The sequence below is a fragment of the Prinia subflava genome (assembly GCF_021018805.1).
Source record: "Prinia subflava isolate CZ2003 ecotype Zambia chromosome W unlocalized genomic scaffold, Cam_Psub_1.2 scaffold_36_NEW, whole genome shotgun sequence".
Taxonomy (NCBI): domain Eukaryota; kingdom Metazoa; phylum Chordata; class Aves; order Passeriformes; family Cisticolidae; genus Prinia; species Prinia subflava.
The window spans coordinates 1,915,937-2,060,115 of NW_026960611.1; the positions used below are offsets into that span (position 1 = coordinate 1,915,937).

The 144,179-nt window shown below is 44.0% G+C and overlaps 1 pseudogene; it reads left to right on the forward strand.

Moving 5' to 3' along the window:
- Positions 1-54,301: 54,301 nt before the first annotated feature.
- Positions 54,302-96,667, forward strand: LOC134565145 (uncharacterized; annotated as a pseudogene).
- Positions 96,668-144,179: the final 47,512 nt, after the last annotated feature.

A 144,179-nucleotide genomic window follows, 5' to 3' on the forward strand; every position in this document is an offset into this window, starting at 1 on the left:
CAGGGATCTATAGTCTCTCACGCTTTGCTTTCTTTCTTCTTGGTTTGGATTTTAGCTGGGGTCTGCTAAGGGTATCTTATGGTCTCTTGGGGGCCCCAGTCTATTTTCTCTTTCTTATATCTTTATCTTTGCCATCTGGATCATCTGGACCTCTTCTGGAGTGAACAGAATTATTAGAATAGAGTTCAGCTCTCCATAAGTATAAATATTTGGCCTCAGAAGCTGGTCTAACTGGTTAGATATTCCAACAGTCTTCTACTAAATCGTCTCTTTCTTAGAGTCCTGGACTTTGGAGGCTGTCAAAGGTGCATTTATAAACTTAATCTCTTTAGTTACTCTAACTATAGCAACTTTTCTAAGGGGAAAGAGCTTTTCTGCTCTTGGGGCTTTGGACCGGGTGTTGCAATCCGGCCTTTCTTCTAAAACACCAGGTAGGGGGAGTAGTAGTGGAGACAGAAGCTAAGAGAAACACTGGGCAGGGGTGATTTCCACTCCTAAGTGGGAGGAGGTGAGGGAATCACAATTGGTGAAGGAGAAATGTTGGAGAGGTTAAGGAAGAGACTGGAGGTACAGCTGGGGTAGGAGGGAGAGTTTGCATATTTTCACATTTTCATTACTTATAGTTTTCTAGCCAGCAGGCTGCATAAGATAGTTGTTTTACTTCAGGGTCTTCTTGGGCTTAGAGATGTTGGTTTAAGTGGTTACACATTTACTGAATTCAGGTCTTACACTATGACTACTCTCTTTGTAATTTTAATCTCAGCTATACTCTTTTACTATAATGTATCATCTTAACTTTATCGGGACTCTTCATGGTCTCGTAAGAATCTTATTGGTTTGACAATTGCTCCAGGGGGCTGTTAGGGAGAATCTTCTTTACTGTCTTTTTGGAAGGGTCTGCTTATTTACTATAACATCTTCTCATTTTTAGGTCTTAAAATAAAAGGAAAAAAAAAAAAAAAAGTACTTTAACAGTGCCCCAATCTGAACCGGAATATTCTGATGGGCAATCTAAACTTTAAGATAACTAAAGCTTGTCTGATCTCTCACAACTAAACACTCTGAATCTCTTCGCTGAACTTTAAAGGGTCAAAAACTAATTTCTTGGCACTCCACTCAACACTTTTTCTTCTGTCTCTTTTAAACTCTCTCTTGGCTATGACACTTACTACTCTGACTCACACCCGTTGTTTTCTGCTAAGGGTATCTCTCTCTTACTTTTTGACTTAAGTCTGAACTTCTTGCTAGGCTTCCTAGGCTTGGACCCCTGCTGAGTCTTGCTTGAACTCTTTAACTTTACTAGGCTTAGGAGACTCAAACCTCCTGCCGAGGTAAGGTCAAATGTCCTGCCAAGCCTTACACTTGAACTCCGGCAAAGCCCCCCTTGCCTCCCTTTCCTACTAGGCTTAGGAGACTCAAACTCCCTGCTGAGGTAAGGTCGAGCATTCTGCCGAGCCTTACACTCGAACTCTGGCCAAGCCCCCCTTGCCTCCCTTTTTTGTTTATCTGGCTGCTCTTTTTGCCTGCCTTTCTTGCTCATCTTCTTTGCCCTCTTGCTTGCCTGTCTTCTTCTTTTCCCTCTTGCTTGCTTTCTTGCCTGCCTTAATGCCTGTCTGCTTTCTTGCCTGTTTGCTCACCTTCATGCCTGCTTTCCTGCTTGCTAAGGATATCTGACTTGCCTGCTGGGATATGCTTCTTAGCCTGTCAGGGACATCCCCCGCCTGCCTACCAGGACATCTTGCCTTATTTTGCCAGGGACTTGCCATGTCGGGGATCTTCCTTGCCTGCCTGTTGGGGCATCCTGCCCTGCTAGGGACTTCTCACCTGCCCTACTGGGGATCTTTTCCCACCTGCCTTCTAGGGCATGCTGCCTTGCCAGGGACCTCCCACTTGCCCTTCCAACGACCTTCCCTTGCTTGCCTACTGGGGCATCTTGTCCTGTCATGCCAGGGACATTACCTCGCACCTGCTCTGCTGGGGATCTTCCCTAGCTTGCCTGATGAGGTATCCTGCTCTGCTATGTCAGGGACCTTACCTCGCACCTCAAGAACCTTTGCGCACTCGAAAGGGCCCTCCCCCAAGGAGGCATCTCAGTCACTCTTCTATGCCATTCGCTTCCCCCTGTTCTCAGCTGGCGCCCTCGTGGGACTCTGAAAATGCTACACTTTCTCTTTGGGGGTCCAAACTGCTGGCCCCCATCTCACTCAATCACTCATTCACTCGCCTCCCATTTCTGCCACGGATTCATCTCACCAATCCAGTGTTCTTCTGAGTTGCTTGGTCCCACGCTGATCCCAGGGTCCAGGAGTAGCCAGCAACTCCTAAGGATCCCTCGAAGCAGATGGTTCTCCTCTTCGGGGGTGGTCCTTTGTGGGCGTGGCTATCCCAGATGAGCGCCCATCTGAAATGAACAGGGCATATGCCTTTATTAATATTCAGCTCTTTATTAAAGTGATCAGCTGGGTGGTAGAGCCTGACAGAGTTTTTCCACGCTGCTGTAGCGATCCAGAGGAGCAGGAAATGTCCCAGTTCACCATTTCAGCTGCAAACAGCAAGTGCAGACTCTTTGTTCCCATGGGAACAGCTAGACGCTCTCTCTGGTCAACCTTCAGAAGGCAGACTGGTGCAGGTCTGTCACTGAAGGGCAAAGCAGCAGACGTCAACTCTTTACCCTCATGGATAAACCTCGAGAGTTTCTCTCTCAATCAGTCACTCGAGCTGGCCCAGTCCCCACGCCCATCAGACTCTTAATAGATCATGGAGAGTCTTCAAACCAGGCCAGGGGGTGCGTCCACTTCCTCCTTGGCCAGGGCACCATCTAGTTCCCCTCTGCTGCATCCAGCTCTCCATTTGGGGTGCTTTTCTTCTCAAAGAACTCTCCCAAGATACACAGGGTCAGTTTTATTTGCATATGCATCCTTCCTCGAGTAGGCAGCGGGGGGGGAGGGGGGGCTAGGTGAGCTCTGATTACAGTAGATACAATCAGGACAATCAACTAGCTTTTAACATGCTAATTCAGAAATGCAGGACCGGCAGGATACTTCCCAGTAGGGCACTACAGCCTCTGTGAGAATGGTGGCCACCGCAGTCCTGCCAGGGACGGGGGTCACTCGTCCCTGAGGCGCTGGGGCACTGGCACCTCCCATTGCCCCCTCCAGAGCCCCGTGGAACCACCTGCCCAGCCACGGCTCCTCCTACTTTCTGAAGTACAAGACAGAGAAAACGAATGTGATAGAGACTAGGAACAGTTTTTTAGAAACTCTATTCCAGTACTGCAGTGCAGGCAGGGGAAGGCAAAAGTATTTGAGGAGAAACTGCCAAAAAGCAAGAAGGAGGGTTTCCTCTATGTAAAGTAATTCAAAGTACATTTCACACTCTCCTCGCCCAGGTATCAACAGCTATACCAGAAGATTCTGAGTAGAAAAGAGTATAGGAGGAATATTGGATGTGACAGTAGAATTTGAGAAGCTATTTTGTACTACTTTCAAGTGGTTTTAATCATCAACTTTTCTCACCACTTTTCTGTTCTACCACTTGGAGTGGAAGAAAAGAGGTTTATGTTATCTTAGTGCAAGACAACTCAGTGCCAAACCCTATTAAAAACAGCATGTTGGGTTAGAGTACTGAAAGAGAAAAGACTTTCCAAATCAGGGAAAAGGGACTAAGTCGGATCTGGAGATTCTTTAGTGAGGGAAAGAAAAACAAACTAGTGGCATCAAAACAGAGAACTTTGGCTTACATAGGTTTATTTTGGTATGATGGACCAAATGAAAGGAGACCCAGATGATAAAGATGCAGCAACTAGAATGGTGTTGAATAAAATTCAGTGAAGGCATTTTCAAATTCCAGAACAAATTTTTCACGTATAAGAAAAAGGAAAAGAGAAATTACTTGGGCCAAACAGAAGTGTGTTCAGTTTTCAAATGCCATGGTTTGACTGTTTCTTATATAACATTTCTTCACACATTGTTTCAAAAGATTTTATTGAAGTAATAGGTGAAGTGTTGTATAGATGATTTTCTCCTGTGTTTACAAAGGGACAGATGTGTTCATCTTCTATTATTTATTTATATTTACTGAGTTGTACTGAAGGTTTTAAACCAAAATACAATTAAAGCTGCAGAAGAGGCTGTTTGTGTGGTAGCCAGAAGACATTTATGTCCTGATGGACTTTTTTATTCTTTTAGTTTTGAATTGTAGCAGGTTTTCTTTTTTTACGCTGTTATGTAAGCTCAATGTGTCACTGTCTGTTTTCCAGTCTGCATGCAGTGCAACTCATTTTTAGGACTGTCCTCAGACATAAATATCCAAGTGCTTGTTAATCCTTTTTTATAGGGTGGGAAGGATGTCACTTGTCCAAATCACAGTGTCTTCAGTAAAGTGAATATTCTTCCTTTGCCTGTTTTGGTTCTGGATTTTAAAATATATATCTTTCCAGGATGCTTTCCCAGATCCCCCATGTAGCAAAAGTAAACAGAGGTTCTCCACCATGTGTGTGTAGTGCTGCAGAAGTGCACAGGTGCCTCACAGACCTGCCTGACACTGCCTATTTAAGAATCTGCTAGATTGTAAGGGGCTGTAAAGGCAGTTTTTTTCTTATTATTAAGCAATTAAAACTCAGCTTTTATGTTAGAGGTTTAATGCTTTTGATTTCTCTGAACTGATGTGGGACACAAATTGATCAGGTGAACGAATGAAGTGAATGAAATACTAGTTTGCATGTGACCATTAGAGAAAATAACACAGCTTTTGATTCTAAGGGCGTGAGGGAACTCTATCTCTCCTGAGGATTTAATAGCATATATCCTAAAAGGAGGTAATAATCTGTAATACAGGAGGGTACTAGCATAGCCTAATGATAAATTGGACAGACTGGTGGGCATTCAGTTTTTCTACCTTAGCCAGAAAGGTGTGAATTTTATTATTCTACTACAGAAATAGCAAGGCAAAAGTGAACTTGAGTCTCAGCCTGTTGGGAAGGATGAAGTAGAAAGGCCTTGTAAATATGATGGTTTAGATTCTGGGAGTATGAGTTCAACAAGCGAGATAGAAATGAAAGCAAGTTTTGAGATTTAGGGCCATCAGCTAGTGAATAATGATGTGCCAAGCTGAGGGCCAGCTCCCTTGATTAAACAATCCCCTTCTGCTTGCCTTAGGTAATGGGACATTTCTATTGGCTGTATGTAAATGTTATCTTGTATTAGATTGGTTGGTCCAACTCATACTATTCAACTTGGAAAGATATTTATTGTACAGTATTCAGAACCTCCTTCTCTTATCCCATCCTCTCTTTTGCCTTCCTATCTTATCCCCTCTTCCCTTTTCCCTGCTCTTATCCCCTCTTCTCTTTTGCCCTTCTCTCTTTTTCTCCTCTTCTCCTTTCCCTCTCTTTCCCCCTCTGTTCCTGCTTTCCTAGCCTGCTTTAGCTGTGCCTAGCAGCTACAAGCAAGGCCCTCACAATAAACCACGTGCTACCCCTGCTACTTTGCTTATAGAGATACTTTGTCGCCGACTACCGTCACGGAGTAACTCTTTCATCAGCCAGCATTACTCTTCTTCCTACCATTTATTCTCCTGTAGAAGTAACTGCTCCATCATTTGCAACCCAAGCAGAGGGAGGCAAGCAGGTTCCTCTTTGCTACTCAGCCAAGAACAGCCTGACCTTGAGAAGCTGATGAAGTCAAATATCACTGCAGTGTCAAAGCTAACATGTCATTTGACCTTGAGTGCCAATTTGATGCAAAAGAAATGTGACTGGAGTGACCCTGGAGCAGTAGTTGGCTGTCACTGATGCAAATGTGCTGGTCCCCTTGAGAGCTGCAGCCTGAAAAAACTGCAAATTTAGAGAGTATTATGGAAAGTTCTCATAGGCTACAACTGAAGCCTTGCCCAACTGGGGCTAAAAAAAAGCAAATTATCAGAAAAACTCCTGTGTTCCTCATATGATTGCTGAGATGAACTGGTGAATAGAAACACCATTCAGCAGGGGGAAAAAAAAAGCACATTGGGAGCTAATCTTTGTTTTTCCATAAAAAGGGCATCTGCATGCAGCAGAAAGTCACTTACACAACAAAAAAGTGAGAATAAATTTGTCTCCATCCACTGGAAAATGAAGAAATAATGGGGGAAAATTGTGGAGAAAACTATGTCATACTAGGGACTGAGATAGAAAAATGCCCATTTACAAAAATAGGGTGACTTTCTTCTTTCTAGGGCATTGTCCAGCCCCACTGTCCTGTAAGATCCATTGCTTCCCATGGTTCATTAATCTCAAAAGGAAACTGTCAGGTATTAGTAATTTTCAGACATCCCATTTCCTTTTCTCAGTTTTGTGTGGCTCCTGTCTATCATTACCCTCAATGGTATCAGCCTTAAACCTTTCTAGAGATGCTTTTTCTCTCTCTTCTCTTCTGTGTCCTTCAGGTGTGGTGGGGGAGGTCGCATTGTTCAGAATTTGTGTTGTGAAGCATCTGGTACCAGGCACCCACACCATGCTCTTTAAAGACTGAGAAGGTGGTGTGCCTCAACAAAATAGCATTTTTGGTATATGAGGCAAAGGATGACAAATCTGTGCATTATTCTTCCTGTTTTGTTGGTCAGGTGCCGAGGCTGTTTCTACAGGCTAAAAGATCTCAAAGTCTAAGAACATTTTAGTCTTATACAAAGTTGTTTATTACACAAAAGCATATGTCTGAATGTGCAAGAGTTCTAAATGAGCAGTCTTACAATCTTACAATCAGTTATGAGTATAAAGTCTTCAGAAAATAGAGTACCAGTAAAGCAACAGTCAGAACACAATTTAAGACAGCATCACAGCCTCCGGGTAAAACAACCTCCAACTCCTGACCCCAAGCAGGGTTCCCGGCCGCAGGGTCGCAGTGGCAGGAAGGGGTCCCGGGATCACAAATCCCAAACAGGGTTCCTGGCCGCAGGGTCGCAGTGGCAGGAAAGGGTCTCGGGATCACGAATCCCGAACGGGGTTTCCGGCCACAGGGTCACAGGGTCACAGGGACAGGAAGGGGTCCCAGGGTCCCAAACCTGCACAGAGTCCAAGACAGCCGCAAACAGAGTTCCAGAATCCCATTCGGCTTGCTGGCAGGGCTCGTTCCTCAGGCTACAGAAGGTGGAGGTTGGATCAATAGATCGGATTGATCGATCAATACCTCCACTTCCAACCCAGAGGCTTTTTATCTATATGTTACAAATGCATATTCATACCTTTATCTACACACTACCCAATCTAGGTGCAATTCTTAAAGTTTGTAAAACTATGAGAAACTACGAAAAACAGTATCAAAAACCTACGTATACAGCATATCTATTAGTGCAAAACCTCTGTCTTGCTAGCGTAAAAATTTTATCTTGTTATGCGTAAAAACTCTTAGTATACGTGAGAAACTTTATCTTATTTGCGCAAAATTCATACCAAAAAATATAAACAGTACTCTATTTTTGTTATGTCTAAACTCTATCACTAGGCCTGAATCTATACTTCTACACTAACAATTAGGCATTTAGGGTATGTGAAGCTTAAAGCTGAAGCTTAAATCTCTATTTTATGTGTGTGTGGCTTTATATAGTCTAGTTTTTCTAAAGGTTTTAATTCAATCCCTGCACTTCTCACTCTCTGCGGAGGATCCATGGAAACATGGACTCCAACAGTCAGGAGTTATGTCAGTGGGGTTAAATTTGCTGAGAATTCACTGCAGGTGCTCTCATTTTGTTATGAACAAATTCTCAGTGAGTGTGGATGCTCCAAAGGCTGCCCCTGTGTAGCTGCCATAGCCCGAGATGTGGCGGGGTTACGTCTCCAGAACTCCTGAGACTGCTGCTGCTGCCCCCAGCCCTGACAGATGTGCTGTCGGACCCCTCCCCGCCGGCCGGGAGCTGTGGCTGATGTTGCAGCCCCTGCCCCTCAGGGAAGTGGCGGCCCTGCCGGCCGGCTGGGAGTGGGGGGAGTGCCAAGTGTGGTTCTGTGGAGCTCTGGAGGGGGCAATGGGAGGCGCCGGGGCACCAGCGCCTCAGAGACAGGCGACCCCCATCCCTGGAGGGGATGGGCAGCCATCCTGCCGGTCCTGCATTTCTGCATTAACATGTTAAAAGCAAGGTGATTGTCCTAGCTGTGCCTACTGTAATCGGAGCTCACCTAGTTCCCCCCCTCCCCACCCCCCCCCCCCCCCCGCTGTCTACTTGAGATGGGCATATGCATATAAGATGAACACACAGCATGCTGGGAGAGAGTTCTTTGGGGATGAAAGGCACCCCAAAATGGAAGACTGGACACTGTGAAAAGATACAGGCGGTGCCCTGGACGAGGAAGAAGTGGACGCACCCCTGTGGCCTGGTTCAAAGACTCGCCATAATCTATTAAGAGTCTGAATAGAATGGGAGCCGGCCAGCTCAAGTGACTGAGACAGAGAGCAGGAAACTCTCGAGGTTTTTCCAAGGGAAAAGAGCTAACATCTGCTGCTTTGCACTTCAGTGACAGACCTCCACCGCTCTGCCTTCTGAAGGTTGACCAGAGAGAGCTTCTAGCTGTTCCCGTGGGAACAAGGACTCGGCACCAACTGCTGGCAGCTGAGTGAGGAACTGTGACAGCACCTGCTCCTTCGGATTGCTACAGCAGCGTGAAAAATTCCTGTCAGACCCTACCATCCAGCTGATGGCTTTAATAAAGAGCTGAATATTAATAAAGGCATAAGCCCTGTTCCTTTCAATTTCACAAGCAGATTGGTGACTGCAGGGCAGTCCTTCCCTAACATCCCCTCAGATCCACCTTAGGAAAAAAAATTATTAGACCTTTTCAAGATGTCTCCTTATTTCAACTCACAGGCAGGAAGCTCTGTCACTGTAAGAGGGGGGACTAGCGTGTCAGAATATCACAAGATTAGCAGCCTCAGAAAGAATTTAACCTGAAAAACAAAATGTGAAAAACACCATGCAAAGCTCTCAGGATGAAGTCCAAATGGGACTGTTAGCACTAACTTCATTTTGACCTCCAATGTCTATTTTGAATTTGCTCCAAGCAAGCAGCTTCCGTGAAGTTACTGCACCCATTTGGCTCCACTTAGATGAACTTTTTAAAAAATTCTCTAGAAAAACTTCAGGTTTCCTGAGAGCAAAAGTATCTGTCGGTGGTGCTGTCTTTGAGTATTAACTCCTGTTATGAGTTAACACAGTTTGGTTTTTAGTTGAAGAAGAGTATAGAACATTGCCCTGTCAGGACCTTAGATTTCTTTGGAAAAAGACAAGGACCTATCATGGGCTAGTTCTGACTACCGGCATGTAGTTTGACCACTGAGAAAACAGAATGTGACTTTTGGTAACACCCATATAAAGCTGAGATTTTGGGGGAGTGGTCTCTCTTTTCTCCCGGTGAGCCACCAGGTAACATCGTGGGCAGCAGCGGGGCCCGGCTTAGGCCCGCTCCGCCTTGGGCAGCCAGGCCGGGCCTGGGCAGGTCTCCGTTAGCCGCTGCCTTGGGAAGCAGCCTGGCCAGCTGAGCCCCTTTTTTCCCGGCTGCCGGCGGGGGAGACAGGAGGCTCTGGCTCGGCAGGGCTGGCCGTGTGCTGGAGGCCACGGCAGAGGGAGCCAGGGCATGGCCAGGCCCAGTAGCAGCTGGCAGAGAAGAAGGGGAGCTGGCACACTCTGATGGCAGCTCCGAGCTGAGCTATCTTGGATCAGATCGAGGGGTGGAAAAGAAAGCATCTACCAGCCTCCTCTACAGGCATGGCTTTGAGATCTTTGCAGCTGCTGCCCGGCATGACCACCATATGACCACCACAGGCTTGGGCAAGTTTTAACTCTTTCTTGCTAGCAGATGGAACTCCCGGAGCGCTGGCCCTTCCCAGATTGAAAACAGACAAAGTGATTGAAATTTTAAGAGACATAGTATCGCTGTGAGCCTAGCCAGAAAGACACACTCGGAGCCAGAGTTTTGGGTTGATCAGAGCAGCAGGGCAGAAGATCCCACCTTGTTTATTCCTTCCTATTTTATACTTCTAGCAAGGTGACCATGAATTGGAGAGTGGGCATTCCTACCTCTTACCCACATTGGTCAAGGAGGCTGTCATTCAACCTCCCTTCTCTTGGAGAAGGAATTCATAACAATGGCAATATTTACAAAACATGATCTTCTGTTTACATTAATGAGCGTGAGGAGCTGCACACTTCTACTTTAGTATGAATGCTTAGCAAACTAGAAAGATCTCATGGTGACAACATAGCATGAAACTGAAGTATATGAAGAGAGAGTGAAAAGATTTGAGACAAAAGAGGAGGAGTGGCCTAATTTGGCTGGACGTCTCTAGTAAACTATAGATAATGGACTATTTTTCCTGTAACATATGAATGCTGTTGGGGGGTATGTAAAGCTCTAATTAAAAGTGATATAAAACTCTTTGCTCTGAGAGAAAAGGAGATTTTTTTTAGGTTTTTCTTGAGATGAAGATAATTTTGGAGATAGAAGAAGAGAATGTTTTATACTAGAAGAGGCATCCTTAAACAGTACCCTTAATAAGCAGATATGGCCCATATGCAGTGTTGGGAAAGCTGCTATTGGGAAGGACCTCACAAAGGCAGGTTCCTGGGCAGCTGTCTTTGTGAAAGATGAGACCCACAAGACAACTTTTATGTTGTCAGTGGAGAAATTCCATAAAAGTGTCTAAGAGAGACTCCTTTCCTAAAAGAACTGATGAAAGATTATTATTTTGAATGGTAAAACTGATTGAAAATTACAAGTTTTGTCTCTATATTGTATGAGAAAGTGAACCATTGGTGGGAAGAGAGGGGAGTGTTTTGAAAACTTTCATTTTAATTTTTTTTCCTTCCCTCTTTCTTTTGGTGTGTATCAATAAATCTTTTTTTATCTTTAAGTTAAACCTGTTTTGCCTTTTCTCCTAATCTTATTTTCACAACAAGAAAATATTTAGATCACTACACTAAATTTAACAAGCAGAATCCAGCAAACGTGAAACCACTACATAATTTGGTGTTTCTGCATGGTTATGAATTTAAACCTATTACAACTCCTCTGTCCTCTTTATTATCTTGTTCTGTGCTAAGTATAAAGTAAAATCAAAGCATGTCCCCAATGCCTTGATAATATTACACATTTCATGAAGGGGGTGGTACCCAGTAGAAACAGAGCTGCTTCTGAAATAGACACAAGAGCTCCTGAGCATCCATCTGGAAAAAGCCACATCAGGCCCACTGCCCTAAAGGGCTGCTCTTTCTTGTCCAAGGATTGTCCAAAGACTGGATTCAGCAGCAGTTAGATCAGGACCTGGCACAGCTGGCTAATCTTGCACTCTGATGGTGCTACTGGGAAAATGTCTTTAGCATTACTGGTTATTGATAATAGGTAACCCTTGTCCTTTTGAGCATGGTCAAATATCAAAACACAGCCACAGTGTAAGACTAAAAAAAGATAAAAATAATTCTCACCTGGTTAGGTATGCTTTCAGACTGATTACAAGGTTCCTAGTGTCTCTCTGTGTGCCTTTACGTAAAAATAGGACCATGTCAAAATTCCCCTGACACCAGAAATGTGAATCCTCCCCAGCCCAGAAGGGTTAGTTGTGGTTGGGTGATTTTGTTTTTCGAGTTAAGGGTGGCACAGCTACACAGCTGATTGAGCTGGTGGGGTCCAGTGTATTTACTGCATGTCTATTGGAGAAGAATGAAATTTCGGGATTTTCTTTTTTCTTTCTTTTCTCTGTAGGTTTTTTTGCAGATAGGATAATACTCTCATTTCATCTGAGAAAATCCCCCTCGTATAATTTTTACAAGCATTATTACTTTAGTGTTCAGGGAATTTCCAGACAACCTGGTTTGGCTTATTGAAGTAAGCAGCAAAGCTCCAGCCTGCTCTATACTGGAGAAAATATCCCCTTCTGAGCCATCCTGGGGATGTGCCTGGGTGGCCTGGCAGGGTTCCTCCAGCCCTGGAAGTGTCCTAGGCAGCCCAGCTTGGGTTCAACCTTCCCATGGCACAGTGCAGTCTTTTAGCACTCTAATTTGAGGCTAGTTCTTACAGGGGGATGAATTAGCCCTTTCTAACTGTTATAACTGTTATAACTGTTACTGACACCCTGTTGTCAGGATGTTGGAAGCAGTCCGAAATAAGTCCTCCTGGAGTAACAGATGTTGTTCTGTGAAGCAAAGATGATTCTGTAGAGAAAAGGGTCCAGTGCTGGCAAAATGGGTCCGGTCTTCCTCCAAGGATTCAGCGGAAAACCAGTTGCATTAGTGTTTGGGATTGCAGGTTTTATGCTGGTAGAAAGGCTTTGGCTCCTCCCACTGAGTGGAGCATCTCACAATGGAACGAAGTAATGTTGTCAGTCATGTGAGAGGCCTTAAATGGCCCATTCACAGGTGATGTCCCTCAGAGGAGGATGGGTGGAGGAAGAGATAAGAAGGCACTGCCTTATCTGGTGTTATCAGTTGTCCTCCCCTAGAGTTACAAGAGATAAAGAACAATAACTCCCAACCGGTTTCAACAGATGAAAATAGAATACACATTTTTGGCTACATTTTAAACGTTTCCCCCCTGTGCGTGGTGGCAGTGGGAGCGGAGGCAGCCGGAGTGCCTCTCCTTTCCCTCCTCTGCTTCTTCTCCCCCTCCCCCCGTGTGTAGCTGCCACTTCTCTCCTCTTCCCCTGCACGGAGCCGCCAAAGAGCGGCTGGAGTGGCTTGCCACCCCCCCCCTTTCTCTGCTTTGAGCCTCCAAAAAGAGCAGCCAGAGCAGTCCTACTCCTCCTTTCCCCCCTCCCTCGCCATGCGCGGCACGACAGGGCAAGAGTGGTCCTTTTCGGCTTACCGCCTTTTCACTCCAGGCTGCCCCCCCTCCCCCCCCAGAAGTGGTGAAGGGGGGCCGCCAGCTCTCCACTTGAGAGAGCCGCTGGCGGGCCAGCGGCGGGGAGGGGCTGAGGACATCCGAGCCCCGTTTGGTTGTTCCTCCTGCGCCCCCCCTCCCATCTATTTTTTGTCTCAAGACAGCTTGTTTATGTTGTGGGAGGATGCTTGTTTAAGTCTTAAGGTATAGCCCTGTCTTTAGAGGGAGATGGGGGCCTCATTTGCCCGATTCCCCCCACACACACACCCGCCCCCCGTAGAGCTGTGGCCATGCAGGGGGGCCCTGGGGCCCTGAGGCCCCTACTGCTGAAAAGACGGCAACTGGGCGGAAGAATTTCTTTTCAGAGGGATGATTTGATTTTTTGTTTTGGTTTTTCCCTGCCACCCTTCCTCTAAAATTTTCTTCTTAAGGCATCTCTAGTGAATGGCATTGGAGCTTTAAATGCCTGTTTATAGTAGAAGAAAAATGAAAATAAAACCAAAAATCAAATAAGCAACTTTTGTAGCAGTTTTTCACAGATAACACAAGTATTAATATTACTTTTATATAATAACTGGTATTGGTTATGAGTTTTAAGTGTTAGCTTTTTAAGATATTTATTAATGATATATTGATTATATAATGTAAATTTGATGCCTTAGGTTTTAGCTTTCATATTTTCAGATTCTGTGCTACCTAGAGATGTAGTCCTGAGCCTCATATTAAGTGCCAGCAAGCTCTCTTCACAGAGTAGATAGACAAAACAAATCCTTTTCCTACTGGGGACCAAGGATGACTTTTGGCCCAACAACATAAACAACGGTGGACTGAGAGGAGGAACAAGAAAGATGGAACCTCACAACCTGAAGCTGTAATTGGACAATTAAACCCCAATATGCAAATGAACCAAAACTTTTAGAAATGTAATATCTTGTGACCGGGCAGCCATTTTTTTCATGTGGCCATTCTTAGTCCATCCAGGGTGCAGCCTTGGTCAGGTTCCTGTTCTGCCCAAGGTGAATCCTGGAGGCCTTTCAATAAATACCTACTTTGTTTTCTAGCTCTGTCCAGTCTCTGTTTCAGGTCAACCTTCAAAGGCTTCAATACCTCCAGCATGCTGTGTACTTGACCTTTCTCTGAGGTAACTCTTAAATTAGTCTTCTTTCATTAAAGTGATTCTTAATCAAGTTTGAAGTTATCCCATGGTGTTTCACAACTCCCTTCATAGTTATCTCTTTCTTTCCTCGCCTGTGCTTCAAATTTGGCTAGGGCTTCTGGCTCCTTTTTTTTTTTTTTTTTTTAACTTCATTATTTTCAGTACTTTAGATGTCTGGCCTACTTTTTCTGTGGCCATTTTTTGATCGGTTGGTAGTGCTGCTATTTGCATGCCTTGTAACTGGTCCTGACTGTAGTACAGTTTATTTATTTGGAAATACGCCACAAATGTGGATTCTTTCTTATCCTCGATTCTTACTGTGCGATTGCCTTGGTTACAAACAGGGATAGTAGGTTTCCATACAGTGTCTCTCTTAGGCCTCACATGGGTTGAATCTGCCTCACGCTTAAGGGGCAAACCTGGCTGCTGGTTCTTAGGCAACGCCCTTGGGTCATGGCAAACTATTTCTCTTTCTAATTTGCACATTCTAAATTGAGTGCCATTATAAGTACAATACCCATTCTATTGATCTTCTTGGCAATTTCACTGGGCTTGGTATGCCATAGTCTTAGTGACTGCCTGACCCTTCAGGGCAGTTCTAAAACATGGTTCGCATTCATTTACTGACCTTTGCCCCTCAGTGCTGAGCTGGTTTTTCAGAGGCAGGCCAACCATCTGGCATATAACTAGGCTCAGGGTCACTAGGATTCCCCATAGGTGTACTCCTCTGCCTACGCCTGCGCTCACCGGGTTGCAACCAGAGGCGAGGAAACCCATCTTCTTTGCAGCAGAGGTATTCTTCAGGGGTTCTGTAATTGGACCGAGTTGCATACCTCCTCTTAAAGGCACCCTACCTAGATAGCTTTACCGGATCTGAGTTACAGGGTACCTTATTAGTTTTTTTGGCACTCGATTGCTACGACTCACGCTCCCGAGTCCAATTTTCTCCTTATCCCTTTTTGATGTATGCGGAGCTACTCATAGGAGTCTAATTCCAGTAAACTCAAGTTTGTAGCTAGCACTAAGATACAGCTAGTCAGCTCTTGCTCCGTTTCCAGACACCCAGTACACAGACCGCTAGGTCTATATCCCCTTCTGTGTAGGAGATCAGGGAAATGTGGAAGGAAGATTTCGCGCTGTTTGAGTAGATAGACCCCCTCCCTCTCAAATAATCAAAGTAGTTTAACCCCCTCAGTTACCTAGTGATGTAAGCAGATGGAAATGACATCCCAAACCTAAGCTATTTAACCCCCATGCTGTCTGCTAATAAATGCCATTTGCCACCCACCACATTGGTGTAAGCAAGCTGATGGTCCGAGGGGCCTGGGGGTGGCCGCCGTGCTGTTCCTGAGCCAGGTTGTCATGCCTCAGAGAAGGCAACAAGTGGTGCCGAATCCCGGGATATCACTCGGGTAACGGGGATCGCCTGGACGGGTGAACAGTGGCTGGAGCCAGCTTGGAGGGGAGGAGGCTCCCAGACCAGCAAAAGACAATGGAAGCTCTCGCAAAGGTCGTATCTCAGATTCATAAGAAATGGGGTATTGATTGTAAACCAAAAGACTTTAATCTCACCATCGCTAGGCTTTTGGAAATTGGGGCCATTGACCGAACGGTGGACGTACTCCACCCAGAAATATGGGATAGATGTACTAAGGTTTTAGCTGAGGAGACCATGTCCTCAGGGTTGGGGAAAAACCTTAAAGCATGGGGGAAAGTCATGCAGGCTTTGCAAAAGGTCCTCCAGGAGCAAGAGACCTGGAAAGCCGCACAAAGCTGCCTGTTGGCCACGCTGCAGCTGGGGGTAGGGGCATCCATGCAGACTGAGGGTGAGAGTGATTCTGCCGGGGGCAAAAGCTCTCAAGAGCGAGAGCCCTCCCAAGAGCCCCCGAACCCAGGCCCATCTGAAGAGGGGTGGGCACCAGCGCAGTCCTTCTGGGACGAGCTAGCAGAGGAAGCCAGAAATGCTGCCGTTAATTCGGAGAGCGGGGTGGGGGGGAGCAGACCTCCGCCCTATTCAGCACAGTGTAGCGCTGGGCAGCAGAGGTGGGAGTGGGAGACAGACGCAGCCAGCAAGAACAAAGGGGGTCTGTTAAATGTTGCACACTCACATGAGTGGAGAAGAGAGGGGGCCACACAGGCGGCCAGTGAGAACAAAGGAGGTCTGTTAGAACTTTCAAACGAGCTCAGACGGAGAGAGGAGGAGAATTCGGAAGGGGAGGAAAAGGCCAACCAGAAGGCTCGCCTGAAAGCATACCCTTATATGGCAAGACCCTCCCCTAGCAGCAGGCGGGGAGAGACTAGGGGGAAGGAGCGGTCCACCCACAGGAGGGGTAGGTGGGGTCGGGACCCGACAAAAAGGTATCAGAGCCCGGAAGTGCTGAGTCACTCCACATCCGTCAGTAACTCTGACACAAGCGGCTCAGATGAGCTGTCAGAAACTGACACGGACTCCGAAAGAGAGGGAGTGGGTCAAGCGTGGTTTAAAGCAAAGTCAAATAAAGCCAAGCTAAGGAATCTGGCTAATAACTTTATAGCTTATCTCCACAGAGCTCACTCTGAAAAGTGCTTTATTGTGCACTGGGGAGCACACAGATGGCAGCACTCTATCTCTAGGCTGTCACATCACTAGTTGTTCTCAAAATGGGATGCCTTCACAGGTCGGTGTTTGCTGAGGTCTGTGGCTTTAAAGAGCCTTTTCTCAAATAGGATTTGATACAATGGAGAGAAAAGAAATGGAGAGAAAAAAGCATCTGCACTTACAATGATGGCTCAGAGGCATTAATGCTTTTCTCAGGCACATGCACATGCTTGACTGACACATGAGCACATCAGCCTGTGGATATTGTCCTCTCAGTTTGATCTCCCTTGCCTTGAAGTTGTGGGGAGGACTGGAAACCAAGTGCTATCCCCTTTTGCAGTTTATCTGTCTCTCCCTGAATGCCCATCAGCACCCACAGCCCAGTAACTGCTACAGTAGAGTTAAAACCATCACGTTTCTGGTTAAAACTGGGCATAAAGTTAGCTTCCCATAGAGGCTATAAAACCTAAGTTCCTTAAACTGACAAGAACTGCTACTCCCAGAAAGCTGGGAAGGAGGGAGAAGGAAGGAGTTTAGAACTCAACATTCAAGCAATCAGAGAGATTTTATCTTTTGGCCTTTTCAAGATACCGCATTACCAAGAGAGCTCTTGGGTGGTCATGGCCCCCTTGCTGCCCACCCACTGCTCTGACTAAACAGCCAGCAGCACTGACTGATCTTTTCCTTGGAAAGACATTTTGATTCCACAGGAACTAAGATGCAAACTGATGAGTAATTGCTTTATTTTTCCTAAAGCTAGAAAACACAGGGATGGGTTTTTCACATTTTCACAGAATTTGGGGAGAAGGTTTAACAAAACTCTGAATCTGGTCTCATCTTTTATATCATTGGTGAACTTGGACAACAGTGGTAAGCAACTATGCCCAGGAAAGTTTTTCCAAATTTCTGTACACCCCCTCAGAGAGTAGGTGGAGGCAGATGCACTGAAGCATCAGGCTTTAGCCTGGGTCACACCTTTCACAGTGTTATTGGGAAAACCAAGCACAAATTTACCAGGGTGGAGTTGGGAAATGGGAGGTTTGGGATTGCAGTTACATGGCTGTCACGTTTCATAAAGGAGACTGTCCTCTCACATAAACTTTTCAGGGCTATGCTTCAGTGTGGAATTGCATTTTATTGAAATGGTATGCTCTAGCTCACCCCTGGAAAATGTATGGTTTATCCCAAGTCTGTACCCTCCCTGCAGTATCAAGTTATCTGTAACCTCATTGGCTGGAGAATGTTACCGCGCCCCTTTGAACCTCTGTGTTGAGTGCTAACGCAAGGGGTCTCGTCCTCTTTGCCCCTCTTCCCCCTGGAGGCCTCTGGACGCTCCCCTTCCATCTCCCCCCTTCCCCCTCTCCCCTTCCCTTCCCCCACTCCCAGAGGACCATGCTCCCTGCCTGGAGTGAGACTCTGAATAAACCCTCATCTCATCAGCACCTCAGCAGCCATCTGAGTCTCTTTGCCTGCCAGCACGGGAACACCCACGACCCTAGGACCCGGGGGTCTCCCGGGGGGCACTCCCCGGGGACCCCCCAAAATTTAAACAACAACAAATGGTGCATCAACGTGGAGCAGACCACCATCCGACCCTGATGGACTACGGTAACATTGCTTCAGTGCCGTCTCCGGCGGAGCGGCCGTTCCGGGCCATGGCTGCCCGGGACGGCACCTCCCCCATCCTGCGAGCCACCACGCCACAGTCCCGCCATCGCTGGCTAGCGTGGCGTGGGCCGGAGTCCCAGCCACTTGGGGCCCCAGCCTGCCTCGCTGTGGCAAGGGTGGCTAAGCGGCAGCGGCAGTGGCAGCACGGCCCCTTTGGCCCGCGGCGGCTCCGGCGTGGGGCGGCCCCGGGCCTGGGAGGCGAAAGCCTTGTCAGCGCAGCAGCAGCGGTGCGGGTGGCTGCCGTGGCGGCGCGAGGCAGCCCCGCGGCGCTAGCAGAGAGCTCCAGCGCGTGCCCGGGGGGCAGGTGGTGCCGTGGGACACCAGCATGAGCCAAGCCGCCATGGCGCTGGCCCCGCAGCTGCACCCGAGACGCGGCATCCGAGAACACCCCCCCCTCCTGGCAGCAGTGGCGAGAAAGGCCCCGCACACTGTCGATGGAGCCCGAGCAGTCAACACCCCAGACAGCAGTGCAAAGAACTCAGCGAGGAAGCCATCAAAGAAGGAAAAAGCAGTCTTCAACTGTGCCCAAGCCCCGCACCTTCCAAAACTCGGTTTTGTAAATTGTGTAACCTCCTTCCTCACCCTTACTCCCTCCTCCCCTCGCTGCTCTTTCTCTCTAACCCCCTTTCCCTTAACAAACCCCCGAAAGTTAACCCCTTCCTGCTAAACCCGGCACAGCACAGCTGCCTCCACGTGATGCGCTGTGACTGCATGGCCACCATGGCCACGTGCTCTCAGTCCCACCTTCCGCTTTCCAAGTCCCACAAGGTAAAAGCTAAGAAACCAAACCCCAAAGCTAAAGTGAATTGTAATACCAGTTTTACAGCCTTGTATAATTGTTAATCCTACTTTTGATCCCCTTTCCCTGTTATTGTGCCCCTGTCCCTCGCTGTTCTGGCCAAACAGCAGGGTGTCCCAAACCCCTCCATTTCCTTCCCATCCCCATGAAGTAGTTTTTACAATTATGCCTTTCTAGTTTTGTGTGTGTTCATATTGCAGATTCCCCTGTTTTCTGTTTTAGAAAGCAGAGGCTTTTTCAGGTCACAAGGGTAGATCCAAGGGAAGCAGTTTTTGAATTGTCTTCTTGTAAGGCGCGATTCAGTGGTAGACTATTGAATCAGTAACGCTTTTGGGTTTATACTGTCCTCAGTTAGTTCTGAGGGTGACTGATAACCTGATATGGTGTCTGAGAAAGTATTTGACGGTTTTTGTAGTTTTTTTTCTTTTGTTTTTCTTTTGATGACCTAAAACTGGAGGTCTTTTGTTAGGTCTCTGACACTTCTGGTGCAAGTATTGATGAAAAAAATCCCCAGTGGGTACATATGGACGAATGTTAACAACTGCATGCAGAGTGTAGGTCCTTTGGTTGAACCAGTTGGAAAGTGAAAGGAGTGATTTGGCTCAGATCCGTGAGTGTCGGTGACTTGCTGTTCAAGCCTTACAGGATCCCGTGACAGATCAGTGGCAGCTTGAGTTGATTTAAATTCCTCACTGCCCCTGCCTGGCCCCAATGGGGGAACTGCAGCAGGCCACCTGGAGAATCTGAGGCCGTGTGTGGAGCCCGGGGAACTCCACGTGTTTTCCTGTCCCTAGAGTGGGAGCAGAGGTCAGCGCTTCAGCCTAAAACTGGGGGCTGTGGTGGTCTGAAAAGCCAGTTGGAAAAGGCTAGACACTATTAGGCCAGTCACGCTGGAAAGGCTCAAACAAATTTGTTAATTTGTTTCAAATCTTGCAATATAAACCCACATAACCTGTTTACTGCAATTACAAAGTCAGATAAACTGTTCACAGTATAACATAATCCTTACTGCAATTGTATTTGGTTTTATGCTGCAAAACTGTGTAATTACTGTTTCATTTTTAAATTGTTAATTGTCATGTCATATTTCTCTTTTCACATTTTAAAGAAAAAAAAGGGTGAATTGTGGAATTGCATTTTATTGAAATGGTATGCTCTAGCTCACCCCTGGAAAATGTATGGTTTATCCCAAGTCTGTACCCTCCCTGCAGTATCATCTGTAACCTCATTGGCTGGAGAATGTTACCGCGCCCCTTTGAACCTCTGTGTTGAGTGCTAACGCAAGGGGTCTCGTCCTCTTTGCCCCTCTTCCCCCTGGAGGCCTCTGGACGCTCCCCTTCCATCTCCCCCCTTCCCCCTCTCCCCTTCCCTTCCCCCACTCCCAGAGGACCATGCTCCCTGCCTGGAGTGAGACTCTGAATAAACCCTCATCTCATCAGCACCTCAGCAGCCATCTGAGTCTCTTTGCCTGCCAGCATGGGAACACCCACTACCCTAGGACCCGGGGGTCTCCCGGAGGGCACTCCCCGGGGACCCCCCAAAATTTAAACTACAACACTTCAGTCTCTCTCCTTCTGCACTGGCTGGGGATGTGTCAGCCTGGGACAGCCTGAACACGCTTCCCCATCAGAGTGCTGCTCTTAGGGAGCTACTTTCAGGATTCGACCAAAGTGAATGTTATGCCACATCCCCAAAAGCTTTATCGAAAGTCTGAGTTCCCAACGCCTGTCAGGATTTTTGTACTTCCTTCTAAATCTTAGCCTGGACATCTTGTCTATCATTTAATAAGGAAACAGCAAGATATAAAAGAAGCACCTGGCGATTGTGACAGGCAGTTGTGAAAGCCTCTGTTGGTCCTTTCCTGAGAAGTCTTGCGCAGGCTTGAGAACAGTACAGTCTTTACTGTGTGCAAGTAACCCATGGTGTGACACTTAGTTTTCTTTCTAGTGTAGTATTATCTCTGAAGGTAGAAAACTCCTTACCTTGTACCTTCTCTGAATTATCCCTTATCTCTTTTGTGTGGCTCCTCAGGGAAAGATACCACAGACACCTCCCTTTGCAGCAATGTTTGACAGCAGCAGCTACAACAGGAACCTGTATCAGACAAAAGAAGACAACTGTGGAGGGCTCTGTTACCACGACAACAATCTCCTGTTGGGCTCACTGGAAGCTCTGATCCAGCACGTAGTACCCAATGTGGATTACTTTCCTGATCTAAGTTACACACCCAACTAAATGTATGGCCAGGCCTGATGTGTCTCCTAAAGGGGAACATGTGCAGCAAGAGCAGAATGTGTCACATCCATGGCTAAGGAAGGGGTTCAAGTGGCTGACCAGCAGTGATAACATGTGCTTTCCCTGAGTGCAGCATGCAATAACTCACCTAACCTAGGAAGTCTAATGCTTTATTACTCCTGTTGTGAGGTGAGCAACCCTGGTGATTCATTTATAAAGCACACAACTAGACTGGCTTATTGCTTCATGGATTGTGTGTACAACTGACCCTCAAAAAGCTGCCAGGCAAGCTGAAGAGAAAGGCATGACCATCGTTGTGACAGAATAAAAGTATTTATAGCAAAACCAAGTGATTTCTAAAGCACATTTCCCGTTGCTCATCTGAGGTCCACGTGTATCTTGCAATAAGCAACCAAAAGGTTGAACTAGTACCACACTATTTAGGAACAGCAGAGACTGTGTCTTGGGTTGAAAAATGTAACCAAAAATGTGTATTCTATTTTCATCTGTTAAAGCCGGTTGGGAGATATTGTTCTTTATCTCTTGTAACTCTAGGAGTGGAAAGAGGGCAGAGGCCTTCTGTTAATGGGACAACTAATAACACCAGATAAGGCAGTGCTTTCTTATCTCTTCCTCCACCCATCCTCCTCTGAGGGACATCACCTGTGAATGGGCCATTTAAGGCCTCTCACATGACTGATAACATTACTTCGTTCCACTGTGAGATGTTCCACTCAGTGGGAGGAGCCAAAGACTTTCCACCGGCATAAAACCAGCAATCCCAAAACACTAATCTGGCCAGTTTTCTACTTAATTCTCGGAGGAAGACTGGACCCATCTTGCCAGCACTGGACCCTTTTTTTTTCTACAGGATCATCTCTATTTAACAGAACAACATATGTCACTCCAGGAAAAAATATTTGGACTGCTTCCAATGCCCTGACAACAGGGTGTCATGTTGTATCTCTGACTCTGTCAGGGTTTTCTAGGATGTTTGTGTGCTTGTTTGTTTTTTTGTACTACTGCATTTGTGTTTTTTAATAGTCCTAGTAAACAACTGTCACCATGAGATTTTCCTAGTTTGCTGAGTGTTCATACTAAAGTAGGATCCGCGCCGCCTTCTGCATGGGCGCTGGGTGCAGAGGCACCCCTCCCCCTCGGCCACAGAGCAGGGATGGATGAGCCTACTGCGCCTGCGCCTCTGGTGGGAGTGCGGGGGGGGGAGATCCTACAGCAGTAGAACCCGTGCCGGGACGGCCTAGCCCCTCCTGCCGGCCCACTCCTCCCCAGCCCGGCTCGTCCCCGCGCCACTGCCCCGTCCTGCCCTGCGCGGGCTTCGGCCGAAAAGCCCTGCAGGGGAAGGCCCTTCCCGCCCCCTCCCCGCGCAGCCTGCAGAGGGCACGCTGGGCTCCGAGCCACTGCCGCCCCACTCACCCAGCCAGCCCGAGCCGGCTGTGGGGGAGGCAAGTGAATCCTGAGCGTTGGCATATGTGCACGCTCGCCCTTCCCTGAATTGGGATGTAATTCTTGGTCATGCATCGCAGCCAAATTTGGCTGCTGAACTGGTGGAGCCACTGTCTGAATATGCAGCAGTGCCCCAGCCGGTCCAGAGAGCTGTGGGCGTTTTATCACAGCCTCACAGCCACGCTGCCCTGTCCTGGGCAGATCTGTTTCCCTTCCGAAGGGACTTGGCAAAAAGTGATGTCGGTTTTTCTGATGTCACACAATGGATCAGTGTGGAATTTGAGGATCTGATCCTTCCATATGAAATTAGACACCAGGCTTTGGTGTTATCTGGACCTGTTCAGGTTTCTATCTTTGAAGACAACTGGGAACGACTGACCGCAGAAGTGGCTTTCCAAAATAGTCACTTGTCTCAAGAAGATCCCTTGTTTGGGATCGGAGCTGACTTGCTTACCGGGAGAAGCGAATATGCTTACCCTGATGTGCAATTTGGCCTTCCTCAGACTGTTCTGAATCTGTGCAGACACATAGGTATATCTGCACTGATAAAAACTATGCTATCCTCCTCTCTAAAGCAAGACTTCTTGGATATAGTCCAGAAGCCAGACGAAAACTTTGTTCAATTTGTAGGGAGTCTGATGCATTCTTTACAAAAGCAAGAAATTTTGTTAGAACAATTTGAAAGGAGCAATGCTAATTCTGCTTGCCAGAAGCTCCTTGGAAATATCCCTGAGACTTCTAATATTCTGGATATGATCCAGGCCTGTGCGGTTCTGGACACCTCTGATCTTATGGTGTCTGCCCCGGCTGCTGCCCCACAGCCGTCCGATAAGGGGCTGAAACGTGAACATAAGACACAGGCGAATGTTCAGGCCAGTGGAAAACAGGGAAAGGAGGCACAGAAAGTGACCCCCTTGTTTTTCTGTGCACGGTGTGGCAGGCCAGACCATACTGCAGACATATGTAAAGCAGTGGTTCATGTTGATGGCCAGCCCTTGCCAAGCCTGAAAAATCGGAAGCGGAGAAAGCGCCAAAGACGTCTGGGAAACGAAACAGTTTCCCAAGCTCTGGAGCAAAAGCAAATTTGTTTGGCTGGTTTGCAGCCAGAATCTGCAGTTCAGGAGGTGTTGATGTCACCACAGTAGCAATAGTCATTTTTGGACTCTTGCGAAGTGCACATTTGTGCAAAGTGGTTTCCACACCCACCTCCCATGTCGCATTCTTTGGGAAAACTCAAATTGCTCAATTTGTGTTTTTAAGTTTTCTGTCCTCAGGTTTGAGGATCGATGTCACAAAGGCAGCCGCCTCAAGTCTGCTGAGCTGCCTCAAGTGCACTGGACTGTGATCCTGTCTGACCCTGAAACCTTGTGTACCCTGTGCCACCCTGGTGCCACCCATCAGAGAAGCCTCTTCAAGATCTGATTGACATGGACACGGATTTGGCCCATCCTCCCCTTTTCTGCATGGTCTCCATAGTGGTTTTGGATCCTGTGGAGCTGCCTGTTGCAGGATGGGGTGGAACAGCGTGATGCTGTGTGAGCCAGCAGGCTGTGTTAATCGTGGACTCAGAGGAACTGTTTGCGATGGTTCAGTTTTATGTACTGTAGCCATTGTGACCTTTGTGGGGAATGTGCACGTGGTTTGGGGTTGCGGTTTGGGACAGAACTTCGATTTGAGTGATTTTTTTTTCTTGGAATGCTCCTGCCTTTGCATCATATTCCCTTTGCATCATATAGAAATTTGGAAAATGAGGGTTGTTTGGTCTAATTATTGTAGAATATGCTCGAGGTAATTTGAGCAGGTTACTGCAAAGGGATTCAGGGTAAAACCCTGCACAGCAAAGGCAGAAGCAGACCAACAAGCAACCCTCACACCATGACCAAAATGAAGGTCAGAGAATTCTGTACAGTTTTTTTTTTCTTTCTTTCTTTTTTCTGTTGTACAATTGTTCATTTTTCTTTTTTGTGTTTTCTTTTTTGTAATAGCTAAAAGGGTGAGATGTCACCATGAGATTTTCCTAGTTTGCTGAGTGTTCATACTAAAGTAGAAGTGTGCAGCTCCTCACGCTCATTAATGTAAACAGAAGATCATGTTTTGTAAATATTGCCATTGTTATGAATTCCTTCTCCAAGAGAAGGGAGGTTGAATGACAGCCTCCTTGACCAATGTGGGTAAGAGGTGGGAATGCCCACTCTCCAATCTATGGTCACCTTGCTAGAAGTATAAAATAGGAAGGAATAAACAAGGTGGGATCTTCTGCCCTGCTGCTCTGATCAACCCAAAACTCTGGCTCCGAGTGTGTCTTTCTGGCTAGGCTCACAGCGATAAACAACTGTTATTCCTATTCCTATATTTTTGCCTGAAAGCTCCCAATTGCAAAATTATAATAATTCGGAGGGAGTTTTTACATTCTCCATTCCAAGGGAAACTTCAGTTTTCCCTGACAGATACCTGTCTTTCTAAACCAAGACAGAATTTGGTGCCCAACATGGGGCACGAGGGCACTGAGGGAAAGGAATAACAGTTTTTGAGTGCTTAGGTTCTTGTGTACTAGATATAGAGGCCTCATTGGACAGCATCATGTGATCATGTGGTCTTGCTTACCTTGGTTTGGGTGGCATGTGGTTGTGGCTGTGTTTCTCTCATTTGCAGGCCCTTATCTAAACATGGGCCCTATAACTAAGGCTACTGTGGCTGTTATCCAGTTTATGTTATGGGTTACTAAGGTGAGGAATTCATGGATTTTTAACTTCCTCTGGAAGGAAGGCACATGGATTCAGAGCTAACACACCCTAAGTGTGTGTTTTTGGGGTTACTTTAACAATGGTACCTTCTGTGAGGAATGGACACGGGGGGGAATTTTTTCCTAACCCTTCACCCAGCTTTTTGGGCCTACTTCACCAGTTTTTGAAGAGTTTAAATCTTCTCTGAATGCTAATGATATCATACAGTGGCTGGTGCTGCTGGTATGCCTGTTCTGTTTAGCATTCAGAGATAAGGGGAGATTGACCTGGATAACCACCCTGATACCTACCCCAGAGAATAAGGATACTGCCCTAGAGACTGGGGATGCTGCCATAGAGCCTGACACTGCCCTAGAGACTGGGGATGCTGCCATGGAGGCTGACACTGCCCCACAGACTAAGGATACTGCCTCACCACCTGACCCTGCCCCGCAGCCTACCTTGGAGATAAACCACCTGGGCTGGGTGAAGGAGATACGTGAGATGGGCCAGATGCTGAGGGAATACATTTCCCCTGTGGTAGCCTCATTAGCCCCAGCTGTTGGGAAACCCTCCCTCTTCCCTGAAAAAGGAGAGTCTGATGGTGCAGCAGTGGAACCCACAGACGTTACAACCGTCCAGGTTCCAGGTGAACCACAGGGGCAGTCACAGCCAGCAGCAGTAGCCCCTGTGGAAACAAAGAAGTCTAAGGTGAAATTGGTGAACCCAGGTGTTGCCATGAATTTTCCTGGTTTGCTGAGCGTTCATATTAAAGGAGAAATGTGCAGTTTCTCACGCTGGTAAATTGTAAACACAAGATCATGTTTTGTAAATATTGGCAATGTTATGAATTCTTTCTCCAAGAGAAGGGGAGGTTGAATGACAGCCTGCTGGGCCAATGTGATGGAGACGTAGCGATACCCTTCTCCAATCCATAGTCACCTTGCCACAGGTATATAATGGCAAATAAACTGAGGGGCAGGGCTTCTGCCCTGCTGCTGTGGTTGCACCCAGATCTGTGTCCCCAGTCTGTTTTTCCTAGTTAGGCCTCCACAGTGATACCCAGGTAAGTAGGATCAGAAAGGAAGGCCTTCACAACCCACAGGGGAGCCTCAGGTTAAGATCATCACTGAGTCCCTGTCATATGAACGTCTTCGTAATCTGCAAAAAGATATTGTATGATGGGGACTTGAGGCTTATACAGCCTGGTTACTTCAGGTTGGGGACCTTATGGGTACAGGTGTGCAACTAGACAGTGGTAAGGCAAGGAATTTGGGACCCTTGACCCAGGACTCAGGTTTGAGTCAGGTATTTGTAAGGGAGCCAGGGCCCCTTGCTCTTTGGGAGCAGCTTTTGATGAGTGTAAGGGAGAGATTTGTCCACAGAGAAAGAATGCAGGAACACCCCCATAGAATGTGCTGGAATACTCTTGAGGAAGAGATCCAACAGCTGAGGGAAGTAGCAGTATTGGAGGTACTTTTTGGGAAGAGCGGACAGCATGATAATGACCCCGACAAAGTTAGGTGCACAGGGCAAATGTTGTGGAATCTGGCAATTATAAGACCATCTCAATACACCACATTCATTGCAACAATAATGCTGAGGACAACCAAGACACAGTGAGCTCTGTAGCCAACAAGCTCAGAAATTATGAGAGCATGATCAATGGTCCGAGGCAGGTTCAGGTCTCTGCCGTGGTTAAAGAACTTAGAGGACATAAGAGAGGTGAGGGAGGAGATGAGGAGGAACGGTTCACCGGGGAGAGTTACAGGCCCCAAAATAAGAGCCCAACGTCCCCCAGCTAGAGAGAGAGGGTACACCCCACGAGCTGACCTGTGGCTTTTTCTGCATGACCATGGGGAATACATGGGAGTGTGACATGGGAAACCCACTTCTGCCCTAGCAGCACGGGTGCGTGAGCTTAAGGAGAGAAACACTAATGAGGGAGTTCCACTAGAATAAAGGTAGCCTCAGCCTCCCATGACCAAGCCACCAGATATTACAGAAGTGAGGATCCTGTGTTGGATCCCCTTGAAAGACCCTCTACTATGTATGCCCAGTAAGGGAATAGTAACCAGTGCTAGAGGGGCCCTGCCTCTAGCCAGGAAGAGGCACAAGGAAACCGAGTCGTTTGGACTGTGTGGATCCGATGGCCTGGCACATCAGAGCCACAGAGATATGAAGCTTTGGTTGATACTGGTTTGCAGTGTACTCTAATGCCATTGGGACATGGGGGAGCAGAACCTATTTCCATTGCTGGGGTGACGGGGGGATCACAGCAATTGACTCTGTTGGAAGCCAAGGTGAGTCTGATCGGGAAGGAGTGGCAGAAACATCTGATTGCAACTGGCCCACAGGCTCCATGTATTCTGGGCAGAGACTTTCTCAGGAATGGCTACTACAAAGACCCTATGGGATTCAGGTAGGCTTTTGGGATAGCAGTATAAGACAAATCAAGATGCTGTGATCCCCACCCACAAGATGATCTGAGAGCTGGAGAGCCAAGGGGTGGTCAGCAAAACCCACTCACCCTTCAACAGCCCTATTTGGCCTGTGCACAATTCTGACGGAGAATGGAGACTGACTGTGGGCTATCCTGACTTGAATGAAGTGACTCCACCACTGAGCGCTGCTGTGCCAGACATGCTAGAACTCCAGTACGAGCTAGAGTCCAAGGAGCCAAAGTGATATGGCACAGTTGACATTGCTATTGCATTTTTCTCCATTCCTCTGGCTTCAAAATGCAGGCCTCAGTTTGCTTTCACCTGGAGGGGCGTGCAGTACAGCTGGAACCGACTGCCCCAGGGGTGGAAGCCCAGCCCCACCATCTGCCATGGACTGATCCAGGCTGCACTGGAAAAGGGTGAGGCTCCAGAACATCTACAGTACATCGATGACATCATTGTGTGGGGGAACACGGCAAGGGAAGTATTCAAGAAAGGAGAGAAGATCATCCAGATTCTCCTGGAATACCGGTTTTGCCATCAAGAAGGGCAAAGTCAAGGGACCTGCCAAGGAGATCCAGTTCCTGGGAGTAAAGTGGCAAGATGGGTGGCATCAGATTCCCACTGAGGTCATCAATAAGATCACTGCGATGTCTCCACCGACCAGCAAGAAGGAAACAGAAACTTTCCTAGGTGCCATAGGTTTTTGGAGAATGCACATTCCCGAGTACAGCCAGATTGTGAGCCCTCTCTACCTGGTCACCCACAAGAACAATTTCCACTGAGGCCCTGAACAGCAGCAAGCCTTTGCCCAGATCAAGCAGGAGATCGCTCATCCAGTAGCCCTTGGCCGAGTTAGGACGGGACCAGAGGTGAAGATCGTGCTCTATTCTGCATCCGGGAACCATGATCTGTCCTGGAGCCTTTGGCAGAAGGTGTCTGGGGAGACTCAAAGCCGACCACTGGGATTCTGGAGCCGAAGTTACAGAGGGTCCGAAGCCAACCACACTCCAACAGAGAAGGAAATCTTGGCCACCTATGAAGGAGTTCAAGCTGCCTTGGAGGTGATTGGCATGGAAGCACAACTCATTCTTGCACCCCGACTGCCGGTACTGGGGTGGATGTTTAAAGGAAAGGTTCCCTCTACCTACCATGCCACCAATGCCACATAGAGCAAATGGATTGCCCTCATCACTCAGCTTGCCCGTATTGGAAACCTGAATCACCCTGGGATTTTAGAATTACCAACTGGCTGGAAGGTGAAAACTTGGATCTCACCAATGAAGAGGAACAAGAGCAAGTGACACGTGCCGAAGAAGCTCCACCGTATAATCAGCTGCCAGCAGAAGAAACACACTACGCTCTTTTCACTGATGGTTCCTGTCACATCGTAGGGATGAACCGGAAGTGGAAAGCAGCCGTATGGAGCCCCATACGACAGGTTGCACAAACCACTGAAGGAGAAGATGGATCAAGTCAACTTGTGGAACTCAAGGCTATTCAACCGTCCCTGGACATTGCTTAAAGAGAGAAATGGCCAAAGCTCTACCTATACACTGATTTGTGGACAGTAGCCAATGCTCTGTGGGGTTGGCTGGAAAGGTGGAAAAAGGCCAACTTGCAGGGTAAGGGAAAACCAATCTGGGCTGCTGATGAATGGAAAGACATTGCCACTTGGGTAGAGAAGCTACCTGTAAAAGTCCGCAATGTAGATGCCAATGTCCCCAAAAGTGAGGCTAATGAGGAGCACCGAAAAAACGAGCAAGTAGATCAAGCTACAAAGATAGAAGTGTCAAAGACAGACCTATATAGGGAACATAAGGGAAAGTTGTTCCTAGCTGAATGGGCCCATGATGCCTCAGGTCATCAGGGAAGAGATGCCACCTCTAAGTGGGCACGAGACTGAGGGGTGGATATAACCATAGACAGTATTTGCTCAGGTTATCCATGACTGTGATACTTGTGCTGCAATCAAGCAGGCCAAGCAAGTGAAGCCCGTATGGTATGGCGGGCGGTGGTCTAAATATAGCTATGGGGAAGCCTGGCAAATTGACTACATCACCCTTCCCCAAACCTGCCAAGGCAAGCGCTATGTACTGACCATGGTGGAAGCCACCACTGGATGGTTGGAAACCTACCCTGTGTCTCAGGCTACTGCCTGGAACACCATCCTGGGCCTGGAAAAGCAAGTCCTGTGGAGACATGGCACCCCTGAGAGAATCGAGTCAGACAATGGGACCCATTTCAAGAACAGCCTTATAAACACCTGGGCCAGAGGACATGGCAATGAATGGATATATCACATCCCTTATCATGCACCAGCTGCCAGGAAAGTTGAACGATGCAATAGACTACTTAAGACAACCCTGAAGGCACTTGGTGAAGGGACCTTCAAGAATTGGGAAATTAACTTAGCCAAAGCCACCTGGATGGTCAACACCCGATGCTCCATCAATCAAGCTGGTCCTGCCCAGTCTGAACCCTTGCACACGGTGGATGGAGATAAAGTCCCGGTGGTGCACATGAAAGGCATTTTAGGAAAGCCTGTTTGGATTAATCTCACCTCAGGCAAAGGCAGACCCATCTGTGGGATTGTTTTTTCCTCAAGGACCTGGTTATACTTGGTGGGTAATGCAGAAAAATGGAGAAACCTCTCCACCCATCTGTTGGGAAAGATGAAGTAGAAAGGCCTTGTAAATATGATGGTTTAGATTCTGGGAGTATGAGTTCAACGAGCGAGATAGAAATGAAAGCAAGCTTTGAGATTTAGGGTGTGGGGTACAGGGCCATCAGCTAGTGAATAATGATGTGCCAAGCTGAGGGCCAGCTCCCTTGATTAAACAATCCCCTTCTGCTTGCCTTAGGTAATGGGACATTTCTATTGGCTGTATGTAAATGTTATCTTGTATTAGATTGGTTGGTCCAACTCATACTATTCAACTTGGAAAGATATTTATTGTACAGTATTCAGAACCTCCTTCTCTTATCCCCTCTTCCCTTTTCCCTTCTTGTATCCCCTCTTCCCTTTTCCCTGCTCTTATCCCCTCTTCTCTTTTGCCCTCCTCTCTTTTTCTCCTCCTTTCCCTCTCTTTCCCCCTCTGTTCCTGCTCTCCTAGCCTGCTTTAGCTGTGCCTAGCAGCTACAAGCAAGGCCCTCACAATAAACCACGTGCTACCCCTGCTACTTTGCTTATAGAGATACTTTGTCGCTGACTCTACCATCTCGGAGATACTCCTTCACCCATCCTCCTCCGAGGGATACCACCTGTGACTGGGCCATTTAAGGCCTCTCACATGACTGATAACATTACTTAATTCCATTGTGAGATGCTCCACCCAGTGGGAGGAGCCAAAGCCTTTTCACCGGGATAAAACCGGGAATCCCAAACACCAAGGGAGCCTGTTTCCACTGGATTGCTAGAGGATGGCTAAACCCTTTCTTGAGGGTCATCTCTACTCCAACAGAGCCACATCTGTCACTCTAGGAGGACTTATCTCGCACTACTTCCAACACCCTGACCAACAGAGTTCCAGGTTTGCATTCTGACTCTGTCAGTGGTCCTTTGTACTATTGCTTTTATTTTATTTTATTTTATTTTATTTTATTTTATTTTATTTTATTTTATTTTATTTTATTTTATTTTATTTTATTTTATTTTATTTTATTTTATTTTTACTTTTTTTTTGTTTGTTTCTTCTCTCTCTTTTAAATTGTATTTCTGACTTGGAGTCTCACTGGTTTTGCTTTCAAACCAGTACAAGAAGATAAAAAAGTATGGTATCAAAAGGTGGCAGGAAAGGGCAGTTGGGCATATCTTATGTGTGATGAAACTGCAACTCTACTTGTCGACATGCTCCTGCTGAAGATATAACTCTGCTTATGTCTAGCTTCTGTTGTCATAGATCTGTTCACATTTCCTAGACAGGATGTTTTTTAACTTGGGTCAGAATTAACAGAAGTACAGGACTGTACTTAGACTAGTGCTTATCCATTAATGTTTAGTGTAACTTCAGATATGTAGCAATTTAGACACTGGTTGGTCAAACATGATGATTTATTCCAAGTTTAGAGCCAGAACATTTTAGAGTCTTTGTAGACTGGGCGCCATAGATACTTAATTACTGGCCAAGTGGAAAGTGGAATGGATATTCTGAATATCCATCTCACGATGAGTTCAAATCATGATACATGCAAAATCAAATCAAAATTAGGAGCCTCTTCTTGTAACCTCAGAATCAGTTACTGACTTTTATTCTGTAAAATCAAACTGTGTAGTTCCGTCCACTTTCACCCAGGAGATAAAGATTTACTGTAGAGCAAGAGAAGATGAGTTGAAATTTTATTCTGAGTAATTTCAGGTAATGAGCTTGCAGTAAGGCTATGTGCAATAGGAGAGCTAAGCCACCTTTGCCCTGCCTTGTTTTGGTTTGTATTGATGCTTAACTGGTGCTTGTCTTTTAAGTACTGAAATAAACTCAGCCAAAAGCCAAGGGTTATATTTACTTAGTGGAAAGGAATTAACAAGGTTTCATTAAGCAAATCCTGTGTAGCTGGCATAATACTGCGATTGCAAAACACTGGAGTGGCATTTGGAAGAACTATAAACACAAAAAGCAATTGCTAAATGGCACTGTGTTTCCTCAGGGACCAGTGCTCCTTATATAAGCTTTTAGGTAATGATATGGATGAGGCAGGAAACAGCACATTAACAGGCATGGAGGTAAGCTGGACTGAGAGGAGCTGAGAGTGCTGCCAAAGGCCTAGAAGGGTCTTGAGAGGCTGTACACAAGCATGGAAAAGAACAAACCTAAACTGACCTTGGAAGCTGAAATATATTTTGATGTTGTCAAAGTGGGGAGGGATGAAAGAAGATGGGACAAGAGAGGGAGATGTGGTATGAAATACAAATGAGAAAGAGACACAATTTGATGTGCAAGCTGAAGGTTGCAAGATAGCTCCAGGGAGCTTTGGACTGGGAAGAGGCAAGAGGTGTGCCCTCATTCCAGGGGTGCCAGGTTGCTTTGTTTCTAGATACTCTTCATAGCAAGGTAAGAAACTGAAGTTCAGTTCCAGGCAAAGTAGTTACGATCGAGGGCTCACACCCACTTGAAAAATACTCACTGGCATACAAAAAAAGAACCACTTAGCCTGGAGGAAGTTGAGTTGGTGGATGGAAGAATGGCATGAGAAGAGGGAAGGGTTGTCTGCAACAAAGTTTCTGGCACTACAGACAGTTTAAACAGTGAAATTTTCTATTGAAGGGAAAGGCAGATGTACAAAGCTGCTAGAAAATGTGCAAAGGGAGAAATCTTACTCTGCAGAGAACTATAAATCCTTTCTAGCTGTAGCTTTGAGGATTTTCTGACTTTGAGGTTTCCTTTAGAAAGACAAATTGAAAGCAAGCACTGCAGTAAATTGACTTGTTTTATTGTGAACTGCTTGGAACAGTAAATGATGACTTCCTTGACCTTGCTTTTCTACAGATCACTTGGATTTTTGAGTCATTACCTTAAAGGATACAAAAGAAGCAGTTTCCTACTCCTGTTCACTACAGTTCTACTTATAGCTTCTTATTCCACTTCCTGAATTATTGTACTCCAGTTTTTTTAAGAGCTGTCAGTAAGAGTACAACCAAAACCTCTCACCACACTCTTGCTCCTTCAAAACAACATATTTGGAAAAAGCTTTGGAGGAAAGGGCAAATTTATCAGAGTAAAGGAAATATTGCTACCTTGGACTGATCATACTATAGAGTGCAGACAATAGTTTTTGGATGATCCTTTTTGAAGCCACTTAGGTTTTCCTTTAATGGCTTTAGGATGATATGTGGAATCTGGAAGAGTAATCACCTTGGTTACACAGATCTATCTACTTAAGAGTTGAGTTCTGCTCCTACTAAAAATTGTCACTCCTGGTAACTTAAATCACTACATGGAAAGGCCTGCAAAGGCGAAAGAAGAGGGAGATGGTTTTATTATCTTCTCCTTTTCCTTAGATTCACTGCAAGTCTGAGCTCTGACTGGTGAAACTGGTCTTGATTTGCTACAGAGAGAAGCAGCTCCTTTGTTTATCACTGAATGGCCACATATTTGGGTTTTTTTCTGTGGTCTTAAGCAGGAGAAGATGGAGTATTTTCATTTCTTGTATTTCCTCCAGTGGTGGTTGGTACTTTTCAGGAAGTGGATTGAACACATCTTTTCTTTGAGCTAACTGGGTCAATACTGAACCTGTGAGACAATCACTGCTTAAACTCTCAGCTGGATTCCTTTTGGTCAGATGAAATGCTAATATTACAAATTCACATAATAGAGATTATCTTAAGCTGACAACAAATACAGGTATCAGCATCCATCTGTTGCAGTGTCATGCAGACTTTAATGCTGTCTTCTCACATTTTGGAAGTGTTTTCTGATTGTTTGATGTTAAAACAGATGTACTGGAAGAACGTGCAGCAGCTGCTCCCGAACCTGTTTCGGAAGCTGGCCGCAGTTACCCAGTACGAGGAAGTGCTTGCAAAGATTGATGCCACCACATCCACAGATCACCTCACGTTCCTAAAGACCAAGCCCCAGTCCATCCAGAGGGACATAATCGACATAATCACAGTCTGCAATGATCTCTATATGTTAGCTCAGCAGCTGACCCTCAGAGCTTGTGAGTTGATACACTCCCAGGGATGACTTCATCCTTCCTCTCCTTTTGAAGTGCAGGTTAACAGGGGATATGACTTGGCTGCTTCTGTGCTTTATTTAAGAGAGACTCAATTATATTGGACCAGAAGAATTTATCCAGGCGTTTGTGCAAAAGGATCCTTTGAATAATGACAAGGTAATGGGAGCAGATCTGGAGCAGCTCTGAAATGCAGCATTTACCATCAGGTGCTCCATGAGCTGGAAGTGAGGTCCAGCAATACATGAGCACCAGTAGAAAATAAGCTTTAGTACTCCCATAAAGCATTTTGTTAATGGTTTTTTTTTTTTCTTTCTGGAGTACAACTCCTGAAGCTCCAGAACTCAGCCAACAAACTGACTTAAATGAACATATTTCCTGGGTTTTCTGACTTAAGCTAAGGGAGAACTTAATCCTGTGAATGTTTTCCCCAGGCCATCTATGCGGCTTACAGCTGGAAGAGGCTGAGTTTAAGTTTGCCTTCTGCATTATTCATTTTTGACATCTGTTCTTTTTTAGTAAACTGAACTCTTTGCAGCCAAGTGGCACATGGGGGAATTTGCAGGTAAAGCAGACATAACAAAAAGAGCACAGAGGGCTCTAGATCTATGTGAGATGGAGGGCAAATATGCACTGTTTTTAACCAGCCATGATGAAGCAGTCATCTCTTTGAATGCTGTTTTCAAAATCACTTAATTTTTTTATGTTTTTCAAGATGCCTTAACCTCTGTAAATAAACTGTGACAAAATCAGTCCATTAAAATTTGAATTAACTTAAATCTGACAAACAGAATAGAGTGACACAAGTTTACAATTTGATGTTCAATCAGATGGTCTCTGAAAGTGTTTTTCCAGATGGAGATCACTGAAACTGCTGTCTACCCCTTTTTAGGCAACCCTGAGATGTGGTGTAAGAATGATTCCAAGATGACACAGCATAGCACTGCTCAGCAAACAGATAATCCCATGAAAATGGTAGAGCTGATCTCCCAAAGTTAGGATGCAGTATGTCCATTTGTCATCAACAGCCAGACACAATGTGCCTGACCTCTGTTTTCCCACTGCACTTGCAGAGAGCTTAGTCGTATCTACTCTATCAAAGGGACAGGAGTAAGGACTGAAACAGTGTACATATTCAAGGGAGCTTTATGCAGATATTTAGCCCTGATTTTTTGCATAAGTCTGTCCTAGGTCCTTAAAGCATCCCAGTAGGACTTAAAGCAAGGGGTGGATTCCACATGCCTGCTGGAGTGCTTTACTGGACCAACAGCTCAGAAGGAAGCTACACATGCTTGAACACTACCACTGCTGCTTTCCCTCTAAGCTTTTTGTCATTTGGGGTAATTTGAGTTATTCCTGGTTACTTGACAATGTTTGGGAATGGCAAGGCAGAAAGCCAAAAGATCTCAGAGGGAAAAGATAAAAATGGTGCTAAAAGTTGCTATTTTATTTCTGTCTGTAGAGCTCCTACAGAGATAAAAAGACTCGGAATCTTGAAACCTATGTGGAGTGGTTTAACAGGCTCAGTTACTTGGTTGCAACAGAAATCTGTATGGTGAGCAAGGACTTTTTGTGCTGAAAGGTTTTGTTTAGTTATCTAAAACTGTGACGCTTTTCCAGGTTTGGTGCCTTTTGGACTTTTCATTTGCTTGGTTCTGTAATTGTTCACATTTGGATGCAGTCAGAACACATCTGAAGAGGAAATAAGTTCAGGGTTTTAGCATTATACTGGTGCCTCAGCCTTGTTCGTGTGACAGTGATGATTTATTCTGGGTTAGCCCTTCATGGTACATGAGCGTGTCTGGCCTGCTGTTCCCTTCTCTGAAAGCCCCTTGTGAATTGAGGCACATTCTCTCCTTGGCTGACCCTATACTCTCCTCTGCTGTTCTTCATATCCTTCTTCTTGGCAGAGCCTCTTTGCCTGTTGTTATAAATGTCCAGCCAATTCCAATTATTAAAATGTTTTTTATTAATTAAAGAATAACAGAACAAAAATTTGGGCAAGCCAGCAATCGGATGTTCAGTGTCGAGACCCGGGATCGGCACTGGGTGAACCTTTGCTACGACCTCTATTGCACCGTAACTCCCCCTGTTCACGAATTTAGTCCTTTTTGGGGTCCTTTTTTATACAGTTTATTTTGCCGGCGGCAGAGTATTTCCCAACAGTTCTTTGTCTTCGATCCTTCTTCTTCATATTCATTTCCGCCGTCCGGTCTGCTGAATAGGGCTTCCGAGGGAAAATTAATATTAAGTCCGTTCCTTCGGAGCATGAATGGGGAGATGAAATCATGAATGAAGAGGTGTTCTCCTTGATCTATATCAACTCTAATGGCTGGGTGCTTCACAGTTTCACCGCCCCAGAGGACTGATTCTGATCTTGGTCCACCCTTTATTCTGGTGTTCATGTTGCACTTCCCGAGTTCCCGGTAAGGGTATTGTTTCTCCCGGATTCTTGGCCTTGGGTGTTGCCCATCCTAAAATTCGTCGGCTTCATACCTGACCTGCTTGTGCATTTTATTTTACAAAAACATATTTTACATCACATTTTATATACACTGTAACACAAATTATTCTACTGCATTTATCATACCTGTTGTCCTTGCTCTCTGCCTGCTCGGGATCTGGTTTGTCTTTGCTGTCCTGAATGCTTTTGAAAACAATAGTGTGGCTTCCTCTACATGTAAAGGATAGTGTGATGCTGTGGTACACAAGGAAAAGGCTTTTAACAGGGGTGTTATTTCTCTGGGGATGTGTCCATGTGCTGTTTCCAGCTGAGCATAACCCTACAAATGCATCTCTTGCAGCCTGTGAAGAAGAAGCACAGAGCAAGAGTGATAGAATATTTCACTGATGTGGCACGGAAATGTTTTAACATTGGCAACTTCAATTCCTTTGTGGCTATTATTTGTAAGTATGTGTACTGAGATATTATTTTATCCCTGTTTAAATCTGGATAAAGGAGGCAGAGTGCTTCACACACAAGTCTGCTGCTTAGCTTGGTTGGCACCATGAAGTTACTCAACACTGTTGTAGTGCTATATATGTAGTATAAAGCTGGTATAAACCAAAGTTTTCATTGCAGCTTCTCAGAGACTTAAATCACCATTCTTTTAAACCAACTTCGGTGCTAAATTGGAACAGTAGCTTTCCCTGTAATATGGAGGATTGATGTCTTCCATCATTTCCATCATCCTAGTGGTTTAAAAATTGCATACCTCTTTATATCTGGTAGGAAAATACTGGGATTGGTTTTTTTTCATTTAAAATATGAAAATGTCACAGTTATGTGTAGTTTTCAATGAATTATGTAAGAGATGGTGTTCAGAACACTCATTTGAGCTTTTCTGCTGTTTACAGAAAAATATATATACATGTACATATAAAACATACATGTTTTATCAAATCCACATTAAATAATGTCATAGCATTTTTTTAGAGCTTTCATTCTTTAAGAGATGAAGATTTTTTGTTTCCAAGGTTATTTTGGAATTTACAGAAAACAATGACTGACTTCTTGAGTACCTCCATTGAAAATACTTGTTATTGGTAATAGATTCTTTGCTTTAGAAATACTTACTAGTCCAAGCTACCTGAAAGATTTTTTTCTTTTAAATACTCCAACAATCTCCTTTTCTTATATCAAGCTGGCATAAACATGAGTCCTGTGTCTTGATTAAAGAAAACCTGGGCAAAAGTGAAGACAGCCAAATTTGATATTATTGAGGTAAGTTTGGCTAATATTTGGACAGGAGGCTGTTAATACCATTTTATTTTTATCTGCTCTAAAATGTGAGTTTGGCTTCACTATGGCATTTAATTTAGTATATTTGTGCTCTTAATGGATATTGTCCAGCTGACCTTTGTCAGAGTTCATGCAGGTGCAGCACTATATGAGTTTGTGATTTATCCAAGAGAATGTATTGGATACCTTGTTGTGCCGAATGGACATTTTTAAAAATAAGGTTCTCTTCTGATCAAATGAACAGAGAGATACCACAGTCCTCTACAAAGCTGTATTTGTGGGGCTGTTTTCTGGAAAGAAGATCTTTTCCTATTCAAGAGTTGCTCCGTTGAAAAAGTATTGTGTGTACCTCATTACTTGCATCTTTTCATGCCTTGCAGCATCAGATGGATCCTTCCAACAATTTTTATAATTACTGAACTGCTCTGCATGGAGCCACCCAGAGGTCCCTGACAGCTCACAGCAACAGAGAGAAGGTGTGCTTGCAAATCACTTGGCAGTGGGCAAAAGGGAAATGTGCTTGTTCAGTTGCATGGTAAACCTTTATCCTGGAATTCTGATTCTCAGCAACTCTACACCAGGTAGGCTGATAAAAAGCTGCCAGATCAGTTTGGTGCTGACTGAAAGTCCAAACATTAAATTATAATTTTGATTATTTAAGTAAAATAAGTACATTGCCTCAGCTCATTTCTGTTTGACAGACACCTACATCTCACAAACCCATACCACCAATAGAAAGGCTAAGGACTGACATGAGGTTGCTAATAATTTGTTATTATAGCTGCTACTTGTGCTAAACTTTTAGTAATTCATGGCTTAAGGTGGAAAGACTTTAACACTTACTCATAAAAGGTATTCTAAACCTCAAATCTAGACAGAGCTGTGGTGTTCCCTTCTTGTGTATAGTCTTCAGATGCAGAATCACAGTGGTAGTCCTTGTGGAAAGAAATCAAATAGCTTCCTAGCTGCTCTCCACTTGGAAGCAGTTGCTCATCAACTCCTAATGATATTAGGACTTCATGCTGTGTTTAATAAATGTGATTTTGGAGTTCATGGAATAAACTACCAGGCAGATGAAGCAAATCAACATGCAGTCTGCTGATCTATACTGTTGTTATATATGGAACGTCTTTCTGAGTCCTAAGGATCTGTTCACATATCATTCAAAGTACCAGAAATTTAAATGTAAGAGGCTTACTTCTTTTCAGAGAAAAGTCAGTATAAAGACTTCAAAGAAAGGACTTGGAGATATTGAAATATGGTGCAGTGAAGTGTTCCACAGAAATAAGTGGTATTTGTTTTATCCCCAGTTGTAACAAGGATGTGTAGCTGTGAAAACTTCAACAGGATGAAAATTAAAATAGAACCATTTAAAGAAAGTAAATTTCTCCAGCATTCTCCAAATAAAATACTTTGTTCAGTTGGCAGGAAATGCCTATTTTTAAGCCAGTCGGTACCAAGGTTCCATGACTTGCATGAGCTCAGGGAATTGTAGCTCAAAAACCATTTGTGCTGCTACCCCAATATTCCCTGTTGTGCTTCAGTGTGTATCTCCCCTCATCTACCAAGCAAGTCCTGTCAGGAGGGAAAGCTACACTATAGATACCCTGCAGGAATTACATGTAAGAAGTAGGTGCCTCTGACCATTTATCTTATGGAATCTGCAAGGAAGAAGGAAAAATTAAAAACAAGAAGGACATGACATAGAAATGGAGGAATTTGTGGAGAGACTTGTATTTTAAAATGTAGTGAATGCAGTTTTTGTGTAAAGATGTAGAATCCTTAGTCTTTCAGTATTTTGCTTACCTTTTGTATCACCTGACTTCCTTTCATTTTTCTCTGTAGACCATTATGTCTTGATTCAGGACCTGACTGATAATAATGCTGTTCTCTCCCTAGATTGTGATCCCTTTCTTCAGCCTCCTGATCAAAGATATTTACTTCCTCAGTGAGGGTTGTGCCAATCGCCTTCCAAATGGTCACATCAATTTTGAGGTGAGTAGAGCACTGAGTGGAGTTTTAATGCAGGCTCAGCCCCTTTAACAGAAAACTGAAGCAGACTGCATTCCAATTTCCACTGGATTCTGAGAGAGCAAACAGACTGAAATTTGAGTGTATCTGTTACTTCTCAGGGGAGCTGGGAGGTAGTAAGGAAAAAGCAGTTTTATCGAAAATGGAGTGTTTATAGAAACCTTCAATATTCCCAGTTTTTTAAGCAGGAGAAAAAAAAAGAACTTCCCAGTGCTCAAATTCATCTCAACATTTCAATTCACAGGTTTGTTATAGTTAATGACAAAATGTTCAAATTAGTATTTTAGCGCTTATCTTTTAATTCCTCACATAAAAAGCAAGTTCCTCCTTTATCAAGATATATAGGCAGCATTTTCATGCATGTAAGTCCCAGATTGTCTCTGAAGAAATATGTGATAGAGCAGCAATGAGGCAGTTTTGACTCTTGTCTTCCAGTAGTTCTTCTGCTTCTGATTTCATGCTTGTTATCTGACACAGGGTGAGTTACCCAATGATTTGCTTCCTGGTACTTTCAGTTTTCAAGAAGCCTGGATTCACACAAAAGTGCTGTACATTTCAGTTGTAGTCATAGGCCTGAAATAGCCCAAAGGTTCTAAAACTAGGCTGTGCAATCACCTGGAATGTCCTTCTGCTCAAGAAATCCATGTGCACTTGAGGCATGTTAAACTTTAATTGAAAGAGTTTATCAATTAATGGCATCAGCACACTACATGGGGAGTGTTTATTTTTGGCATAAATTTCCAACAAAGAAAACAGAGCATTTCATATGTGCTGACAGGAAACATCTGGATTTTGAAATGTCAGTATTAAGCATCTGATGTGAAAATCACTATGTATTTAATTGCAAGACAAAAAGCGTGAGCATCATCAAAGTTAAAATTTGGACATAAGGGGTGTTACCAGCTCCTTGAAAAAAAAAATTAAGTGCACTTCATGATCTACTATCTTTGTATTCACAACAGCAATTTTAACAAGGTGAAGGAGTGGGAAGTTACCACAGCTAGAAACAGGAACACGGAAGTTAGAAGCTGAGTTGTTGTGTCAGATCATGTTCAATTCTATCTTAAAAGCCAAGGACAATTGAAGCCTTGGTCTCCAAACCAAGATCTCTCCCTCTTTTTAAAAAAATGTTCAGGGTAAGCAATGCTGTTCAATATATAGCATGTCTTCTGCTTTGTGTTCTGACAGAAATTATGGGAGTTGGCAAAACAAGTTGGTGAATTTATGACATGGAAGCAAGTGGAGTGTCCTTTTGAAAGGGATTGGAAGATTCTGCAGTACTTGCTCTCTGTCCCAGTCTTCAGTGATGATGGTAAGGAGCTCTGGACTTCTGCAGGGATAGTGTCACTGGCTACTGCTTAATCTCTTTCTGTGTTAATTTGTGGCCTCCTCATAGTAAGGGAAAACTGTCCTGAGACATTTCTGGCAAGTCAAAAATGCTCCTCCCTTACAAATGACAGATAAGGTTTTTCTTTTATGTGCATAGTCTGTGAGAATCAACATTGGTTCTGAAACAGAATGAACTAAATTTATGTGGTCCCTCTAAATGTAACATAAAATATATTTATGTGAACTTTCAGGATACTTTGCACTAAGGGATGCTACTTAAGGAAGAAAACAGGGACTTCACTGGCTGCTTACAAAGCACCATCTCCCTGGGCTCATTTTATTTTCTCTTGAGTGCTTTCTTCTCCTCATGCTTTTGAGTTTCCACTGGTTGGTTTTCCCCTCCCTCAGGGCAGTCTTTGTTCGCATGCACAGTTTGTTAGCGTTGTTTGGGTGCAATTATAAGCAATGCTATACTTCCTAATGGGATTCTGAAGCCCTAAACTGAGGGATGGATAATACATGCCTGCTTCATTTAACTCAGTCTGCTTTGCAGGGAGAGCAAATTTTAAAATGCCAGTAAGCCTAACATAATGTATTTGCTTCTGATTGCAGCACGTTACTTGGCTTCCTAGGAAAGCAAAGGTCCCGAGAACCACATTGAAAAGGACAGATGGAAGACACTAAGGTTTGTGTCAGAGGTTACCTGGATCAATAAATAAATAGAATGGGATAAAGAGCAAGCATCAAGCAGTTAAAACCAAATGGCATGTCACATGTTTGAACAGATGGGGCACAGCATGGTTGTAAATCCCCCCTCCAATCTGGGGCTCTTGGAAAATATAGAACAATCAGTCTTTATCTCAGAATAAAGGACCTCTGGTCCTTCTTTCCCTTAGGAAATGAGAATTAGATCTCCACTTCCTCACAAGTACTATACAGAGCACTCTGAATTCCACAGATGTTTTCACAGCTACTTCATCTCTTTCTGCACCATCCTTTCAGGCAGGGATGAAGTTTGCATGAATATCATTCTGGGGCAAATGCATCGATGGAACCAGTCAACAATTTAGAGTTCAGGCTGGGGAAAAATATTCAGCAAAATTATATTTTTGGCTTTTCTTCTACTGCTATTAGAATGCAGCCTCATCAGCTCTGATTTTACTAATTGTGGCAGGATATGTGAATCATTAAGGCAGGGGGATGTAACAATTCCATCTGATTGATTCCACTCATTTTGAGAAGACGGAAAGAGTTACTCACATCAGGGCACAGGCACTCCACATTACACAGGGTGACAAGATGAAAATCTAGTAACACGAATCTCAGTTTCACAGTTTCCTTGTTGTAGTCACTCTGTCTGAGAAGATTTACATCATTCTGATGATTGTCCTTATCCATTTGCATTTCCCTCTGCCTTTCAGGTTAGCGCTTCTGAGAAGAGTCTAGAGCACGCCGTGTCTGCTGTTGCTGTGTTACGTGGATTGCCAAGGGGCATGGCTTGGTTTATTTTTCTGTGCACTGAGTGACACTCAGAACGATGAAATATGTGCAGTCAGTTGCGATATTGTGGCAGCAAAGATGAAAGACGCTAATTCAAGAACAAACAGGCAACTTCTTCCATCTGACAGATGAGATAAAATCACAGCCCACTCAGCTGGGAATCAGGCTGAAGTATTGATTGAGAATCCTTTGAAGATCTCAGATGCTGCCTATGAATTATTTCATACCTGGAAGGAATATTCTTTCTTTTTGCTGCAGCTTGCTGCTACAAGGACTCAGGAGGTTACAGAGGGGAAATGTTCACCATTCCTTTCAGTGAAACCCAAGTCTGCATTGAAGAGCTCTCATTCCTAATAAGCTGAATATATCCCAGAAGTTTGGAATTGCTAAGAAGGGAAGGTACTGGACACAAAAAATGGCTGCTGAGGAGAATTTCTCCCTACCACTGTAATGGTGGCTGGGGGGGGGGTGTTTGTTTTTTCCAAAGTTGTTGCTATGGTTTTCGGACGGCACAGAAATAACAACATGACTCTCCATGATGGTAAAGATGAGAGCAAACTTTATTCTTCTAAATTCTACTTTTATATAGTAGTTCGGTACAAAGAACATGATTGGTTATTCAGCGTCTACACCCTTTAGTAAACATTTCTTTCCAGTAAACATGTTGGAAAAACACCACCTGCGGATGGTTTCTCACTTCCCAAGGTTTGTTTGAATTCCTCCTTTAGATTTCTCAGGCTAACATGAGAAAGTTGCTCGTCTGCCTTTCACACAGACACTAGCAGAGCCTGAAGCCTAAATTCAGACCAATGTCAGGCCCACATCTCCCCCTTTTAGTTTTTGCTGAGGGCGACGTCTGTGTCTGTGTCCTCTCCTGCAGGGCCCTTGCAAGAGAAAAAGACACATGACACCAGAAGTCCCTTTAGTAATCAACCAATCACTAAATAGAACTTTCATTGGGCACCAACTTAAATGGTCAGGGAAGTTCTGTGGCATTTGGTGTTGACCCTTCATAACCATGTCCATGCACCAGCGTCAGGCTTAGCTATTTACTAATTCTAATACAGAAAAAACCAAAACATCATTAGCCTGCTCAAAAATGGCAGTCTAATTTGTCAAGATCTATCACTCTAGGAATCATCCTTTCAGATAACAAGGGCTTTTTCTGCCTTTTAGCAAAGGACAGTGGTCCCTGCATTACACCTGCAACCGCAAACTGATTTAATTTTCCAATTATTTGGACAACCTGAGTTGACCCTTTTTTTTTTTTTTTTTTTTTTTTTTTAATGCAAAAATGCATGCGATGTTTGAAAGGGCAGAGACCCATTGCAGGATGTGCAGTATTGAACCATCGTTCACTCAATTGGCCCATGATATCTGTAGGATGTCACCTAGAAAGAAAAAAAGAATAATAAAATTAATAAAAATATCAATAAAAAGATATCTGACTCCAAAAAAATCTACATGATCCCAAAGACCAGAAAGGCAAAAACCACAAAGTGAAACAACAGCCCTTAATAACTACAAAACATACACCGAAGGCACGTGAAATATTACCTAAAATACAACTACATCTATGTAGGAAACTTAAATGAAACAACATCTACTATAAAATTAAAACACATGAAAAGGAAATGTCCATTGAGACAAGATGTTGATCCTTAGCATCACTGGATGTCTTCTTGAAGTCTGAAGCAGGGAGTGACTCGAGGAAGATCGATGAAAACAGGACCATGCTGCTGACACAGGACTTCTGTTGTCTCCATAACTTCCAACCACATGGTCATCTTTGCAGTCTATGTGACAGCCACTAAGGCTATGCAATGTCCCTTTTCACTCCTCAGAGGTGATGGGTAAAACGACTGCTGAACCTGCTAATGATAAAACACAGGCACATCTTCCCCTTAAATTAACAAACTTGTCAGGCTCCATTGTCTAAATTCAACATCCAGGTTTCATATTTACTCTTTCTTCAGGTTCATAACATAAATGTTACATTTTTGCATGTTATCTTTTTGATAATAATTTTGATCAGCCCAGGAACTGCAAAAGCTGAAGTGCTTCTTTACCAGTGAGATCCTGTTCATCCTTCCCGGGCAGGAATTCCAGGTTCACCTCAAAGATCAATTCAGCTATTATATTTAAAGGTCAAATTGTTGAGTCAAATAACTCATGTAATTTTTTGCTAAAACATCTGGGCAAACAGGCAATTCCCATCCAGAGAGAGCCAAGGCATGGCCAGTGCCCAGCTCTAACTGCAGAGGAATCCCTTACACCAATTTTAAAAACAAGCTTCTTAAAAATATTATAATAAGAAACTAATATGGTAATTGACACCTCCTAAATTTGTCAGGGTAGAGATGCTCTGAGCTCAGCAGGCTCCTGAGATGTTCTGTGACCAGGATTTGAACTGCATCCCAAACTGTCAGGACAGAGGAGGCATTCTTACAATCTCAGATAACCTTGTCTGGAAATCTGAAAATATTTAGAAAATCATGAATGCAAAGCTAGCATAGACAGCTAGAAAACAAGGAAAAATTCTTGGGTGACACGTGTCTTACAGGCAATTATAGACAAATAGCAAAGTACATGAGAAGAAGAAGCAGAAGCAGCAGCAGTAGCAGCAGCCGGCTGTAGAACTGTGATAACTTTATCATCAAATATCTTAAAAACTGAGATAACACTTAAAACTCATAACTGATGGTTATACTGTAGAATTATTAATACTTGTGTTATCTGCGAAAGGCAACAAAGGTTGCTTATTTGTTTTTTGTATTTCTTGTCATTTTTCTTCTATTATGAACAGGCATTTAAGGCTCCAATTCTGTTCACAGAGACGCCTCGAGAAGAAATGTTTTGAGGGAGGGGGGGAGGGAAAAACCCAAACAAAAATCAACTGTCCCTCTAAAAGGAAAAGCTTCTGCTCACCTCAAAGGCGACGAAGCTATTTGGCCCTCCCTGAGTGGGGCTTTGGGGGCTCAAGGGCCCCAGGGCCACCCCGCGGAGCTGGGGGAAATCCAAACAAATGTGGCCCCCATTTCTATGTAAAAGAAAAAGCTTCTGCTTGCCTTAAAGGCGGTGAAGCTATTTGGCCCTGCCCTGAATGGGGCTTTGGGGGCTCAATGGCCCCAGGGCCGCTCCGCAGAGCTGGGGGAAATCCAAACAAACGTGGCCCCCATTTCTATGTAAAAAAAAATTCAAGCGAAGCAACTCCCACAGCATTATCCGCTGTCTAGAGGAACGGCAAGTTCCTCGTGCCCTATTCGCAGTCAGCCGCTCGGCCCGCAGGGAAGGAGTGGGGGAGCGAACCCCGCCGCTCATGGCGGGGGGAAGGGGGAAAAGGAGCGAGGAGACCGCTCCTCCGTTCCTATGACGACTTGCTGTGCAAATTCACGCGGGAAGGAAATGGAGGGGAAACGGAGAGGGGACAACGGAGCGGTGCTCGGCGGAGCTCAGCCCACCGCCGCCCTGCCGCCGCCTGTCTCAAGCGGAGAGCCGGTGGCCCCCCTCACCGCCCTGGGGGGAAGGGGGGGGGGAACCGAGTACGGAAAAACGAGAGAGAGATTTTGCAGCCGCTGCAGCGCCCTGGAGCACGGCGGGAGAAAAACCGAGCGAGAGAGAGAGAAGGCAGGGAGATCGCATCCGTGCTGCCATGCCTCTGTCTCACCGCACCCCCACCCCCGCGGAAGGAAAGGAACAAAGTTAAAACACAGAGACACAAAGAAAGACAAGCCCTAAACTCACACAGGCAATCATAAAACAAGCACAGGTAACATTAAAAGCATAAAACACTCATAAAGTGAACTTTTCGCCCTGAACACACAGAAGGATACAGAGGGATCAAAGGTTTTCGATTCCGGTCCCGTCCGCAGGCCAGATGCTGGGCCACGCCGAGGAGGAAAGGATCGTTGTGTCACACTCCGGGTCGGAATCTGACCAGCTGTATCTTGGACGGGCTAGCATCTTTTAAAGTCACGGTACAGACTAGTCGCAGTGGATGATAGCGCAGGAACCACTGCCAGCCATCCGTGGTATGAAGAAAGGAGAAGGAAAAGCCAAGGAAGCGCCGTCTCTGCCGGCCGGGAGAGGCTTACAGACGCTCGCTTTGATCTCGGCCAGACAGAACCGAAAGAGGTCGGGGGAGTGCTGGGCAAGCTGTCGGCAGCGAAGAATTCCAGCTGCTCTTGTCAGGAAAGGCACAAGCTGTCCTCTCTCAGGAGAGGGGTTCCCCAGGTTTTTCTGGAACCTCTGCCCGGCTGTCTTTTCTAGAAATTAAAGTCCAGCTGTGCTGGGTGCCGTCCGACCTGCTGTCTTTTGGCAGGATTGATCTTTTTCCATGGTCAGCAGGACCAGCATTCTTTAGAAAAAACGTGGAGATATTTCGCTTACCTCTCTGAGGAGGCAGGTAGAATTTTCAAGCTTTGCTGCATGAATCAGTCCTGGCTGTGCTGAACTTCTTCGAAAAACGTCAGGTCACCAGATGTTGCTATGGTTTTCGGACGGCACAGAAATAACAACATGACTCTCCATGATGGTAAAGATGAGAGCAAACTTTATTCTTCTAAATTCTACTTTTATATAGTAGTTCGGTACAAAGAACATGATTGGTTATTCAGCGTCTACACCCTTTAGTAAACATTTCTTTCCAGTAAACATGTTGGAAAAACACCACCTGCGGATGGTTTCTCACTTCCCAAGGTTTATTTGAATTCCTCCTTTAGATTTCTCAGGCTAACATGAGAAAGTTGCTCGTCTGCCTTTCACACAGACACTAGCAGAGCCTGAAGCCTAAATTCAGACCAATGTCAGGCCCACACAAAGTGTTCTTGAGTTGGCTGCTGGCAGGCAAACTCTTTTTTTTTTTAAGTTATTTAAAAAATATAAAGTAATAAAAAACCAAGTCTGTGGTAGAAAATACACCTGCTATAAAAAGGTGGTAGTAGCTATGTAGCTCTACAACTTCTAGGGAGGCTTTTTCTTTTGTTCACTTCTTTACAACTTCTTGGGGTTGCTTTTCCTTGAGATTCACCTTGGAGTTGCTGTTCCCTGAGGTATGTAGGGTTTTCGAGCTTTTCTTGCTCAAAAGGTCCTGCGCCAGAGCCAAAGAAGACAGACTGAGTCTGCCAGTCTGTGCCTCCAAGGTTGTTTATTCTTTCATTATCTCTTAGTTCTTTCTCAGCTCTGTGAGGTGTCTCCAGCAGAGCAGGACACACGGCAGACTGGGGCGGATCAGAGGGTCCCGAACTTTATGTACAGTCTCCCTGACCCAACCACCGTCCAAAATGTACTTTTTATTTACAGAATCTTACCAATACTTACTACCTGTGTTAACATGTCATTTCTACTCTAAACCAATCCTTGTGATACAACTCAGCAGAAAATGGGGGATGGGAACAAGAACAAGGACAGGACCACTCCCCAGTTCCTCCATCTTGCCTCTTCAAGCCCATATACTAAAAATCCTAGATTCTGCATTCACACTCTGTGATTAACTAACTACTACTTATTTTGAATTCTCTCAGCTTGTGATTATTCATACATTGTGGGCATTCACTCCCATGGCCAGGGATCCAAAGCAGTGTCCTCCTGGGCTCTGTGTGAGGCTGGCTGACCCCCTTGTACAGATCCCACACCCCCTGTCTGGTCTCCAAACCCTCCAGGGTGGCCAGAGGGATGTGTTGGACTCTGACAACAACTAACCACTACATGCTACAGACATTCTTATTTTTACTGTGAGGTTTTGGTACTCTTGATTTTCCATACCTGACCTTCTTCTTATATTAGGTTGAACTAGCTGACTTTTCTAGAATAGTTTTTAAAAACTGGCATAAAAACTGTGTTGAAATACGAGAGTATGTTTTATTAAGTAATTTTTGTAACTGCTTCTTTTTGAAAGGGTAACAGTGGAGAACACAGTCCACTTTGACTGAAATAGCAAGATGCCAAAAAGTAAGAGGCTTCTTCTTGGCTCCAGATATTAACAAAACATTCTTCCTGTGTGTTTGCTTTAGGGATTATGTTTATGACTGTGACTATTTACTATGTTACATACCTAATAAGTTTTTAGTAGCTCTAAATACTTAGTCAATCTATCCTAGGAGGAACCTGATTGAAAAAAAAATACAAAACCAAGCTGTAGCTGTAGATCACCCTGGATGCAAAAATCAATAAACAAAGTACATACTTGGCAAAATAACCCACAACTGTTTGAAATTATTCTACTACTGTTGTTTAAAAAAAAAGGGGGGGGGAAGTAAGAATAAATATATTTATTTGTTGCACTGCATCTCTTGAGTTTTCAGGTAAGGTGGTTTTTATGTTCTGTCTGTACCTTTTCAGGCAAATATTTTAATTTTGAATTCCATAGTAACATGTTGAGGTAGCCTTTGTTAATGGGGATACTGTCCTTAACTACAGCCTGTTTGCTGGTACAAGGTACTGGAAGTCTCTGAGTTACATATTTTGCAAGGACCAGCACCAGGGCCTCAAGCCCTGACAGAGATTTCCTGTCCTTTCCCACTCCCTGTGTTGGGATAAAGGAGAAAGAAGTGGCCAACTCTTGGAAAGGAGAAAACTGCTTCTGCTGTGCACAGACTTGCCTCCCAGCTTTCATCAGGTGAGGTCTTGCCAGCCTCTCTTCTCTATCCTTCCCCTCTTTTTGAGGCTTATGCCTGAAAGGGGAATGCAAATCCCAAACCTCTGGCAAGGCAGAGCTGCTCCTTCAGCCATTATTTAACTCAGTGTTTGATGTTAGAGCCTTGCCATGCTCTGTGCCCTCTGCTCCATCATTTGGTGCAGCCAAACCATGCTGGGCTTTAATTTTGGACATCCCAAGCTATGTCAGGCTGTTGAACCACTGATGTGGAAAGAGCCGTTCACACCTGTCCATAGCAAATGGGAGAGAAAAGGACCGATTCTGATTCTTCCATGGTCAAGCAGCTCCCAAAGAAAACATTACTGAGTCTCAGAAATGAGGAGTTACAAGAACTTATTACTCTACAAGCTGAGTGTTCAGGCAGGACTGAAAATCGCAGCTCAGTGCTGACAGATGCTCAGTGCTTAATGAGGGCAGAGGCAACAACCATGCCTCCTGTACAAATGGCTCAAACATTACTTATTTCTTTGTGGCGAACTTTCTTCTTGTGGGGCAAAGACAAAAACTCTTCCTTTTACAGAGCCATGTGAACCAACTTGTTCAAGAGTCTGTAGATGTCTGGCTAAGCCCACAAGAACAATACCTGTCCTTACCATCCAGCTATTTCCCTGCTCTCCTATTTGGAAAATCATCATGGCGTCATCATGAAAAGAACAGTCAGATGAATGCAAAAATGTGCAAGAGCCTATTTACAGCTATCATGTCTAGAAGAACAAGTAGGAACCTTTACATCCACATGGGTATTTTGCATTTGTGTTGTATTTTGTCAGCCTCCCCAGACAGATGTTCTTGATGGAGCTGGAACTCGTACTTGATCTAGCACTAAAATAGGCAAATAGGCTAGTAGGCAAAAGGTCATTAATTTTACAAGACTTCTGTTACTCTAGGAAATATTCCCTGTCATTTTGGGTGGCTTTCCTTACTAGTTGTATGAAGTATGCTCCTTTGTGGGCTTCCTGCAGTATTTTTACTGGAAAAGAAGAATAATCCTTTTGTAATGCACCCATGTCTTCTCTCAGCTCCTCTGTCTAATCTCAAAGAACTGATCAAGTTCAGTGAGGGTTTTGTGCCAGCAAGGGCATCATTTGATACCCACTGACACTTCATCATCATTACACTGTGCTGCACAAAGCTCTTGTGTAATATCTTTTCTTTCCCCTTCATTAGAAAGTTTTAGCTACAGTGTGACCCAAAAGGAGATCTCACTATAAGCCAGGTACAGTGTCCTCCTTTCATGGAGATTACTTTTCAGGAAGAAAAATGCAAAAGATAATGTGAATAAAGCAACTGTTTTTCATCAGTTATTTAATAGCCAAAGAAGTCTGAGTGCCAGATTCTGTGGGGCCAGATTATCTGCTTTCTGGTAGTGCTTTTCTCCCCTGTCTTGTGAAGTCCAGAGGTTGGAAGGGGAAATGGTTCTTAGGTAGACTTCTAGCTGCAGGGGAAAGCAGCATCTGGAGCCAGGGTATTCCAGGGAACAATAAACCAAGTAAAATATCTGTTGGTGTTACAGCAGGATCTTCTGCAGGTGCCCGAGTCTGGCCTAGTGGTCAAAGGATAAATCACTTCCCTGGCATTAATGAGTCCTTATTGTCTGACAACTCACTAGCATTTACATATGGAATGCCTCACTGCTTTTTAAATGAGTTTTTCTTGGGAGAAAGGTGTGTGTAGGAAGTCAGAAATAGTTAGGGCTGGGAGAAAATTATTTTAGAAGGAGTTAGACTTTCCCTTGTCTTTTTCTCCTCCAGACGGTTCAGAGGAGTTGAATTCTGCTTTTCCATTAAAAAAGTCAGAAGAGGATCTATGGAGTAATAGAAAAGAGAATCTGGTAAGAAATTAATTGGTACCCCTTTCCTGAGGCATATCACATAATTTTAGCCAGCAGTATTGGACAGAGGGAAGTGCAAGCAATAAAAGTTTACGTTACAGTAGTTTGTTTGACTTGCATATGTTCAGTTTCAGGTTTGCTGCCTAAGAAGCTCCACTCAGAAATACCAGAGTGATTCTCTTGTAAAGGGAGTCAGAGGTGGACTGTATCTGCTACCAGGCTTAAGAGAAGGTAGCATCCAATGCCAACAAGAGTCACCTAGTAGGATGACAGCAGAAGTTTACAAAAAATTTGAGCAATTCGTAAGAAAAGTTTAGAAAAATAGCATGTGAAACATGAGGTAAAGCAGGTATTGACTGTATACAATGTTTCTTCCTACTGCTGTTGCTATGGTAACAATCTATTCTGATGCTAACAATGAAGAACATTACTGTTTCTCCTTAATTTCTGTTTGAGCAAACATACAACTCTTTTGGTGCTTCTTTCTGTTTGTCAGTCCAGGATCAGGCCTAGAGGAAGCAGCAGGTGATGCTCCTTGATCTCTGTGTGCCTCAGTTTGACAACCAGCAGAATTAGTATTCAGAGGCTGTTTGCCTCTCATAGAAAAGTGCTTACAGCATTACATACTCTCAAGCAACCTCACAGAGAACAGGTCTCATTTGAAGATCCAACCTGAATTTATCTAATATCGATATCCAACTGTGACAGACAAAAACTCTCTAACAGTTAAAGTTAGAAAGTGTATGTTTATTGCGATGCCGGGCAGCGCGTGGGATAGCTCCCAAATGCCCTAATGTGCACTGCAAAGATCAGAGGTAATTACAAAGCCTTTTATTTACAAAAAAGTTGAATACACAAAATACAAATGCATCTTCATACCCCTGTCACTTCCTTTTCTTCGCTTCGTATGCTAATTGACAACAAGGCTATTAAGCATGCGTACTTTGTTCCCTGAAATGGGGCGGTGGTCCTTTTGTGAGGAGTGGTCACCAAAAGGAGGAAGTAAAAGGAGTCTTCCTTGTTCTAAACTTTCAACCTTTTCAATGCAGATGTGAATAATGAATCCTTGTTTCCTGTTTTCCAGGACTATTTCAATAAGTTTCTAGAAACAGGAGGTTTGCAATTGTATTTTCTCTGTTTTTCATAATTGACAAGCAATGAGTTACTAGATCTGGGGTAGCTTATCTTAAATCCGGTTTCTTTTAACCATCCTGTAACTTTTAACTGATTTCAGCAAAGATTATCTATTAATTTCAGCTAAATCAGCAACAACCATTGTTAAGTATAATGTAATAAATGCCAAGCCAATTCCAAATTAATAAATGATTTTATTAATTTTAGAAAAATAAATGGACAGAATTTCGGGTAAGCCAACAATCAAAGAATCAGTGTCGAGTCCTGGGATAGGCACTGGGTGAACCTTAGCTACGGCCTCTATTGCACTGCAGCTCCCCCTGTTCACACTTTTGGTTCTGTGAGTCCAGTTTTTATACAGTTTCTTTAGCGGGACCGAGCATTACTTCATGCTTTCTTTGTCCCTTCAGTTTTCCTTCATATTCATGGAGATTCATCCTTGCTGTTCAGTCAGTTGAATAATTCTTCCGCGGGGAGATGAATATTGGATGCGACTTCTGGGAACCGCGTATTGAGATGCGTGTCCCCAATGGCGGAGCAAGGCCCATCTCGGTGGTAATGGTTGGGTCGTTCACAATTCCATCTCCGAAGAGGACCCATCTTCCTTGGATCCCCTCTCCTTTTCTCTTGTAAATTCAGTTGTTCCCCAGTTCCGGGCAAGGGTCGTTCTCCGATTCCCGAATCAGTCCACCTCCAGTCCTGTATGATTTTACCATTTATTTCAAAAGGCACAACTTGATTTATATTATGCATACATTATAAAAACTAATTATCCCACATCATTTATCACATATAACCTTAGCTTTTCTCAAATCTTCAAAATTAGTGTCTTACAAGTACTTGGGGAATTCACCCAATGAGCATATTAAAATAGTTTTGAATAAATTTATTCTCCCTCTCTCCCCTTTCTGACAGCCTTGTCACTGGTCAAATGCAAAAATATTAGTTTTAAGTGCTGTCTAACATGTTGATTTCAATCACATTTTGGCTGCTTTTCTTGTCCACTCATTTATCAGTTTGGTATCACATTTCTTCCACAACCTCCTGTAAGCAGACAAGTCATCTAGTTTACAATTTGGAATTTACTTTGTTACAGGACAAATCACATAATGTAGGTAAGCTCATGGCACCAGGCTGGCTCCTGCTTTCCCAGCAACAAACATTTAAAAACAAAATGGCCTTAAATCAGTTGTCTGAAGTCGGGGAAATTGCTTGGATTGGAAACACATTAAGTTTTGAAGAAACTGAACAGAGATAGAGACAGACCAGAGCCAGAGGCAGGGAGTATCTATCTGCTCATTCTTGAGACCAGTCTTTTGTGTCAAGTTACATTTGCCTTGGGCTCCTGGGGCAAAAGATCTTTGTGTACTGAGAGATTCACCTGATATCACGCCTACAAGCCAGGGTGTTGTACATGTAGTTTAAGACACTGAAAAGAACCAGGCACCTCCAGCACTTCATTCACCTCCTCTCAGGTGATCTCCCTCTTCGCTGCACTTCCTGGAAAAGGTAAAATTAGGGTTGATCCCACCTTTAGCAGACGGAGTATGGTGTAGTCCATGACCCTACATGTTTCTTTCAATTTATAGAATAGTCTCCATGTGTGTCCTACTGCACAGTATCTCAGTGGGAGAGCTTGAATACCCTTCCAGATTTATACCCTTCATACGCTGAAGGATCTGTGTCTTGCATAAGCAATTCTTCAGCATGGACTAAAAGTGATCTGTAGCTCTTTTCCCTTCTTACACTAACAGAGCCAAAGCAGACACAAAATGTATCCCAGAAGAAGAGAGGCCAGAGACTGCAGGCAGATGGAGGTGATCCAGGAAGGACCACACACATTGTCTGGAAATATTCCTGCTTCCAACTGTTCCTGGCTGTCTCAGAGAGGAGTTAGGTGCAGCTGGCAGGACTGACTGAGGCCATTCTTTGCACTGTGGAGCATCTGTGTAGCTGATACTGCTTGGGGAGGTGTCACATGCTTCTGGAAGAGCTTCCTCTCCTGCTCTGAGTACACTTGCAATCTATTGGGCAGTCTGCCCTTTCTTCTAAACACCCAGGTGCAGCAGGTCTCTGAGGCTTGATGAGGGGAGAAAACTAGTGACAAGGTAGAAGGGGAACAAAACTGAAAATAAATCCTTGCTGCATATCAGAATTTGTTTTTCCTGTCACTGGGCCAGACTGTAAGAAAAAAAGATCCTGCACCCTCCCTTGTTTGGCTTCCCTTGTTCGGCTTCCCTTGTTCGGCTGCCATCACCAGCTCAACCACCAGATGTCTGCACTCAACAGAAAACTGAAATGCAGCACTGGGATGAGCAGCTGGAAAAAGACATGAAAAGAAAGTGACAGGGAGGGAAAGTGCAAAGGGAGCTGTAAGGGTTTATTTCTAGGCCTGGTCACCCTTGAGGCAGTGAGCTTTTCTCCCTGGTGAGTTTTCATCCTACAGCCTAGGACTATTTCCCCACCACCAGTGATGTTCAACTGAGATGGATCTCTTTGGATAGTGGTCAGGAAAAGGTAGTGCTCGGAAGCAGTGCTGTGGCTATTTAACCTGGCTGCTCAAACTTAGGACTTGATGGGCAGTCCTACAGGAGAACATTTTCAATGTAAAGATGAGACCTGGGTCAACACCAGAAAAGGTTTGCATGCAAAAAGTAACCGGATGCTTTGAAATGTGATATGTGATAGCTGAACTAGAAAAAAATGAGTATCTTTTCAAGTGTGCTAGGTCTCAACTGAATCCTAATACCATCCATTCTTTCATGTAATCTAAAGACTGGTTTCTGCTTGGGAATTAAGAAGCAATGCCATTTCCCTCATACAGTCCCTCTTTTGTATGCCATAATCTTTGTTATCACATCTGCATAAAGAGGCTGCTCAAGACATCCTAGAATCATTCAACCTGTCAGTCAATTTTAAAGAGAGGCAGTAAAATATGGTGAACTTTGCCCAGTGATCATTTTAGCAGGATGAGAAGCTGTTTTTCCCACAAAGCTGAGGAGGAGGATTTTTTTGACAAATGGGGATAGAAAGAAAAGCCGGATCTTGCTTGTTATCTGCTGCCTTCTGAACAATCACTGTTGTGATTCCAGCCTCAAGCCAGGACTGCAGCACCATCCCTTGCCAAGGGTGTTGTCCCAATAATGGTTCTCTCACCCAGTGTGCAAGAGGCCAACTCACACACTTGAGGTATTTATTTACATTTCTGTGCAGACAGGGGTGCTGGGTGACAAATTCACAAAGCCAGCATGACAACTACCAAAACCTTTTGCTATTTATACATTTTAGCAAACAAAACACACTTTCTTTTTTTATTTTTCTCTTTTTCCCAGCAGTGGAGCTTAGATAATTGATGTGCTTTAGGTTTCAAACAATGTTTTTCTGATTATTTGATTTTTAATTATGTTACTAGATGAGCCAAAACCACAAGAACAACTCCACACCCACAATAAAAAAACTTTTATTTGAGGAGGAAGGGAAGAAGGGATCAACCCCAAACAAAACAGTCTTTCTGGAAGTATGGTGGGCAAGTGAGACTGTTGTGTTTCAGGTTGAAGTCCATCTTCTAGATTACTTATTCAACAGGCTAGTCACAAAATTAGGAGCAAAATTCTTAAAATAAAGAAATATTTCCCAAGGCATGAAAGAAGCAGAAGCACTGTTATTTTCTAATCCCTGTTTGATTTCCACCTAAAAAAAACCAAACCAAACCAAAACAAAAAAAACCAACCAAAAAAACCCCAAAACAACAACAAAAAAACCCCAACAAAGCAACACTTACCACCAGTTTTATTCTGCTACAAAACATGAAAGCAGCAGAAAGGTACAATCTAAATCCCCCTGTTTCCAAGCTCATGCTCCTCAATACTTCATGGCAATAAATGTCTCATCTATTTATCTCTAAGACAGCAGTACTAATGGAAAGGATTAACAACAGGCCACCCTTGTGCTTCATAGGTTTACTGCTGCCCCTGTAGTTTGCAGATAGGCCACTGGTTATTATAGGATATAGGCCTTGTGTGATATGATTGCACAGCTTTTTCTTTCACAATAACACCAAAATAAATTGCAAGCTTTCCAAATTTTCAAGCTAACGTGTATCAAATGAAGTTCTTATCTAGCTTGACCAAAGCATCCCTAATTTTATCCAAACATACTGCTACCCTGAGACAAGTTCTGAAGGGATAAAAAGGCTCTGTAATGTATCTAAGGAATTTTTAGAAGACATGTGACAGCTGGGCCTGCCCATGCAGGTATAAGGCCCTCCAGACAATGCCCTGCAGCTGACCTCAGTCCTTTCAGATCTGGAATGCTGATCTCCAAAGGCTCCTGGGAGGTGAACTTCCAGGTGTGCCTCTTACCTTTTTCACTTTACCAGCAAAGAGCAAGACCCCACACAGTCCTGGTGTACCACAAATAGGGACGATATACCCTAGGACATGGGCAAGCTCCTTGCAGGACTGTGCAGTGGTGTTTGAGGGTCAGTTTGAGAGAACAAGGGCTGCAGGACCTCTGCAGCTGCGTGCCCGATAGCCACGCCAAGACCCATCCACAGGGCAGCTGGAAGCAAACAGGACAAACACTTGTCGGCATGGCCCGACCTGAGCTGGGCCCTGCATTTACCTCTCTGCCGGGTGGGATGCGTTGAGGAGCCCGGCTCGTCCCTGCCCACCTAGGCCGGGGCTGCCGCCTCCCTGCCGAGCCCAGACCCGGCAGCGGTGGCTCCGCACGCCCCGCACCGCTGCCCCTCCCCGGGCGGGGGCCAGCCCAGCCCCCCCCCCAGCCCCCGCACCGCCGAGGGAGGGACAGAGCGAGGGAAGGAGAGAGGGAGGGACGGGCGAGCACCGCCGCCCCCTCTGCCGTCCCGCCGCATGCCTGTGCCGGGCAGCGGGAGCTGGTCCGTGCCCAGCGGGGAGCAGCGCTCCGTTCCTGCCGCCGCCAGCCCGGCTGGTCGGGCACGCAGGTGAGGGCATCACCGGGCGGGCAGGGGCCGGGGGAGGACGGGCCCGGGAGCCTGGGGGAGCTGCGGCCTCCCGGGGCCATACCAGGGGTGCGGGGACTGGCGGGGGTGCTGGCCCGGCAGCGACGGCACCCCGCGGGCCTGCAGCGGACCCAGGTTCGGCTGGCGCTGGATCCCGGGAGCATCCCGCAAGTATCCTGCGGCGGGCGCGGACACCTCCGTCTCTCCCGGGTGGGTTTTGGGTGTGCCCGGTCCCTGGCCCCGTCTGACCAGGGAGCTCGAAGGAGCGTGTGAGGTGCCCTGTAGCAAACAGCGCAATGAATCCCCTGATGTGCCTTTTGTTTCCTGAGCTGTGGGTAAAGCTGGTCAGACGTCGGAGGAGCAAGGCTTTAAGTTTTCTGCTAGCATTGGCTACTGTAATGTTGAATTACCAAAATCATCTGTCAGTCTTTTATTGATTCCTGCCACATACATGAGTTTCCTACACAAGTGGCCAGTAAAAGGGCACCATATGGGAACAGGGATCTGTCAGATCTGGCTGCTTGTTCCATTGTCTGCTGACAATTAACTGTGCATATACAGTGGGAAGACAGAAGCTGCTAACAGTGTCACTCCAGTGAGGTTGATAGATTATGAACTTCGAACATCACACAGTAAACCTGTTCTGTTTCTGGATACAATCCAACCAGTAGGTTTTTCTGTGCCCCGGGGCAATCACTCTGCCATATATAATTTTAAATATCCTTTATTTGAAATACAGTGACTGCCACTGCATTTAGTAACAGAGACTGCTAGTGTGATGATGTGTTTCCCATAATCTCCTCTCTATATTGTAACTTTTCGTTTAGGTTGATTGTTGTTTGGGGTTGTTTTTAAATACGGTTGCATGCTGAGCTAAGATCTTCAGTTAAGCCATGTGCAGTGACAAACAGGTCCCTCTTCAGAGTTATTTGGTTCAGTACCCTGATGTGCAATTTGTTTAAATTCTCCTGTGCAGTACAGATTTGTCTTCATTTTTGACATATTGAGGTGTCCCTGTTAACAGGCTGAAGCACCAGTTGTCAAAATGCATCTATGAAATTGGCACAAATGAAAAATATTATTCAAAACCACAATAAGCAAGACAGAGCTGAGACAAAAGACTATTTTAAATTAAACTAGATTTGGAATGTGAGATACCTTGTCAGCTATTTCAGTTCTGACCCATTGAAGGCTGTAAACCAGAACAGAACTGTGCATCTGTTAAAAGTATGGTTATACTAACAAGTAAAAGCAAATTGTTGGAGTTTGTCATCTGATCATTGTACCTTGTCAGGGCTGTGTTCTTATCCAGTTCCAATAAAAGGGTAAGAGATTATCTTAATCAACATCACTTAGGGTTCAGCCTGAAAAAGTTGTCCTTCATCCTTGGGGCAGACAAACAGCAACTTTGGGCCTGCTGATGCCTGACCACAACAGCAGCATGATTCCTTGCTCCTCCTGAAATGATCCAATGAAACATGCCAAAGATTGTGTCCAAGGAAGAAAGTGGGTCACTGCAAATCTGCTGAAGGTTCCTGGTTGCAACAAGTGATTGTTTGAGACATAGTTGTTCTGACAGGAGCCCAAGACCTTTCTTTTTCCTGGTGACTTTTCAGGAGTAGCCAATGGAAGGGGGAAATTCCCCGTAAAAAGATAATTGTTCCTTGACAGCAGTAGCCGCTGTTACACTAACAAATGCAAGCCAGTTTTAGATGAGTGAGCTGCAGAAATTGTGCCAGCTGCCTGTATGTTAACATATATACTTACTAATCACATATCCTTTATGCCAGGCAGGTATGTACCCTCTGGTTAAATTAGTCTGTACACAATAATTATTCCTCAGTGGGGAAGTGACCCAACTTTTAATCTTTTGCTTCTAACAATTTTCTTGGTTTAGCTGTCAAGCACAAGCTTTTCTCCTTCCTGCTGTTTGTTTTGTCTTTGTCAGGCTGAAAGGAGCTTACACATCTCTTCAACTCACAAAAACAAAGTAGTAGCCATGAGATCTTTTGCTCTGTTTCTACCCCCCTCCCTACTTCTTCTCCCTGCCCTTTACTCTGCTGACTTGCAGGACTGGGGAGGATGAAAACAATCAGCTGTGTTTACTACAGTTGCATATGGCAAATTCAGCTGCCAGCTAATTACTAAATTCACTGCTCAACATTCCGTGACTTTGTTTTTTTTTCTTCGAGAATGAAATAAAACTGCAAATTTATTTTCCCACCTAGATCTCTGGACAAAATGGGGAATGGATTAGTGAAACCCAAGCACCTGAGGCAGCTGAATAGGCATGTGGCAAACCTCATTATTGGCTGTGCTGCCAGCCACAAGTTTCTGATGGACCCATGTCTAGGCATCAATGTGATCAATGGGCAAGCTGATGTCCTCTGCAGCAAGTTAGTTGAACTGGAAAAGGAGTTGAAGAGAAAAGATTAGCAGTTGCAAGAGAGTGAACACCATGTTGCTGAGCTTCAGGAACAGCTGGCTATGCACACTAAGGCCATAGCAGAACTCACCAAGGAGCTTCAGAGCAAGTGTATACAGTTGAAAAAGCTGCAGGATGTTAACTCTCAAGGAGAGCACTCTCTTCAGCCTTCTCCATTTAAAGTTTCTGCTGATAGGAAGAGAGGAGCCAAGGAAGGTGTATCTGCAGAGCCAACAACGTGACTGTGATTTGAGCAGGCAAACTATGTTTGCCCTTGAAAAAGCAAGTCTGAAAGGATTCCAGGTGAGCTCATTTCAGAGAGCTTCTATGTTTGTGTTACAAGGTTATTACTTTTATCATAATTATATTCTCTCCTCATGATAAATCTGGATTAAAGTATTCATCTTTTTTGTGTAGGCTTTGCAGCTGTGATAGATGCTGGTGTACTGGTTTGAAAGCAAAACCAGTGAGAGACTCCAAGTCAGAAATTCTATTTAATAGAAGAGAAAAAGGTAAAACAAAACAAAACAAAATAAAATAAATAGTACAAAAGACCACTGACAGAGTCAGAATACAACCTGACACCTTGTTAGTTAGGGTGGTGATAGCAGTCCAGATGAAGCGGTCTTGTTGAAGCAGTGATCCTGTAGAAAGGTCTGGTAGCTCTTGTCCTCTGGTAATCCAGTGGGTAAGGGCTCCTGTGGTGTCCAAAGTCCCAGATTATATCCAGGTGGAAATGCTTGGCTCCTCCTCCTGGGCGGAGCATCTCACAATGGGCTGATATCATTCTATGAGTCATGCAGTGGGTCTTTGTTTCCCCATTAAACAGACATAGCTCCCAGAGGGAGTTATCTATGAGTCATGCAGCAAGGCATCTATGGCCCATTAACAGAAGATAGTCCAGCGGGAGGGGGCAAGGGAAACACTGCCCCACCTGATTCCAACAGCTTGTGAAGATGGTGAGATAATACATACTTTGGGCACATCTTACATTGTAAGCTAGGACAGCTGGTTGAGTTTGTGAGTAACTTTAACCAAGAATCATCTGTGTCCCACAGACTTCAGATGAAGAGTGGTGGGTAGCCTTTGTATTTCAGATGAGAATCTTACAGGTTTTTTGGGATTTATCTTTACTGCCAGCTTCCTCCTTCCCTCCAGCTTCTAACAATCATGGTGTAGGAGCTGAATTGTATTTGTTCTTCTTTGAATCCAATTACACTTTCTAGACTCTGACAGACCAAGAAATCTCTGTGGTCAGAGCTGACCTCGCAGACAGAGATATCAGTCTGGTATCCTTAAGCATAATTTAGACCCTCTTTTATCTTGCAGTGTAGACATAACCTGAGAGTCTGTTTAACAAGGTGGTAGCCAGACTCTAGCTGGACTTCAGCCAGTGACTGTAGTGCCTTCAGATTTGTGGGGAGATTTATTATTCATGGCATATCTGAGTCTGTACCATAGTAGACCTGAGAGTTACGAGGCGTGTTTTCTCATCCATCATGTCCAGCATTGCACCTTAGAGGGTGCCTCATGAATCAGAAAGGCTGCCTGAGTCACCACAAAGAGCTGAGAACTTCAGCTAGCAGTGTTTTTCCAGAGTAAGAGAACTGCATTAATATTTTATCAGAAGTACCTGGGTAGCTTAAATCATAGTTTAAGACTGTTCTTTTTGTAACCTGTCTTCTCCTTGGCACAATCCTTGTACTGCAGTCCACCACATGGTTTTCTAGGGTGCTTTCAGAGACAGAATTGTAACAGCAGTGAGGAGTAAAGCCCAGAGAAGAGACAGTGGATTAGCAAAGTGCAGCAGCCAGAACCACAACAAATATTGCAACTTAAGCAATCCAAGTGTAATGCACATCATTTTTTGATGTCATAGTGGTCAAAGTATTATTTGATTTTCCAAATATTTTGGAAGCAAACATGTAACAGGATTTCCTAAAGAACATAGACATGACATATTATGGAATGAGGTTTGAGCTATCCCAAACTGGGCCTCAGGTTTGGACCTGCTGGGCCTCAGATTTGGGCCTGTGTAGAAGCAGGTAAGTCTGTGGAGCAGTTAGAATTTAGGTTAAGGTGTGTGTATGCATTAGATAGGATAGTTAGGGTAGAATTACGGTAGCTACCTTAAACTGAGATTGTTTGCATTTTTTTCACACTGAATGCCAATTAGTAAATACTTCTAACTGTAAATTATTTGAAACTGTATATAACTGGCCATTTTGGGAATAAAGAGGAGAATGTATGATTTCACCATATTGGTTGTGTTCTGCGTTGCTCTGTCCAGCTTCCATATAGTTATTAGAGACCCTGGTTTCATGTGGTGCCCGGACCCAGGGACTCTTTAGTTTGCTTAAATGCAGTTTTATTACTCTTAAATGCGTATTTATTATGCTTGAATGCGGATGGATTTTTTCGCTTGAATGCGGGGTTTTGAATTTTTGTTTTTTGTTTAAATTCGGATTTCGCTTGAATGCGGTTTTATTACGCTTGAATGCGGTGAAAAGTCTCTGCAACTGTGTCTGCACTGTGAACAAAGTTCGGACCGAGTATCCGAACCTGGCATAAAGCTGCGAAAAGCTCACAGAGCTGGAAGCTGGAGCTCGATCCGTCTGGTTTCATCTGGAGGGAAGCAGCGGCACGCACTGGAAAGGAGAGGTAAGCAGCCGTGGCGTGAAACAAAGGAATCGAAAGTAAAAAGCAAAAATGGAGAAGGAGTTCCACGCAACAACGCAGCTTCTCACAAGTATTATCTCTAAAAGAGGCGAAAAAGTAAAAAAAACTGACATAGAACAATTAGCCCTAAGGGCCAGAAAGAAAAGAAAGTTAAGACAACCATCGCTTCTGTTTAGTGAAGCAGAATGGAAAGAAATAGGTGAAATGCTATGGGATTTAGCCATTTTACAGGGAAAAGAAAGTAAACTAGCTACAGAGCTAGGGGCGATTTGGGAAAAAGTTATAAATATCTTACCAGTGTTCACAGCAGAGAAAAAAGTGGCCCAGGTGTCAATCCAAGCTCTGGAGGCACCTAGGTCTGAATCGGGAGTTGCTGCCGTTGAGCCAAAAGAACTGCAGAGACCATCTAGGCTTGCGAGGTTTTTCAGTATTAATTCCACACATCCAGTAAAGGGAAACGCAGCCCCAGATTGCTCCTTGCTACGGGACGTGGTAAACTCAGTAACGAGCCATGCAGGCCAGACACTGGAAGTTCCCCCGCCAGCGGTCGGAGAGACTGAGAGCAAACAGGAAGTGTGGCAGTTGCCAGACTCTGGGGGCGTGGTGATAGATGAGGAGACAGGCAGGGCCGAAGGCAGAGCGGGATCGGCACAAGAGATGCAACAGAGGGTGTCGCTGTGCGTGTTTTCCTAAACCCCAGGGCACGCAGCGACATTCAGGGGTGCGACACCTTCCCCCGGGGAGCTCTCACTTCCCCACCGGGACTCTGGTTCAGCCAGTCTATGGGCGCAGAGACAAAGTGAAGACGAGACGGGTCTTGGGGTAAACTAAGGAGATTTATTACAGGTATAACTGAAGCATAACAACTAAAAAATGAACCCCAAAGACCAGGGGCACGTGTCATCCCGTGCGTTTTATAGACAGGGCAATACAAAGCAAGCAACCAATGAAAATGCACTCAGGGAGGGGTTTAGGGCGGGGAGTACAGAACAAAATCCAATGGGAATAGCAGAAGCAGTGTGATGATATGAAACAGCAAATGATATATCGATTTAAGACTGGCAGGGAAGGCTCTAGAAATAGAGGCAGGGGCACAGAGGATTGACACCTAACAGTATGTATAATTTAAATCATAACACACAAATGAAATAGAAAGATAGCTTTAAAACTTAGAGTAGAAAATCCACACCTCAACATCTCCTCCTTTTCTTTTCTAAAAGAAAGAGAGTGTGATGTCTAAAATAATGTTTACTAAGGAAAAGGGAGAAAGCAAATTTAAAGGAAACTGGCATTTACAGCATCCAGGAACTGCATTCATCATTGCAAAATTTTACTTTTGGCCAATTAAAACTTCATGGATCTCTGTCTCGAAGTTAGAGTTCGAGCTGATAATCTTAAACTTTAAATTTTAAAATCCAAATTTAATTTGTGGTTAATGGGTTCCTGGTTACTGTATTTTCACAAAGTAAAGTTTTCTTTATTAAGGTAATAATAAATCCTGTTTATAACTAAAATAAAACAACAGTAGTACTGGTCATGCCCCCTGCTCTGCAATCACTCAGTGTTGGATCTTCTTCTGGACAGCTGAAGATCTGCTCTTTGCATGGCGAGGAACAGCGTAACTACAGAGATGTTCAGTCTCTGAATCAGTTCTCTTAATTAACAAATCTATGATGCTGACAATTACAACACAAACACACAAACTTGCTGAGTCAAAGCAGGCTGCAGCATACTTCACTGTTGACAGATCTGATTGATGGCTGTTCTGACTGTCAGCTGGCTGGAAGGTTTTCAGCAGTCTCAAGTTTTTAGATGACAAAGCGCAAGGTGGCAGGTGCAGGTGTGACAGCATGACTTTCCTTCTATAATACACAACTTGATAAATTATTTCAAAATTATCTGGAACACAGGGAACACTCGAGTTTAAAAGCAACACAGGAAAAACAAATTGGGATAGGGAAATTAAACAATTTTATCAAGCTCTTGAAATAAGGCATCTAATTTAAATTACTTCCTTTTGGTCTGGAAAACAAATACTAATTCTAAGAAATAAAAATAAATTGCTTTATAGTTAAATTTATTACAAAGAAATTAATTGTCATTAAACAATTAATTAACTAAGTATCACTTGTTTTGAATCTGTTTTTCATCACCAAACTGTGGACATTTACTTTCTGCTGGGCCCTTGCAAAAAGACAATGGACAGGGTTTAGTGAGTAGACCAATGAGCCTATATTTTTAAATTAATAAACATAATATAATATAGTGAAGATAACAAAATACAACAAATATAAACATAATAAAAATAAATATGACAATAGTAAGAAATTAAAAGGGACACTGGGCAAGGAATGACCAGGAAATGGATAGGGGTTTGTGTAGTTACCACAAATGAAATAATTGCAGCATATGCTGAAGTCTGTTCTTTCAATGACTAAATTTAAGAAATAATATAGCAAAGACAAGCAAATTAATTTGATGCTTTAAATTGGGGAAAATTCCTTTCAAAAAGAAAAGCAAAAACATTCGGATTAATGGGTGAATTATTAGAAGCAGAAAAGAAATAAGAAATTGGGTAACTGTCACAATCAGTTTTGGGGTATCGGTAAAAGGTGTGACCTGGGCGCTGCCATCTTGGGGGGAGCAAGACAACAACCCCGAGTCTGGGTTTCCGGCTCTTCCTCCTCCATCTGAGGAGCAGCGTCCCTCCTTAGAGGAGGGGGCTGTAGGGCCAGAAGAAGGAGTGGGGTTCGCGGTTCGGCGTCCCTTCAAAGGAGCTGACCCCTCCTCTCCCGCCCCCGGAAGACCCCTCGAAAGAGGGGTATCAGGGTGACGACGGAAGGGAGGGCGGTTGAAGGGAGGCGCGGAACCGGGGAAAGTCTCAGGGACCGGAAAAGAAGGATCAGCGCGGGAAAGTGGAACCCAATCGGCGTGGCCATCGCCATTTTGGAAGGGAAGGGGAGAGCCTGCCCGACCCGAAATGGCGGCAGGCTCAGGGGACAGGGAAGGGTTTGGGGAAGTCTGAGGGACCGAGGGTATGGGGAGCTTCACAGAAGCTAAAGGTGAATCTACGGGAGAGGGGCCTGACGCAGTCAAATATCGATGTTGTGCGTGATGGTAAAGGGCTTCTTTAATTACAGTGTAAATTGATTTTAACTCAAGTTTCCAAACTAAAACTTCCCAAAACGAAATCTTAAAGAAATCATTAACTGGGGTCCCTGGGTAAACCCCGAAAATCAACTTTATAATCTCCTTTAATTCTTTTTTATCAAACTCTCTCCCGTATGAAATTAAATACCGTTTTAACCTAAAATAAACGCGTCTCTCCGTTTCAGTTAGTCTCTGCCCCATTACGATTTTCCCTTCCCTCTTTCCCCCCCCCCCACTGGAAGCGCCTAACCGAGTTACACCAGTATGCCGAGGAGGGAAACGGAAGGGACAGTGAGCCCACTCCCTCCCCCAAGAGGTCTCCTTCAAAGTAGCCTGCTGCAGTTCCTCCCTCGGGGCCAAGCAGAGCCCGGTTGCCCTTAAAGCCTGGACAGCAGACTGCCAAACAACTCTTGGGAAGAGGGCTTCCCTACCGACCCTGGCCAGTCACTCAAACTAAAAGCCGGTAGGGCCCTATCCACCCGCCCGAAGCCTTACCCGGTTAGTGGCAACCCGGGTCCTCGGCGTTCCACGGCCTTCGCGACGGTCCGGCTGGCACGTTGCCCCGGGTGGACCTCCCCGGTAACCTGACAAGTGCTCCTGAGCTCACTGCGCGTCTCCGCAGCCGGTCGGAGTAAACGAAGACTGGCTGACAACTCCTCACGCCTCTCGGCTCGCCGTTTCCGCAGCCATTACTCTCCTTGAGCTTCAGCCTTGCTGTAGAGGCCTCGGCTACGGTGTGCCCCCGCACTCTTCCCCCGCAGGAGCTCTTCTCCCTAAGGGGCCTTGCGACGAGCTTTCTCCTCCGCCCTTGGGTACGTGCCCCCCGCCTGGGTGCTGGCAGGCACGAAGGAGTCCCGGAACTACTCTGTTCCTCCCGGAGTCGAAGAGTCCCTTGTCGCCGGTGTTTTTCACTCCCTTCCTCTTCGCAGGCTGCGAAGAGGCAGAGAGCCCCTCTTTCCGCGGAGCTTCTCGCCGCCGCTTCTCCGGATGCTGAGGCTCGCGCCGTGCAACGCTGGGCCGGGGCCGTCCCACACCGCTGCCGCCGGAGCCCCGCCGGGGCCGCGCCGCCACGCGCTGGAGGCGCGGCTGGGTCCCGCCGGGCCGGGGCTGCCGCGCCGGCGCCGCCGCGCTGGCGCCGGATCTTCGCCGCGTCGGAGCCGCTCGGGTCACGCTGCGCAGCCCACGCCGGCTGGCGGTGGCGGCACGTGGCGTGGTGGAGCGGCGTTTTCGCGCGGCGGCTCGGGGGGGGGCGTCCGGTCCGCCGGAGAAGGTAGGAAAGCGGCGTTCGCGGTTTTTTGCGCTGATGGTGCGGCGGTTCTTCTTGCTCCACGTTGCAGGCGCCAGAAATGTCGCTGTGCGTGTTTTCCTAAACCCCAGGGCACGCAGCGACATTCAGGGGTGCGACACCTTCCCCCGGGGAGCTCTCACTTCCCCACCGGGACTCTGGTTCAGCCAGTCTATGGGCGCAGAGACAAAGTGAAGACGAGACGGGTCTTGGGGTAAACTAAGGAGATTTATTACAGGTATAACTGAAGCATAACAACTAAAAAATGAACCCCAAAGACCAGGGGCACGTGTCATCCCGTGCGTTTTATAGACAGGGCAATACAAAGCAAGCAACCAATGAAAATGCACTCAAGGAGGGGTTTAGGGCGGGGAGTACAGAACAAAATCCAATGGGAATAGCAGAAGCAGTGTGATGATATGAAACAGCAAATGATATATCGATTTAAGAAAGACTGGCAGGGAAGGCTCTAGAAATAGAGGCAGGGGCACAGAGGATTGACACCTAACAGTATGTATAATTTAAATCATAACACACAAATGAAATAGAAAGCTAGCTTGAAAACTTAGAGTAGAAAATCCACACCGCAACAAGAGGGGTGGAGTCCAGGTCAGTGACAAGATCGAGGCAGCACCAGCCACCCCCTCACCGGAAGGCAAACTGATGATGCAGGCACACGTGACCAAAACAAACATGGGGACTTCCACCGCCACTTCCGGAAAACCACAGCCGGTCCATCCCGACGCAGCCACAAGAAAAAGCGTTCAGATGAATTGCAACAAATAATAGCTAAACTTGCTGAACTGTCAAATCACCAACTTGAAAAGCAAGCAGCCGCGGCATCCCAAATTTCTCCACAAAAACTGCAAAATCTTTCAACGTTGTCGTCTTTGCAGTCTGACCAGTCATTTTCGCCTGCTGCACTGCAGATGGTGCTGCCAGCCACCCAGAAAAATACAATTCAGAGGTGCTGGGCAGGCGTTTTAAAGGATACAATTTTAGAAGGAGACTTAAAGTAGCCAACTCAAATGCTTGCCCAGTCATTATTAAACAGAATCAGGCTTGATGGGAGCCCCACGAATGGAAAGTGTTAAATTCAGCCAGTTTCTACCTATAAAGTTAAGTCAGAAGCAGCCAGAAATATTTCAGCATCTTCACAGCCGATGTACTTCGCCCAGCAGACTGTTCCAGCTTTGCATCTCTACTGTTAACACCCTCACAGTTTCTCATTTTTGAGAGTGGAAACGTTTAGCAACTGAAGAGGCAAATAAACATCAAGTGCTGGGAGATCCATTTTATGGGCTTCAGCCAGATATGCTGACAGGACAAGGACCATATGCTACAACCAATGTTCAACTCACCTTTCCAATTGAAATCCATCAGATTTCTCAAGCACTGGCCCACAAAGCTTTACTTTTAGTTCCAGACAAGAAAAAAACTGCATCATATGCTAACATTAAGCAAGGAGCAATGGAAACATACGGGCAATTTATTGAAAGGCTTTCGGCTGCTTTGAAAGATGCCCAAGATTTACCTACAGAAGTGCAAGAACATCTGTTTCATTCCCTTCCCTTTGAAAATGCCAATTCATATACCAGAACTGTTTTAGCTTCTCTCCCTCAAGGCTGAGCAGTTGATGAAATGCTAGTAAGAGCTACCAGAGCTGAAAAAAACAACCAAACAGCAGCGTTCACAGTGGCCATGCAAAATGCAATGCAGCAACAGGGACACATCATTGCAGCTGTGTTGACAGGAGGCAACATCAACCATCCCAGCAACATCAGAAGACCAGCACCCAGCGTTGTTTGTTTTCGGTGTGGTGAGACAGGCCATTTCAGACAGGCCTGTCAAAAGACTGTATGGTGTCACAAATGTAACCTAGACACTCATGCCTCTGAAGTTTGTCGGAAGCAGGGAAACTGCAAAGCAAGCATGCTAAGGCAGCGCGCAAGGACACAAGTCAAAGCCTTGACCCAGAAGACCCCAACAGTGGTTTCCTACTTAAGAACAAACCTGCCACATGGGGAAGCCTCGGCGTAGATGTAACAGCAGCAGAAGTCACCTTGCAAGATAAGGAAGTGACCCTGATTCTAACCAATGTGTATGGTCCAATGTACAGCACAATTTCTTTAGTTGGAGGTTTGTTGCTTGGAAGATCCTCCACAGGTAAACAAAGTGTAATTGTGATTCCAGGAGTCATCAACGCGGATTACACCGGACAAGTGAAAATAATGGCTTATGCTTTGCAGCCACCTGTGAAAATCCCAAAAGGAAGCAGAATTGCTCAAATTATAGCATTTGAAAACATTTTACCACATCGTCAACGACCATGAGAACCAGCTGAAAATGAAAGAGGAGATGGAAGCTTTGGGTCAATGGGCCATGATGTCCTTTTTACGATAAGCCTGAAAGATCGCCCACGCAGAATGGTGCAATTACGGCGTGGTTCTGACAGCATCACCCTGACCGTATTGCTTGACACTGGCAGCGCAGACATTTCCATTGTCAATCAAATGTACTGGCTGCATGATTGGCCTCTGCAATCTCCCTGCACCCACGTTGTGGGAGTGGGCGGAATGACAATTCCCTCGATAAGTAAAGATCCTATCAGCATCATCTTTGAAGACAATCAAGTTACCGTGACTCAACCCTACGTTATGCGTTTACCCGGAGAGAGCTTTCAGGACTGCTAGGCAGAGATGTGCCTTCTCAACTTGGCATGGTTTTAACCAGTGACCAGCATTTTCTTTGATGGCCACTGCAGAGCAGCCACCCATTCTGAAGATTACCTTGTTGACTGAAACCCCTGTTTGGGCCGAGCAGTGGCCAATGACAGAAGAAAGGCTGCAAATTACTAAACAACTAGTACAAGAACAACTCTAAGCTGGACACACTCGGCTCTCTGCGAGTCCGTGGAACACACCAATTTTTGTTATCCCAAAGAAATCCGGAAAATGGAGACTGATACACGATCTCTGAAAGGTCAGTGAACAAATGCAGGCAATGGGAGCTTTGCAGCCTGGCCTGCCAGCACCAACTATGATACCTCAAGGGTGGAAAATCGTTGTCATTGATCTGAAAGACTGCTTTTTACCATCCTGCTTCATCCACAAGACACTCAACGCTTTGCCTTCACCATGCCATCTGTCAACAGAGCAGCCCCAGCAAAATGATATGAATGGACCGTTCTTCCTCAGGGAGGTCGCAACTCGCCCACCATGTGTCAATTTTTTTGTTGATTTGGCCTTGCAACCAATTCGCCAGCATTTTTCCAAAGCGATGATTTATCATTATGTAGATGACATTCCTAGTGCCACCAAACAGCCATTGGCAGAAACAGATTTAGGCCAGTTGATTTCACAATTGAAACATTGTGGACTGGTTGTAGCTCCAGAAAAAAATACAGCGATCAGCTCCTTAGAAATATTTATGCTGGCTGATCACAGATGCACAGATTCGCCCACAGAAAATCACTTTACACACCAACATTTCCACCTTGCATGATGCTCAAAAACTTTTTGGGGACCTGCAATGGGTTCATACCATTGTAGGAATCACCAATGATGATTTACAACCATTTTTACCATGGCTTCATGGTGGTGGTGTCAACAGCCCTCAAGAGTGTACCCCCAAGCAGCAAAGAGCCCTTTCGATGGCAAAAGAAAAAAGGGGAACACCGATCTAAGTTTGGGTCAACCGCAAGTTTACTAGAATGGGTGTTTTTACCTGTGCAACCAAAGAGCCGTGTGATGACCAGAACAGATGCCCTTGCTGCATTGATAAAAAAGGGCAGAGACAGAGTTGTATGTCGGGATGCTCACTTAGAGCCGACGGCTCTATCACCGGCCAGCCCAGATACCGCGACAGACGTCGGCAAGGGTCAGACCGCGAGCAGCGCAAGCAGTACTGACTCCTGTGGGTTCTTGTCCTAACAGGGGCTCGTGTGAACGATGGTAATTCGACAGGCAGTGGAACGAAAGGAGGAAACAAATTCCAGACGAGGGTTTATTAGAAACACCTCCTCAGCCCGGAACTGTTTGGGGGGAGGAGAGTACAGTGGGTTTTTGTCAGGGGCGAGTCGGGGGGGGGGGCAAAGGGAGTGGTCAGCCACTGATAGCCAACCAGGGCAAGTTGCTAGGGGACCCGGGGGTGGGAGAACATAACTTGAACTAATCAGGAGAGGGTAGGAGGGATTTCACCAAGGCGGGAAAAAATAACAGACAGCTAACCGTATGCTGCATAACAGGTGCAGGTGCAGACAGGAGTCACGTGAGTTAAACAAAGGAACCATCAGGGGGAAGGGTACAGAGAACCAAACGAGTACAAGAATATACAAAGCATAACCGATTAAATTAACACACTGCCACAGTTGTAGATATAGCTGGAAAGGAACCAGCAGATATCAGTGTTCCTGTGAGAAGTGAAGATTTAGAGTGGAAGCTGAGACATTCTGTTGCAATGCAAGAAGCGCTGTTGGGTTTCACAGGTGTGGTTCACAACCAGCAACCAAAAGGCCTGATGTGGACTCTAGTCAAGCACTACAAATAGCTAGAGAGACCTTTGTGTTCCTTGAGACCAGCTGAAGGAAGAACAGTTTTTACTGATGCCAGTCGAAAAACAAAAAAGGCTGTGTGTGTGTGGCAACAGCAAGGAGAATGGATGCAACATTTAATTAAGAATGAAGCAGGAGACAGTCTGCAAACCCTTGAAGTGAGAGCAGTGTGCTGGGCTTTGCAAACCTGGAACAAAGAACCACTCAGTGTTGTTTCAGACTCTCTATATGTAGTTGGAGTTGTACAAAGAATTGAAGATGCGCTCATCATGAAAACCCAGAATCAACACCTTGGAGAACTGTTTTTGCAATTACGAAGTGTGCTGAATCAGGGTCAGCATGCCTTTTGTGTCATGCACATTCACAGGCATCAATGCAACAGTGGTTTGGGAGAAGGCAACGCACGAGCAGATGCTGCAGTCAGTTGCCTTGTGCATGTCCCTCCACAAAAGAAATTTGTGAGGGCTCGCAACAGTCACGAAACATTCCATCAAAATGCTAGGGCCCTGCACCGACAATTCCAGATTCCCTTGAATGATGCACAAGGGATTGTGCATGCCTGCCCTCAATGTAGTCATCATGGGCTTGGCCTTGGCTTGGGCACAAACCCAAGGGGGATGAAAGCTTTAGAATTGTGGCAGATGAATGTAACTCATGTGTAGGAGGATAGCTTATATCATAAGGTAGAGCTATCCACACCTGGGCCTCAACCCAGGCCTCAGACCAGGCCTCAGGCCTGGTCTAACAGGCCTCAGTACATTCAGCATACGTAGTAGCAGATAAACTTATCTGCTACTAGGAATGTGTGAAGATAGTAGTGTTACTAGCATAGAACAGTTACTGGGAAGACACGGTGGCTACCTTAAACTGCAATAGCTTACATATTTCTGTATTCTCACTGCCTATCAGAATGCACCTGTTCTTGTAAACTATTCTGTCTGTATTTAACCCACCATCTCACAGAATAAATCGGATTACGTGCTTAGAACCATATTGGTGTGGACGCACGTTATTCTAGCCCCCGATCTACCAGGGCTCCGCCTTTATCTGGTGCCCGAACAGGGATGGAGCCTGGTCAATACGGCTTAGACGCTGTCTGTTCAAGACTCAGATATTGTCCGCCGGGCTTCGATGCTGTAAGCGGAACTTATTTACCGTCCACCGGGCTTCAATGCTGTAAGTGAGACGTATTAGCCGTCGCTGAGCTTAGATGCTGTAAGCAAGACTTAAATGTTGAAGACCTCGCTTGATTTAGGACGTGTGTGTGTCGCTTACGGAACACAGTCCTGGATACTCGGGGCAGATCGGGGGGCGTCTGTCGATTGGATTGGTTAGAAAGACGACAGTGCCACCTACTGTCAGCAGAGAGAAGGTAAGAGCGGCAGATGCGGAGGGATTCAATTATGGACCGGTACCTTTTGGCTGCCATGCAGCTTTTAGCGTCCATTGTCTCGAAAAGAGGCGAAAATATCAAAGACTGATATAAATCGGGTAACCCTATGGATTTGGGAAGAAGGAAAGCGAAAGCGGCCAGCATTTCTTTGCAGAGAAGCAGGATGGAAAGAGAAAGGCAGATTGCTATGGGACGTTGTAGTTTTACCAGGAAAAAGAGCAAAGATACGTTCAGAGTTAAGCGTAATTTGGGAAAAAGCAATAAATGCCTTGCAAACATTCGCAGTAAAGAGCAAAACCGTAATTTTAGCCGGAGAAAAACAGATTCCCTGTCCCTCTGCTTCCCTCCCCAAGATAAAGGAACAACAGGAAAAATCTAAGGTAGCCAGACGCTTCAGTGGAGATTCCATGCATTCCACGCATTCCGAGAGTGAGAATGCAGCTCCGCTTTGCCCCTCCCTTTGTTCGTCTCTGGCCGGCTGTGCAGGGAGAGGGCAGAAAATGCTCCCTCCACCCCCAAAGCAGACTGAAAACAACCAAGAAGTGGCTCAGCTGCCAGACCCGGGAGGCAGTGCGAAAGATGAGAAGGCAGGCGGGGCCGAAGGAGGAAAACTAGCTGACACAAGCCCTTACAGGCCCCCCCTTCGCTGAGTGCAGAGGCTGTCAGTATCGTCTTTGAAGATAAGCAAGCATCGTAACTCGACCCTATGTCGTGCTATTACCCAAGAAGCCTTCAGGATTGTTAAACAGAGACAGTGAAAACATGCAACAAGTGGACATTGCAATAAAACACCAGAAAAAGAAGGAAAAATAGTCATCTGTCCCTCTATTGTGAAAGAATCCATCACTGTGTGAGAAATGCAACGTGAAAAAGAAAGATATATCCTATCATGAAAAAGATAAAGCAAAAAATGAAATAGAAATGAGTTCCTAGCTAGAGTTATTAACTCTGTGTAAGGATGAGTTGTTTCTACATTTTGATGTTGTTAAAATTGATTTATGTGTGATTTAATTTGAGTTTAAGGTAATTATTGTCAAACGTATAGTTTTAAGGTTTGTTTTTAAGATTTGGGCCCTGATAAGTTTAAGTTAAGTTTAAGTCTATATTTAAATGTTAAGGAGTTTAATTAATAATGAATTTTTAGTGAGTTACCACACATATAGAGTTTATAAAGTTAATGAAGGTTGTAGATTGTTGTTGAGACTTACTTATGTTAGATTTAAGAGTTAGTTGATTTAAAGAGTGTTTTATAATTTGTAAAAGGTATAGTTGTTTAACTTGTAAAGTTTAGCTTAGAACCAAAAAAAAAAAAAAAAAAAAAAAAAAAAAAAGCTGAACAAAGCCTCATCTCAGAACTCTCAGCGTTGTTATCCTGCCTAGAGAGGTGGGTGCAGCTGGCTGAAGCCAGCCCCTGGCACATCTGTTTGGGCAGAGAGGCTGTGCTACTGCTCTTAGGTTTAGTCTTCTGTGCTGGGGGAGAGAGATGAGGGAAGCACAGTAGTGTGCCTCAGGGGGTGAGTTTCAGAGCCTGGGAATGTGGTGGTATGTTTTGTTCAGTGATGGCACTAGTGAGAGAGTTGAGAGCCGTGATGTCCCCATGCCTGGCAGAATGGGACAAGGGTGAGGAGCTTTAGCCAGTGAGACTTTTCAGTCAGTGTGAATTTTGAGAGGGTCAAGATAAGTTATAATAGAGGTAATTTGAATTCAGAGCCATGACGGCCCAGCCTTCTGCTGAGCAAAGTCATGTGGCACAAGTTCTCTCAAGCTGAGTGACCTTCTCCCAGGTTCTCCAAATAGCAAATCTTCCCAGCTTCGACCACAGCCAGTGAGTTGAGAATAATGTTTCCTGAAACAGCTAAGTAATCTACAGGCTGAAATTGTACTTGTAAAGTCCATGTTTGTCGTTTGTCAGCACACATAAGAGCTTTTGGAAACATGATTCACAGCATTTTGAACTACCTGACATTCAAGAAGCAGTTGAGAGAGCCAACAATCTTCCTGGGCAAGAGGATGCCAGGGCAGCAGAAATTCACTGATAATCCTGCCAGCAGTAGCAGTAGAGCCAAGAAATCTTTGAGAAAGGTCTTAGGGCAATGAGTAAATAAACAGTTTTGCCCAGTGAAAACAAGTTTGACGGTATAACTGTACTTGGAAAAAAAAAAAAAAAAAAAGAAAAAAAAAAGAAAAAAAAAGCAAGAAAGAGAGAAGAAACAGGTTTAACTGAAATGATAATAACAGAACATTGATAAAGAAGATTTAAAATGATGCAAATTGTTAGATCCTTAATTGTATTGTTAGTTGTGAGTTGTCCTAGTGTATGAGAGTTTTAAAAGATAAGAGTTTTAAAATATAATTCGATGACATGTTAAGTATATAAATTAGTAGCATTTCTAAGTTGATGTTCAAGTTTTTATGTTGTGTTATTTGTCTATAGGGTTTTCTAACAAGTACTTGTCATTTTAAATAATTCTATTTATCTTTTTAGCCATTTAAGTATTTCATAAATGTTGTTAACAGATATGGTTGTATTATTAAGTGCAAGTCAGAATTTTTTCTTAAGTGTCATGTTAAGCATATAGTTTGTCTCTTCTGTAATCAATCTTGTATTTTTTATGCAATGTTTTAGCATGTCCTTTTGAAGCTTCATTTGATTCGTTTAACTGTGTTACGCATTTCGCTTGAAATGAGATTTTGGGCTTGTTTTGGTACCTCTTGTGTGAGTCAAGACATTGCATTTCAGTTTGTTAAATCTTTAAGTGTTTTTCAGAAGGTCTTGGAGAGAGATACCTGAAGCATCATTGATGATTTTTCCATCAGGTGTTGATCCTGTGATTGCTCCAATTGGTACTCAACTGTCTTCAAGAAGAGTTCCAGAAAAGACGAGTTCCCGAGTGATCGGAACAATTTTTTATCTTAACTTTTAAATGTCTTTTTTGTGCAAAGATATTATGACGGTTGTATTTTAGGCATTTTATATTTATTGTTGTTAGAGATTGTCTTTAAAAGATATGTTAAAAACATCACTCCAATTTAAAGTTTGAGTTCTGGCCAAACTCTAACTCTAACTTGGACAGATGGTGTTTGTTAACGAAGCCCAGAAGTTTCTGCTCCAAAAAATAATATGCAAGTTATCTTAACTTGACAATTTGATCCGATCAGAATGACAGCTGAATCAGCTTGGAGTGAAGATTGTCATCTTTACCCGGGGAAAGATGTCAAGCTTCACTAAAGAAAAGCGTTTCAGCAGTGTGCAGTCTCTGGGGTGATAGCAGAAATAGTTTGATAATCGCTTATCACTTTCATTAGTAAGCAAAATTCCTATTCTATTCCCTTGTCTCTGAGAATGCTAATTCACATACCAGGTCTGTTTTAGTTTCTTTTCTGCAAGCTGTAGACTCAATGAGATACTAACGAAAGCTGAACCAGACAACGAGACAGCAACACAGACACAGCATTGCAGCTGCGTTGATGGAAGTAACCCTGGCCGCCCAGTGACAACAGAGAAGTCTTCAGCTGTGAAACATCATCAAGCAGTGCAGAAGAAAAAGAAACAGTGAATATTTTTGAGACTTTAATTTAGAACCTGCGTATGAATGAAGAGCAAGGACTGAATATAGTGTACTCTCATCTTTTGCTTTTAGCAGTTAAAATCTTTGGGTTTTTCTTGGGTAACTAAAGTAGTGCTTTGCGTATAACAGTATATGTAGAAGCAGCCAACCGTGTCACAGACCCAGTTTGGATAGCTCTAAAGAAAAAAAAGGGGGGATGTGTAGGAGGATAGCTTATATCATAAGGTAGAGCTATCCACACCTGGGCCTCAACCCAGGCCTCAGACCAGGCCTCAGGCCTGGTCTAACAGGCCTCAGTACGTTCAGCATACGTAGTAGCAGATAAACTTATCTGCTACTAGGAATGTGTGAAGGTAGTAGTGTTACTAGCATAGAACAGTTACTGGGAAGACACGGTGGCTACCTTAAACTGCAATAGCTTACATATTTCTGTATTCTCACTGCCTATCAGAATGCACCTGTTCTTGTAAACTATTCTGTCTGTATTTAACCCACCATCTCACAGAATAAATCGGATTACGTGCTTAGAACCATATTGGTGTGGACGCACGTTATTCTAGCCCCCGATCTACCAGGGCTCCGCCTTTACTCATGTTCCAGAATTTGGGAGATTGAAATATGTCCATGTCACTGCTGATACCTATTCTAAATTTATTTGGGCCACAGCACAACCAGGAGAAAAAGCCTTGCATGTGTAAAGACACCTATATGCCTGTTTTGCAGTGATGGGAGTGCCTGTGGAAATTAAGACCGACAATGGTCCAGCCTATGTTGGTCAGTGAGTTGCTAAATTTATGCAGTAGTGGGGAGTCAAACACACCACGGGAATCCCTGACTCTCCCACAGGTCAAGCTATTGTAGAAAGAGCTAATCGTACCCTGAAAGAATGTTTAGCAAAGCAAAAACAGAATTATGACACTGATGTAGCTAGTCGATTGTCCAAGGTGTTGTTCACTTTAAACTATTTGTGCTTAGCAAAAGGAAGAGAAGACATCACAATGCAGTGAAAGAGGGAAGACCACAGGCGATCCTGGGACTTCATGTTTATCACAAGAACATGCGAACGGGTGAATGGCAGGGACCGAGTCCTGTGCTGTTTAATGGTCGTGGTTATATGTGTATTTCTGCAGGAGAAGCAAAACCTCTTTGGGTGCCGAGCCGATTTACCCGTGCATGTCCCCAGTCAGAGATAACAGCTAACAGTGATAACCGCGGTGACAGCAGAGACTTACCTGGAGCACCTAGTGACGACCCTGAAACTGGTGAAAATTGACTTTCAAATCAGAAAAATAGTTATATAGTCATAGTTATAAGACTGTTTAGTGATAAGTTATTTTTAATATTTAGAGTTAAGTAATAACCAGTTATTGTTTTTTTGTAGTAGAACTAAAAGAGACAACCAAAAGATGAGTAGAATGTTGGGAATTGGAATGTTTATTTTAATTAGTGTTTTAGTAGAAAGAGGATCAGGAGTTCTTGAGATGGACCCAAGACAAAATATGTGGGTCACTTGGGCCAACCAAACTAAACTAGACTCATTTTGTTTGTCCTTAACTACGCCCTCAAACCCTTTTCGGACTTGTTTGATTGGAGTCCCAGTAGACTCCATGACAGTTCAGAACTTGGTCTCAAGTCAAAATTGATCGAAAGAGTAGTTTGGGAACACAGGCTGTCGCCATTGTACAAAATCTTAGAGTTGCTAATACTGAGCCCCAAGAACTTGACCTTTTGGGTTCTGTACCAGGGAATTACTGTTTAATCTTTGGACACTTTACTATGAATTCAAGTTTGTTGATTGTGGACAAAAGGCAACTGGAAAATGGCAACACTTGTCTGTCTCCCAGGTCCCCACTGTATTTTAATTACATTGAGTACTGTAACAATTGGACTAAGTCTGTGACACCATTGAAAGAACTGCAAGAAAATTGCTACCAGGGATCTTTCTCATTTGTGGAGATAGAGCCTGGTCTGCAATTCCCCAAGAAGCTGTAGGAGGTCCATGTTATTTTGGCAAATTGACATTGTTTGCTCCCAGCATTCATCAAGTTTTGGGGTTGTCTCAGAAGACCCGACGAGCCAAACGCAGTGTCTCAACTAAGCCCCAATTGTAAAGATCAGGTAGAGTTATGGAAAACTGCAGCTGTAATATCGGCATCATTCTCTGCCCCAGGAGTTGCCTTGGCACAAGCTCTCACACAGCTGAAAAACTTAGCCTACTGGACAGGAAAACAAATTAATATAACACCTAATATGTTAAGTGAGCTTGCCAAGGATGTTAACCACATCCGTCATGCAGTTCTTCAAAACAGAGCCGCAATTGACTTCCTCCTTTTAGCCCAAGGACATGGATGTGAAGAGTTTGAAGGCATGTGCTGCATGAACTTGTCAGACCATTCTCAATCGATTTACAAACAGCTGTCACAGCTGAGAAGCAACATGAAAAAACTTGTAAAAAACTTTTTGACACTCTGACAAATGGCTCGGGTCATGGGGTTTCACTGGGTAGATCAAAGATTTGGTCCATTTTGGTGTTGTGATTTTTATTGTTATTATAGTTATTTTAATTATTGTGCCTTGCTTTTTACAGTGTATGCAAAAATTAACCAGCCATGCCTTAGAGTCAGTTTGGATAGCTCAAAAAGAAAAAGGGGAAATTGTAACAGAATTTCTTAGAGAACATGACATATGGAATGAGGTTTGAGCTATCCCAAACTGGGCCTCAGGTTTGGACCTGCTGGGCCTCAGATTTGGGCCTGTGTAGAAGCAGATAAGCCTGTGGAGCAGTTAGAATTTAGGTTAAGGTGTGTGTATGCATTAGATAGGATAGTTAGGGTAGAATTACGGTAGCTACCTTAAACTGAGATTGTTTGCATTTTTTTCACACTGAATGCCAATTAGAAAATACTTCTAACTGTAAAATATTTGAAACTGTATATAACTGGCCATTTTGGGAATAAAGAGGAGAATGTATGATTTCACCATATTGGTTGTGTTCTGCGTTGCTCTGTCCAGCTTCCATATAGAGACCCTGATTTCACAAACATATGCCAAAAAACGCACCACAAATTTGTACTGCTGTGCACTGCTATGCCTATAAGTTAGATAAGCCTGTGATAAACGTGCACTTGTGTAAGACACCATCACCTTCCTACTGAGACAGCCAAATGATGGAAGGCAGAAACATTTGGTTTCCTCACCTGGTCTGTAAACACTGCAGTACTTGTACTACTAGTGTAGTAGGTCAAGTTCAGGCAGTTCCGACACGTAAGAACAAAGTGTAGCCTCCACTGTCTACAGAATTCTGTCTGCTGTAACTAGCAAATACTGAACCATTAGCCTGACAATGTCTGTAGGGGTTTCTGGAGTTGCTGCCATCAGTTGCTGCCTCCCCTTTACAGAGAAAGGACCTTATGCACCCCCTCTGCTGTGTAAGGTAGCTTTACAGTGCTGCTGCACAGCTGTGAAAAGAGCTGTCTCAGAAGGAGGGGAAGCTCCATGCTTCTTGTATTTGCATTGATTCCAGAGTGTCACCAGTCCCTTTTAGAAATACTTGTAAAACAAAGGGCACAATTTGATACTATTTGTATGTCAGGGGGTTGAGTGCCATACTTTTGTTTGGAGTATCTCAGCATGAATGATTTTAATGAAAATTTTAGAAGCACAGTCTCCTCTTCTATAGTTCTGGAAGCTTTTGTGCTCATTTTAAGTATCAGGTTACATGCAATTACTGTATTTTATTGCAGTATTGTATACATGATGCAGGCCACGATGAATCCAATTAACAAGGCTGGTTTTAGATGAAAACTAAGTTAAGAGCTTATATTCCAATAACCCTGTTGCTTTCAGCAGAAGGTAAGTTATGATCCCTATTTCTAAGCACAGTCCTCACCATAGCTACTTGGTTTTATTTTTCTGCCTCATCTCATCACCTTTACTAATTTTCAGTCATTACATGGCTAGTAACAATGTAAGTGTATTTACATGCCCTAGGTTTGTTAATTCCTGGATTGTCCTCAGGAGATGTTTCCCACATAACTTAGTTTTGATGACAGCCTCCCATTGTTTTAGGAATACAAACAAGAGGAGGCCTTAAATGCCTCAGAAATCTGTCAGGGTTTTGACTTAGTCAACATTAGAAGCATGGGGACTTGAAGGCAGAATTTATCTTTCACTTCAGCAGTAAAAGAAAACTAACCAGCAGGGCCATAAAAGCTCCATCAGTGCAGAAGTTGTTTAATTGCGTTCATTTTTGGTGCAGACTTGAGGCATTGCTTTATAGCATGTCCTTGAGCCAGAACATACTCCAATCAACCAGAACCCATAGGTTGCCAGAATGCATCTATGGCCTGCTTTGTTTCGGCTGGTTAGCTGTTATCCACAGATTCATCCATTGTTTATTTTTCCATGTTTTCTCCTTCTTAAAATATGACCACTGGGCTCTGTCACCAGCAGCTCAAATACAGACAGTTTTCTTTACAAGTCACCCATTCATATGCATTTACTACAACAGGAAATTATGCAGAGACTGTCTCAGGGAGCAGTGAGAACAAGATTGTTCAATGAGATTGTTCCACCAGATGATTACAGCACAGACAATTCCCTCACTACCCAGGCTACCATGCCACAAGGTCTAAACAAGGCAGGCAGATCAGTGTGTTAGAAATGAGAGGAATCCTCTTGAGAGGGATGAATGCTTGGTGAATAACAAACCCAGCCATGCTGAACATTTTAAACTTTATGGGTTTGTGTTTGCAACCAGTGAGAAGCTTATCACAGATGCCCTGAATAAAAACCAGTTCTTGAAGAGACTGGAGATTCACCAGACATGAGACATGGTGGAATATATGTATGAGAGGACGTTCCAGCAGGGGAGCTATGACATCAGACAGGGAGAACCGGGAAATCACATTTTGGTGCTCAAAGGTGAATATTGCTTACTTGTACAACACACAAGTGCAAGAAACAGGAAAAGGGTTTAGAAGGTTTTGCAGGAAATCACAGTAAGGGTGTTTGTGCTCTTAAATAATTTGTCCCTGTGGAGGGCAATGCTAGTTTTACCTGTGACTTTTATGAAACAGAGTGAGAGCAATAAAAAGCACCTTGGAAACATGAGTATATATTTAATGTTTTTTCATTACCTTTTTCATTTCTAAAAGCCCAGAGGCCAGCAATTCCTTTCTGTTGCAGGTGTAGCCAACTCTTTCTTCTCCAGAGGAAGAACAGGTATTATTTAAAACACAGAGAACTGTTCAATGGTTAAGCCACTCCTGAATAAACTTACTTTTCAACATTCATAAGATACCAGTTTTCTGTGTATGGGAAACTGAAAGATGAAGTCTGCATTCATTGCTTTTAAAGCTGAGAGGTTGCTTTAACAGAAAAAAAAAAAACCAAAAAAAAAAACCTGCCTGTTTTTTTCTGGGGAAAAAATAAAAAGCAAACAGCAAAGCAAACAAAAAGCTTTAGGATAAGAAGGTTTTCCTAAAATAAGGCCAACAAATCTGCAATCATTTGTGCTGACTGCTACTGTGCCTTGTAGCAAGAGCAGGATGACTTATAGAATAAAGGTTGAGCTATCCCAAACTAGGCCTCAGATTTGGGCCTGCCTAGAAGTAGATAAACCTGTGGCACAGTTAGAAAGTCACTTAAGGTGTGCACATGCTTTAGCTGGGATAGTTAGGATGGAAATACGGTTGCTGCCTTAAACTGTAATAGCTTACATTTTTGTTCATGCTCACTGCCAATAGAAATGCACCTGTTACTGTAAACTATTCTTACTGTATATAACCAGCCATTTCATGAATAAAGAGGAGAACGTATGTTATAACCATATTGGTCGGACCTGCGTTGCTTAGTCTCCAACCCCAAGATAGAGTCCCAGCCTTCAGTGCCTCAAATTGCTGATCATCTATAGTTTAATACCTGAAATTTGCTATCTCTCAGGGTTGCTTTTCCCTGAGATTCACCTTGGGGTTGCTGTTCCCTGAAGTATGTAGGGTTTTCGAGCTTTTCTTGCTCGAAAGGTCCTGTGCCAGAGCCAAAGAAGACAGACTGAGTCTGCCAGTCTGTGCCTCCAAGGTTGTTTATTCTTTCATTATCTCTCACTTCTTTCTCAGCTCTGCAAGGTGTCCCCAGCAGTGCAGGACATGCAGCGGACTGGACGGATCAGAGGGTCCCGGACCCTTTGTACCATTTCTCTGACCCAACCACCGTCCACAACTTACTTTTTTATTTACAAAATCTTACCAATACTTACTACCTGTGTTAACATGTCATTTCTACTCTAAAGCAATCCTTGTGATACAACTCAGCAGAAAATGGGGGACGAGAACAAGAACAAGGAGGACAGGACCACTCCCCAATTCCTCCATCTTGCCTCTTCAAGCCCATATACTAAAAATCCTAGATTCTACATTTGATACATTTGTGATAAACTAACTACTAGTTCTTTCGAATTCTCTTGGCTTGTGATTCTTCGTACAATGTGGACATTCACTCCCATGGCCAAGGATCCAAAGCAGAGTCCTCCTGGGCTCTGTGTGAGGCTGGCTGACCCCCTTGTACAGATCCCAGACCCCCCTGTCTGGTCTCCAAACCCTTCAGGGCAGCCAGAGGGATGTCCTGGACTCTGACAGCTATCAGCAATAAGCTCTTTCATCATTTCACCGTTAAAAAAAAAAAAAACCACGATTATTTTGTGTATTTCATCAGTTGGAGACCACTAAAAGTCCCAGAGACTCATATGAATTAGAGCTCACACTATAAGGAGTATGTTCTGTTGAGGCAAGAATATTTAAACTGGTATATGTTGGAAACCTCATTTTCTGACTTCATATGGATTGGTTAGTTGGAAAATAATGACAGTAACTGTGTTAGGAAAACAGAAATGTTACAGGAAAAAAAGAGGAGGTAGGATTTGTGATGGTGTGGTCCCATTCTTGTGAGACAAAATGATAAAACTTTGAAAACAGCTGAAATATCAGAAAAAACATGTGCATCTGGAACTTTTTCTGGCACATTAGAACCTTTCTTGAGGAGATGGTGCGTGCCTTGGAGACAATAAGGCAGAACTTTCATAACATGTTTAGGGGAAGGTTTTTTGGGGCCATAAACTGAAGAAGTTCAGACTGACTTTTGCTAGTGAGGTTCAAGAACAACTTGAATGAAGATTTAGTGTGCTTTTATTTTTTCTGCACTCTCCTTTGCATTCTGCATATATACACTCACATCTGTATGAAGAGAGAAACCATGAGCAATTTCTCCTTTGATCATTATCTTAAGACTTTTTTCTTTACACCACACTAGAGTATCTGAACCACAAGTGAGTGATTTGTGATAGCAAAGGTTTATCTCATCAGGATTTAGAGTGGCCCTCCCTTCCAGAGCACATCTGTAGATTAGCAGTGTATTTAAAAAATAAATCTTTACTGGTTTGTACGTGTATTTCAAAGCACCGGTAGCATTGTTGCTCCCATTCCCATGTTCCAGGGAGTGGCAAAGTCAGAAATACATTCATTTGGTTTTGATTCACTCTGTGCAGCTGAGCACAGGTTTAATACCTATTATCCTGATGATTTTTGGTAGAGGGAAGTCTGGAAGTCTTTCAGCAGAATAAACTACTCTCCTCAGTACCTGTGTGGACAGCATTTGGTGACCTGGCCATTTTATACAACTGCACAGGGACAGCTTCTGTGAAAGGTACCTGAGGTTAAATACAGCAATGTTGCTAGAAATGAAAACTGGATTTTTTGTGAGGTCCCTGTTATATCCAGATTTTCTTTGAAGTTTTCATGTAATAGATGTTTGCATATCTTGGTTATCTACAGTATACTCACATATTTCTTCCTTGAGTTCTTTCTGCTTGGGGACTTGAATAATACTATGCCACGAATGTAATTCCATCTCTGGCATAACCCTTGATAAGCAATTAGGCACCTCCAAATTGTACTGGTTAGCCTGATGTGTAACATACTAACAACTAGGGCAAGATTGTGTTGTAATTTTAGATGCTTTAGTAGAGGTGGTTGTCTCTGGCTCTTATGTTCTTGTGTCAAATGCAGTGCCAAGGATGAAATTACTGATTTGAGTTTAAAAGCATATTAGAACCATGGTGTTTTCAGTAGTGGGTACAGTCTAATTCAAGAGGAAATGCAATATGCAGGAATTAGTTGCTTTTGTGCTTCTTTTAGTTCTGTATCATTGTTATGTTGCTGAGTCTTGCCTAGATCCATTTGCAGCTGGCAGTTTGGGGACTGACCAGTATGGAGGAGTTAAGTGTTGCTCTGATACAAATATTCTTCTTCCTACATAAGACTGGGTGTATATCCATTAAATACCCCGGATTCCCTTTCCAAAATTCCAAAATTGCTCTGTGACAAACAAGTAAGGGACTAAATATGGTTAAGTTCATCATTTTTCCACTCCACCGTTCCATAAATAATACTTTTGTTTGAAGACTAATTTCTGTTCTTGTCTAAATCTGCAGGGACCTTGTGCCACCAGTAAGTATGAAGAGTTCATGTTGACTTAAAAAGGAGCAAATGGAATAAAGCAAGAAGTTGTTTGCTGTAAAACCTTACGGTCTTTCTTCCTGGACCCAGTTTAGGCACTTAATCATTGCTGGCTATGCAGATGGAAGTTATTACATATAATCTGTTTTTGTTGCTGCCTGATAAACAGAACAGCATCAGTAATGTGTTTATTTTTCTTACTAACATGCTGTTCTAATTGAATATGTTCCCTATTTTTCTTTTTTGCCTGCTGTATAGTATTAGCATTATAAAATAGTGTTTCTGCATAATAAGATGTCAAGCTGCTTTAGGCCTTTGTTAGCATTAATTGGTTTTGAGGTAGGACAAGAATTGTCCAATTATGGACAAGAAAAGGTATTTGAATACTTGCAATCACTGCAGTAATCCATCCCTCCCCAATAGCTTTCCTGTGATCCTTGTGGAGGAAGAGCAGTACAATGTCATAACTGAGCATGAATAGTAAACACACATGTGAAAACCCTTTCCTGATGCTGGATCTCCAGGCACCCTTTTCCTGCAGTCTTTGAAAACTCACAAGTGAAGGATTTCATCCAAACAGCATTTCAGTGCCTGCTGCTGCTCAGCAGCATCTTCACAGGCAGTAGCTGTATTTGAAAGTGGCAATGTGATTTACCCCTATGTTTCTGAATTTCTCTCTTTTTTTTTTTCAGTCTCATCTTTCAGATTGCAGACGTTTTTCTAACTCTACAACTGCTTTATTTAGTTAAGGTGTAAGATATGGGAAATACATTTGCAATAGGCTGGCTACTTGGCACATTTTCTTCATGCAAAGTAAACTGAAAGATGTTATCTAGGAGAGAAATAAAATCAAAGTAACACCTTTGCTCTTCCATTCAGCATCCAAAAATATTTTTTGATCTGTTTTGATAGATGGCAGAGCATATGTGTACATTCTGTAAAATGAGAAATGACTGTGCATCATTTTAAACGTGGCATTTTTGTTCCCAGAAAAAATGATTCTATGCTGATGATAAATGGAGGAAATCGATTGTTCTAAATTTTTCTGTAAATTTTATCTCACAGGAAACACAGTTTTGTTCTCTCTCACGGCAGAAGGAAAACTGCTGAATATGGTGTAGCATCTTTTAAAAGAAGAGATTAAATTCAATAGAATTACCTTTTGCTTTAAAAAAAAGAAGTGTTATGTTGTGTTGATGATTGCACACAGAGGCTGCTTAGTGGTCTGCATGTTTGATGCTGAACCCTCTGCCTGCTTACTGTATTAATATTTTAATTATCTTTTGAAAAGGAATCATTATTGTTTTGATAACCTTTTATTCCCTTATATAATGGATTGAAGGAGTAACTCCGTGACGGTAGAGTCGGCGACAAAGTATCTCTATAAGCAAAGTAGCAGGGGTAGCACATGGTTTATTGTGAGGGCCTTGCTTGTAGCTGCTAGGCACAGCTAAAGCAGGCCAGGAGAGCAGGAACAGAGAGGGAAAGAGAGGGAAAGGAGAAGAGGGAAAAGAGAGGGGAAAAAGGGCAGGGGAAAAGAGAGGATAAGAGGAAAGAGAGGAAGGCAAAAGAGAGGACAGGATAAGAGAGGGAGGATCTGAATACCATACATTAAATATCTTTCCAGGTTGAATAGTCTGTGCTGGACCAACCAATCTAATACAAGATAACATTTACATACAGCCAATAGAAATGTCCCATTACCTAAGGCAAGCAGAAGGGGATTGTTTAATCAAGGGAGCTGGCCCTCAGCTTGGCACATCATTATTCACTAGCTGATGGCCCTGTACCTCACACCCTAAATCTCAAAGCTTGCTTTCATTTCTATCTCGCTTGCTGAACTCATACTCCCAGAATCTAAACCACCATATTTGCAAGGTCTTTCTACTTCATCTTTCCCAACAATGGATAGTTTGAAGGAAAAGTGTGTGAGGATGACAGGATTAAATGAAATTAAATGTATTTCTTGAGCTCTGTTATTGCTATCTTAATGCAGATCTCACAAACATTTGCATATAATCGGAATCAGAGTTAGGTCCAAGCCACAGTATTTAACATCATAGATTTTGGAAAACCAACCATGTTGTCGTTTCTTTCAAATCAGCTTCTTTGCATTTCCCAGCTTTTGGGCGTAGTGACTGCCCTTGATTAGGGTAGAATTTCCTAAGTATTCAGCCTTGTCATTTTCAAGGTTGCTCAGCCTATGGAATTGCATAGAAAGCGCTCTGTATAGGAACCATTTGGACATCTATTCCTTATTTTAGTGAGCATTAAGTGGGACTTGAATTCCCACATCTTTTAAGATTATGCATCTTTTAAAAGTCTGATTACAATAGGTGCTGCACATTTTAAAATTCAGCCTTGGGCCTTGTGAAATAGCAAGTCTGTCTTCTACCATGAGCTGATGCTGTAATATCATCCATCAAATAATTTGGAAACATTGCTGATTTTGTTCTTCTTTTTTTGTTTTCTCAAAGCAATCACTAATGTTAAAACATGGGCACTGGACAGAGAAGTGTTTCAAAATATCATGAGAGTGACAGCACAAGCCAGACAAGAGCAATACAGGAACTTCCTTAGAAGGCAAATATTAATTAATTTCTATTTCTGATACTGCTTTGTGCTATGTACTAAGGTGCACAACAATACTGTGCCTGTCTTGTAAACAGAGAGAAAAAGGTGCTCTTCATGCAAATATGGCCTCAAAAGCCTGAATATCTGTCTTTTTTTCTTTTAAGATTCATAAGAGCATTTTTCCATTTTAAAATTTTTTCTCCTACATCACACTAGAAAACTTCAATAGATGCTTGAATAGCTTTAAGTAGTAGAATAAATAGATAGGAAACTTACAGGTCTATAATTTATAATAATATAATAAAGTTCGGAGAATAATTCTCTCCTGCAGGGAACACTGAGAGTGGTGCCATACTTCTCCTTAGGAAGATGGGGAAATCAGAGGTTCCAAACCATAATCAGCTGATGTACTATTTTATCTTTTTAACACAGAATGACCATTCTGTTATGCCTTCAAATCAAGATGCCAAGCCTGGCCATGCATAGAATGTCTTCTCTATTTTCACATCCCTCTCCACCTTTGATTTCTTTGCTGAGCCTAAATAGATAGAAATTTCTATCATTTCCTTTTACAAGTCTGAGTGATTAGGGTGGGAGGTTTTTTTCATCCTTACCAGCAAGTTCACAAAGTTTTTACTGTAATTGGATTGTTTCAATAGTTGTCCAAAGAGTACTGAAGCTTTAACCTTTGATTTTGCAGTCTCTGCAGTACACTTAAAAATATATTCTTGAATTGCCATAATGCCTTGGGTTTGTAATTGCTGGATTCTTTTGAAATCAATCCTTACACTCACTAAAGTCCTTCCTCTCCTGAAATACAAACTTGATTTACAAACTGACCGATGTTTGCTACATTTCTAAGTTGTGCGAGTTTTGTTTATCTAAAACCAGGATTAAAATGCTTGAACCTTCCAAATTAAGATTTAGTTGTATACTGTGTTCACTACTAGTCTAACTCGTTATGAAATGTGACTGCAAAAATTGCATAAATGAGAAGACACCATAAAAAATTGTTAATGATAACTACTTTGGGTTGTGGATTAATTGTTTTTGTTTGCTTTCTGGAAGTGTGTCCTTGCTGAAAAACTTACCTGAAGATAAATTAACCAAGATCATGGACTGTCTGGAAGTGGTAAGATATTGTTAAGCTTTTTCTAAATAGTATTCAGTAAGCTTCTAAAATAACAAAGAAGAATAAATCAGCAAAAATAAAAAACAACCATGCTTTTTTAATATGAGAATGGTTTTGGAGTGATGGGAGTTGAATTCCAGGTCGGCAGAAAATAGTAACATTTAGTGACATAAAACTAAGTTATACTTCTGGCATCAAAGGAGACAATCAAGTAGTTAAGAGGATTTGTATTCTATCCTTTATTAAGTACAAAGTTGTTCTCCAGGATTCTTTTGGTAATCAAATTTACCTCTTTTTGATGTAGGTATGTAATACTTTCATATTCCGTGGACCACGTACACTGCAAAATGTAAGGGAAGAAGGCATTAGGCCCCCAGAATGTGAATCCAGCCAAATATCTGTGTGCTCTAGGGCTGCATTTGCCAGCAGTCTTTGAAGGTAAAGGCTTGATATATAACCATAGCTAGGATTTTTTTCCAGGGGCAGTGGTAATGCTTTATTCTTTTCACATTGAGGCATGAAGGAAGTTAAGCATCAATGAAACATCCATATGTGTTACACCTCTGCATAGTAACCTGTCAAAGATTTATTGGACAATATTGTCTCTCACTTGCCCCCCACCAGGAGTATTATGACAAGGAAGATTACGTTATTCAGGAAGGAGAATTCTTTATAATAGCAAAAGGAAAGGTAAGGTATAATAAAACTTATTTTGTAAAGTAACATGTACAAACAGTTGTATCTCTGTCATTATTGTTTACAGACAGCATGAGAATAACGACATGACTCTCAGCTTACAGCAAATGAGAGCAATCTTTATTCTTCCAAATCCTCTTTTTATACAGTACTTTGGTACAATGAATATGATTGGTCATTCAGAGCCTACACCTCTTTGTAAACATCCTTGCCAGTAAACATGTTAGAAAAACAGCACCTGCTAACGGTTTTTCACCACCCAAGGATTGTTTGGATTCCTCCTTAAAATTTTCCCAGGCCAGAATGAGAGTCGCTCCCTTGTCTTTCTCACAGACTCTAGCAGTGCCTGAAGCCTACGATCTGACCACTGTCCATACCCACATATCTCAAAAGCTATCTTGAGGGGTGTGATCTTCAGTAAAAATGGTGCAGAGTGTTTTTGCACATGCTTTTAAGTTCACAGTACCATGATAAAAGCCTGGAGCAGCATTGCAGAGATTCAGGGAGCCTAATTTTCCATTCACAGTGAACCAATTGTCCATTCACAGTGAACCCATGTTATACTGTTCTAATTAAAATGTAATTAAATTGTGTCCTGAAGCCTCTTGACACTGTGCCAGAGATGTAAAGGTAATTTTTTTGTAAATGACATTTGACCCTATGTCTTCTCCTAGATGATGCAATATCTGATGGGCAAAACATAGACTTGTGAAAAGTCTAAGAAGTAGTGGAGTTCCAGGCTTAATGGAGAATGTCCTTTAAGGTGTCTCAGAATCCTTTCATTTGTTAGTCCCAGAGGAGCAAGGCAGCAGCCTTTATCCCTCAGCTGATACCTTGGAGACTGACACAGGACTCTAAAGAATTACATCAAGAGAATTTTCCTCAATAAACTTCCAGTTTCCAAAACATCTCTCTGTCTGTAGATATTCTAGTTTGGTTTTTGCTAACATGGGCATCAGCAGAATGTGCTACTGTGGAAGCAGAGTTTCATGAGTGGAAATGTTAGTTAATGCTTCTGGAGTGCTGTCTATTTAGCTGAGAAGAGAAAAAGCTCATATGACATCTACCCACTGTGGGAACGGAAGTATTTTTCAGTCTTTCATTAAAATGTGACTTATTCTGCTCTGTTTCAAAAAGAATGAGGAGAAAATGTTCAGGGATTTCCAATAATGAATACATTCCTTCTTCTCAGCAAAAATCAGAGAGGTAGGGATGTTTGGGTGTAATTTTTGAGAGGAGTGGGTAACTATATGTGAAAAATGCATAATATATGGCTCTACGCAGATATTTACTATATGTAGTATGCTAAGTTGAAAAATTATGCTGTATTAACATTTGAATAATATAGTAAATGTAGTTTTGTAATTAACATTAAGCTTTAGTAATCAAAAATAAAAACTATGTGTGTGAGATATTCCTTTTTAGCTCAAGAGAAAGAGAAGATAACCAAGAAATTCTTCGCACAGAGATAACAATTACAGAAGCCCCTAAATTTTCCAGAGGAGAGAGATTTATAACTTCCTAATCAACAGAAACAACCTCTTCAAGCCTGACAGACTAAAAGGCACCTGGAAGGATTAACAGAAAGTTCCTGACAAGTAACAGGCAACTGTCTTGTTTTAAATAAAATATGCATAATCATGAGGTTATTCTTCTTAAGGGGTGAATTCTCTTTTGACGTTGTCCTTCTCCTAGCTGACTTTTGTCTAGGGAGGGGGGCCCAGCCCGGGCTGTACCTCTTTGGTATTATTGTCTCAGTAATTGTCCTAACTCTAAATTGTTTAACCTTTATTATTATATTTGTATTACTATTTTTTTAACCATTTTTATTTTTATTAAATTTTCATAAATTTCAAAAGCGAGTGATTGGCGTTTATTACACTATATATATCTGTAACTCTTTCTGCAGCATTACTGAGTTTAAAACATTTTTGAAATACACAGAAAAGAATGAAAATCATGCAATACTTTGAAACTTTCCCTTACAAAATTTTTGTTCCTGTACTTTGCAGGTGATAGTTACCCAGAGTACTACAGACCACTCACAGCCTCAGGGGATTAAAAATCTGTACAAAGGAGATTACTTTGGCGAAAAGGCTCTCATTAGGTTTGTTCACACTGTCTGATTCATGATGTGTAGGATTTCAATTGTCGCAGCACTGTGTGTTGTCACCATGAGATTTCCTAGTTTTCCTTGTGGATGATGACCAGTCTGAAGCGGGGTTTGAGCCATCGCAGGAGGTCTGTACCACCGTGTCGGGGGTTGCGAGTGGCCAGCGTGAATTTTGGGAGGGGTGCGGAGTTTTATCCGGTCCCTTTCCTGGGGCACTGCGTGCCAGGGTGGCTGGGGTGCTGCGGAGAGAGGGCCTCCCGGATCCCGGGGCAGACCTTGGATCAGCAGTGCATCTTGAGCAGGCGCTGGATGCCAGCAGCACCCCCACCCCAGCTCTGGGGTGGGGACGGAGGAGCCTCCTGCGCCTGCGCCGTTGGCAGACGTGCTGGGAAGGAGGGTCTCTGTCCACCCATGGGCGGGCCCGGCCCCTGCCGAGGAAGCCCCGCCCCGCCCTGCCCCACGTGGGCTGCGTCATCAGAGCAGCCCAGCGGCCTGCCCCCTGCCCGCACGGCCCCTGGCCCCGCCCGCCGAGAGCAGGCCGAGCTGCGCAGTGGCTCTGCCGCCGCCCTCCTAGCCCCGGCCCCCCCCGAACCAAGCGGGGGCTGAGCGGCACAGCGGAGCTACCGCCCCCCCCCCTTCCCTGGCCGGCACTTGCAGGCTGAGCTGGGGGTGGGCGGGGCTGCATCACTGTCAGTTTTGTCACGACCGCCCCGCACTGGATCGGGACGCATTTTCTGGCCCCGCACTGCAGCCGGGTGCGGCCGGTGCCATGGTGGAGCCGCTGTCTGAATGTGCAGGAGTGCTCGAGCCGGTCCCAGAACCCGTGGGGATGGTTTCGCAGCCTCACGGCCACGTCGCCTCATCCTGGGCGGACATGCCTGCCACCCGAGAGGGGGTGGCCAAGTGTGATCTCAGTTTTTCTGAGGTCCAGCAGTAGATCCGTGTTAAATTTGAGGTTTTGTTCCTTACATATGATATTAGATGCCTGGCTTTGGCATTGTTTGGACCTGTTCAGGTTCCTGCCTTTGAAGACAATTGGAGACGGCTGGCTGCAGAAGTGGCTGTCCAAAATAGTCAAATGTCTCTAGGAGATCCCATGTTTGGGGTTGGAGTTGAACTGCTTACCGGGAGAGGCGAATATGCTTACCCTGACGTGCAGTTTGGCTTTTCGCAGAATGTGCTGGATCAGTGCCGAGAAATAGGCATAGCAGCACTGATGAAAACTATGTTATCCTCTTCTCTAAAGCAGGACTTTTTGACTATAGTCCAGAGGCCAGACAAGACCTTTGTTCAATTTGTAAGGTGTCTGATCCATTCTTTGGAGAGGCAAGTTGAGGATGACACTTTGAAACAAATTTTGCTAGAACAGTTTGCAAGGAGCAATGCAAATGCTGCTTGCCAGAGGCTCCTTGGAAGCCTTTCTGAGAATTCTGATGTCTTGGACATGATCCAGGCCTGTGCGAATGTGGACACCTCTGACCTTAAGGTGTCTGCCCTGGCTGCTGCCTCACAGCCATCCTAAAAGGGGCTGAAGAGTGGGCAGCAGACACAGGCAAATGCTCAGGTCAGTGGACAACAGAGAAAGGAGGCACGGAAAGTGACTCCTATCACCGTGGAGGCCTAGCCAGAAAACAGACTGGGGACACAGATCTGGGTGCATCAGAGCATGCAGGGCAGGAGAATGCCCCTTAGTTTATTTTGCCGTTATATATCTGTGGCAAGGTGACCATGGATTGGAGAAGGGTATCGCCACCTCTCCTGCCACATTGGTCCAGAAGGCTGTCATTTACCTTTTCTCCTCCCAACTAGAAATATGTAAACAATGGGAGACAGTTAGGAAAACATGCCAATATTTACATTAGCAAGCGGGAGAAACTGCACGTCGGCTAGCCAGGGACAGAGCCTCATGGCAACAGACTCCCTTGTTTTTCTGCGCACGGTGTGGCAGGCCAAATCACACTGCGAACATATGTAAAGCAGTGCTTCATGCTGATGGCCAGCCCTTGCCAAGCCCGGGAAATTGGAAGTGGAGGACACGCCAAAGACGCGCCTGGAACCAAACACTTCCCCAAGCCCTGGAGCAGGAGCAAGTTTGTTTGGCTGATTTGCAGCCAGCACCTGCAGTTCAGCAGGCGTTGATGTCACCACAGTAGCAATGGTCATTTTGGACTCTGGCAAAGAGCACACTTGTGCAATGGTTTCCACACCCACCTCCCATATCACATTCTTCGGGAAAATTCATATTGCTCAACTTGTGTTTTTTAAGTTTTCTGTCCTCAGGTTCGAGAATCAGTGTTGTGAAGGCAGCTGCTTCAAGTCTGCTGAGCTGCCTCAGGTGCACTGGACTGTGATCCTGTTTGATCCTGAAACGTTGTGAACTCTGTGCCACCCCAGTGCCACCCTGTCAAAGAAGCCTCTTCGAGATCTGATTGACATGAGCACGGATTTGGCCATCCTCTCCTTTTCTGCATGGTCTCCATAGTGGCCTTTGGATCCTGTGGAGCTGCCTGTAGCAGGATGGGGTGGAACAGCGCGATGCTGTGGGAGCCAGCAGGCTGTGTTAATCATGGACTCAGAGGAACTGTCGTCTATGGTTCAGTTTTATGTTACTGTAGCTACTGTGACCTTTGCGGGGGGAATGTGGAATGTGCACGCAGTTTGGGGGGTGCAGATTGGGACAGAACCTTGATTTGAGCGATTTTTTTTTCTTGGAATGCTCCTGCCATTGCATCACACAGAGATTTGGAAAATGAAAGTTGTCTGGTCAAACCATTGTTGAACGGGCTCAGGGTACTGTTGAGCAGGTTCCTGCAAGGGGATTCAGGGTGAAACCCTGCACAGCAAAGGTATAATCAGGCTGTAATGGGATTTCTTAGAGAACATGGGCATGACGTGTTATGGAATGAAGTTTGAGCTGTCCTAAAACAGGCCTCAGTTTTGGGCCTGCTGGGCCTCAGTTTTGGGCCTGTGTAGAAGTAGATAAGCCTGTGGCGCAGTTAGAATTTAGGTTAAGGTGTGTGTATGCATTAGATAGGAGAGTTAGAGTAGAATCATGGTAGCTGACTTAAACTGAGATTGTTTGCATTCTTTTTCACACTGAATACCAATTAGAAAACACCTGCAACTGTAAACTATTTGAAACTGTAGAAAACCGGCCATTTAGGGAATAAAGAGGAGAACATCAGATTTCACTATATTGGTCGCGTTCTGCATTGCTCTGTACAGCTTCCATATAGTTATTAGGGACCCTGGTTTCATCAGGCCAACAAGTAACCTTCAAACCATGACCAAACTGAAGGTCGGTGAACTTTGTACAGGTTTTTTTTTCTCTTTTTTCTCTTTCCGGTTGTACAATTGTTCATTTTTCTTTTTTTTGTTTTCTTTTTTTAACAGTCATCGTGACTGGAATGAGCTCTTGTTTCCATTGCTCATGGCAGTAAGAAACAGAGAGGAGGCATCACACAGTACATATTTACATGTGTGATTGAGTAGGGAATCATTTTGGTTAGGGAATGTTTTATATCCAAAGATCATTTTAGAAATAAATCTTGATGTAGTGATAATTGCATCTCACCCTAATTTCTTGGAAGGTTGCTAAAGGATGTTGTGATCCAAACCCTATTGAAACTGGAAAAAAATACTGTGCTAGGCCATAATAATGACTAGTAAAAAGCTAAATTTTGTATTTGGTTCAGCAGCACTAATCCAGGTACAGGCTGCAGAGGCCTTTGAGGAGTTTCACCTAGAGCAACTGTGACCCTCCATGATTGCAGTGTGAGGTACTTTGAGGATTTTGATATGCTTTTGAATCCTCCTAATGCGTTTCAATTCTCAGTGACGGTGTCAGATCAGCAAATGTTATTGCAGATAAGTACAATGTGGAGTGCCTCGTTATAGACAGAGAGTAAGTACATTGCACTTTAATAAGACTTGCATCCTCTTTCAGTAGGTTAACATGACTTTCAGTGGGTTAATGTGACTTCACTGTAGGCAAAACCACGTTTCCTTAAATGAATCCTGAATTAGTGGTTGTGCTTTAGGAATACTAATGAAGAGAGGCTGACAGCAGGTGCCAGAGCACAGAAGCTTAAGAGTAGTTCAGAGTTACCCTTTTCTTCTCTCCTTGTAGTGCTGATGTTTATCCTTATCTCCTGGGTCAGAGGTTAAGGCCTGTTCTTGTCAGTGAGGACAAATGCAAAGAGAGCATTCAGTAACTCTGCCTTCTCTGTCACCAGAGTCCTTGCTCCATTTAGTAATGGGTCCACATTATCCTTTGTTTTCCTTTTGTTACTGATGTATTTGAAGATGCCTTTCTTCTTGTCCTTGACATCCTTGGCCAGATTAATTCCAGATAGGCCTCAGCCTTCCTTATCTCATCTATATTTACCCTGACAACCTCTCTATATTATTCCAAGCAGCCTGACCTAGCTTCCATCTCCTGTGTGTTTCCCACTTAAGCCTGAGTAATTGCAAGAGTTCTTTGTTTCTCCACACAGGTCTCTTCCCCCCTTTGCCAGATTACTTGATCATTTCTTGAGCCTGGAGAAAGTGATCCTTGAGTATCAACCAACTTCAACTGGGTCATGACTTAAATGTTCTGCAGTTTATGATGTTTCATTTGTGGTTTTAGGACATTTAATCAAACAGTTGGAACTTATGAGGAGCTGCAAACTTACCTGGAAGGTTATGTGGCTAATCTGGCCCAGGCTGACAAAAAGCGACATGCAAAGTAAGTCCGATCATTTGTTTGTTACACCTGTAGCACATAATTATAAAAAAGAGTGATAGATATGCAAGCAAAATCATTGATGGTAGTTGAAGGAGATGGACCCCTAGGAATGACAGCAGTCACTGTAATAAAACAGTCTGGCTATGTTTATGGAGCCAAACAAACTTTTTCTGATACAAAAATTACATAGAATCTCAGGGTATGGACTTCCAAACAAGAACTCACTCTATTCCTGGAAAACTGAGCACAGAAAAAAAAAAAAGATTTTGTGCTGTTGGAGTCCATGTTTCCATGGATCCTCCCTCCACAGTGAGAAGTGCAGGGATTGAATTAAAACCTTTAGAAAAATTAGAATGTATAAAGCCACGTATACATAAAGTAGAGATTTAAGCTTCAACTTTAAGCTTCACATGCCCTAAGTGCCTAATTGCTGGTGTAAAAGTGCAGAGCTTCAGGCCTAGTGATATAGTTTAGACATAACAAAAATAGAGTACTGCTTATAATTCTTTGTATAATTTTTACGCAAATAAGATAAAGTTTCTCACTAAGATAGAGTTTTTACGCATAACAAGATAGAATTTTTACGTTAGCAAGATAGAGGTTTTGCACTAATAGATATGCTGTATGCATAGGTTTCTGATACTGCTTTTCGTAGTTTTTTGTAGTTTTACGAACTTTAAGAATTGCACCTAGATTGGGTAGTGTGTAGATAAAGGCATGAATATGCATTTGTAACATATAGATAAAAAGCCTCTGAGTTGGAAGTGGAGGTATCGATCGATCGATCAATCCGATCTATCGATCCAACCTCCACCTTCCGCAGCCTGGGGAAAGAGGCCTGCCAGGGAGCCAAAATGGGATTCTAAAGGTACCATCTATTGTAGCTTTTGTCGCTTGGGATCAGGGCCCCGGGGTCCCCTTCCTTTTCCCCTTGTGGCGCTTGCCCCGGAACTCTGTTTGGGGCTGCTGGGGACTCTGCGCCGGTTCGGGACCCTGGAACCCCTTCCTGCCACTGCGACCCCACAGCCGGGAACCCTCTTTGGGATTTGTGATCTAGGGATCCCTTCCTGTCACTGTGACCCTGCGGCTGGGAACCCTGTTTGGGGTTTGTGATCTCGGGACCTCCTTCCTGTCATTGTGACCCTGTGGCCGGGAACCCTGTTTGGGGTTTGTGATCTCGGGACCTCCTTCCTGTCATTGTGACCCTGTGGCCAGGAACCCTGCTTTGGGTCAGGAGCTGGAGGTTGATGTCGCCATGAGATTTTCCTAGCTTGTGGAGCATTTCATACTGAGTAGAAGGTTTGTACCTTCTCACGCTCTTTTCATGTAAACACCAGCTATGTTCTATAAACATAGCCATTGTTTTCACATTCCATGCTGGGACAAACAAGACTGTGTGACAGTCCCCTTGACCAATGTGGTGAGAGGTGGGAATGCCCACTCTCCAATCCATGGGCACCTTGTGAGAGGTATAAAATAGGAAGAATAAACAAGGCACGAGTCTTCTGCCCTGCTGCTCTGATCAACCCAGAACTCCGGCTCCAGTGTGTCTTTCTGGCTAGGCTCACAGCGATAGGTCGTTTTACCCTGAGGCTGGGATGCTGTGTTAAATTCTGTGTCAAAACCGTTGTTTATTCTGGCATTTTATTTTCTAAGACTTTATGCTCACAACCGATTGTAAGACTGCTCATTTAGGACTCTTTCACCTTCAGATATATGCTTTTATGTAATAAACAACTTTGCATAAGACTTTAAAATGTTCTTGGACTTTTAAGATCTATTAACCTGTAGAGACGGCCTTGGCATTGTGCTCAGATAGATTTTGCATTTTGATAATAAGTTCTTTGACTGGTAAAACCCTGCAGGCCAACTTTAACTCTGGTTGACTTAAGGAAACTGTATTACTGTGCAAAAGATTGTCATTTCAAAAAGAAAGAAGCAGACATAAAAGAAACAGTTTATTTTTAATGCTTCAATGTAGCACTGATGGTATTGATGTCTGCTTTTAGCTCTGGGCCACACTTTTAGTTTATGTGCCTCTGATTTTGAGTCTGAGCACTGCTCGAAGGTTAGCAGAGTTTGTTTTCCATCTGCTTAGAAATATAGCTGCATTCTTATTTCTGATCATTCTACTGGAACTGGTACACAGTCCTTCAAGCATTGCTTCTTCAGCATGGAGTGCCCAAACTTTTGCAGCTGCCCGCATCAGTAGGAATCTCACCAGGGAGCAGCTCTTGCTAAAATTACTATTGGTTCTACTCAGTGAATTTCAGTAGCATTTTTCTTCTAATTGACTTCCATAGGATTCCATTAGGATTCTCTAAGGAAATATGAAGAGTTCTCTTTCCTCCTTCTCCTTTCCTCCTCCTCCTTTCCTCCTTCTCCTTTCCTCCTTCTCCTTTCCTCCTTCTCCTTTCCTCCTTCTTTCCCACTCTCCCTTTCCTCCTCCCCTTCCCCTTCCCCTTCCCCTTCCCGCACCAGAGCACATTTCCTGCTCAAAGCTCCTTCCTGGAGCTGAAGGTTCTGATGCCATTCCCTCCTGGAATGCGCCGGATTTCCAGCAGAGCAGCGTCTCTGCCAGGCAGGGCCCTGCGTTGACGTCCCCTCTCTGCGGAGCTCTGCGGACTCTGGGGCAGGAGGTGGGAGCCACAAGCTCTGTGTACCTTTTTAACCTTTTCTGTAGTTGTTTTCGGTGTTTTCCCACTTTTGCTACATGCGGCCTTTAGAGGGTTTTTTGTGTTGCTTTTTCTCCCCCACTTTTCTCCCGCGGATTTTTGGGGAGAGGCTGGGGATGCAGCAGCTCTGGGAGGGCTGTGACCGGTCCACACGGCTCCTCCCGCCACAGCTGCCCAGGCAGCGCAGAGTTAAGGATCCAATCTCTGTGGCTGGGAGCACAACACGGCGGCATTTGTTGTTTCCTTCCCCCCTCAGCAGCTGTTAGGTGGCAGCAGGTGGAGTTCTCTTTCTCTTTCCTCTCACTCATCTCCTTTTTCCCTGTGGGCAGCACAGCCCCCCCGGTTCCAGCACAGAGTGCTTTCAGACTACCTCTGTTTAATGAAGCTTTACGCATTGTGTTTGTGTACCTTGAAAACGTGTTGATATAGGGTTTTTAAAGTTAATTTTGTTTTTTGACTGAATTCTAATTTTTTTACAGTTTTACGGTTGCTGAAGAGAGACAGCAATAAATGCAGTGCCTGATTACCTATTAAAGATTTCAACATAGTCTGATTTCTTTAACAAGAATGGTAACAAATTTGCCAGATGAAATTACACAAAATACAGGCATGAGAAGCTACTCAGCTGTTCAGCAGACTGCCCAATTAAATGTCATTATATTATTTTTTTCAGTAACCCTGCACTCTAAAAGGTCTTACTAAATTTCTGTTTCCGTGAAATTTGCAGTTGCCGTGGGTTTTTCTCATAACTAAATTACTTTTAAGTTTAATATGTTTGTTGCGACTTTTACCCCTCCCGTAGGCCATCATGCTGTTATTTCTCTTATGGATTGTTCACTTTTTCATTTTCTTTTTGTGTTAATAACAGTAGAATAAGCTACATCTTTTCCTATCTATAACTTTTCAAGGTACTAATTTGCAGTTATGTTTACCTAAGGTTTAATAATAAAATGCCCTGTTACCTTCTTTTAAGTTGAAAAAGGCTAAGTTACATTAAGTTAATCTTGTAAACTTCATGTCTGGTAAGTTTCATTTTTATTAAGTTTAGACAATCTTTTATTCCAGTTTTCAGAGACTGCTAATTACCTAAGTTCACATGTGTTATTATTATGTCTATTATCTGAAATATTCCTGATTGTTGTATTTCACTTATTCCTGATTGCTCTAAGTTTCTGGTTTCACTACATATATGTTGTATTTCTCTGGGAAATGGTTTGTCCCTCCCCAGAGACCCCTGGAGCCTGTAACCATGTAGTTTAACCCTTCCTCCCCTTTCTGTCCCTACTGGTTGAGTTCCAACTCTCTCTCCTTAGCAGGAGAGTAGATGAGGCTCTGTTCTTCCTCATTCTGTCTCTTTCCCCCTGGAAACCATCTGGAATAAACATCTTGGACTACATCTGGGGGTTAGAGCCTCTTTTGGAATCTTTTGCCTTGTCCCTGAAATATTCCTCCAAAACCTTCTAGGATCTGAGCTAGCATAGGAACTTTGGGGGGCTGCAGGGGGGATATTTCATTTGGCACTCGTAGGTTTTTATGAATTATTAGAAACCCACGTAGAAGCTGGAGACTTTAATTGCAATCTCGAAAGCTCTTTGGGACGTTCAACTACCCTATCACATTATCAGCTACTTTCTGTGGCTATAAGTATTTGGGGAAGGGTCTGTAGCTTGCTTAGCACCTGATTTGCAAGTGGACTCAGGACAGGGACTTTGGATGCTACTGGCACGACCCACGATCCTAAAGGACACAGGTAAGTCCCCCTGTATTGTGGTTACCCTGGGAATAACTCCTAGCTGGGGTGGGACTTTTACCATCGCAATCGTGGTAACTAAGGTGGCAGGGTGTACACTAGGACCTTGCGGCTTCCTGGTTTGTGTCAAAAGTGTTTTTTTGTTTTTTCTGCCGAACTGGAGCCCCGTCAGTGCGGGGTGGCTCCGGCCTGCAGAGCCGCGTTTTAGGGGTGAACACTGTATGGGACTGGTCCCAGGCCCCAGGCTAAGGTGGCAGGACACCCCCCAGTACCCTCGGTGTCGGTAAAAAGCGTCACGAAAAGCGCTGCCAGCCCTGCGTTTCCCCCCCGCCCGTACTCGCTTTAAAGAGGCGATACAGGACTGCCATCCAGGTTTTTGCATCTGAAGGTGGATATTGGACAAATAGCATTTAAAAAACATCAGAAATATGGGCACACAGCTATCTGTTCACCAAAAGAGTGTATTAAAACAGCTTAAAGATGTTTTAATTAATGTTAGAATCTCAAAACAGCTGCTAAAACAATTTGTCTGCTGGCTCTTAACTGGACTACCAGAGATCGCATTTCAAAATAAAGATTCTGTTTCACTTTGGGATGAAGTTGGGCAGTTACTGACTTTTAAAGTTGAAAATGGTGATAAAATAGCTTCTCTATTTATTCCAATATTTTTACAAGCTCTCAAGCAGCTGCTAGACACAAAAAAAAGCGGTCAGCCACCGACAAGTTGTCCACATACTCCCTTACCTGATTCCCTTACCCCTCCCCACTGTATCCAGGTCTGGATAGCTTACCATCCCCCCGTACCCTTTTACCACAGTGGGTTTTTCTCAAGAACACAGTTCTGACTGCTCCAAGGGTGCAATGCCCTCTTCCCAGGGCTCTGGCCATGTTGCAGACTCCCTGGGTCCTGCAAAACAAGTGCTGGAGAGCAATGGTGAATGCCATGTGCTTGCGCCTTCTTCCCATAATCCTTTCTTCCCCTCAATCCCTGCCCCTACTCCATATCCCTTGCCCAATCCCCTTGTGCCTTTGGTAGTCCTGCCCCACCCCTCCTCCCACTGCCTCCCCCCGAACTGCCGTGGGAGCGGGGAAGGGGGTGGGCTCCCCTCAACACACAGCCCCGGCGGGGGGGGGCGATTTCCTCACGGCAAGGGGACATGACCAGCCTCCCCTGGGAACCCAGGACAGAGGGAAAGGGCTGCCTCTTGCCAGACCCCAGGGGATTGGAGAGGCAATACCTCCTATTTCCTTAGACAATGGGAGACCAGCAGAATTTTTAAGAACTCAGACAAATGTTACTGAAAGTTTTCCCTCTGTAGCACCTGTCACATACCTCGGCAGGAGAAACGGCACGAGGGCTTATCAGCATTATCCTATCAAGATTAAAAGGAGCTTTGTAAAACACTGAGAATTTGGCAGATCCAGTAAGATATTTAAAGGGATGATCAGAGCAACTTTTAATTCAAATGAGATGGTGCCTAGTGACATCAAAGACTTATTCAGATTTCTGTTATCCCCCTCAGAGTATGATCTGTGGGAAAGCATGTGGAAAAAGAGCTTTAACAACATTATTATATGAGATTCAACAAACTCCTGGTTAAGCAAAAGACAATGATGGACATGATCACCTGTGTGGTGAAGGTGTCTGGCATTGTCCAGAAAAACAAACTTGAGTGTTATCCAAGCCAGTTTTAGATAGGATCTGTGCTGTTGCAGAGAAGATGTTTTATCAGCTACAAACAATAGAAGTGAAGGGCAGCTATATTAATATTAAACAGTTTTCTTCAGAGAATTTCTTGCAGTTTGTGAACCATCTGAGAACACAGGTGGAACGACAAGTACCAGATCCAGTGGTGAATGCAGAATTGATTAAGGAGATGGCTCAGATAAATGCTAATGAGACCTGTCATAGAATTATTCTTAGCCTTCCCCTCCAACCATCCCCCAGTTTGTCACAGATGATAGAAGCCTTTACCAAGAAAGCAGAAATATTCAGTGCACCTGAAAGGAATCCAGGACTGGCACACCCACAGCCTAAGGCAGCTGCAGTACCAAATCCAAGGAGGAAACCAATGTCACCAGACCAGCTGCAGCGCATCATCTGCCTCCATTGCAAGAAACCGGGACAGTTTGCCAGAACCTGCCCTCAAAACCAGAAACAGAAGAAATTCAACAAACAAAAAACCTGAATTTACAGCACATACCTGCTGTTGATACAACGCACAAAGATATAAATATAGCAGGACTCACACTGGCAAATGCCCCTTTCTTAAAAAAATAAAAGGGGGAGGACGGGTCACACGGTGTGGGGGTGCAGAAAAATTAAAATGTTACATGTTCAACTAACAAGCTTTGGCCGCCGTGAGGCCGATTCAGGCTTGTGACTACCAAAGGTTTTCATTTCAGATCTACTGATTGGAAAGTCATTACAGTGGACCTGTCAAACATCTCACAGGACCTGACGGTTTACCACATGGGACTGGACAGTGAGTATTTTGTTATTGGGGACACAGCACACACACCCTTGGAGATTGAGGTAGCTCCCATGACCATTAAGGGAAAGATAATAGGCCTCATGTTGTTGGCACGTTGCATGCACCCACCCTTTTACATTGTAGAGGGACAAATTTTTGCCCAGGCCATTCCCGTTCCAGCAGAGATCACAGCAGAAGCAAAATTGCCAGAAGTCTACTGGGCAGAGGTGGTGGCAGAGGATAAACCCTCTATGGCATGCAACATTGCTTGTGGGTCAGAGCGCCTCCATGTGGAAGGGGTTCTGGACACCGGCGCGCACATAACCATTTTACCCAAGACCATGTGGCCATCATGTTGGGACTTTCAACCTGTGGCTGGCAAACTTCAGGGCATAGGAGGAATCACATTGGCAAAGATGTCAAAAAACATTGTGCAAATTGAAGGACCTGACAGAAAAGTGGCAAATATCCGTCCATTCCTTGCAGACTATAAGGCCTCCCTGTGGGGGAGAGACACCATGTCTCAGTGGGGAGTCCAACTGGTCATTCCTAAGACACCCCAGGATTTTTGCAAATAGCCACTGTGGAGCACCCTACCCAAAAGTTAAAGTGGTTGGAGACTACTCCAAGGTGGGTAGCACAGTGACCTTTGAGTAAAGAGAAGCTCAAGGCGCTTGAGGAGCTCATGGAAGAGCAATTGGCTCAGGGACACATCGTAGAGACAACAAGCCCCTGGAATTTCCCGGTCTTTGTAATAAAGAAACTGGGGAAGGACAAGTGGAGGGGAGTCCATGATCTACGAGAAATTAATAAAATTGTAGAAGACATGGGACCTCTTCAACCAGGGATGCCCACTCCAACAATGGTCCGTCGAGATTGGCAATTGGCTGTCCTAGACATCAAGGACTGTTTCTTCCAAATTCCATTGCACCCCAAAGATGCCCCACGGTTTGCATTCTCGGTTCCTACTGTTAATAGATAAGCCCCAATGAAGCGTTATCACTGGAGAGTTCTTCCACAGGGTCTCAAATCGAGTCCTTTCATATGCCAACAATATGTAGCCTCATTACTGTCTCCGATATGCGCCAAGAGGAAAGAAGCCATCATCCTTCACTGCATGGATGATGTGCTTGTGTGTGCCCCCAATGACTCCATACTCCAACACATGCTTGACCCAGTGGTTGAAGTTTTAACTCTGCTGGATTTCAATTGCAGGGAGACAAAGTTCAAAGGATGCCACCTTGGAAGTACCTGGGTTTGCAAATCACTGCAAGGACCATTGTTCTGCAGAATTTAGAAATTGATTGCAATCCAAAAACCCTAGCAGGTCTCCACTCCCTGTGTGGGTCTTTGAATTGGGTAAGACCCTGGCTAGGCTTCACAAATCAGAATCTAGAACCCCTCTTCAATTTATTGAAGGGGGAGAGGGAGCTGGCTTCTCCCAGGGAACTGACCACAGAGGCAAAGACAGCAATCGAAAAGGTACAGAAGGCCTTGTCAGAGAGGCAGGCTCATCAATGTGAGCCAAAGGTGACTTTCCATTTCATTGTTCTAGGAAAGCTGCCACATCTGCATGGTTTGATTTTCCAATGGATCGAGGAGCAGAGAGATTAGCTCTTGATCATAGAGTGGGTCTTCCTCTCTCACCAAAGATCCAAGACCATCACAGAGCCACAAGAGCTGATGGCTCAGCTGATTTGGAAGGCCAGGCTGAGATTGTGTGAATTGGCGGGTTGTGACTTTGCATGTATTCACCTCCCAGTAAGACTTTCTGAGGAGGGAAAGAACTCTCCTGAGAGATTGACCAAAGAGATGTTTGAGCATTTGCTGCAGAGTAATGCCAGTCTCCAATTATCTCTGGACAGCTACAGGGGACAAATATCAGTCCATGCCGCATCCCACAAGTTGTTCAATGAGGAATTCCACCTCATTCCTTGTGAGGAGTTGGAGACCACTCAAAGCTCTCACAGTTTTCACAGACCCATCGGGGGCTTCCAACAAGTGGGTGATGACTTGGAGGAACCCACGGACTCAGCACTGGGAAGCTGATGTTGAGTTTGTGGAGGGATCCCCCCAAGTGGCTGAACTGGCCGCCGTGGTAAGAGCTTTTGAGAAGTTCTCGGAGGCAATTAATTTGGTAACCAACTCTGCCTACATGGCGGGAGTAGTGTCCAGAGCGGAGCAGGCTGTGCTCAAAGAAATAGAGAATGAACATCTCTTCAGGTTGCTTTCAAGGCTAATTTATTTAGTTTCTCATCGAGAGCATCCATTTTACATGATGCATGTGAGGTCACACACTGATTTGCCAGGTGAAATTGCAGAGGGGAATCGTCAGGCAAACTCCCTTGCTGAACCAGTTGAAAAAGCACGTCTCCATGACATCTTCCAACAGGCAAAGCTGAGTCACTAACACTACCATCAAAACGTGCCAGCCCTGATCCGACAATTCCAGCTGAAACGGAGCCAGGCTCTGTCGGAGTCTAGAACATCCCTCTGGCTGCCCTGGAGGTTTTGGAGACCGGACAGGGGGGTCTGGGATCTGTACAAGGGGGTCAACCAGCCTCACACAGAGCCCAGGAGGACACTGCCTCTGATCCCTGGCCATGGGAGTGAATGCCCACATTGTATGAAGAATCACAAGCTGAGAGAATTCAAAATAAGTAGTATTTTGTTTATCATAGAATGTAAATGTAGAATCTAGGATTTTTAGTATATGGGGTTGAAGAGACAAGATGGAGGAATTGGGGAGTGGCCCCTGTCTTCCTTGTTCTTGCTCTCGTCCCCCATCTTGTGCTGAGTTGGATTTTAGAGACTGGTTTAGAGTAGAAACGACATGTTAACATAGGTAGTAGGCATTGGTAAAATTTTGTAAATAAAAAGTACATTTTGGACGGTGGTTGGGTCAAGGGTACCGTACATAAGGTACGGGGCTCTCTGATCCGCCCAGTCCAGCCGCATGTCTTGCTCTGCTGGAGACGCCTTGCAAAGCTGGACAAGAACTGATAGATAATTAAGAATAAACAGCCTTGGTAACACAGACTGCTGGACTCAACTTGTCGTCTCTGGCTTCAGTGTGAAACACCTAGGGCAAAGAGAAGACTGAAAGCCTTATTACCTAGGGGAACAGCAACCCCGAGGAGACTCCCAGGGAACAGCAACCTTGGGAGAAAACCTTATTACCTCCGGGAACAGCAACCCCGAGGAGAATCTCAGGGAAGAGCAACCCTGAGAAGGCTCGAGCCATTGTGGGCACCTGTCCCAACTGCCAGCTCCAGGCCATGCCATCGATGGGCATGGGGGTTAACCCCAGGGGCCTTGGCAGCTGTGAAGTGTGGCAGACAGACACCACACACATTCCTAGTTTTGGTCACCTCAAATATGTTCATGTGAGCATTGACACATATTCGGGTGCAGTGTATGCCTCTGCCCACGCAGGAGAAAAGTCTGTATATGCCAAGCAGCACCTGGTGCAAGCTTTTTCAGTGTTGGGGATCCCAAAAACAATCAAAACTGATACCGACCCAGCATATGTGTCCAAGGAGTTCCTAGAATTTGTCCAGCAGTGGGGAGTGGAACATAAAACTGGCATCCCCCATTCCCCCACAGGTCAAGCTGTGGTTGAGCGTGCACACGAGATGCTCAAGCAGGTTTTGGCTAGACAGAACAGTTCAACTCTGTGGATGTCTCCACAGCAGAAGCTCTGCAAAGCCATGTTTACCATCAATTTTCTGAACTGTTCATTTGAAAACATGAGTCCACCTGTGGTACATCATTTTAACAGTGGCAATCAGTTTAAATTGTCTCAGTGTCCACCGGTCTTGATTAGGGATCCAGAAACTTGAGAAAGCAAAGGTCCCTATGAGCTCATGACCTGGGGTCGTGGCTATGCATGTGTGGCTACTCCCTCAGGCCCTCGGTGGATTCCCCAGAAGTGGGTGAAACCTTTTGTCCCCAAAAATCCAGCTCCAGCAGAAGGGGATGAGAAGCAAGTAGCTGATGCTTCAAAGAGAAGATGCCGCCAGATGGAGGAAAAAGAATCTTCCTAGGTTTGGATTCCTTCCAGCAGAAACAGAAACTTTTACCATATTTTAAAAAATGCTTGTTGTTCCCTTTTAGAGAAAACCTACCTCCCACTCAACCCTGTGATGAACCCCGATCTTGGTAATGCTGAACAGTCTGGCAGCTGCATGGATTGTCCCTCAGCTGCGTCAAGACGTCTGGGTGACCCCGGCACAGACACTTCAGCAGGAGAACATATGTTTGTCCACTGCAGCAACTAAGAATCCTATGTCCACCTGTCTGGTAGGAATTCCATTGCAGGCTGGAGAATTTCCAGCAGGTTTGAACAAATATAGGTCCAACGAAGTTCCAGAGTGGCACACCCCCCGACCACACAAAAATAATCAGAAGCAAGCTGTGGTGGCCGTGAACCCCTTAGAGGAGTGGTTGCGTAGTTTGCCCAAGATAGCTCAGGAACCCCAAGAGTTAGAGTTATTGGGTTCTTCCCCTGCGACATACTGCATACATTTTTCCGTCCTCCCAAAACCTAGCACTAACGAGTACCACCTCATAAGACAGTATCGTGGAGAGTTTACTGCAAAAAGGTGGTGTCATAATATAAGCCACATTGCAGCAGAAAACCCATCTCACTCGAGTCTCAAAAGCCTCCCTAAGGGATTGTTCTTGATTTGTGGGGATCGGGCATGGGCAGGAATTCCATCTCGGCTTTAAGAAGGGCCATGTACCATAGGACGATTGTCCGTATTGGCACCCAACCAAACTTTAATTGGTGAATGGACTCACAAAAACTAATCAGCAAACAAAATTCAAAAGAGGAGTGCTGATAATCTGGACCCAAATTGTAATTCAGAAATTTTTAATTGGGCTAAGTCAAAAAGAGTTGCTGTATCCCTGTTCCTTCCGTGGGTAGCAGCAGCCAACGCTCTAGGTGAATTGGGCCATCTAGAGTGCTGGGGGGTCAAGCAGGCAAACTTGACATCCATTGCCATCAGCTCTCTCCTAGAAGACGAGGAAATTACCAGACAGGCCACACCTCAAAACCACGATAGATTTTCTTTTGTTACTGCATGGGCATGAATGCCAGGAATTTGAAGGACTCTGTTGCATGAACCTGACCTCAAAAGCTCCAAACATCCATGCTGCCCTTCAAAGCATCAACAACTTGATCAGACAAGTGAAGCAAGAATCTGAAGACTGGATCAAAGAACTGTTCAAGGGCTGGGGATTCACAGGGTGGTGGATTTCTATAGTTAAAACAATTTTGTTATTTCTTGTCATTCTTTTCCTGGTAACGATAGCGTTCGGGATCCTATGTTGTTTGATTTTCAAGGCTATCAATAGCCTCATACCTTCTACCTCGGAATTCAACCACATAGAGTTGGCAAACCTAAAGCAGTCTGATTTCCCTACCAATTGTAAGTGGTGGAAAAACCCACACTCCATCTCAAAATGAACCTAATGTTTTTCTTGTAACCTTGTTAAGCAAAAAAAGGAGGAGATGTATTTCACTGGGAAATAGTTTGTCCCTCCCCAGAGACCCCTGGAGCCTGTAACCATGCAGTTTAACCCTTCCTCCCCTTTCTGTCCCTACTGGTTGAGTTCCAACTCTCTCTCCTTAGCAGGAGAGTAGATGAGGCTCTGTTCTTCCTCATTCTGTCTCTTTCCCCCTGGAAACCATCTGGAATAAACATCTTGGACTACATCTGGGGGTTAGAGCCTCTTTTGGAATCTTTTGCCTTGTCCCTGAAATATTCCTCCAAAATCTTCTAGGATCTGAGCTAGCATAGGAACTTTGGGGGGCTGCAGGGGGGATATTTCACATATATTGTTCTGTTTTGATGTTCCCCTCATACTCATAATAAAAGACATGCATCTCATTAAAAAAAGGGAATTTAATGCCTTAAGAACGTTCAAATAATGGAATATGTACATTAAAGATTAAGACAACAAGTCATTTTGAATAATGCAATTTACATTAAAAATTTGGAAAAAGGGTCATTAAATCTGAATCCCAACTGAGCGTAGAACAGCAAAGCCTAATTGATTCATTAACCTAAAGAGAAGATATGGATGTGTTTTTATCATCAACATTTTAAAAGTAGTCATCTATTCAGTTGATCAGACATCAATTGCCTCTGAGAAAATGAGGCCCAGTGAGAAATGACTTCACCATCACCCATCCTTCGTAACCACAGGAGCAAAAGTAGGAGTGCCAAGAGCATGGCTGTGTCTAGAAACTTAGAGAGGAAACTTGTCAACAGGAGCCTTATGTCATCATCATGGTATAGTGTTCCTACTAACCTTCTTCAGCTATTCCCTGTCCAGGCTCCCAAAAGGCTGTTCAGTGATGTCAAAGATCAACATTTCCAGCTAATGGACTTTCTCCTGAGTCTCAACTATTTGGACTTTGAAACAATGGTCATTTATCTCAATTTCCCCTAGAGACATTGGACATTATTTTTATTTTTCTCATGCTGCGAGACCTGTGTCAGTGACATGATTGGATTTAATGTTTTGTTGATTATAATTGGTTTTTTATGTATCTTGTTCCATATTTAATAGATAACCAGTAATAGCCTTAATAAGATGCAAATTGTTTTACCATCAGAACATATGAGCTTGTTTAAATTAATAAAAAAGGCAGTGATATTGTGACAGGTAGAGGAATTATAAAAGGCCTCAAAAAAATCAGGCCTGCTCTATTAAATTAATAGCTAGCCTGTCATCTCTTCTAAGTGTAGTTAAGCAATTTGCCAGTTCCCATGCGAAAACAATCTTTGTATGAAAGGTTCCTTAACACAACAACCTATTCTTGGGTTGAAAAATAAGTGCATCTGTGTAAACAATAAGATCTGTTCCCTGAGAACCCATAAAGAAAAAATGTAAACAACCTGAATCTTAGTACATACATACAAATCACCTTCTGACAAAAAAATGAAGTAGTAAGAACTAATGGGACTTGCTCTTTTTTAACATACAATTTAAGAACAAGTTAATAACATTATTATAGTAATAATTTATAAAACTTTCTACAATGAAGACTCTAACTAGTATAAACTTTACAAAGACTCACTCTCTGCTTTGAAAATGCTCTAATGTCTATACTGCTGGGTTGTGTCAAAGTGTAGAAGTCTTTACTGGAGACATGGTCTGTGGTCACTCTGCATCTTTTTGTATGTTCTCCTTCAGGTGTACTCTGCTGTTTTTTCTTTTTTCTGTAGTTGTGACTCAACTTCTTCTGCAGGAACTTTTTTAGAGTCTGTACCTGTGGAGACAAACAAAACCTCTCTCCCTGCCATAAAGGACAGGCTCTAAAATTTGTCCTGTTTTCAGAATTTTTATTAATATAAATGATTAAAAAACATATGTAGCTTTGTTCAACTTTTCCATAATAGAAAGCACTCCACTCGCCCATTTTTATCTTTCAAAGAGCATTCTTAGTTATTTATGTGCATTTTTTACAATAGATTTGCTTTTGAATGAATCAGTCATAATATGTGGTAAATTTGATATTTGATATGTTGAAAAAATTGTGTAATTTTAAGAACTGTACATTTAGGAATGAGAAATGCTTACAAGAAATGTTTTAATTGTATTTTTGGTCTTTTCTCTTTTATGTGTTGAGGTAGAATATACTTTAAAAACTGTGTGGTTAGACAAGTGAATTTGTTTGAATTGTTTAGATGGTTGATATTGCATGATATCTATTCATTTTTAATTTTGATGGTTAGTTTTTGTTGCTATTGATGGCATATCTACTGTTTGGTAGTTTGGGCATTGTTGCACAATTGTTTTATTTTGATTTTGAGATATGTGAGATATTTTTTGCAAGTGTTGATGTATTTTGAAGACAGATGCATGGTTAAAAGTTTGTTATTACATTGCTATTTGTTATAAAACTTAGGAATCTAGTGTATGGTTTAACATATGTGACATATGCTGTTGAGAAAAAGGAAAAATATTAGCATTTTAATGTAAATTTTACAATTGATTAGAACTTTTTCTTGAGTAGAGAGGTCTTTGCTTCTTCTATTAAACCTGTAGCATATAAAATTTGTTACTATGAAATATGAACTTTGAAAAACATGTGACAGCTGTTCTTTTTGATTTTGAGATATGGCTTTTAAACTTTTTTAAAATGTGATTTTTATTTTTTGGTGCTAGGATTTTACTATATGGTTATGAGGTTTTAGATTTTCTTGAGTTATTTATAAAAACAAAATTATTTTAGGGGTGTATGATTTTAAAAGGTTTTAAATTTAATTATAGAGATTATTTATAATTTTAAAGTTTTTAAATTTAATTATAAAGATGAATTTAATAATTAGAGTGGTTTTTTGTAGTATTATAAGTGCAATTTGTAAAAACTTTCGAATTTTGAATTAACTATTTCAATTAAAGATATGAGCAAGCAAAATATTTTTGCAAAATCTTTTCCTGTAAAGGAAAAATTATTTAGGAATTAGCTTTTATAATTAGTTTGTAATATAAATTTTTGGGCAAGTTACTACAATTTTACTTAATTGACAAAACAGAAAAGAAAAACTTTTTTGTTTTAGAGTTATTTGAGCACTTTTCTTCCTGAGATCTTGCTGAAAAATTAACTTATAAAGTTGTGGCTTTCTTATTAAAACTGCAAAATAAAGGAATAAGTTAGGGTTTTAAGGTATTTGAGTTTCTTCTTTGGTGGATTCTTGTGATAATTTTCATGTGTGTTTTTTTGGATAAAGTCTATTTTGTATCTTGGTTGTTGCTGAGAGGGCATGGTTAGCTGCTGTTTTGTTTTCTTGAAGGGTTTGAGGAACTGAGAAACTTGCTGTTTTAGTCTTTGTCTTGCTTTGCCCCATCGCTGGCATTGGGGCTGAGGTTGGCTCTGAGGGTGCTGGTTTATTTTTCTGCTGTTACTTCGGCGCTGGGAGTGGGGTTACTGTTTCACTCTTTCTTGAGAACTGGCACAGGACTGGGGCAGAGGTCTCGGCTGTGTTGTTCTTTGCTGTTTTAGTGGAGGGGCTGCATTGTTCCAGACATGCGGCACTGGTGCTGGCAGCCGTTGTTTCACTGTTTTTGCTGGGTTCTGTTGTTGCAGACATGGCTCTTCACGTGTGCTGATGTCTGCTTGTCTCGCTGGGCAAAGGAGGTTGTGGAGGGGGAAGGGAGCTCTCCTCGCACGTGGAGTGGCACCGCTGGTGCGGCTTGGCTCTGCTTTGCTTTTGTCTTTCACTCTCTGCTAGTGATTTTTATTGTTTGCGGAGTGTCTCTCACTGTTTGAGGCAACAGAGAGACTGCAGGATCTGCAAAAGCTGTTGCAATTTGGACTTGGATTTTGTTCTGGTTGAACGGTGGTGGCTGTGCTGGGTGGGGTGCAGTTTTTGAGACTCTAGCTTTGGTTCCCATGGTCACCTGAGCCGGGGGCATGACTCCCTGAGCTGAGGGGAAGTGACGAAGGCTGGGGCTATGAGCACAGCCCACAAAAGGGGTGTGGTCCCAGGGCAGATAGGGAGGGACTCTGTGACATTTGGACTGGGCATGCTACCAGGCACGGCTAGATGGTAAAACCCACGAAGAGGGAAAACCCATGCTAAAGCAATATGGCTCCAGGAGCCACGTGGCTTCTTACAAAGGAAATATTTTTTCAGTGTGTTTTTTAAATTTCTGGGCTGCCCCTTTTGAATTTGCTTTTCTTTTTACGATTATTGGTAGAAGGGATAAAACAGAAACAGAAGGATAAAAGGATAACAGGAGACAGAAAGGTAACTCACATGGCCAGTGTTCCCTTTCTGCATGGGGGGTGCAGGGTGAAGCCGTTGACTGCTTTGCTCCTGCCTTTCGGGGCTGGGGTGAGGAATAAACTGCTCTTCAGGATTACAGAATTGAAGCATGCTTTTTTCTTCTACTTGATTTGAGCTCCAGTTTTCTTACATTTTAATTTGCTTTGCTTCGTTTTTCTGCTACTTTTAAAGGTATGTTACAACTTGTCCCGCGAGGTTTCTTTTACTTTTTTCTGTTACAAAGTTTCAATCAAATCTCTTTATTCTTCAGACTGCACGTCTTTCACCTTACTGTTTTAAAAGTCTCGTATAAGTTTTTCTGCTTTCGGGGTTTTTTATAGACTCATTTTACAAGTCTTTTGAGGTGTTTCTTCTCAAATTAAAGTCTTAAATTGCTAAATTATAATCAAAGTAAAAATAAAAGTCTCGCTTAACTACTAAACTGCTGGATCTCCATTTCACTCACCAAACTCAGCTTTCTGTGGTATCTCAGCTTCCTTGGTTTGTCCTTGATTCTTGTGGTCACAAGGCGTGTTGTTTGGTTGGTTGGTTTTTGTTGTTATTGTTGTTTCTGGGTTTTTTGTCGACTTCGGCTCTGCCAGTCTGTAGTTTCTCTCCTTTGGGAGAAATCTGCCTGCATTCCTGAATAGGTGTTTCTGGCTAGGATCCCCTCTCATCAGCATGGGGATTTGGTCTAAAAACTCCCTCTTAAGCTTTTAGACCCACAATGGGTTTTTTTCCGTGACCAAAAACCACCATGAGCTTGCTTTAAAAACGAAAAACCAAGGGAAAAATGGCCTAACTGACTGAGGACTGGTCAGAAAAAACTCAAATCAGGCATCTTACTATAAGATGTCCCTGTTTGGGCACCACATATTGAGGTTCCCAGTACCTTTGAGGGTCCAGCCTTGCAGAGAAATGGCTTAAAGCATTTAGCTACACGGCATGGTCGAGTATGTCTTGAAAAAGCAAAAAGGTTTTAATAAAAGAAAGAAAATAATACAAAAACAAATAACAAAGCCGCACACAGTATAAAGAACAAGTCTATATACTTGTCACAACATCTCGAGAATGCTCTTAAGCACCTTTGTGCTGTCCCTTTACTACTTGATTGTTTAGGTGGGCTATTTGGCACCTTGCCCAATGAAATTGACAACAGGCTTTGAGGTACCCTTCCAAAGCCCAATCAGTGCCTCTGTGCTGGCACTGAACCAGTTACAGTGAGAAGGCCATAGAAAATTCTAGTTTAACTTCCTTACATGTTCCAAGGTAAGCTGAAACTCCCTTATATAGAAACACCTGCTTGGGTGTGGAAATGCATTGCTACACTGCTACTTTGTCATAAACCCACAGCTTTAGGAGACAACTGATTGTAACTTTTAGCAAGGCATGAATTTCCATGGTCATCTATGAGAAAACCATCCACAGAACAAAATCCTGAAAAAACAATTTACAGGTCTTTTGCAGCAAACACATTTGTGTGAGTACATTATCACCTGGCTGCTCCAGTGCTAGGATAATGGGATGAGGATCATGGAATTAGAAGGTAGGGAAGCCAAGCTGCTGAGATCAGTGGCTGAGACCATCAGCCTAACCAAAGCATGCTGCCTGTTTGTAACACTGAAGCCCTCCATTCCTCCAGCAAGGAAAAATACAAGTTCTATTTCTATGTAAAAAGGTTTGAAGGACTATGTTACTTTACAGAAGATGTGCAGGGAACCTCGCCAACTCAACTTCAAGTACAAAGTTTACAAGTAGTTATGTGGTAAGATATTTAAAGTGAAAACCAGCCCTGGGCTTCCAGAGGTGTAGCACAGAGCAGTGACAATCCCAGCTCAGCTACGCTTTTGCAGCAAGGCAGCATGATGAGAGACCATCATTTGCCAAAGGGAACTCCTGGCTGGGAAACAGCAAATTCCAATTTACAGACTGAAATTCCAAGGTCACTAGAAAACACTCCTCCTCATTGTTCACAAGAGACAAAATTGGTTTTAACTTCCCATATATCTGAAAACCAAAGAGCTCAGCCAATACTTCACTGCCTACACAGAGATAATGGCACTGTACCAACAAAAAGCTCACAGCTCTTCTACCACAGCTGACAGGGAAGGTTCCAGATGCCTGCTTTCCTGAAATTTCAAAATTTTCTAATAAAAAAAGCTTATCAAACACTTATATGTTACTCACTGTAATAAATGTAAAGCCAATTCCAAATTAATAAATTATTTTTTAAATTTTTTTAAAGAATCAACAAACAGAATTTCAGGTTAGCCAACAGTCAAAGAATCAGTGTCGAGTCCCGGGATCAGCACTGGGTGAACCTTAGCTGCGGCCTCTATTGCACCATAGCTCCCCTGTTCACGTCTTTGGTTTTGTGAGTCCTGTTTATATATGGGGTTTTTTAGAGGGACAGGGTATTACTTCATACTCTTTTTGTCCCTTCAGTTTTCCTTCATATTCATGTAGATTCATCCTCGCCTTCTGGTCTGTTGAATAGTTCTTCTGAGGGGATGTTGTTGTTTAAATATATGGGGGGTCCCCGGGGAGTGCCCCCCGGAGACCCCCGGGGTCTTATGGGTTCGTGGTGTTCCCGCGCTGGCAGGCAAGGAGACTCAGATGCCGGTGGGGTGCTGATGAGGTGAGGGTTTATTCACTGAGGGAGAGGGAAAGGGGAGGGGGGAGGGGGAAGGGGGGGAGAGGAGAGAGGAGCGTCCGGACACCTCCAGGGGTAGAGGGGCAAGAGGGGCAGAGCCTTCTGCCTTGGCATTCTTATCACAGAGGTTCAAAGGGGCGCGGTAACATTCTCCAGCCAATGAGGTTACAGATACAGGATACTGCAGGGAGGATACAGACTGGGGATAAACCATACATTTCCCAGGGGTGAGCCAGAGCAAACCATTTCCATAAAATGCAATCCCACAAGTCACCCTTTTTTTCTTTAAAATGTGAGAAGAGAAATATGACATATGACCATTAACAATTTAAAAAATGAAACAGTAATTACAGTTTTGCAACATGAAACCAAATACAATTGCAGTAAGGATTATGTTATACGGTGAACAGTTGATCTGACCTTGTAATTGCAGTAGACGGGTTATGTGAGTTTATATTGCAAGATTTGAAACAAGTTAACAAATTTGTTTGAGCCTTTCCAGTGTGACTGGCCTAATAGTGTCTAGTCTTTTCCAACTGGCTTTTCAGACCACCACAGCCCCCAGCTTAGGCTGTGGCGCTGACTATGCTCCCACTCTAGGGACAGGAAAACACGTGGAGTTCCCCGGGCTCCACACACGGCTTCAGATTCTCCAGGTGGCCTGCTGCAGTTCCCCCATTGGGGCCGGGCAGTGGCAGTGAGGAATTTAAATCAACTCAAGCTGCCATTGATCTGTCACGGAATTCCCGTAAGGCCTGAACAGCAAGTCACCGACACTCACGGATCTGAGCCAAACCACTCCTTTCACTTTCCAACTGGTTCAACCAAAACAAAAGACCCCCAGTTTTAGGTCATCAAAAGAAAAACAAAAGAAAAAAACTACAAAAACCGTCAAATACTTTCTCAGACACCAATTTAGGTTATCAATCACCCTCAGAACTAACTGAGGACAGCATAAACCCAAAAGCGTTACAGATTCAATAGTCTACACTACTGAATCGCGCCTTACAAGAAGACAATTCAAAAACTGCTTCCCTTGGATCTACACTTGTGACCTGAAAAGGCCTCTGCTTTCTAAAACAGAAAACAGGGGAATCTGCAATATTTACACACACAAAACTAGAAAGGCATAATTGTAAAAACTACTTCATGGGGATGGGAAGGAAATGGAGGGGTTTGGGACACCCTGCTGTTTGGCCAGAACAGCAAGGGACAGGGGCAGAAAAACAGGGAAAGGGAATCGAAGTAGCATTAACAATTATACAAGGCTGTAAAACTGGTATTACAAATTCACTTTAGCTTTGGGGTTTGGTTTCTTAGCGTTTACCTTGTGGGACTTGAAAAGCGGAAGATGGGACTGAGAGCACGTGGCCATGGTGGCCATGCGGTCACAGCGCAGCACGTGGTGTTAGCTGTGCCGTGCCGGGTTTAGCAGGAAAGGGTTAACTCTCGGGGGTTTGTTAAGGGAAAGGGGGTTAAGGAGAAGGAGCAGCGAGGGGAGGAGGGGGTAAGGGTAAGGAAGGAGGTTACACAATTTACAAAACCGAGTTTTGGAAGGTGCGGGGCTTGGGCACAACTGAAGACTGCTTTTTCCTTCTCTGATGGCCGTCTGGCTGAGTTCCTTTCGCTGCTGTCCAGGGCTGCTTGTCCGCGCGGCTTCTCCCGGTGCTGGGGCCCGCGCGCTGCGGCGGGGCCGGGACCACGTGTTGGCTCCGCCGGGACTGCCCCGCGCCGCGGCCGCTGGGCTGGGGCCGCTCCTCCGCCGGGGCCGTGCCGGGCCGGGGCCGCTCCGCCGCCGGTTCGCAGCCCGCGCCGCCGAGCCGAGGCGGGCCGGGGCCGCGCCGCAGCCACGCGCCGCAGCAGCGGTCCCGCCGCGCCGGGGCTCACGCCGGAGCCTCGCCGTGGCGGAGCCGCGCCGCCCGGTCCAAGGAGCCGGGACCCGGGCCCGCGCCGGGCTGGTCGGCGGTGGTGGGACAGCCGCGTGGTGGCTCACGAGGTCTCTGCGCGGTGGGGGAGGGGCCGCCCCGGGCCGCGATGGCCCAGAACGGCCGCTCCGCCGGAGACGGCACAGAAACGGAGTTACCATGGTCCATCTTGCCCCAGGGTCGTCGATGCCGTTGCCCGACGTTGGTGCGCCATCTGTTGTTGTTTAAATATATGGGGAGTCCCCGGGGAGTGCCCCCCGGAGACCCCCGGGGTCTTATGGGTTCGTGGTGTTCCCGCGCTGGCAGGCAAGGAGACTCAGATGCCGGTGGGGTGCTGATGAGGTGAGGGTTTATTCACTGAGGGAGAGGGAAAGGGGAGGGGGGAGGGGGAAGGGGGGGAGAGGAGAGAGGAGCGTCCGGACACCTCCAGGGGTAGAGGGGCAAGAGGGGCAGAGCCTTCTGCCTTGGCATTCTTATCACAGAGGTTCAAAGGGGCGCGGTAACATTCTCCAGCCAATGAGGTTACAGATACAGGATACTGCAGGGAGGATACAGACTGGGGATAAACCATACATTTCCCAGGGGTGAGCCAGAGCAAACCATTTCCATAAAATGCAATCCCACAAGGGGAGATGAATATTAAACATGATTTCTGGGAATTGTGCATTGAGATGCCTGTCCTGGATGGTGGAGCGAGATCCATATCAGTGGTAATGGTTGGGTCGTTCCCAGTTCCATCTCCGGAGAAGACCCATCTTCCTTGGACCTTCCCTCCTTTCTGTTGTAAACTCAGTCGTTCCCGGGTGTGGGAATACACAAGACAGAGAGTCAGACTTGATTAGCATAGCTGGTTTGATAACCAAGATGCCATGGCAGAAACAAACAGAGCTTTGAAAATTACAGAAGATGGGATTAAACCTGCTTATGGGAAGAGAGAAGATTGAATCAACTTCTGCAAGCAAAGAATTATTGTAAAATGCATGAGTTTTCTGTGTGATTTTTAACCTGATTATTGTAGTAGAAATTATTAACCTGTCTGAAATTGTATATAAGCTTTTGGGAAACCTGAGTAAAATCAAATTCTGATCACCGAATCAGTCTTCCCGTCTCTCAGTCAATCGCCAGTAACTGATGCTCCATGTGAGAAGAACCAGCTATCTGACAGCAATTGGCAACTCCCTTGGAACTGATCGTGATGGTGAGAGAACCGTGCTTGGGCCCGCAATCGCCTGTACGCTGCGACGTGACAGGTGAGCCAGGGGCACTCAAGGTATGGGACAGGACGTATCCAACGAGAGAGACGTTAATGAAACCATGCCAGCCTTTCTGAGCAAGCATGAATCCTCTATCCTAAAGCATGACTTTAGGTCACTTCCACGCGTGTTTCCTAATATTTTTACTCTTTGCTACTGGGAAAAGGTCAGCATAAAACTCTACGACCTTGCTATGCTGCCTGGCCACGAGCCAGAGCTACGCTTGCTTCCAGCTTGGAGGGTGGTCATAGACACATTTAAAAAACAGGAGACCGAGGCAGCCTGCGAGGCTACCACGGAGATGGCCCCAGCAGCCATGCTAGACCAAAACCTGCCCAAGTCCTGCTCCCTATCCCCGACAAACACCAAAGTTAGAGCCCAGCTGGCACCTACAGCCCTACCGGTATCCCACCAGTGACCCCAGAGCTGCTGAATGCTAATTGCTTATACAGATACTGACTCTAGCAGTGACGGAGAGCCTTTCAACTCCAGCCCCGAAAAAAGATCCTGAATTATTCCCTTCAAATATGCATAACAATTAGTTACAGATAAAAAAGAAAGCCCTAAAGACAGAGGCTTTGCCTTTATTTTGCTAATCAATGCCGCTTCAAGTTTCACCAAATGGCCATCTTTTAAAGAAAATCATCTCACAGCACGAGACATCAACTAGTGCAGACAAATCCTACAGCAGAAGCAGTAGCTGACATGGTAACCAGGAGCAACCTTCAGCTTCCAGCCGGCCCAGGCCCCATCCACCAGACCGTCTCTGACCTACGTACAGCCACCCCAAGAAGTGCAGTAACATTGTCTAATTGCTCAGTTTTTTTCTCCCTATAGGAAATCTACAGACTCTTAGTACCCAGTTATCATGCCTTGCTTATAGGTAGATCACCTACCTCAGTAACACAACTGTTTGTTTTACCAGTAATCATCGACTCTGACACAGCTGGAGAGATAGAGATCATAGTTTGGACACCCCAGCCGCCCTGTGTACTACCAGCCAGGGGCAATATGGCCCAGCTTGTACCTTTCCCAGCAGTACCCTTATACACACCCCCATAGCTAAACAGAAATAAAGTTTGGTTCAACAAGAGCCCCACAAATTTTCTGAACACAAAGTATTACATCTCAGCATCCCACATGCTAATACAAAGTGATTCTAAAAAGCAAAGACTTAATTTTAACAGAACTCATAGATACCTGGGCAGATAATAGTCTTATCTCCTGAAACCAATGGCCTAATGATTGGCCATTAATGCCTATCCCCCAGGTCCTTTCAGAGGTGAGTAGAAACAGTCAAAGCTATTAGAGCCAGCACCTAGTACAGATTACAGAGCCTGAGGGAAGAGTAGCTACTGTCAAGCCTTTTGTGCTGTCTTCCCTGCTAGTTTTGTGAGAGATGTTCAATCTCAGTAGAGAATTTTTATGCAGTCAGATTTTGTATGGTCATTGAAATGTGTGACTTTAACCTAGAAAGCAAAAAAAAAAAAAAAAAAAAAATTCCCAGTTTAGTAAATGAATGTCTCTTAAGTTCTTAACAGGAAAGGGGGAGACAAGGATAGCACCCCTGCTGAGAAAACTGCAGAAAGCTCTTTTATGTTTTCAATCTTTTAAATTGTTCTCGAGGGACTCTAAACAAATGTTACAGTCTTTGAGTGAGAACTTAATGCAGAACTGCTTCTCTTCTTCTCTTGTTTAGTTTGTCATCAAACCTAGGTTGAATGCAAATGTGTTATATGTGAGATACTGTAGTACTATGCATCTCATAAAAGACGAGGTATTTGCCGTTAATGTAATCCATCAAGATGCATCAGAAACAATGCACAAATTCAGTGATTAATGTGTGTATATAAGTTTGATCCACCTGAACAATTAGAGCACAGTGGCTTACTGCCACTGAGAATAAGGATATATGATGATTTCCTGACTATCATGATATTTACTGAGAATTGTTTCTAGTTCTCAGATATAGCCTGTTAAACTTACATGCTTTTGACAAAGATTGTGGTAACCAGTTTGATTTTTAGTTCAAGAGAGATCCCTATAGAAATATCTAGACTGATGCATAAGAATTCATTCTATTTCGGCACAACTTTTGCAAATTTTAACTGAAATCAAAACTTTACATGATGTACAAAAATTTTTGGGAGCAAGCTCCCTATTAGAAATCCCAAATGCAGAACTAAATCCTTTGTTTAGACTGCTAAAGAGAGATTCAAACCTTTTATTACCTAAACGACTTAATTTACAAGTTCAACATGCACTGCAGACCTTAGTAAACTGGCAAGCTGCACGGTAAGCACCTAAACTGCCTTTCCTTTTAATAATTTTGCATCTAGCAAAACAGCCCCACGCTTTGATATTTCTGAGACTTCAGAGCACCAGACCCTGTGCTTATCATTGATTTTTTTTACCTCACCAAATGACCAAAACCATCAGTACCCAACATGAAATGATAGCCCAACTAGTTATTAAAGCCTGACAGAGACTAACTTCTCTTGCAAGAGTGAAATTTTCCATTGTTTTGTTGCCTCTTATCAACTTTATTAGAATTAGATATTTCAAGAATCTGAAGCTATTCAAATAGCCTTTGCTGAATTCAGCAGACAAATCTCAATACATCCTCCAAAACATAAGCTTTTAACACCTTTATTTCAATTAATTAAAAAAATCTAAAAGAAGTGAAGTTCCACTTCAAGCCTTAACAGTATTCACAGATGATTCTAGTCACTCTCAGTAACAATATAGACTCTTTTTCTAGTGCCTAAAGGTCAGATGTATCCACATTTGAGAAATCCCCTCAAATTACTGAACTTGCTACTGTTGTCAGAGCTTTTCAAAATTTTTCTGTTCCTTTTAATCTAGTAACAGATTCAGATTATGCTGCAAGAATCCTAATGAGAGCTGAAGCCTCAGCCCTGAAAGAAAGTGTAAAAAACCTGCAAACAGATTATAGATTTGAATAGTTGAATAAACTCCTGAGAAGCTGGAGAATCCATAAATAGATTAGAAATTTAGTTAAAATAGGCTTATATGTATTAGGCATTATATTATGTATTGTTATAATTATTCATTATATTTTACAGAGTGTTTAAACTAAAGGTAGAATCTGCATCTTGGCTAGATAACCTGTTTAGTGGCTGGAGTTTGACACCTTGGCTAAAAGATTTTCTTTGGATAGGAATGCATGTAATGATTTTAATAATAATTGTATTAGTTATAATACCTTGCTTGCTTTGATGTGTATAGAGATTAATTAATAAAGCCATCAAGATAGTGTTCTTGGTTAATACAGGAGGGGGAGATCTGGGAATACAAAAGACAGAGAGTCAAACAGACTTGATTAGCATAGCTGGTTTGATAACCAAGATGCCATGGCAGAAACAAACAGAACTGTGAAGAGTACAGAAGATGGGATTAAACCTGCTTACAGGAAGAGAGAAGATTGAATCAACTTCTGCAAGCAAAGAATTATTGTAAAATGCATGAGTTTTCTGTGTGATTTTTAACCTGATTATTGTAGTAGAAATTATTAACCTGTCTGAAATTGTATATAAGCTTTTGGGAAACCTGAATAAAATCAAATTCTGATCACCGAATCAGTCTTCCTGTCTCTCAATCAATCGCCAATACCCGGGTCCCCAGCAGAGTTTTTTTAAATTCCCGAATCCATTATCCCCCGGCTGGAATGATTTTTGCCATTTATTTTAAAGAGCACAACTTGGTTTATCTTACATATACATTGTAAACACGAATTATCCCACATCATTTATCACACACTCTCCTTGCTAAGCTGTGTGTAGCTGTACTGGACACCTGAGCAGTAGCTGGGATCATGTAACCTACCCCTGCCCCAAAAACCAACTCAAAGAAAGCATTCAGGATGTTATCCAGCTGCAGATTGAGAAAAAGAACATTACCTAGGGAATTTCCTCCAACAAGTCTAAGCAGCAGAGGAGATTCTCAGAAGTATATACATAAATATACACAACTCAGCATGTTCAGTAAGTCATCAAGAACAGCAGTTCTTCAACAGTGAAGAAACAGAGACTAGGGATAAAAAATACATTCCTGCAGCCAAGTGCATTTGAGAACTAGGCAAAGACTGAAAAATATAAAGGCTTAATACATTTATTAGTAACTGCTGGCATGTACAGTAGAATAGGCTACAATCTTCATACACAAGGAATTCATGGTAAGCACTGGCCAAGTATTGCAAAGCACAGATTAAACAGAAAGCTGAAACAGCATGCACAACCTCCACAGGCTTATTAAACTGTTCTGAGCAGGTAAATCCATCTCACACTTGTCCAATCAATCTACTTTCAGTCCTATTTAAATAATGCTACAAGGACCAAAATTAAGGATTTAGAAAAGGACTGGAGACAGCAGCTGTTTACAAGTAGCAGGTAGGAAGCAAGTCCAGGTGACAGTTCCCTCCCTGCTCAGGGGTTAATTCCACTTCACTATGAGCAAAGCTAGCAAGCACTTAGTTTTCATCTCTTATTGCAAAGGAAACAGCAGGTGCATATAGAACGTCATACTTCAGACACACCTTTTTTTTTTCTGAAGGGGCCATAAAAGCAAACAAGTAACCTAATGTGGCTCAGGTGGTTACAGCACTCCTTGTCTTCACTTGCTCACAAAACAAGCTAATAAGTTATTATACGTTCATATAGCTCTATACTTGCCAATAACAAAACAACAATTAATTACAAAGCCAGCTGGCCAGTAACCTTCCCCTTCAACTCTAGGTTTTATTACTTCTCAATATTTTCCCATTTAGTACCTTACCCTTCACAGGACCAACAAACACTACCATGACAATAGTGTTGCGCAGCCCATGAGGTACAACCAGGCCCTCAGACCACATGCTGACATTCCCTATGGCTGTGGGTGCTTAGCATCTTTGCCTGGTTGGACACCTTTCACATCAGGCCCTAACTCAGAAGGGCAACTGAGAGATTGCTCACAACTTAAGTCAACCTGACTAGAAGCAAAGCTCAAACCTTTAGTAGGGTAAAACTCCTCCTTAATCTGTGCCTGAGACCAAGCAGATTGCGCAGTTCCACATCTTTCAACTCTAACACAAAAGTACAGTCACTGCTACAGCTCTACTCTAGACTGACCAGGAATTGGTGCTGTGACAAGCAAACCTTTGACATGCAAAGATTGGGTGCAGAAGCTTTCACTCAGATATAGGGTATTTTAAATGTTACCCTGCTGTGAGCCAGCCGGAAAACTAGCTTCTAGTACTTTTGCTTCCAAGACAAAACAGCATTTAAACGTAGGTCCGCCCTCTAGAAACCAAGTTATAGACTCAAGCTCATTTGCAGCAATTTGCCCACTAAGTATCTCTTTGTGGTGTTTTTCTAGTGCTACATCAACACCCAAGTAATCAACAAGGTCCAAAGGTAACTAAAACCCAGGGTGTGCTTACTGATTACCTCACCTGTTTCCATGACACATTCTGCTGGGCATCTTCTACAATCATGGCAGCTGCTAAAGATAAACAATAAGCAAAATCCGTGCATATTTTCTGAATCATAGTAGCCCAAAATAGAGAAAATGCTTTCTTTACTTTTGTACAGACCACTGTCCTCATCGAGTCACCAAAGTCAGAAATACCCCACTCACTGATGTTCAGAGCATTATTACATGCTCCAATATAGAGTGAACTAGCAGACTTGTTCCATTAACATTGTCCAATAATTTGTTATTAAAATCACACAGTGACAGGGCACATGAATTAGGAGCTACAACCCAATCCAGCTTCCGTAATTCCCATCCCTTGCAAACAACTTTCCTAAACTAACACATCCAACTGGATTCCGTCTGTTGGGGGTTAGATTTGTTTCTTTTTTATTTATAGAATTTTTCCCCATAAGTTGCTAGGAGACTAACTATTGGGTACTTGTGAGTGCTTGACGAAAACAAAGAAGTGGCCAAAGGAGAGGGTAGTATCACCACGAGCCTAGCCAATAAGGACACACTCAGGAGACAGAGGTCTGGGTTCATGAGCAGCAGGGCAGAAGAGCGAGAGCCCCAGAGCCCGAGAGCTCAAGTTTATTTACAAAACTCAGTTTTATACATTTCCTATGGGGCCTGTGGATTGTAGGATGGAATCCCACCTCTCAATCCACATTGGCCAAGCCAACTGTCAATCACCTTTCTCCTCCCACCTAGAAATGTGTAAACAATGAAAGATGGTTAGCAAAACATGGTCAGTGTTTATAGTAAGGAGCGTGAGAAGCTGCACACTTCTGCTTTAGTATAGAACGCTCAGGAAACTGGGAAGAATCATGGCAACATCTCACCCTTTTAACTATACAAAAAAGAAAACAAAAAACAGAAAAATTAACAACTGTATAACAGGAAAAAAGAAAGAAAAAAACCTGTACAGAGTTCACCGACCTTCATTTTTGGTCATGGTGTAACAGTTGGTTGTTGGCCTGATTCTGCCTTTGCTGTACAGGGCTTTTTACCCTGAATTCCTTTGCAGTAACCTGCTCAAAATACCTCGAGCATAGTCTGCCATGATTTGGCCAAACAACCCTCATTTTTCAAATTTCTATATGATGCAAAGAGAATATAGTGCAAAGGCAGGAGCATTCCAAGAAAAAAACCACTCAAATCAAAGTTCTGTCCCTCAAAAGTTCTGTCCCAAAACCACAACCCCAAACACGTGCATATTCCCCACAAAGGTCACAATGGCTACAGTACATAAAACTGAACCATCGCAAACAGTTCCTCTGAGTCCTCGATTAACAGCTTGCTGGCTCATACAGCAACACACTGCTCCACCCAGTCCTGCAACAGGCAGTTCCACAGGATCCAAAACCACTATGGAGGCCATACAGGAAAGGAGAGGATTGCCAGTCCATGTCCATGTCAATCAGATCTCGAAGAGGCTTCTCTGATGGGTGGCACCAGGGTGGCACAGAGTACACAAGGTTTCAGTTTGAGTTTCAGTTGAGCTTGGCAAGGGCTCAGCCTCAACATGACCCACTGCTTTGCATATCTCTGCAGTATGGTCTGGGCAGCCACACCGTGCACAGAAAAACAAGGGAGTCACTTCCTGTGCCTCCTTTCCCTGTTTTCCACTGGCCTGAACATTTGCCTGTGTCTCATGTTCATTTTTCAGCCCCTTATCAGACGGCTGTGGAGCAGCAGCCTGGGCCGACACCATAGAAACAGAGGTGTCCAGAACTGCACAGGCCTGGATCATATCCAGAATATTAGAAGTCTCAGGAATGGTTTTCAGGAGCCTCTGGCAAGCAAAATTAGCATTTCTCCTTGCTAATTGTTCTAACAAAATTTCTTGCAGAGCCCCATCCTCCACTTGCTTCTCTAAAGAATGCGTCAGACGTCCTACAAAATGAACAAAGTTTTCGTCTGGCTTCTGTAGTATATCCGAGAAGTCTTGCTTTATAGAGGAGGATAGCATAGTTTTTATCAGTGCAGATACACCTATGTGTCTGCACAGATTTAATACAATCTGAGGAAGGCCAAACTGCACATCCGGGTAAGCATATTCACTTCTCCCAATAAGCAAGTCAGCTCCGACCCCAAACAAGGGATCTTCTTGAGACAATTGACTATTTTGGACAGCCACTTCTGCAGCCAGTCGTTTCCAATTGTCCTCAAAGATAAAAACCTGAATAGGTTCAAATAACGCCAATGCTAAGCATCTAATTTCATGTGGAAGGATCAGATCCTCAAATTCTGCACTGATCCATTGGGTTACTTCAGTGAAACTTACATTACTTTTTGCCACGTCCCTTAAGAAGGGAAACGGGACTGCCCATGACAGGGCATCGAGGCTGTGAGGCTGTGGAACCACGCCTACAGCTCTCTGGACTGGCTCGGGCAATGCTGCATGTTCAGATAGCGGCTCCGTTAGCTCTGAAGCCTGATTCGGCTGCTGTGCAGGACCAGAACCTACATCGCAATTCAGAAGAGGGAGAGCGTGTATCTCCGACAACGCTTCAGCCTCATTTTCACCTTCCTCAGCCAGCTCGACCCAGCTGGGGTGGCGCGGGGGGGACAGAGACTCATCCAGCCTCTGCTCCGAGCGGGGGGGTGTTGGGCAGGGAGGCGTGGAGGGTAAGCCAAAGCTCTATACCCCTGCTCGGTCGGCAGGGGGCTGGGGGGGCGGGGCCACGTGAGCCAGCAGCAGCTCCGCAGCTTCAGCACTCAGCCCCACCCCCGCTCCCCGCTCAGCCTGCATGTGCTGGCCGGGGATGTGGGGGCACGGCATGGCCGCCGCGGTGACCAGCTCGGTCTCTGCAGGCGGCGTGGGGAGGGTCCGGGCAGGGGGGCCAGGTGACAGCAGCGGCGGCGCCCCGGTTAGCAGCCTTTGCCCTGTACAAAGGGACTGGCGTGGCGCAGGGACAGGGTGGGCAGGGGAGAGGCAGGCCGGTTTTCCATGGGGCGATTGAGAGTGCTTTCTGAGCACTATAAAGAATTCTGTGTGTCCTTCCCCAAGTGTACAGGTCTCTTACATTTTTCCTGGTTAGCTCGGCGACATGGGACATCAGAAAAGATTGAAGCGGTTCCATTAGGAGCCTGTCTTCTGAGAACATCGTGGGTTTCTTATGCAGCCATGGAAGACAGGGTTTTTTCTTCTTTTTTTCTTGTCTCACGAGCTTGCAACTTGACCAGGTTGGGTGCCAGATATCACCGCGAGCCTAGCCAATAAGGACACACTCAGGAGACAGAGGTCTGGGTTCATGAGCAGCAGGGCAGAAGAGCGAGAGCCCCAGAGCCCGAGAGCTCAAGTTTATTTACAAAACTCAGTTTTATACATTTCCTATGGGGCCTGTGGATTGTAGGATGGAATCCCACCTCTCAATCCACATTGGCCAAGCCAACTGTCAATCACCTTTCTCCTCCCACCTAGAAATGTGTAAACAATGAAAGATGGTTAGCAAAACATGGTCAGTGTTTATAGTAAGGAGCGTGAGAAGCTGCACACTTCTGCTTTAGTATAGAACGCTCAGGAAACTGGGAAGAATCATGGCAACAGGTAGCACCTTTTGGTTTTGGGTCTCTGGGAGTTTTCTCTCTGAGGGGGGAGATAACGCGAGTTTTGGGGCAGTTTTTCTCTCTTGCTCTTTGCATCGGAGAGGACGGTCAGGCTGCTGCTTGTTGAGGGAAAAGTTCACTGTCACAGCCCCATCCCATCCTGGGAAATCAGCCATCACTTGTTCGTGTACCCAGGAATTCTGAGCTCGCCTCCTCCTGCTCTGCTGGGCTGGCCTTGCCCCACCGCTGCCGTTTCTTTGGCACTGCTTTGAGGCTTTCTGCTACTCTGTGGCCCTGCACTGCCCCTGCTCTGCTGGGACATCTCTGCTGTTCCAGTGAAACATGAGATTGGAAATTAGAGAATATTAATCATAGAAATTAGAAGATATTTATTAAGAACAGGCATTCAGATGATGTGTGTTACTTAATACTTGCTGCTCTGTATGCTGCATCAGTTACCTAAGGAGGGAAGAGACAGGGCTATGTGCGGGAACAGTAAGGAGGAATGCAAGGATGTCTGACAAGAGGAAGGATGTTTACCAAAACAGGAAACAAGAATACAAGATTATCAGAGATACTGAGATAATGAGGCTCCTCAGGCCCCCAGGACCAGATAAGACTGATCATAGCTTGGACTATGACCAGAAGACCAGTGAGCATGGGCAAGGCAGTGGGGTCAGAAGTTCATCTCAAGAGGAAGACTATTTCCTTCATCCCGGAGACCCCCGAGAAGACCAGCAGAGACAACTAAGCAGGAGCAAAGGACTGATAAGCTAATTAGCATACGAAATGGAGAGAGTGGGAGCCAAGGGATGAATATGCATGGGGGTATTGCAAAACTTGCTGCATATGTAACATTTTAGAGGATAAAAGAAAACGTGAGTGAGCGAGGGGCTGCGCATACCTTTGGGAGCTATCCCACATCATGCCCAGCGCTGAATAAACTACATACCTACTTTAAAACTCACTTTGTCTCTGAGTTAGAGTTTTTTCTGTGAGTCATTTCTGGCACCCCAGATGGGACCTTGTCTGCCAGCTGTAGGACTGACTGATGGGTGGACTTCCTAAGACATCCCCAGGATTTTCTCTGGAAAGGAACTCTGCTTCTTGGGTGGCTCACTGTGGGACAGCCAAACGACCCCTGAACAGCGGAGAAATGGTATGTATTTCTTTTTAAAAAGGAGGCCCCCATAGAGACCACTGGTAAGCTGCACAGAGACTTCTGAGCACACAGAAAAGGTCTTGGTGAGTTTGAGCTTGCAAGCAACTGCTGACCAAAGGAAAGGCAGCAGAGAAAGGTTTGTTGACCATAGATCGACTGCTAGCAATTTTGCGGGTAAATTGAACAAATTCCTGTCTTATTGCTACTATTTGGTTGTGCGTGTGAGTTTTAAAAGTTCAGATGTGTTTTGTGTTTAGTTTTGTGTGTGCCTGAAAGTTTGTGTGAGGTGGCTGTGGTTTTAAGACCTGTGTTGTATTTTTGAGGTAGTACTGCCATCTTGTGTCCAAAGTCATAATTGCAGCAAACTACTGCTTATATATTCCTGTGTGCACCCTTTATGTTTTACTTTTAATATTTTCTGTTTACCCCACGTTTTCTTAGGGCTTGTTTAGTGTTGCTTGCCAGGAGTTCTGTCCTTAAGGGTTTGTGGGTTTTTGGGGGTTTTTTTTGAGTTTTTTGGTTGTGGTTTTTTTTTGTTTTTTTGTGTTTTGTTTTGTTTTGTTTTTGTTTTTGTTTTGCTTATTTTTTTTTGCTAAGTGCTTTCTATAGGGACTGTTGGTTGTGAGTGTTGTCTTTAAGGTTTGTTTGATAAAGTGCCATTTTTCTTTTGGTTGCTGCTGTTTGTTTTAATGCTTTTATTGCAGGTGGACCCTTTAGAGTTTGTGTGATAAATGCTGCTCTAGGTTAGTGCTGTTTGTTTTAATGTTCTTGCTGTGAGTATTGCTTTTTGTTTAGTGTGCCTTGCTGTAGATAGTGCATTAGTGACAGTTGTTCTAGCTGTGGCAAGATGACTGGAAGGGGTCCCTCTTCCCCAGTGGTTTGGGCTTGACCCTTGGGAGTTTGTAACCCCCGAAAATAATTGGGTGGTAAAGAAGACACCAGCAGGTTTATTTAGAGGGACTATATAGGACTTTTTGCAGGGAATGTGGTTTCGTTAGACTAGAGGCAGCCTGCACCAAAAAAATCTGAATATCCAGATGAACAGAAGAAGTGGGACCACCTGTTTCTGCGGGCAAGGGTAGCGTCTAGCGTGGGTAGTGGTTTAAGTGTGGATCCTGTGGAGAGTGGTAGTGTTGTTCCTTTAGTAAAAAACGACGTGCTAATGCTCAATGTGGAGTAACAGAGTGAAGAGGATGCTAAACTAGAGGTTTTAGAATATTTTTGTGGAAGATCACATATAGTCCCAGAGATTTGGAGTGTAAAAGGAAAAGATTGGAAAAGACTGTACAAGAGTGTGAGAAGAGATCTGGGTGGAGATGAAATAGGAGAAGAAAATAATGGCATCAGGAGAGAGTAAGGAAATCCCTAGGGCAAGTCCTCTGGGCTGTATTCTAGCTCACTGGAAGGAGGTTGCAGGCTCGGGAGGTACAGAATCCAAACTCACCCTTGTGAAGTACTGCACCCAGTGGTGGCCCTTGTATCAGCTGGAAGGTGGGATGAAGTGGCCACAGAATGGTAGTTTAGAATATGACACCTTATTGCTTTTCCTCAGACATGAAGGGAAATGGACTGAAGTTTCATATGCGGATATGTTTTTCTCCCTCCAAAATCACCCTGAATGGTAGAGGGATTGTGGGATCAGAGCCCTCTCCGATCCCCTAGTGTTAGCTCTTGAAAAGGAAAACAAAGTTAATAGAAGGCAGCCTAAATGATATTGTAGTATGTGCTCAATAAACCAGCGTTGCACACATCATAAGGTTTACCAAGCAGAGGAACAAAACCAAGCATTACTGGATTTATTTGAGCCACCCCCTGAGGGGCAAAGGGGGTGAAGAGGAGCAGATTCAGCTCCCTTAGAAGGGAGACAAGCTGGACCATCTGCTCCTCCTCGCACCTCTGATTTACAAACAACCTTGTATCCCCCATTGCCTGATAGTGATTAATGATGATGAGAAACCTTCCATGAGTGCGAGTGGTCCCATAGCATCTCGGACTAGAAAACAAACAAGGGAAGTAATACAAGCCCCTTTAAGGGAAGCAGTGGGACCCAGGAGAGAAACAGCACTAGTTAAAGTCCCTTTCTCTACAATTGACTTAGAAGGCTGGGAGAAGGTTGCCAAGAACTATAGAACTGACCCAATAGGAACCCCTAAAAGGTTAAGATATATGATTAAGCAGCATAACCCAGACTGGTCCGATCTCCAGTTATTACTGGAGGTGTTAACGGAGACAGAAAAACAGCTGGTTCTGAAAACAGCAGGGGATTTAGCAGAAAACTTTTGCAGAACAAGACAAGAGAATGTTAAGGATATTTTTCCTCTCCAGGATCAAAATTGGGATCCAAATGAGGAAAAAAAAATAGTAAAAATACGAGATTATCAAGAATGGGTAGCAAAGGTGTGGGCCCGATTTTCTGAAGCCTGAGAGTTTTCTAGCTTTCCCAAGAGAAAGTTTTCAGCAGTTTCTCCTTTCCCAGGCAGTTTTGTGTAAATAACTTTTCTTCCCATAACATTTCTGGGTAAACAATATTCCTTTCCCATAACAACCTCTCTCCCAGGTGTTATTTGTGATACTTAACCAATGGAGAGAGGTGTCCATCTTGTGGACCAATGGTGTGCCTTTTTTAGGGAAGCATGTCATAAAAAGGGTGGAAGGAATTGTAATTAAGCCTTCTGATGTTCTTCTGCCTGCTGGAGTCAAGCATCTTTATTTTGTGTCTAATTGCGACACAAAGGGGATGGAACAGGCCATCCCCAAAACTATAAATTGGTCAGCCTTGTATACAATTAAGCAGACTCCCTCTGAAACTCTTTCTGAGTTTTTAGATTGCCTGAGAGATACTATGTGCTGCCATACACCATTAAATCCTGGATCCGAGATAGAGATACAGCAGTTAGTAAGTTTATTTTTAGGGGAATCTATGGGAGATATCAGGAGGAAACTTCAGAAGCTCTGAGGACCAGAGGGAAGGAATTTAGAAGCCTTGGCAGATGAGGCGTGGAGGGTTTTCAGCAATCGAGAAGAAGGATATAAGCAAGGGAGGAGAAAGTTAATGGCAGTAGTAAAAGAGGAAGGGAAAGGAAGGCGGGGACAAGAACCACCTAAGACCACCCCATCTGGGCAAAGATCAGTGTGCAAATTGCAGAAAAATTGGGCACTTGGAAAAATGAGTGCCCTGAACAAAGAAGAAATAGGAAAGAGAACCAGGAAAGGGAGGTGGTGGTAGCTCGCACAAAAAGCGACTGAAGGGGATCAGAGGATCTTACCCCAGGAGATCCACTGGTTATAAAAATGAAACTGGGGAAGGAAGGGAAAGAGGTGGAACTTATGGTGGACACAGGCAACATTTTCAGTTTTAAATAAAGCTTTGGTGCCAGTGGGGAACTATTATATTAGGGTGAGGGGAGCAACTGGACAATCTGAAACAGCATATTTTTGCAAGCCACTTAAATACAAATATGAAAAACAGTGGGGCATCCATAAATTTCTCTCCTAGGGAAAGATCTATTGGAGAAATTAGAGGCAACCATTTTGTTTAAAAATGGATGTCGGATTCTAGAACATCCCTCTGGCCACCCTGGAGGGTTTGGAGACCGGACAGGGGGGTCTGGGATCTGTACAGGGGAGTCAGTTAGACCCACACAGGTCCCAGGAGGACACTGCCTCTGATCCCTGTCCATGGGAGTGAACACTCACATGCAGGAAGAATCACAAATCCTAAGAATTTGAAATAAGTAGTGGATGGTTTATTATAGAATATAAATATAGAAATTATAATTCTTAGCATATGGGGCTGAAGAGACAAGATGGAGGAATTGGGGAGTGGCCCCTGTCTTCCTTGTTCTTGTTCTCGTCCCCCATCTTGTGCTGAGTTGGGTTTTAGAGATTGGTTTAGAGTAGAACTGACATGTTAGTATAGGTAATAGGTATTGGTAAAATTTTGTAAATAAAAAATACGTCTTGGACAGTGGTTGGGTCAAGGGGACTGTACATAAGGTACGGGGCTCTCTGATCCGCCCAGTCCGCCGCGTGTCCTGCTCTGCGGAGACACCTTGCAGAGCTGAGAAAGAACTAAGATAAGGTACCCTGCCAGGGAAGTGCCTGGCAGAGTTGAAAAAGGACTGAGATAAGGAAGAATAAACAACCTTGGAAATGTGCACCGGCGGACTCAGTTTGTCGTCTCTACCTCTGGTGTGTAACACTTAGGGCAAAGAGAAGACTGAAAACCTTATTACCTCTGGGAACAGCAACCCAGGGGAAACTCCTAGGGAACAGCAACCTTGGGAGACCCTTATTACCTTGGGGAACACCAACCCCAAGGAGAATCTCAGGAAAACTACAACCCTGAGAAATGGACAGGTTACTCTGGAGGTGAATGATCAAAAATATATAGAAGTATTAAGCTTAATACTGACAGCTATTGAGATTAAAGAAGAAATTAATGAGGAAATACTGAACCAAGTGTTTCCAGGCGTATCAGCCTCCAATGTACCAGGAAGGGCAAGAAATGCATTTCCAATACAAATTAAGCTCAAGGAAGGAAAACAACCAGTCAGAATCAAGCAGTATGCCTTAAGAAAGGAAGACAGAGAAGGAATTAGCCCGATAATTGAAAATTTCTCACAGGTGGGGTTGCTGAAGCAGTGCCAATCTGATTTTAACACTCCTATCCTGCCTGTCTGCAAGCCTGATGGGTCATACTGGGTCGTGCAGGATTTACAGGCTGTTAAGAAGATAACTGAGGATCTCTACCCCATGGTGGCTAATTCATACACCTTGTTAATGTGTTTAACACCAGAGCTAACTTGGTTTACCATTTTATAGCTGAAGGATGCTTTCTTTTGCCTCCCTCTCCACGAAGCCAGCCAGAAAATGTTTGCATTCGAGTGGCAGAATCCCAAAAGTGGACAGAAAGCTGAGCTCAAGTGGCCAATTCTTCTGCAAAGGTACATGAACTCTCCCAACCTGTTTAGAGAACAACTTCCAAAGGATTTGGTATCCTGGGAAGCTCCACCAGGAGAAGGGAAGCTGTTGCAGTATATGGACAACATCCTAATAGCTACCCCAACAGAAGTGTGCATGGCCTGGACAGTAAGCCTTCTAAACTTTTTGGGGCTTCAGGGGTACAGAGTGACTAAGAAGAAGGCCCAGGTGGTAAAACAAAAGATGATCTACCTGGGTTATGAGGTCAGTGCTGGGCAACGTACTTTGGGGAAAGAGCACATAGAATTGTTATGCCAAACCCCAAAACCCCAGACAACAAAAGAACTGAGAACCTTCCTGGGCATGATGGGATGGTGCACACTGTGGATCTACAGATACGGGTTAATCGTGAAACCCCTGTATTCCTTCATTGCAAATGGGAGCAGAGACCTCCAGTGGGCAAAGGAAGCCACATGGGCCTTTGGTCAGCTGAAAAAAGCCCTCATGTCAACTCCAGCTTTGGGACTTCCAGATTTGAGTAAACCATTCTTTCTCTTCTCTCATGAGAAACAGGGAATGGCCCTGGGAATACTGGCACAGGACCTGAGCCCATATAGAAGGGCAGTTGCTTATCTTTCCAAGCAGCTAGATGCAGCAGCTAAAGGATGGCCAGGTTGCCTCAGAGCAGTGGCCGCAGTTGTGCTGAAAATTCAGGAAGCCCATAAGTTCACCCTGGGCCAGAAAATGACTGTTAGTGTCCCATACAGTATCCTCAGTACTGGAAACAAAGGGAGGCCACTGGCTTTCCCCACAATGGTTCCTGAAGTACCAAGCTATCATGGTAGAACAAGAGCATGTAGAAATAGCAGTAATGTTGCCAACCTAGCCTCTTTCCTTAGTGGGAACCAAGGAGACCCATATCATCACGATTGCCTGGAGACCATTGAAGCCACTTACTCCAGCCGCTCAGACCTGAAGGACACCCCTCTGAATGATCTGGAAACCTGGTTCACTGATGGGAGCAGCTAGGTCATCAATGGAAAACGACACACTGGGTTCACAGTTACAGCATCCAGAGACCTAATCAAATCAGGACCATTACCAGCAGGTACCTCTGCACAAAAGGCAGAAATGATTGCCCTAAGCCATGCATTTAAGGTATCAAAAGGAAAGAGAATAAACATTTATACAGATTCAATATATGCATTTGGGGTAGTGCATGCTCATGGAGCTATCTGGAAAGAGGACTGTTAAATTCGCAAGGGAAGAACATTAGACATGCACGAGAAATAATACAAATGCTGGAAGTAGTCCAACTGCCTGAGAAAGTGGCAATCATGCACATTAAGGCACATCAGAAGGTTGAAGGAGTATCTCCGAGACAGTAGAGTCAGCGACAAAGTATCTCTATAAGCAAAGTAGCAGGGGTAGCACATGGTTTATTGTGAGGGCCTTGCTTGTAGCTGCTAGGCACAGCTAAAGCAAGCCAGGAGAGCAGGAACAGAGGGCGAGATTCCGAATACCATACATTAAATATCTTTCCAAGTTGAATACTCTGTGTTGGACCAACCAATCTAATACAAGATAACAACATTTACCTACAGCCAATAAAACTGTCCCATCACCTAAGCCAAGCAGAATGGTATTGTTTAATCAAGGGAGCCGGCTTTCAGCTTGGCACATCATTATTCACTAGCTGATGGCCCTGTACCCCACACCCTAAATCTCAAAGCATGCTTTCATTTTTATCTCGCTTGCTGAACTCATACTCCCAGAATCTAAACCACCATATTTGCAAGGTCTTTCTACTTCATCTTTCCCAACAGAAGGTGAGCTCAGAACTGGAAGAGGGAAACAAGCCAGCAGACAGAGAGGCAAAAGAAGCATCAAAAGGTGAGGTGACAGTAGGAGGAGCCCGGATTCCCAATGGCCAAATCCCCCTAAAAGGTAAGCCAGTGTATAGTATAGTGACTTACTGGATCTAGCATCTTTGACAAATAAGATATTGGTCTCCACTCCTCCTCACTCCTGAACTAAAACTCCATGAGCAACTCCACTTTCCACATTTAGATATAGATAAAAGGGTTTTTCTAATGAGGGTAAGCTCAAAGCTGGTACTGAGGCCAGTTTTAGCTTCAGTTCTTCTAATTTAACATCATCTTCCTTGGTCCACTTTATATCATCTCCCTCTATCAATTTTCCATACAAAAACTTAACTGCCTGTGTATATCCTTCAATCCATAATCCACAATATCCTAATAATCCGAGTAGTTTTCTAATTTCTCTTTTCGAAGAGGGAGGGGGAAGAGATAAAATTCTTGCAATCCTTTCAGGGTTTAATTTTTGGCTACCTTTGCTTATTAAATGCACAAGATATTTTCTTCTGATTCTACAAATTGCAATTTCCCTCTCAATACTCTTAACCTCTTCTCCCCGAGAAAATTTAGAAGTTTTATAGTAGCCTCTCTAACTTGAACTTCAGCTTCCCCTGATAATAAAAAATCATCCACATATTGGATAATTTGTATTCCAGGAGGGGTGGGGAAAGTTTGCAATATTGTTTCCAACGCTTGCCCAAATAGGTTTAGAGATTCAGTGAACCCCTGTGGTAGTTTGGTCCATCTTAGCTGCTGCTTTCTCCCAGAATTTGGATCCTCCCATTCAAAAGCAAAAACATTCCGGCTTTCCTCAGCTCAGGGGCAAGCCCAAAAGGCATCCTTAAGGTCCACTACCCTAAACCACTGATGCTGGCATGGGACCTTACTTAGAAGAGTATAAGGATTATGTACCACTGGGTACTAGGTCTGAGTTCTCTTGTTAACTTCCCGCAGGTCCTGTACTAACCTGTAACTCCCATCAGGCTTTTTTACTGGCAGAATGGAGGTGTTATGTGGAGATGAATAAATTTCCAATGTTCCATCCTTTATTAGTCCTATTACCAGTTTCAAACATTCTTGCACCTCTAAGGATATTGGGTATTGATGTACACGTATTGTGTCAGAGTCCAGGACATCTCTTTGGCCACCCTGAAGGATTTGGAGACCAGACAGGGAGTCTGGGATCTGTACAGGGGGGTCAGGCAGACTCACACAGAGCCCAGGAGGACAATGCTTCTGATCCCTGTCCATGGGAGTGAATGCCCTCATTGTATGAAGAATCACAAGCCGAAAGAATTTGAAATAAATAGTAGTTAGTTTATCATAGAGTGTAAATGTAGAATCTAGGATTTTTAGTATATGGGCTTGAAGAGGCAAGATGGAGGAATTGGGGAGTGGTCCTGTCCTCCTTGTTCTTGTTCTCGTCCCCCATTTTCTGCTGAGTTGTATCACAAGGATTGGTTTAGAGTAGAAATGACATGTTAACATAGGTAGTAAGTATTGGTAAGATTTTGTAAATGAAAAGTACCTTGTGGATGGTGGTTGGACCAGAGAAATGGTACAAAGGGTCCGGGACCCTCTGATTCTCCCCAGTCCGTCACGTCCTGCACTGCTGGGGACCCCCTGCAGAGCTGAGAAAGAACTAAGAGATAATGAAGAATAAACAACCTTGGAAACATGCACTGGCAGACTCAGCTTGTCTTCTCTGGCTCCGGCGTGAGACCTTTTGGGCAAGAGAAGTTCGAAAGCCTTATTACCTCGGGGAACAGCAACCCCGAGAAAAGTCTCAGGGAACAGCAACCCTGAGAGAGAGAAAGTCCTGAAAATCTTATTACTTCAGGGAACAGCAACCCTGAGGAGAATCTCAGGGAACAGCAACCCTGAGAGTATTGGACACTCTTCTCTTTCAGTTGTGACCCTTATGGGGTCAATGTCCAGTCCTCCCCTATTTCCTTCTCCAGCCCAGACTTCTTTGTTAATTTTATCTTCATCCTCCTGGCCAAGTTTTAAAACTTTGGCTGTCATCTCCCCTTCTTCTGGTACAACCCCTATTCCCAACTCTACTTGTAAATCCCTCCCTAATAAGTTGCTGACTGCTCTAGGAACTAATAGGACATCTCCCATCCGAAATCTATTTTCCCCCTCAATTACCACATGTTTAATTACAGAACCTGTGAAACTTTCTCCTTTTGCCCCTGTTACTATTACAGTGTCTTTACTTACACTACAACCCTTTGGAGTATTCAATTAACAAGTTCTTTTTGCCCCTGTGTCTACCACAAATTCTAATCCTTCCTCCTGGGGACCCACTTTTAAAGTTATCACAGGCTCCAGATGATATTTGTCCCCTAGAAAATAGAGCCTATGAGTTCCCTATTCCTCCTCTGGGCCCATCTCGGAAGATTTCTCTGTCTTTTTCTAGGTCAGGGCACACACGTTTATAATGCCCCTCCTTCCCACAAAAGAAACAGGCATTTTTAGGGTGTTCCTGGGATTTGGTTTGCACAGGGGTTCTGTTTGTTTCCCTTTCCCTGTCTCTGAAACTTGCGTGTCTAAGGGTGGTACATGGGGGCTTGCGATTTCTCTGGAAGTTACTTTCTCGCATTGTGGGTGCCATAATTTTTGCTGTTACTTTGCCCTTTTCCTCATCTGTCCAGACATAAACTTTCTGAGCCACCTTCAATAAATCATTTAGTGTTCTTTCGTGCCAATCTTCAATCTTCTCTAGCTTCCTACTAATATCTGGCCACGCATGAGTGACAAAATTAACTCCTAATAAAGCGTGGCCTGCTATTGTCTCAGGGTCTACTCCAGAATATTGTTTCATATTTCTTTTAAGTCTTTCTAGCCATTCAGTAGGAGTCTCTTCCTTTCCTTGCTGTCCTTCAAAAGCTTTTTTCACATTTTGCCCTGTAGGTGCTGCTTCTTTTATTCCTTTGATTATCAAATTACGATAATCATTCGTATTTCTTCATCTCTCATTATTATTTTGATTCCAGTTAGGAGGTGTTATTGGCATTTTCTGATCTTCTTTTCCCCCTTGTGGGTTCTCTCTCTCCCAAATTCTTATACCAGCAGTTCTGATCATAACACTTTCTTCCTGAGAAAAAATGATACTTATAATGATTTATTAAAATATGAATATCGATCTAATATCAATATTCAACTGTGACGGACAAAAGACTCTCGAACAGTTAAAGTTAGAAAGTGTATGTTTATTGTGATGCCGGGCTCCCAAGTGCGCACTGCAAAGATCACAGGTAATTACAAAGCCTTTTATTTACAAAAATGTTGAATATACAAAGTACAAATGCATATTCATACCCCTGTCACTTCCTCTTCTCCGCTTCGTATGCTAATTGACACAAAGGCTATTAAGCATGCATAGTTTGTTCCCTGAAATGGGTCGGTGGTCCTTTTGTGAGGAGTGGTCACCAAAAGGAGGAAGTAAAACCAGTCTTCCTCATTCTAAAATTTCAACCTTTTCAATGCAGATGTGATTAATAGATGGTAGAACTCCCTGTTTCCTGTTTTCCAGGACTATTTCAGTGAGTTTCTGGAAACAGGAGGTCTGGTGTTGTATTGATTAGTTTCTCTGTTTGACAAGCAATGAGTTATTAAATCCAGGGTAGCTTATCTTAAACCCAGTTTCTTTTAACCATCCTCTAACTTTTAACTGATTTCAGCAAAGCTTATCTATTCATTTCAGCTAAATCAGCAACATCTATTGTTAACTGTAACCTTAGCTTTTCTCAAAGCTTCAAAATTAGTGTCTCATTTCCTCACTTCTTCTTTGAAATGAGTAAATTCTTTTACTCAGTATACAGCGTCTTCTTCATCTACCCAAGCCGTACAGCTAGTGTCTCTCAAGACCAAGCCATACGCCCTTGATAGTGATGTTAAAGCTGCCACTCTACGTAGCATCCTCCAATTCCAAACAAGTATTACAACAGATAATACTAAACTTATGCTGACCAAAATAAGCAGCACAATTATAGGGTGGACTAAGGCATTCAGTATACCAGTTGCTGTTGGTGACCACCCAAAAAGCACATCCCACCAATGATGAGACAAATGTTCCTCAAGCCTTTTAAAAACCCCTTTGATGGTCTCAGTGTCATGATGTATTGTAATTAATGTCTTTTCCCCTCCATCTCTAATTTCTTTTAAGATTTCTCTCAATTCGTGATGTTTCATCAATTGAGCAACTAAAGTCAAATTCATTCCTATGGGCACAGGCAGTATCTCCTGCACAGTGGCTAGGTTGGCCATAGGAAAAATCACATCCTTTAATTCTAACAAAATTGCAAACACACAAATTGAATTGAGTCTCATCTATAATTTGGTTGTCTATCCTTATGATGGGGCATGCAGTTCTAAGACAGACACAGCCTTGTCCTGTATACACAAGTGAAGTTGTCTGTTTGCCTGGATGCGTTTCAAAGTGACAAATACTTTGGTCTGTAACCAAACAAGTGTCTTTGTCACCTTCTAATGTCCCTTCACATATGTATCCTAGTTGTCTCCTCACAGTACAGGGCTCTAGATTAACAGTTTGCCATTTTCCTTCAATTTCTTGTGCCCACATCCTGTGCTCAGAAGGGTACAGTACCGTTCCCTCATGATTTAATCCTAAGGGAACTATTGGATGTATTAGGTCCACTGAGGCATTGTGTATAGTTAAAACAAAGGCTGTCACCATACTGGTCACAGGGTTATAGGTGAAATTGACCAACATCCACCAAGACTGAAGTTCCCTCTCCATATCAGAGGCATTGTCCCAAACAATCTTGTGAATTTCAGCAGGGAATGTTCCCTCTCCACCTTCTCTGATAACTGCAGCAGCTACTGATTGCATCCACAGTTGTGCTTGAGTACACCCTAGAGCCAGCGAGATGTTTTCACTAGCTGTGCCTAGCGCATTCATTATTACCTCATGATCTCGCTCCTCTGTATTTTCCCATTCTGGTAATATTTGGGTCAATTTCCAATGATTGTTACCTAGTGCTAGTAGAGAGGATTGCAAAGGTGGTTGTAGTTTGACTAAATCGCTCCCTACTGAGGTTAATTTATTCATCAGCACTTCTGAATCTATTGTGTTCAGCACTCCCAGTCCTGTCCCTAGCAACCCAGTGAGAACCCTCTTACTCCTAAAATTAGGAGGCATACTTTTTTGGAGCCAAGTGGTCCAGTCCATAAAGGAGTTCCTGGGAAATGGGGCACATTCTGGCCGAACGTGAGAAGCATTTACCTGTACTCCCATTTCTACTCGTTTCAAAGACCACTTCGGGTTAACCATCAGCTTCTGAACTGTCTTCTTAATAGCATATGGCCCAATTCTGGTAACTACAGGAGTTATTTCTTCTTCTACTTCTGGAATAGCTGGCATCTGGGTGATCACAGCCTTTCTTGGCACTGGTGGAGTAATCTTAGTCTGGTCCTTATGGAGCTCAGTACATACCTGGGTGATGTTAAAGTCAATATCATACCCTCTTATCGCACACCCCTCTATTTTGAGTCTAAACTGAGGACATTTACTCAAGCATTTGTCACAGCATTCAGGACTAATCCGGATGGGTCTCAGGGGTGGGTGGTAGGCCTCATGGAATCCATCCTGTACGAACGCATATTTACATCCCCAAACATTTCTTCCTTCCTACAAGCTTGCATTTGTAACTTTCAGCATCTTGTTTAAAGCCTTACAAGAGTAAGGGTCATAAACTCTTCCTGGGCACTGGTATATCCCAGTCACATTATACCTACGTGGTATTGCATTGACTCTTGTTATGGCTAAGGTAATTACTACAATAGTTATAACTTTACAAGTCCTCAGTTACTTTGTTAACAGCTCTTAAATCTTGTACCAACCTGTATGACCCATCAGGCTTCTTCACTGGCAAAATAGGAGTGTTGAAATCAGACTGACACTGCCTCAGTAGTCCTATCTTCAAGAAGTTTTCAATAATTGGACTAATCCCCTCTCTATCTTCTTTCTTTAGGGGGTATTGTTTAACCCTTACTGGCTGTCCTCCTTCTTTAAGTTTAATCTGCACTGGTAGTGCATTCTTTGCCCTTCCTGGTATATCAGAAGCCCACACTCCAGGAAATACCTGATCTATTCTTCTCCTGAAATTTTGCTCTTCATTTGCAACTTCAATTTCTTTGGTTATCATCATTAAACTTAACAGTTCTACATATTGTTGATCTTTTACCTCCAAAATAATGTCCCCATTCTTAAAGGTTATTTTTGCCTCCAGCTGCCCTAGCAGGTCTCTGCCCAAAAGTGCAGATGGAGCTTTAGGCATGTATAAAAATTGGTGAATTCCCCACTTTTTACCCAATTTATACTTCAGTGGTTTGCAAAAATAAGCTCTTTCAGATTGGCCAGTCACCCCTTTTACCATAACATAGTCATTGGTTACAGGTACTAGGGCCTTATTCAGCACTGAAAATGTTGCCCCTGTGTCTATCAAAAATTTCACCTTTGTTTCTTTGTTCCCCAGTTTGACTATAACCAGAGGGTCCTCTAGGGTAGGGCCCTCCAGTCTCTCTCAGCCCTCTTTTACATGAGCAATCCCTTTCTCCCCTTTCTGACCACCTTTTCTATGTTCATCACCCCTTCTTAGTTCTGGACACTGGTTTTTCCAGTGACCAAATCTTTTGCAAAATGCACACTGATCTTTTCCCAGTCGGGGTGGTCCCTGTTTCAGTGGACCTTGCCCATGTTTTCCTTTTTCTCCCTCTTTTACTACTGCTACTAATTTTTTCATCCCTTGTTTATATCCTTCTTCCCGGTTACTGAAAACTCTCCAGGCCTCATCCAGTAAAGCTTCTAAATTCCAGCTGTTTGGACCTTGGATCTTCTGGAGTTTCCGCCTGATGTCTCCTGTAGACTGTCCTAAAAATAAATTTATTAATTGCTGCATCCCTTCATCAGATCCAGGATCCAGGGTGGTGTGTCAGCGCATTGCGTATTGCAGGTGATCTAGAAATTCAGAGGGTGTTTGAGTGGGGCCCTGTTTGATAGCATATAAGGATGACCAGTTTATGGTTTTGGGGATAGTTCTTTCCAGCCCTTTTACTATCAATACCTGGTATCTCTTTAACCGTCCCAACCCCTCATCTCCATTAGGATCCCATTTTGGGTCTTGGAGGGGAAATATATCCTTAACATCCTCCTGTGTTGTTCTACAATCATCCTCGGCCAGATCCTTAGCTACTTTCAAAACTAATTGCTTCTCAGTTTCTGTTAGGGCATCAAGCAGCAGTTGGAGGTCTGCCCAATCAGGTAAATGCTGCTTAATCATAAACTTCATTTTCTTAGCAACCCCTATTGGATCACTTTGATAGCCCTTAGCACTCTTTTCCCAAATTTCTAAATCAATCGAGGAAAAGGGAACCTTAATCAGTTTTGTTTCTCCATCAGAGGTCATTGCTTGCCTTAGAGGTGCTTGTATGACGTCTCTGGTTTGTTTTTGGGTCCTTAATGCTATGGGTCCTTGTGGGGGAAGTTTGGGAGCTGGTGAGGGAGGTTCAGGTTCATCCCACTCACTGTCACTGCTAGGCAGTGGTGGATAAAATTTGGATGGTTCCCTGGGTTCAGGAGTGGATGGAGGAACCCCTACCTCAGCTGCTGTCCTTCCAAAGGAAGATGAAGCTAGAGATGAAGCGGGGCAGGTTGGAGTTAATGATGGTTCTGAATCTGCATCCCCCAGCACCCTCCTCCTTTCCTGCCTTTTAGGGGGTGGTTTAAGTATGTCTTCTGTCTCTTGTTCCAAAGCCTCTGCTTGGTATACCTTGTCAGGATGTGTGCACCTCTGATTTATTGAGCAGGTGCTACAACACCGTTTGGGCTTTCCCTTAGTAACTTTATGGTCCTTTTCAAGGGCCAATACTAAAGGATCAGATGGTGTCCTCATTCCACAATCCCTTTGCCACTCAGGGTGATCCATAAGAGTAAACAAACCATATCAGCATAAGCCACTTCCTGCCACTTTTGCTCACGGAGTAGGAAGAGCATTAGCTGCAATAGTCTCATAGTGCAGTGTACCATGTGCTGGCCACTTCACCCCCTCTTCCAGCCTATACAGT